The sequence below is a fragment of the Notechis scutatus genome, chromosome 2 (genome assembly GCF_049901735.1).
Source record: "Notechis scutatus isolate UNSWTSFEM ecotype Mainland chromosome 2, rNotScu1.2, whole genome shotgun sequence".
Taxonomy (NCBI): Eukaryota; Metazoa; Chordata; class Lepidosauria; order Squamata; family Elapidae; genus Notechis; species Notechis scutatus.
The window spans coordinates 147,753,435-147,897,613 of NC_142010.1; the positions used below are offsets into that span (position 1 = coordinate 147,753,435).

General features: G+C 39.1%; 5 protein-coding genes, 2 long non-coding RNA genes and 1 pseudogene across 13 annotated transcripts; 5 read left to right on the forward strand and 3 right to left on the reverse strand.

The window, feature by feature from the left end:
• Nucleotides 1-6,664: 6,664 nt before the first annotated feature.
• On the reverse strand, nt 6,665-12,662 carry UBL5 (ubiquitin like 5). 2 transcript variants are annotated; one of them, XM_087956559.1, is made up of 5 exons: nt 12,526-12,662; nt 11,863-11,954; nt 10,506-10,589; nt 8,196-8,233; nt 6,665-6,891 (listed from the first exon to the last, which is right to left on the reverse strand). In XM_087956559.1, the coding sequence occupies exons 2-5, from the start codon at nt 11,916-11,918 to the stop codon at nt 6,848-6,850; spliced, it is 222 nt and encodes a 73-aa protein (XP_087812685.1). In that variant the 5' UTR covers nt 11,919-11,954; nt 12,526-12,662; the 3' UTR covers nt 6,665-6,847. The 2 variants fall into 2 exon arrangements, with proteins under 2 accessions (XP_087812685.1, XP_026529627.1); XM_026673842.2 differs by having other exon boundaries at nt 12,379-12,536.
• On the forward strand, nt 12,561-18,556 carry FBXL12 (F-box and leucine rich repeat protein 12). 4 transcript variants are annotated; one of them, XM_087956556.1, is made up of 4 exons: nt 12,561-12,690; nt 13,048-13,120; nt 13,863-13,919; nt 16,135-18,556. In XM_087956556.1, the coding sequence occupies exons 1-4, from the start codon at nt 12,584-12,586 to the stop codon at nt 16,933-16,935; spliced, it is 1,038 nt and encodes a 345-aa protein (XP_087812682.1). In that variant the 5' UTR covers nt 12,561-12,583; the 3' UTR covers nt 16,936-18,556. The 4 variants fall into 4 exon arrangements, with proteins under 4 accessions (XP_087812682.1, XP_026529621.2, XP_026529622.2 ...); XM_087956557.1 differs by lacking the exon at nt 12,561-12,690 and adding an exon at nt 12,736-12,941; XM_026673836.2 differs by lacking the exon at nt 13,863-13,919.
• A 1,822-nt stretch (nt 18,557-20,378) lies between these two features.
• Nucleotides 20,379-25,246, reverse strand: LOC148132300 (uncharacterized). Its single transcript, XR_015747823.1, has 3 exons — nt 25,132-25,246; nt 22,425-22,448; nt 20,379-20,486 (listed from the first exon to the last, which is right to left on the reverse strand). It is a non-coding gene; the product is annotated as an uncharacterized LOC148132300 (long non-coding RNA).
• Nucleotides 23,616-41,610, forward strand: LOC113416135 (hepatic lectin-like). 2 transcript variants are annotated; one of them, XM_026673838.2, is made up of 6 exons: nt 23,616-23,703; nt 26,623-26,724; nt 28,619-28,693; nt 28,947-29,098; nt 39,960-40,072; nt 40,831-41,610. In XM_026673838.2, the coding sequence occupies exons 1-6, from the start codon at nt 23,661-23,663 to the stop codon at nt 40,994-40,996; spliced, it is 651 nt and encodes a 216-aa protein (XP_026529623.1). In that variant the 5' UTR covers nt 23,616-23,660; the 3' UTR covers nt 40,997-41,610. The 2 variants fall into 2 exon arrangements, with proteins under 2 accessions (XP_026529623.1, XP_087812684.1); XM_087956558.1 differs by lacking the exons at nt 39,960-40,072; nt 40,831-41,610 and adding an exon at nt 36,419-36,556.
• Nucleotides 41,611-63,920: 22,310 nt separating this feature from the next.
• On the forward strand, nt 63,921-89,702 carry LOC113416132 (hepatic lectin-like). Its single transcript, XM_026673835.2, has 6 exons — nt 63,921-64,088; nt 65,144-65,251; nt 71,047-71,121; nt 73,219-73,370; nt 84,519-84,631; nt 88,795-89,702. The coding sequence occupies exons 1-6, from the start codon at nt 64,046-64,048 to the stop codon at nt 88,934-88,936; spliced, it is 633 nt and encodes a 210-aa protein (XP_026529620.1). The 5' UTR covers nt 63,921-64,045; the 3' UTR covers nt 88,937-89,702.
• Nucleotides 81,887-83,513, reverse strand: LOC148132301 (uncharacterized). Its single transcript, XR_015747824.1, has 3 exons — nt 83,472-83,513; nt 82,012-82,123; nt 81,887-81,959 (listed from the first exon to the last, which is right to left on the reverse strand). It is a non-coding gene; the product is annotated as an uncharacterized LOC148132301 (long non-coding RNA).
• A 7,634-nt stretch (nt 89,703-97,336) lies between the features above and the next one.
• Nucleotides 97,337-97,782, forward strand: LOC113416108 (small ribosomal subunit protein uS14 pseudogene; annotated as a pseudogene).
• Nucleotides 97,783-100,207: 2,425 nt separating this feature from the next.
• On the forward strand, nt 100,208-112,009 carry LOC113416097 (hepatic lectin-like). Of its 2 annotated transcripts, none has more exons than XM_026673788.2 (6): nt 100,208-100,361; nt 102,610-102,714; nt 105,286-105,318; nt 106,065-106,216; nt 108,754-108,866; nt 111,118-112,009. In XM_026673788.2, the coding sequence occupies exons 1-6, from the start codon at nt 100,274-100,276 to the stop codon at nt 111,251-111,253; spliced, it is 627 nt and encodes a 208-aa protein (XP_026529573.2). In that variant the 5' UTR covers nt 100,208-100,273; the 3' UTR covers nt 111,254-112,009. The 2 variants fall into 2 exon arrangements, with proteins under 2 accessions (XP_026529573.2, XP_026529574.2); XM_026673789.2 differs by having other exon boundaries at nt 100,275-100,361; nt 102,614-102,714.
• Nucleotides 112,010-144,179: the final 32,170 nt, after the last annotated feature.

Genomic DNA, 144,179 nt, shown 5'->3' on the forward strand with positions numbered 1-144,179 from the left:
AGGATCCAGATTGTTGGGGGCAATAGGCTGACTCTGTAAACTGCTTAGAGAGGGCTGTAAAGCACTATAAAGCGGTATATAAGTGCTATTGCTATCACAGGGAATACCATAGCTTGCACCATTCTCATGTTTATACTTATAGATACATCACAGTATTTGAATATCTTTTCCAAGACTTTCACACCTACTCTACCAAGTATTATTCTGTAGCATTTTTGTGCTTGTTCCTTCACTGTTGATAATTGAGCCTAAAAGGCAGAAAGTATCCACCATTTCAGTATCTTCATACTAATAAGGTTTAGAGCAGTGTAGACAAGATTCTTTCTATATAGTGTAAGCAAATAAAGACCTGAACTTTGGCTGGATTGTTCTGTGTCAATTCTTGGGCTGGGTCTGACATTTTCCAACTACCTAAAATTTGTTAGTCAAAAAAGATACCAACACTCCTGATTTTTTTGCCACTATAGGTACAAATTTCTTCTATTTTTATTATAACATTTTATAAATTACAGCAGATTCCAGGATGTTAGTAACAAGAGTGACAACTGCTAATGAGGTGTAAATAGGATTGGAAACTTAACTGGAAGCTAAGGAAGGGAACGTATTCTGAACAAGCTCTTTACTAAGGAATGGAATTGATTTCACTTTTCTGCACAACTCCATATATTACTATGATGAATCCGAATTCTAAATTATTTTACTGCTGTCAATAACTCTTACCAATAAATACATATTAAAATGTAGAACTATATATCTGTAGAAAAGAAAATACTCATAGCCTTTGTCAGGCTTAATTATAAATCTTTTTTATTTTTGTGGGATTTAAAGGGCAAACTTGTCTTTTGTCCCTAAAATGTAAGTATACTGGTACTGATTATTAACACCAGGATAGAGGGGGAGAAGTGTTCTATAGGCTAAAAAATGGATCTGGACTGGGACTGCCAAAGTAGCTTGTTCCTAGAAGAGGCTCACGAAAAAAATTACTTGCTTGAATACTTGAAATATAGATTCCATCTATATTTGTCATTTTGCATGGCCTAGAAGGCTTTTCTATCACAGTGTGTGCCCTCAGGAACATTGTGCCCTTTCAAGATCCAGTTTGGCCCCAACACTGCTGGCATTTCATAAAAGCTTTTAAAACATTGCTATGGGGTTGAAAGATTACCTTGATCTGTGAGAGTGATAGGTCATCTGTTGATTTAGGTTTTCTTCAGTTGTCATTAGGTATAGATCTCATTGTTCAGTAACCCTATATTAGCCACCCAGGTTACTATTCTTAAATTAGTAGCCATATAAATTGATTCAAATAATTAGTTTATAAATAATTGCTTTTAATTTAAACATAGGCTTTTTTATTGAAAAGACCATGCTCTGCTATACAATTTATTTTTGTGACTGCGAAAGACTCTCATGTTTATAGGTTACTTGTATTTGTTGTGATTGTGTGACATTGCTTCAATTTTTTTAATCAGTTACTTTGAACAACCCATAATTATACGTGTGTGTAAGTATGTATATATGTATGTAAGTATGTATGTATATGTATGGTATTTAGGTTTCTTCAGGTATTTTCCCATGTATCAATAGTTGTGCTTTTAAAGTTATAGCGATGTTTTGACAGAACCTCATCTGCCATCCTCAGGCTTGTGTATTGGGTTTTTTCCTAATCGTGTGTGTGTCATGAAAAAACCCAATACACATGCCTGAGAATGGCAGATGAGGTTCTGCCGAAACTATAGCTATAACTTTAAAAGCACAACTATTAAGACGTGGGAAAATACCCAAAGAAACCTAAATATCATACATATAAACACCCGCGAAAACACACACACACACACATTTTCGTAGATTTTCATGTGTACCAGTATGTAGGTCTTGGCGTTTGGGTCTTTTCCCGTGTAAGATTGAGAGCATCTTGGCAATGTTTCAACGAAGTCCCACTCGCCATCTTCAGGCTGGTGCTTTTGGCTTCATGCTTGTGCGAGCAAAGCGTGATCGGAGCTGCCGTCTTCCTATATATACTGGTAGGGAGGTTGGCTGTGTTGTCATTTCTTGTATCATGACCTTTGCTAAACTAGGATGTGCGTGGCCAATGAATAATGCATCCGGCCTGTGGGCCGCGAGTTTGACATCCAATATAGATATACCACCCATATATGTAATATATATGCTTAGTTGTCAGTCCCAGCAATAGCCACATACCTATACATGCAGTATATCATTCCCCTGTAATCAATAAGAATGTTCCTTAAGCACATATTAGAATATGTTTTGATAAATCCAAGTTTTAGTTTTTCTAAATAGCTCCCATGTAAAGATGGGAAATATGCTAAATGACTAATATACCTGTGTTTAGGCAAATGTAAATACTTTCTGCAGTTTCATTAATTTTTTTGTGTGTGTTACATAATTGGGTAATTTTTAAACCAGTAATAATTTTTATGGTTATAATGCTATTAAAAATATAAACAATCATGTATGAAATCACTATCCCAATAAAATGAAAGCATTTCAAATTAAAACCAGTTGTCAAATGTTTTTTTAATTTATATTTATTAAGTATTGTAGTTACAGTAGTAAAAGCAAATACAAGTTAAACTCTGAAAGTATAACATGCTTAAAAATCTGTAAAGTATTTCCAATCTTTATCAAAAGTAAAAACAAATTTGATAACTTTTTATCCCCTGTAAGATTACAAACAAGTATGTCATATTCCCATAACCCAGCTATATATAAACTCATGAATAATCAACTTTTCAGTCCTGGTATTAGCAAACTAACTTTGTATTCCTTCCTTTCATTTCTAACAATCTCATTCTTTAATTCATTCAGAAGTTGTCATAGGATTTGGTCTGTTCAGTTTTTCTCCCTTCTTCCCATCACAGAGGCTTCTTCAAGACTTTAGTAAATTTCTTTTTTAAATCTGATAAAAAGTCATTATCCAAGTCATTGTCTTGATTTGTCATTTGTATTTCCACTTTGATTTTCAAAGCTTTAGCCAGCTTCTGGATATCCAGTAAAAAGTCCTTATCAGGATCATTTCCCTGGCTTCTCATTTGTAATTTCACTCTAACTTATCTATTTTATAATCCACAAATAACATTACTGGTTCTATTATTTCTGAATCAGATTTAACATCTTTTGGACATAAGTCTAGCCACAGAAACAGACATTGCTGACATTTCTGGTAACTAGCTACTAACGTCTGTCCCAATTTTTCAAAAGTGAATTATTTCTAATGTTATAGTATTTGTGTCATTTTGTAAATTCCCACATTACTGCCTGGAATCTTTAGTCCCTTCTAGTGTCTCATTTTTTTAATTCATAAAGTTCAAGTTCTTATTTTGACTTAAGAAAGGCAAAAAACATTCTGGTTCCAATGATGCTGTTTATTTAATTATTCAAAATCTTATAGTAAAAGCTGTCTGGACCTTAATTTGTGTATACCTTTCTTAGATCAAACTCTTATTTAATAGTTTGCTCTTTATTTCCAATTTTTAACACATTAAAAAAAATTGTTCAAGGGGAAAAGTAAACTCACCAGATGGTTTCCCAAACATTTCACTTTGAACATATCTACTAGCCTTAAAATAGCAAGTATGCAATCATTGAAAATGATTAGAAAGTAAGGGTAATGAACTCAGTGTCCTTTAAAATAGGGGTCGCCAACTTTTTGGACCTCAGGGACCACCAAACTCATAATTTTAAATCCCGTGGACCAGAGACCCTGGGAAAATCCCAAAAAAAGTCTGCAGGAAAATTCTCCACCCCAATTCTCCTACCAACTGATCATTCTTTATTTGGGATTGCAGGATACCATCTCCAGCTCCGTTCTTGGGGGGGGGGGGAGAGACTTTTGGCTTCATGCAAGGAAAGCAGCAGAAGTCTTTCTTTCTCTCCCACAAAATCCACCAGAAATGAGTCTTTGTGAGACTTGTTGTGCCGGCGCAACCTCTCGAGCAGGATGCCTTGCAGGGTCTCAAAGACTCATTTCTGGCAGATTTTGGGGAAGAAAGACTTTCCTTGCGTGCAGCCAAAAGCAGAAGAAGTGAAAAGAAGCAGCCCAGTGGCCAGGCCAGGCGCATAGGGTGAGTGGGACGAGTTCCCCCACTCCGCCATTTCCCCCCTCCCCACGTTGTTTGCAATGGAAGTGACGCAAGCCTTGTGTTCCCATGGGCCATGTGGGCGGCGTAGCATTGTGTTCCTGCGCAGCCTGGATTAATTGCTTTGGGGGTGTGCTTTGGAGGTGGCATTTCTCTGCGGACCCCCAAAATTTTCTCATGGGCCATCAGTGGTCCCCAGCCTGCTGGTTGGTGACCACTGCTTTAAAAGCTCTACCACAATTGTGAGCTAGATGGCTGGTTCCTTCATTTGGCTTTCAGTCCCATGGGAAACTGCTGTCCTGCGGTCTCCTCACAAGGAGCAACCACCCAAAGCATAGGTAGGTGATCTATCCTTATCCAGAGAAGTTCCAAAAAAACCTTATTTGTCGGTTCTTCAGTCTTCATCTCCATTCTGTCATGCCTCCACCTGAAGTCCCAGATTATCACATTTTAAATTGCCTAGGAAATGAATGATTTAGCCAGATGCTGGAAATGCAATATAGATACAATATACATCTTCCCAGGGAGACATTCTACACTTATAGAGTCCCCTCTAATGCACTACTTTTCTCTGTATACGTATTTGCTGCTATATAATGTACAGGATGAGAAATGAGATAAAGTTGTGTCATCTCTTATCTTGATGATAACTCAGTTCAAATTTATTACCTCATAGCAGTTTCATTAAATGTTAAATGGAATACAACTGAGTCATGAATACTGCCAAAGAGCAAAAATCTTCATCTGTTTATACTACTAAAACTCTCCTATCTGTTTATAACCTTCAACTGGGCAAAACCATGCATTATAGGACATTTTTGAACTAAGATATCTCAATAGGTTATCTTAAAAATGCATCCAAAATCCAGGACCGTTATTCCAGTGGAACTGAAATTTCAAGGATCTTCACATCATTTGTATTAGCAAAGTTGTGGCTACTGCAGCATCACTGTGCTGCCAGAGTCAGCCACAGTCACATAACTGCAATTTCTGACGCTCCTGCCAACATCCTACAAGCAAAGTCAATGGGGAAGCTGGCCGGAAGTTGGAATTCATTCTACTTTCATTACTTTTTGGCCTGCCCGTGGTTATTCTATATTGGTTTAGATAAGGAAGTCTCACTGAAATGACCCAATGGGCCACGGTTTGTCTAGTCTTTATTTCTAGAAACAACCAGCCAAATCACTGGATACAATATATGCAATGCAACAGCTGGTTCAGAAAGATACCATCCAATGCCCCCAAAGTCAAAGAGAACAGAATTATATTCCTGATTCTCCCTCAGTAAGATCATCACATACAGTAGAAACCAAAGCAGATTCTCTCCCGTATTAGGCCTAAAGCCAGACTTTAAACTGACATTGCTCTCTCTGAGGAGTACAGGAACCAGCCAGCCCTCTTTCCTATTTAAATGCAACAAGCTATTGGTGAGCAGCTGGCCTACTTTTTACAACATCACAATTTCAGCACCAATTCCCCCTGCCAGCTGTCAGAATTCAGACTTCCCCAAAATATATCTACACAAGAGATAGTTGTATAGCCTGGAACCAATAGCAAAGAAAGACTCACTGCAACCCCCCCACTTTTTCCATATTAAAGAGTCTTTGTTCTTTTGAAAACCAGCAGAAATCTAGGAAAATAACCCCAAAAATGGGAATGGAAACTGAGGGTACCCTCCACCTCCACAACAGCCACAGAATTAACTGGTTGAAACTTCAAAAACTTGGAAGGAGTAAAGAAAGAGGAGACTGAAGGGATTATCAGAAAAAAATGGCTATTTTTAAAAGGATAACCAACATTTAGCATTGGTTTTTAGTTTCTTCTCGTTAACATTTCTGGCATTTATAATCACTGCACACAGTAAATTGTGTAGTTTATTCAGCTTAATGTCTATAGCAGAACTCCTCTAAATTAGGGGCAGACCAACATGTCTTTTCTGCCTAAACGTTTATGTTCAGCTTTCAGCTGTGATATTAGAATTTTATAATTCTTCCAGTGCTGTTTTTGCTGTAATTACCCAAAGATAAAAAGACATGTTAAGACTTGAGACTGGTTTTAATTCTCTTGTGAAATTCACCTAACTTCCAGAGAAGGGGGAAACCTTTTTTTTTTTAGCCACAGGCTTAACCCTTGAGCCAGGAAATCATGTTACAAAATTGATTTCATTTTTTAATCAGCCTTCTTTTGCTTGGCGCTTACATAGGTTATTTGATCTGTCCTAAATCATGGTTAGCTGATCTGAAGGATTGAATTACCTGGAAGACAGATTGCATCGTCAACAACAACTACTGTATATGTTTATTAAATTTGTCCAAGAATTCTGCATCCTTGGATGATAATTGAATGAACAATACTCAGTAACATAATGACACTAAATATGGAGGTCATGTTGAATTCAAATGATGGTAATTTGGGGCAATTTTTTTTCAAGATTAGCTGTCAGCTATGTGAAACTGTATGGGGGGGACAGACCTTTCTTGCTTATCTCCTGAGAGCTGTATTTTTAAAGTCACATTCACTAACACCATGGTTAATATTTTTTAAGAAAGACAGAGCACATATGTCAATCACATTTATTCAATACAAATACTTAAAACAAGGTTTGAATATGGGTTTCCTGATTTATTGCCATCAAGGAGAAAATATTCCTGACTTAATGTCAAGCCACAAAGTAACCCATCTATAGATTGAGAAATTCAGAACAAGGAAACAGAGCAAAGATACTACTTGTCATGACCAAAACACTACTGATAATATAGCTCCAGATTCATGCCATCGTGGATTTCATCTGAAAGTAAGGAGTTAAGGTTAATTTTTACAAGAAAATATTAACAAGTATTAATTATAAATAGGCTTAGCTTTTGAAAATAACATCATTTGAAAGTGACCATTCTTTGGAAATATTGTCAATATGGTTCAGATATATGCAAACGTATATATTTATAATATGATAATTTGTATAATGTCCCAAGTATCTTTTCTCCCCAGTTATTCAGAGATTTAAAGCCCAATTCTATTTTCTTGAGACAAAGAATGGTAGTGCACTTATCAATTTAGTATCAAGATCTACCATTTCCATTTCTTTCAAAGTTCAAGAGAAACAGAATAGTGTGGGGATCAAGCAACAAGGTACACAATTTTCATAGAATAACAGAGTTGGAAGGGACCTTGGAGGTCATCTAGTCCAACCCCCTGCTCGAGCAGGAGAGTCTATTCCAAATATTAGCCTCTACTTAGGATCGACCTCACAGACTCCTGATTGTGAGGCGAGAGCTCCACCTCTAGACCAACGGAACTGCCTATTCCTAAAAATGACCCAAAAAATGGCATATGGAATCCTTCAAACAATTTATGTCTTAAAGGCTTGATAAAAACTGGAACGATTTATATTGCTGAGGATTCTGGGCTCATAAAAGAAACATACTGAATGGAAAAGGTGTGGGAAATGGGAAAGACAGAAGTCTAGAAAGCCTTAATTTTCAAATTGAACTGTTGAGTACAAAGTTTCATGCCATGTCTCATTTTGAACATTTCAGAAGTTCTTTATGTTCGGAAGAAAGCTGTTTCATATATGGTTTTTTTTTAAAAGCCTTATTTGCAAAATTTAGTCCTCAAAACAGTTCAGCGTATCTTTAATTTTGAGACTGAAATATTCTGATCTTAAAATAGGCTGCTCTGTAGGCTGCCCAAAAGTGGTTCAACCTCAGAAGCTGATAAAGATAAAACAGTCAATTTGCAGAACACTTTCAATGTACTTGAAATGGATGTTTTGATGGCGTAAATGTTTTGACCATTGAACATTCTGAGGATGGAATATTTCAACATCAAAACATTATGTGGAAAACGTAAATACTATATACAGTATATGCATGTTAAAATGTCTGAAATATCTAAAAGTGGATACAATCAATTAAGATGATGTTTTTAAATATGCACAGAATAATGATTTGGTATTTGACACTTAAATGCCTCCCCCCAAAATAACAAACCATGCAAGAGAGAGATAATTTTAAAGAAAATTTAAAATGTCACATTTCTTTCCTCTAGTCATCTGACCATTTTCTTCATTACTGTCAGTTTTTTAAAGGATACAGTCTGCCAGCATCACATGGTCCTTGAAAATTGTATACCTATAATATATATAAAAATATAAGTATAAAAATAATACCTGTAGCTGTTACACAGTTCAATAAAAAATAACTCAGTAAATATCACAATCAATACAATCAGGCCTTGACTTATGACCATAATGGAGCTTGTCTATCACAACCATAAGTTGTGATCATCATAAAACAGACCTGATTTTATGACTGTTTTCATAGTGGCCATTCATTCATATGATCGTGGGGGAGGAAGAACCACCATAACTTCAAATCTTGCTCATATGTAAATAAAGTAAGTTCATCATAACTTTGAACAGCCGGTAAGGGACTGGTCATAAGTTGAAGATTGCCCATATAAATAATCACAACAATAAAATGAAGGCGAATCAGCATTAAAGAGCTGGCACTCTTGAGGGCCATCACAAATTTGTTCTGTTCCAAAGTAAAAGAACTCATTCATCAAATTGTATCAACTTAAATACTTATACAGATTATCAATCTGCTGCTAGTCACAATTCAAGGTTTCTCTTTCAAGCATGAATCTGTTTGTTACAATTTTTTACAATATTGTTTACAATCAATTACAGACTGCAGTGGCTTCTTCCTAAACTATGAGATAAAAATAGTCCTTGACCTATTATTGTAATGGAATCATTAAGCCAGGTACATCCATGTTTTCCCTGATGTGGCCAGTAAATGGAACAGGATCATGGAAGCCCTGGGAGAACTAGAATGGGCTCAGCTCACAAGTGGCCTGCCCTGGACCTTCTCTACTCCAACTCATCCCATGCTCAGTTTCCTGCCTCTCTGGGTCCCTGCAAACCTTTGGCCTGCTTTCTTGCTCTATCAGTCTCTGCAGGGCTTGGGCTTGCTTCCCACCCTGCCAGGTCCCACATCCTCTTTCCCATGCCCCGTCACTGATCAGTCACTTGCCTTTTACTGTAGATCTTCTAGAAACCGTTGCTTCAGTGTGTGGCTTTCCTACACAACGGAAGCCGCATGGCTCCATTTCAGAAGCAGACACTATTTCGGAACAGCCCCAATTAAGTGCAGCTGTTCCCAAATTGGTGGCCATTTCCAGGACGCAGCCATGTGGCCTCCACTGGGTAAAAACAGCCACACAGTACAATAGCTATTTCGAGAAGATCTACAGCAGTGAGGGCTAACCTTTTCGGCACCAAGTGCTCAAAGCGTGAACATGCATCCCCCAAATGCAATACACGCACATCCCTCTGCATGCTCCTCACCCCCCCCCATGCATGCCCCCCCCCCGCATGCCCAGTAGAGACCTGAAGACCAGTTGGCCGGCATGCATGCGCAGCAGAGCTGTGATGGGGCGATGGCTCATGTGCCCACAAAGAGGGCTCTGCATGCCACCTCTGGCACACGCCATCATGGATCTACAGCAGAAGAGATGTCACTAATCAGTGACAGGAGTATACAGGAAGGTCTCAGCAGGCTGAGAAGCAGGCCCAAGGCTTGAAGGGACCCTGTGCGGCAGAAGGGAGGTAAGATGACTGAGCATTGCAGCATCCCTGTGATCAGTTGTAATGGCAAGCAGATGGCCAAGTGCCAGAATTTTATTCATGTGACTGTGGGAGGGGAGATGCAGCAGCCATAACTTCAAAACCAGGTTGTAAGTAGTCTTGGGGAGGTCAATCAGAACTTTGAAAGGTTGCTAAGCAACCAGTTGTAACTAAATTTCTACAAAATGAATTTCAGATATTCTTTCTCTTCCTTTTAAGTAGAGAAACTTCTCTTTGTTATGACTAAATTGTGAAATGAATTATCAGCAGAGGATATCATTGTAAATCTTAGTGTGTTTTTTTTTCTTTTGCCGTTGCTGGTTGATTGCTACCCAGTCTTTAAGCTATACATACAGAACCAGTGGGGAGTACAGCTTAACATACTGGCCTAGAAAACAGGTTTAAAAATAACAAATTAAATGACGTTGGGACAGTAACTCTTTTTCAACCCAACTAACCACACAAAGTTGTTGTTGTGGGGAAAATAAAAGGCAGAAGACTTATATATGTTTGCTGTCTTAAATTATGTATTAAAATGGTATAATAATAGTATGTCAAAATCATCAATTGCAAAAAAGAACTTTACCTGGAACATCTTACATTCTGCAATAATAATTTTAACATCATGGGACAACAATATCTGCCTATCAGGTCTTTGGAAAGGATTTGATGGGTGAATAAATATGCCAAATCCAATCTAACCATCCGACTGACTAATCATCTGAGGAGTTATATTCAAAGCATGTTATAAGTAAGTTGGAAAGTCTACTTACCACTTCTTCAGAACTATCTTGTCCCAGCGAGTACCAGTCTGGGCAGCAATAAGCTTCTTAAGATCCCTGATGCAATCATCAGTGCTGAGCAGTAATATTGGTTAAAGAAATGAATGAGAAAATAGGGCCTAGTATATAGTAAGCACTAAATAAGCTATTTGTTATGCACAACTGCTTATCAAAAACAACTGAACCTCTTGTACAGTGTGAAATGGGAGACGGATGCAGATATACTGTACATTGCTCACATAAAAACATGATCAAAGGACTTTTATTTGTACTTTCAAAACTATGCACAAATATATCTGCATGTAGTGTCTATAGACAATCCCTGGATTAAGAACATCCAACTTGAGGACCCCTATATAAGAAACTATTGTTAAAAATGGTGGATAACTGTCTCCTTCCTTGAGCTGACAAAGCACTGAAGCTACGCTGCTTTCAATGCTTTCAGGAACTGCTTAAGCCAAATATATTTAATACAGGTAGTTCTCAACTTATGACTATAACAAAGCCTGTAATTCTGGTCATAAGTTGTGACAGTTGTTAAATGGGTCATCACATGACACCTGATTTTACTTTTTGCAGAGGTCATTAAGCAAACCCATTGGGGTATTTTTTGCTTGGAACTGAAAGTTAATGCCGGTTTCCACCAAAAACTTTATACATTGTGGTGCTGTGACCACAGGATGCCACAAACAGCCATAAATGTGGGCCAGATGCCAAGCATCCAAACTGCTGTCATGTGACTGTATGGGTGTGTGTGTGTGTGTGTGTGTGTGTAAATGGCTGTTGGAACCTTGAATGCAGGTCATAATTGTAATTTTGAATGGTTGCTAAGCAATTGATCAGTCACCCAAAGAAAGCAGTCATAAAGAATTCATCACTCTCCATCAATTTCCCATGCTACTAGCACAACACATTTTTCACCTCCAAATTGGAGATTCCTGTAGATTCCTAAGATTCCCATCTCATAATGTGGTTATGCAGTGAAAAAGATTTCAAAGCAACAGATCCCAGTTATCTGGGCTTGTCTGGGGAAATACAGTGGATATAAAAAGTTTACACACCTGTTCAAATGCCAGGTTTTTGAGATACAAAAAAAATCAAACCAAGATGAATTTTTATGGGGAAATAAAAAAAATGACAATAATCTGGTTGCATTTTTTTACATCCACTGTATATACAACATCAGACAGAAGCAAAAAAAATCTAAGCCACATTCGCACTCAAGTTAATGGCACCCATAATACATAGTTTTTAATCTAGAATCCGTTTCTTGCCATTCCACAGCCCAAAAGATCAGCTAAAAGGGAAACAATTGCCATCCCAAAGCGGTTTCTTTGGTCTCGGATACTTGCACTTCACTCTAACTTTCTTGCCCAGCCGATCGTTGCAAACTACTTCAATCATCTTGATCACGGCTTCACGTTCGGCTCTGCTAGAAAGCTAAACAAAATAATCAGCGTCAACAAAAAAAAAAAGTAATCGGCAGCCTGATGTAAACCCCGAATAAAGTTAAAACCTATTTTAAGTGGAAGAACGGGAGTTCTCCAGCTTAATGGCCACTGTCTCTCAGCGTTTCTCAGCCTCTGGCTGCTTGGGATGTGTGAACTTCAACTCCCAGAATCCCCCAGCATCCTCAAGCAGTCAAGGCTGATGAATTCTGCTAAATACAGTATACTGCACACACCTCGAAACTCCCCCTCTGCAACTGCTTTAGAAGCCACCGTGTACCAGACGCAGAAGCCTAACAAAGCCCCAGTCCCTGAAGCGTGGACAGGTGGGAAGGAAAGCATAATTCCCCGATTCCCTCAACGACCAGGCCCAACCACCAACGTGTCCCCGCTCCCCGCGCAAGAGCCCGTCTCACCGCGGAGGAGGCTTCCTTGACACCGAGGAATCTGAGCCACCACAACCCCCTCAGCGGAATATGGAGAATTCTCGTCGCATAAAAACAACCCAGGCTCCCCAACCCGGAAGTGCGGGGGTCACTCTGAAAACCGGAAGTTGTACGAACCCCTTCCGCCAACAGTTTTGCCGCTCTTCTATACCTCGGGAAGATACGCTTGTAATAAATGATGGCCGCGATAAATGATCCTCCGACTCTTTCTTCTCTCCCGGACTCGCTTCTGCTCCAGATTGTGGTCTGGCTGCCGCCGCGTGACCGAGTGGGCGTGGCCAGGTAGTAGTCGGCTCCGCCTCGCGTTCTCCGTTTCCATGGGAACCCTCCTCATCTGAACGTCAACTACGCTCTCCGACAGTCCTGTTTTCGGGATAGGGTCGGTCGCATACGTAGCGCTTGGTCAAACGCCGATTGATAGCTTCGTCCGGGCGCTGTGCCTGTGGCGCGGGGGCTAAACTTGTCACAATGCGAAACAACGCGTCAATGGGAAACGCTTTGCGCAAGGGGCAGATAGCTCCCGTGACATCCATGTAGGAATGCCTGGCGGGGCGAGGGGAGGAAACCAACCGTCCGGGTCGTCTTGATCAATTCCTTTAGGGGAACGTGCCTGCTCTAACAAACTTTTTCTTTCTGCAGAGTTTGCAAAAAGTGGCGTCGCTTGGTGCGGGACCACTTCTTGTGGCGACACGTGGATCTCTCTTCTTGCAGGGTCAGAAATGCCTAACTACCTTTGGTCGCATATGTGGGAAGGGCGGCTATATAAATTTACCAAACAAGTAGTTCTGAAAATAGGAGGTAGATGTTTTGGGGAAGGCATGGGAGGGAACAAGGAAAGTGACCCAGGTCAGACGCAATACAACAAATATACTTACAATTTAAAAGAGAGAAAGACATTTTCACAGTGATGTAATCAGTAGAATTTCTGGCAAAATGAATATTAATTTGTGTAACGTAGCATGCTTTATTATAAGCAATGTTCTATCTATAATTTGATATAATTTTATTCTAGTTGTGATAAATAAGAGGTACATTCACAAATGGCAAGGTTTTATCAGACCAAAATCTAACCTGATCAGGTTTAAACTATAGAATGCGGTCATTTCTGCACAAGATATTGAAATTGGCACCATTGCCAGGGAAACATTGCAACCCATCCTTTTAGTACATGCATGCATCAATTTCATATGAATGTTTAAAAGGGGCAAAGTTTGCAAAAAAAAAATGCATTGTCTGCCATTTTGACATGTCACACACTACATAGATGCCACTGATACAAAGTTTAAAACATTGGAATACCTCCCTCTGAAAATCAGGTTGAATTATGGACCTCCTGGATACTTGAAAACTGAAATATTCCAGAGGACCAATGGTGAATGATAGAATATCTCGTGTTTTTGTTTGATTTTATTAAATTCTGATTTACTGATGTTATTTTATATTTGCTGTTTTAGTTCCTGCTGGGGATGTTTAAGTTCAGCTGTTGCTTAGTCTCAACTATTGGTAATCTAGTGAGTCTTTTAATTGTGCCTTACATAAGTTCAATAAATAGTAATAAGTTTAACATTTATTTTAATTCATTTAAAGTTTAAAGCCTTTATTGTCATTGTACATCAGGTATACAACAAAATTGGTTAATTTACTTAATACATTTACTTAATAAATAGTAAATAAAAACTCTCTTATATGGTTGATCAACTGTCCTTTAGGTTTCCAAAGATGTTATTAACATAATTTTATATATCATAAGAAGTAGGACCATGATGGTGCATTTTTTTCGTACATGTGAAAGAATGTAAAGCTAATATTATTGTTGAAGCAGCTCATTTTGTGGCCATACTACTTTTCAGCTATATATCCAAAACTGGAAGGGGGAATTAAATAAATGTTTGCTTCTCCATATGGCTTTGAATATCATGCAATACCACTATCAACAAAAGAAAAATCAATGTGATGCTGTAGTGCAGTGGCCCCCAACCTAGTGACCAATTCCATGGAGGGTGGCTTTTCCTTAGAATAGGAGGCTACAGACTGGTGCCAGGCCATAGACCGTGGTTTCTGCCTCACTATTTGAGTCTGTAGGAATCTAATTGGGGGGAAAAACAGGCTTCAATTCAAACTTATTAAATCTGAGTTGCTTAGGGTTTTAAGGGCTCTTGGATTCTGTTATTTCCCTTCTTTAGTTCTGGATGGGTGTGGCAAAACCCTAAACAAAATTGAAAATTTGGAGATCCTCCTGGATTATGGTTCTTGTCTGAGGAACAGGTGGCAGCTGTGGCCTAGAGGGCTCTCACACAATTTGTGCACTTTCCTGGATTAGGAGATAACTGATCATGGCCACCCAAGAGTTTGGTCACCACCCAAATAGACTATTCATATGTGCTACCTTAGAACATCCAGAAGCTGCAACTTGTCCAGAATTGCAGTACAGACAGTCATGGGCATACTTCAATACATCCATGTTGCACCTTTGCTCTGTGAGCTGCATTGGCTCCCAATATATTGTTGGGTGCAATTCAGAGTGCTGGTTGTTACCTATAAAGCCCTTCATGGCATGGGGTCAGTTATTCATGGAACCAGCTTTGTCTGATTGTTTCTACCTGCCTCATCAGGTCCAATAGGAGGGGCATGTTCCAGGTCATGTGAGGAATATATCAGACAGGAGTGAGGAATATATCAGACAGGACTGAGGAAAGAGGTCTTTTCTTTCAGAGTGTATTTGATCCCTTTGGAACATCATACATGTCACGACTAGGTTAGCCCTGTCTTTGCTGGCTTTTTAGAAAGCTTTAAAGACCTGGATGTTTTTCTGGCCATGATGTCTGTTCTATAATCTGTGTCAGCTTAACCATAAACTTATTCTGGTGATAACATGCACTTATCCAATTAAGATTTTTCCCATACATTAAATAATCTACAAATAAAGGTGAGTATTTGTAGCTCAGGGTTGATATGAGGTGTCCTTGGTGCTCTCTGAGCTTGCTTGTTTTGCAGATGTTTCATTACCCAAACTTGGTAACATTAGGAGGACCCAAATTGTTGGGGGCAATATGCTGACTCTGTAAACTGTTTAGAGGGCTGTCAAGCACTATAAAGCAGTATATAAGTCTTAAGTACTATTGCTATCATCAATGCTAGTAAGGAGTGCAGTTTGCTGTCAGATTATATTCTGGTGGCAACACTGACAAGGGCAAGCCACCAGAATATAAACTGACAGCAAACTGAACTCCTTACTAGCACTGCTGATGTTACTAGCAGACATGATATTATTCCGATTAAAATCGGAATTCTGATTTTTTTGGGTGGGCGGGCAGGCGGGCGGCGCGAGCGGCGGGGGGGTCTCTTTTGGCCGGCCCCGATTTTTTTTTCAGAGGGGAATATCATGCCTGTACTAGTTTGGGTAATGAAACATCTGCAAGAAAACAAGCAAGCTCAGAAAACACCAAAGACCCCTCAGATAAACTACAATTCCCAACATTCTCAAAACCCATATTTATTTAAAAAGTTATACAACTTTTTAAGGTTTAGGCTAAACATTTGGGTGCTGCCTAGCCTAATCCTATTTATTCATCCACTTATTGATGCACTGAGCTATTTCATACCTAGTTTGTGGTCATAGGCTTAGAAATTAAGTTTGTTTCTATGCCAGTTATAATTTTCAGTAATTATATGCATTCCAATATTTTTTTCCAGTTGCCAATTCTATTGTTTTTCCTTTCCCTTTAGATATCCTCCAAGATCTTATGGCATCTTCTACGGAACTATTTCCAAGGCAGCTTGCAGACTCTGAAGCTACGAGGCTCCCTCTTCTCCTTTCAAAAACAAGAAGTACTTACCTCAGCACTGCTGCAGGCTTTGGGCAAACAATGTCCCAAACTCCACCAATTGAGCTTGATGGAACTAGACCTCCGTTCATTCCAATACGGCTGTATGCCTTCCTCTCTTACCACCCTGGAGCTGAGATGTTGTGAGATCCCTTTTGTTTGGTTCCAAGTGCCAGAGACCCCCTGCACTTCCCCAAGAATCCAACAACTTTCAATCTGGAATGTCCCTGCTTTTTCCAACCAGCACCTATTGAATATTGCTACCCAGGGCACTCTCAAGACTCTTATCCTTTCAAAAGTGTACCGTATAACAGACGTGGGGATCCAGGCAGTAGGACCACATCTGAAAGACCTTCAGCACCTTGCCTTGTGCCATTGTAGCATTGGTGATTCAGCCATGTACTTCATTGGGCGCTACATGAAGCAACTGCATCATTTAGATCTCAGGAGCAATTCTTTGACAGATGCAGGTCTTCTTTGCTTAAGTGGTTTACCAAACTTAGGGACCCTTTGTTTGAGAGACTGCAGTCAGCTTTCTCCTGAAACCATTTTAATTGTTTGCCAGTCACTCCCCAGTCTGAAGCATCTCGATTTAAGCAGGATAGACTTTGAAGACAAAATATTCCAAAAGATCCGGTTGAGTTTACCAAACTGTACAGTGGCAAACACCATCCTTTGCACAGATTCCAGTGCAGTATCTTAGAAGATAGCAAATTTTCCCTGTGCTTGTTATTCACAGGTCAAAAGATGGCAGCACTCAGATACATCTTCTCAGCAGCTTTTTGTCTTTATAGCCCAAATGTTTGTAGCAGGCTAAAAATGGAATAGATCAGACCAAACAAGTAATATATCTCAAGGGCCACTAGTTTAACTGTTGTGCAAATTGTATGGCCAGTATTTGTACTGTAGATGTCTGCCGATGTTGACATATAATTCAAGCTTAAAGAATCCACTCTCTTCCAGTTTTTTTAATATACCTCTGAACTCTCACTAGTTCCAGCAAATATAGTCAGCTGTGCACGCTGATGGGAAAAGTAGCCAAGAATACCAGGAAACTGCCAGGTTCTAAAGTAGGACATAAGTGACTGGAGAGATTAAAAATTAAAATAATTTATGCACTGTGGGCAGAAGATGTTATTAGAAACACTATGCCATTTTAAAAACGCTGCACAAATTTCTGGACATCTAGGACAAATTCCTCTTCCTGAAGAACTCATAGTTGATATATTTTAAAAAGCACAAAGGTTACATTTACAAAAGTGCATAATTTTCAAGGCTGACCACATTTTATTGTTTTTAAGCACCATCCTATTTACTTGAAATCTGGTACAAGAAGTTTGGCTTTTTAAAAATTATCTGAAGTTTGTATTCCACATTATTTTTTCCATGAACTCTGAAACTGATTAACTTTCAGACATGACTTATGGATATTCCATCAAATGCTCCATTAAAAAGCCTACTATCTGGTGCCTCAAATGCATACAGAAGCTTTGGGAGTGGCCTGCACAGCCCATTCCAAAAGTTGGTTTGTGTGGTTAGGCTTAAAGTGACAGAATAGAAAAGCTATTAAATACTTAGGGAATAATACCATGGTATTGAATTATCTTTAGATTTAATTTCTGTTCTGGTTCCTTGGTTCCAAGGAACATTTGGGCATTCTACCCAAAGCCAAATGTGATCCTCAGATTGAAGGAAAAAAATCATCCTTGCACTATTTGACCTGAAATTAGAGTGAGACATATTATCCATATTTGTCATATTACTCATAAAATGCCTTTTTCTTTCCCATCCTACATCTTCTCTGCTCCCAATCATCTTTGCAGCATTGTAATACTGATCCAGCTTCCCAATATCACCTTGGTTTTCATTAGCGTTACTACCAGCAGAGAATAGAAATGCCTTTGGCTGTTACGGACAATGCCTGGAACACATTGAACCATTCATTGAGGTACCACCAAGACTTCTATTTTCTGCATTCCTTAATCCTTTCTTCCCATTAAGATATAATTTTTGCTATAATATTTTCCAACAATCTCATGAGCAGCCGGTGCTACACTGCTTTGTCCTCATAGCTGATGATGGGAACCTCAGGTATGGTAGGACCTTCTTGCATCTACTGTATTTCAATTTTCTTTTTGCACACATTAAACTCTGCCTTCATAAGCTTGTTGGATAGAATGAACTCCACATTAATTGTATCATGTTTGCATGACTTAATTGTATTATGCTATTGTATTTGCACCGTCTTTGCCTTTTTTCATTCTTTTCATCGCTGATTGTTGTGTCACTACGGTGACTTAAAAAATAAAGTCCTTCAAACTGAACTAGACTCCTAGTGATTTAATGAGCACGTTTATATAGATTGTTGGTTTTAGTTTTTGTAACAATATGGAATTAATTATGTCAGTGCCTTCTGCTATGTTTTATCTACTAACCAACCTAGGCTATAGTCCTAGGTTTTCCTGGTACTTTCCCATCTAAATCTTAATTGGGTGATTCTGTTTAGCTTTGCTGCTGCCACCTAGCTGACCCTCCTCATAAATCCTACATTCTCATAAAAAGTTGCTGACCCCTTCTGGTCATGTTTGTCACAATAATTTGCTCAGCTTCTGTATTCACCTGTAGCATAGCATTTTGGGAGAGAAACCAATTTTACTTACATTTATTGAGAATTTTACATACAATAAAAGTCACTCTAAAGCAGGGGTGGGCAAACTTTTTGGCTCGGGGGCCTCATTGACTTTTAAAATTTGACAGACGGGCCGCCACCTGGTGTCAAAATGCCTGTCATTACAAGTCAAAATCAAATGAATGCAATCATTCAATCATTCACATCAAACCTTAATTCTGTACCAATCTTGGCGGGCGGATTAAAAAGACCAACGGGCCGGATGTGGCCCGGGCCGTAGTTTGCCCACCCTTGCTCTAAAGGAAAGAAAGGTGAAAGGAAAAAGTTATTAAATATGACTTCCAACCTCCTCAATAGATTTACAGTTCTATAATCCTTCCCTCTTAGATATTATACAAACCCCTTTAACCCCTCACTTAGTCCACCTCTTTTTTAATCCCAAAATCATTTTTTTTAGCAAAAAGTTCATACAAGGTTTCCAGTCTGTTGAGGTAGATAAATACTGAGTTATTGAAGTTCATTTGCCACTGCAATTATTTTTCTATTTAGGATATATACTATTAGATTATCAGGGACCATTGGAGTAAAAATATATGGTTAGCCTAAAATTTTAATGATCATTCTGGTCACATCAGACTGCACTGCCTTTCTTTCAAAGGATGACCCAATATGTCACAGGATTGCCTGGTATTATATAAAGTTAAAGCACTAAATAACACACGTCGGAACAAAATCTTTTACTGTCGCCTTCTATCCTCTAGAGTCATGAGGTCTGTAATAGCATATTGACTATAAGTCTCCTTGAAATAGAATCTTGCTAGTTCAAACCTTGGCAGAAAAAAAAGATTATTCTTATTTCCTCTGCTTCCTGTCTTTTCCTGTGCTTTTTTAAAAAAATAAGTCTAACAGTTCATTGTTTTATCATTTTCCCAATCACTCATGAGAGACAGGTTTCATCTTCAGTTTTCAAAGTACAAAGCTAGGGTGAACCCTTCTACCACAGGTAACTGGAAAAAATAGTGAAATGGTATAGACTGGATTTAAAAATAGGTAAAAATAGGAATCTCAAGGAAAGAAAAATACTTATTTTTTTTAAAAATGACATTTTTGCTGGGTTTCAAACCATCAACTTTCTGTTTATAAAGAGTGATAGTTTTTACAGCACTTGTGATCATTCTAAAATGTACTAGTGTCATGGGCCATGATTCATATTCAGACTGACTTGATTTGACAACCTTCCAGCTGGGTCTCAACTGTCAGCCTCAGGAATCTTCAAGCCATGATTCATCTGAGGAAGCTGTGCAATCACAGACATCTCCTGATAGCTGGAAAAATCAGATGAAGAGAGAGAACCCCAAGTCCTAGGTCTCGATATAGGCAACAGGGAGCAGAGCAATGACAGTCAATGAGGCTCCTCGCTTGGCAAAGAGTGAGGGCTGATTAATTGCAGCCAGCTACCTGCATGTAGTTTTATGTAGTTGTGTTGCCTTCAGTCTTCCTTGGAACCAACTGTTCAGAATTCCAGCTTGTGACTTTTGTTCATTTATTTACTTGTTCTTGAACCCTTAACTTTGGACTGGCTGACAGTTTGATTCCTGGAAGGATTTTGTACCATTATATTGCTGCTTGAAATACAAATGGACTAATTCAAGCAAACTCTTTTTGCACAGACCTTGATTTATGATCTTGTCTACTGTTACCTACGTAACTCCTTAGCAACTAACTGTGTGTATCTGCAAAAGGAGACATAACAATTAGACATCATAGTAACCATTGACTCCATTGACAGGTGTTCCAGCCTTCTAAAGTGGTCTATGAACTGCCGTAGCAGGGTAGCCTTCAACAGATAAAAAACATGGTTTCAGAAATGGGCAGCCATTTTGATAATGGGGCACTAAGCATTGCAGGTAAAAGATGATGGGATGTTCCCAACATGTAATTATATCTTCTTCTTCCATTTCAGCTTAAGTATACAATGTCTTTAATGATGGAAGACACAAATAGAGAAATTTAGAAAATAATGTAGCTTGTGCATTTTTAAATAAAGCAGTATTTAAATAATATATTTATTCAAAACATATTTAAAATATGGATATACAAATATTTTTAATGATATACCCTCTTACTCCTTTACTTGTTTATTTTTTAACAAAGACAGAATTAAACTACTGGCTGGAAGAGAAAGGGGAATATCAGATCTAGAATTTCTGTATAAATTCATGTTCATTAATTGAAATTGAGATGGAAGAGAAATTAAGAATTAAATTGGTTGCGATAGATGCAAATGGCTGCGATAGGTGCAAATTATTTTTTAAAGAGACATTTTTACCCAAAGCAGTAAACCATTTACACAATTTAAGCACATGCTTAATATATGTGTATATATATGTGTGTGTGTGTGTGTGTGTGTGTATATGGTATTCAGCTTTCTTTGGGTATTTTCCCACATCATTATAGTTGTGCTTTTAAAGTTGTAGCAACATTTCGGCAGAATCTCATCTGCCATCATCAGGCTTCTGTATAGTGTATATAGTGTATAGTGTATAGAACACTATACAGAAGCCTGATGATGGCAGATGAGATTCTGCCGAAATGTTGCTACAATTTTAAAAGCACAACTATAATGACGTGGGAAAACACTTGAACAAAGCTGAATACCATACATATAAATACCCGCGAAAACTTAAGAATATATGTGTGTGTGTGTGTGTGTGTGTGTGTGTGTGTACAAAATGATAATTCAAATATTTATATTTTACCATTGCCATCAGAGAGTGGAGTTAAGAGGTATAGGAATTAGAGAATTGGAATAGAAACAAAAATGGGGGGGGGGGACATTCCTAAGTGTTCCCTCAACAATTTTGCAGCAAATACATTGAGACTTTACACACAGACGTTGGTCATCATTGGACACAACTATGATGAATTTGAAGCAAACTTCTCTGCTTGGTAAAGCTGAGGAAAGGAAAGGCAATGGATAAGTGGATGAATGGGATCAGAGAAATGACAGGATTGTCCTTAGTCCAATGTATAAGGTATTACTACAGACATAATGAGATAGTCAGCATTTACACGTGCAGTCACCAGGAGTTGAGCAACTAACTAATGTAACTAGAATCTTCCCAAATAGTATCAGGTTGCCTGGTTTGTAGATCTCTCTTCTCCCTTTTAAAAGACAGATAAAATTTAATTTCTTCAATTTAGTAGTCTGGCCCTTCATCAATTTTTCTAGGATTTCTCCATGATAAATGGACATAGGTTTGACCACACTGTTAGGAAGATCCTTCCATCCGCTAGAATGCTTTTCATCGGATAATTGAAATTTATTCAAGCTAAATTAATAGTTGCTGATTATCTTGCCATCAAGCTGCTAGCTTACTCTTCACTGATGCTACCTAAACGGAGCCAAAATAAAATCTGAACTATTCTACCTCTTCCTTGTTCTTTTTAAATTTTTTGTCATCTGCACTAAATAGATTTTCTTTTTATTTTGAACACATCTAAATGAGTTTCCTCTGATCTAGGCTGGATCCTTTGCTTACCTTGGCTGACTCAAATTGCACCTGGTTTGCCAGCTGTGTCCTTTCCTGGAAAAATAAGAACAGGCCACTTTTAAATATCCCAGTCACTTCTAGACTTCATCGCTGCAAATTATGCTATACTTTTGTTCATATTAAGCCATAGTGTGATCTTTGCTTTTTTTGGTTTAAGGCGGGGTGGGATTCAAATTTTTAACAACCGGTTCTGTGGGCGTGGCTTAGATGGTGGGCGTGGCTTGGTGGTCATGTTATTGGCTGGGTGTGGCCAACTCAATATCACTCACATCGAGGCATGCATCTCCTCGCCTGGCCTGTCATGACTGTGGGGATGCTGCAACAGTCATAAGTGTGAAAAATGGTCATAAGTCACTTTTTTCAGTGCCATTGTAACTTTGAATGGTTACTCCACACAAGCAAAGTACCAGCAAAGGAGGGGAAAAAAATTCCAGAGATGTTCCTGAGACAGGAAGTCTAGTCCTGCCAAGAATGTAATGGGTTAACGGAGAGACAGTTTCTGTAAGCAACACCAGAATGTTTCCTTCCTGCCTTCCTTACAGGATTGAGCCAGTAATTTCTTCTAATAACCAGTTCTCCGAACTGCTTAACAACCGGTTCTAGTGAATAGGTGCAAACTGATAGAATCCCACCCCTGGTTTGAGGAAACCAAATTAGTCAATTATGTTACTTTTAAAAAAAATGCTTAAGCAAACCATGACTTTGTATCTGTGTGTGGCTGCTTTTACAAACTGTTCTGAAATTACTGTAATGCAAATTAAAATAATGAGCTGCTTACTGCTATAACAGTGAATACATTTGTCAATATTACATTGACGTCTCTTTTGTTCCAATCAGTTCTCTGTGCTAGTCTTAATACAGGAAATTTGTGGGATTGTTTACAATTCTTTGCAATCAGTAAGGTATTATTCATGGTCTTGTTCTTATAAAGTTATAATTAGGTGGATGAGAACAAAGAATAGGCCTTTTATATAATTAAGGAAAACCTGATGATATTAGCAGAACTCTTTTAATTCTCCCATTCATCATATATAGGAGACATTGTGATTTTTGTGCAAGGAGTAAGTTTTGAAAGATAGCTATATTCTAAAAAGAGATGGGCAGAAGGGCAGGAAAGTTAAGAATCACCCTGAGCTAATATTTAACTATTATTTATTTATTCTGTAGAGCAATTCCAGCAAAACCACAAAGTCCCTATTTGGGGAAGTGTTTCCAAATAACGCAAAAGGTGCACAGCTTTCCAAGATGGATGAAGAAAAATTTGCAGATAATTTCCGGACGTATAAAGGTATCAATTTATCTTTCCATTCAGGATGTAGTGGCTTTCTAACTGAGATATACATTTAACCTAGAGGATCCTTTGCCTTCGTATCAACTTGGCTTCCCTAAGATCAGCTTTTTGAAGCCTCTTTTCCAGATGGCTCAAGAGGTGTGGTGAGTGGCAACCAGAGAGCGAAACTTTCAGTTGCCTTTTCAGCACTGGGTAAAAGATCTTTCCACTTCGACTTTTAAAGTTCTTTGATGCTCCATATTTCAGGTGATTTTCATGCTTGATATGATGTCTCATATTTTATGTTCAGTGTTCCTTCATTAATTTGTTTTTCCACATAATCCCATGTCTTTTTTTTCCCTTTGAAGGCAACCAGGTTTCAAATAAATAAACAAGTTGCTTGAAATGAGACTTCCAAATTCTCACTTATCTAAACTTTTTATCTATTTGCCAGAAAATAACAAATAGGTGCTGTAGCTAGTAATAGCTGAAGAAAAATGAGGGGTGACACCGTGACAGCATTCAAGCAGTTGCACGAATGGTTTTTTTAATGACATGTTTAGACACAATTCCAAACTGCATCAAGAATTCGGACAGTGTGGGGATGGAAATACATTTTCAAATTTTGCTCCTCTCAACTCCCAATCCCACTCAGTATGATTTGGCACTCAGGTATCTTCAGGACTCCCTCCTCTAGTCTACACTGACCTGATCAATTAGCTCTAACAGGAAGAAACTGCTGTAAATACCACATCAGAGAAATTCAGGGGGATGAAACGGGGCCGCCGTGTTGCTTTTCTGTAGCATTGCTGACATTGTGTGTATCAACAACTCTTTCTCAACCTTGACAATCTTAAAATGTGTAGACATTGCTGGCTAGAGAATATTGGGAGCTGAAGTCCACACTTTGCAAAGTTGCTAAGGTTGGGGAATATTGGTATAGAGTAAATAAGGTTACCTTGACAAAGCTACACAGGAACGAACTATTACCTAGGCAAAAGAGACTAAAGGAATGGTTGAATCCTAAATCACAAGATAACATTCAGAGGCAGCTGAGGCAAACACTTCCCTAATTCATTAAAACTGTAAAAAGGAGGAAGGCGCTTAGCAGTCAGTCTCAATAAAAGACTTTTGCTTTTTAAAAGCCATTGGTCAAATTGCTAATTGTTTGAAAAGGTTTTTTGTAGATTAGTCATACCCCTCGAAAAAAATCTAGCTAAAAACGTATTACTATAGAACATGGGTCTTCAAACTTGACAGTTTTAAGACTTGTGGCCTTCAACTCCCAGAATTCCTCCTCCAGTCATGTTAGCTCAAAAATTCTGGGAGTTGAAGTCCACAAGTCTTAAAGCTGGCAAGTTTGAAGACCCTGGCAATAGAATGAGGCCCATATCTCCTCCTATGCAAATTCCAGCAGGACAGTCAATAAGGCATTTATTTACTTACCATTAGGACAAATGGGACTGATTAGGTTGCAGCTTTATGCACATTTCCAAAACACTGCAAGATTCAGCAGATCTGAATTGGGAGCTGGACTTTTGGACTGTGACTTTCACATTTTGCCATGGAAAGATGACCTGTTGACTTTCATTTCAGTTTATCTTTCAGGGTGGCTTAAATGTGTGTCAAGCTGACTCTTGTCAACCACCTGAACCAATTCCTGCAGTTTTCTTAGTGTGGTTTTGGAAGTGATTTGCTCTTGCCTGCTTCACAAAGCTGACACAGGGTGACTAGCACAAGGATCTCTAGCTGACATTATGCGTAACACACAGGACTAGAACTCATAGTCTCCTGGTTTGTAGCCTGGTGTCTTAACCACCATATCCAACCGCCTCAATTTTTAGGGTAGTGTTGCAAAATGAACTTGTTATAAAGTTCTAGAGAAGGTTATTTAAACACACATATACATACACATACAATCTTTCTCAGACACATACTGCAAAGCCCTTAAGTTAATCCTGTCTTGGCCTGATGCCAGTGAGACCCTAAAATGACTTAAGTAAATGATGTTCAGATGTGGATGCTTTGTCAACAAATTGCTATGTATTCAGTCCATGGGCTATCATAATCCCTGGCAGAAAATCAGGGGAATTGTCTATGGCGAAGTTTCTCAATCTTGGCAGTTTTCAGATGTGCAAACTTCAATTCCTAGAATTCTCTACGTAGAATGGCTGTCTGGGAAATTCTGGGAGTGAAGGTCACTGATGTGAAAGCTGCCAAGGTGGAGAAAAGCTGTCATAGACAATTCACCTGATTTTCTGTCTTACCAATCATAAGAGATGAATCAATCTCACAAAAAGTAAACAAAATGAAACTTTATTTTTTAAAAAACTCACATGATACAACATGAAGCATCATTTGCAAACATGTTTAATTTTCATCTATAAATTACTGATCATGGGGGAAGGACAGCTTTAAAATTATTTTGTGTTTATATTACAGATCAAAACAGCTTTTTAATTATAGATCACCTCCCAAAAAACGAATAAAGAGAAAATAAGTCTTGAACTCAGTTTGAAATTGAAACAAGTTTGAATTTGAAATACTTTCTGCCCCCCATGTGATAATTATTTTAAAAAATCAAGAACATATATCAAATTACACTTAGTTTCCACTTGCTTTTCCTGTATACCAAGAGTTTGGAATACAATTTCCAGCATGCTATTAAAAATAAGCCTTTTAACCGAAAAAAGGTTCCCCATTCTAAAAATAAATGAGAAGACTTGAATAGAATAGAAGTCCCCCACAAAACAAGGTCTGTAAACCATTTATTAATGAAAGCTTCATTCTCCAAATTGTTGAAATAAACATAAGGTGACTGAGAAAGCACATAGCTTAGGCCATTTCTCTTTTTTTGCTATAAGGAACATCCACAGAAATTCCTACTCATTAATTGCATAACATTTCTACATTTTCCCTCTCTCCTTTCACATAAAGGAGGAAGAAACCTGATCCCGAGATCATACTATCCCATTTATGCGCTACTGGGTATCTCTTATTTGCTAATTCTCATTGGCTATGTGGTGACCTTCTCCAAAGGTATGTTTTCCTCTTTTATGTTTTGCAATATTTCAAGTAATAAAAGAGGGAATTTCTGAGGAAAGCTGAGAAACTCAGAGCAGATTTCCAGTTTTTCCTGTTTGATTTTGGGCTCAAATGGCCAGAGGAATATTGACTCTAAAGCAAGGTGGAAGATCTTTGTGGTAAATTATGTGTAAAAGGAGCCCTGGATAAATCTGCAGCATTGAGCTAGAACAGCCTTTCTCAACATTGTATCTTCCAACTGTGTGATACTCCCTGCTCCCATCTCTACTAACCAACACAATCTAGAGATCTTGGGAATTGTATTCCAACAGATTTCAGGAAGGCTTCTTAATACAGTTAGTCCTTGACATATGAGTATAATTGGATCCAGATTTTCCATTACTAAGCAAGGTACTGGCTTCACACCTGATTTTATGATCTTTTTTGCTATGGTCAAGTAAATCATTGCAGTTAAGTTAATAATGTGGCTGTTAAGTGAATCCAGGATCTCCCATTGACTTTGCTTGTCGGAAACCGGCTGGGAAGGTCACAGGTGGTGATCACATAATCCTAGGATGCTGCAACCATTGTAAATCCAATGCTGATCGCCAAGTGTCCAAATTTTGATCACATGATCATGGAGATGGTTGTGAGTGGGAGGACCAGTTATAAATCACTTTTTTTCAGTGCCATTGCAACTTCAAACAAACACTAAGTGAATCGTTGTAAGTCAAAGCCTACCTGTAAGCAGCCTCCTGGTTTTTATAGACTCTTTAGGACTCTCTGGTTAACTGAGATGGGAATGAAGATGTTTTGAGGAAACTCAGACATGGAATCTACAGTTTTTACCTATCAGTCTTCCTCAATCTAGAGCAGGGGTGTCAAACGGCGTCACTTTGTTGTCACGTGATATATCGCAACTTTTTTTCCCTTCGCTAAAATGGGGGTGGGCATGGCCACCACGTGATGCATCTGGACCGTGGGCTGCGGGTTTGACACCCACGATCTATTCTAGAGTCTTCCATTTATATTGGATTTTAATTCTCAGTTTGCTCCAGCCAGCACAGTCAGATCAGGCAATCTGGGGATATATGAAACCTGGTATATAACACATATCTGCAATGTAAATACAGCTTTAATCCTGCAAAGAATTTGCCAACAGTTGTTCTCGTTTAGTTTTGTATTGTTGTTTGGTAGAATTTAATAATTAAAAACTGAGTTTCCCTGGCACAATGACATTTCCTTCTTATTCTCCAATGCCATTCCCGCTGCTCTTGGTTAGCACATTTGTACATAATATCTATTGGAGAACGATACTATACAACACAGTATAGGATTGTATCCTTCATTCCTGAACACTTCTATACTTCTATATTATTGTGGATCAATGCCACCTTTCAGGAAAAAGTCTTATCAAAACAGTGTGTAAGGTGCACCAATTTCATTAATAAAATCATAGTTAAGTAGAACTTTGGAGATTGTTTCCACTGAAACATTGAAACCATTGCCCCAATGATGTTGGGCAATCCAACTGGAACAGACTCTGAGGTGGGCTTTATCTGCTTGCCTTCTCTTCCAGGAAGATTCCCAAGGGCCATTCGTGGCAAAAATTCTGTGGTGAGCAGAATGAAACAGTTCTACAAGAGCAACTTCTGAGATAGGTGTCATCTGCCCTTCTCTTCCGATTACAATTCTGTTCTTACTATAAAGCAGAGGGTCTTCAAACTTGACAGCTTTAAGACTTGTGGACTTCAACTCCCAGAATTCCTCCTCCAGTCATGTTAGCTCAGGAATTCTGGGAGTTGAAGTCCACAAGTCTTAATCTTGCCAGGTTTGAAGACCCTTGCTATAAAGAGTGACATTGCAAGATTTCTAACATGCATTTCTTTCCCTTCCTTTACAATCTTAGTCTCAACAATTTCATCCGAACTCAACCAGATGACAGTCAATTTTTCAAAAGATCACTATGGCCACGACTTTCACTGTAAGTTTCTCTATTTCCTTTTCTGGTCTCTACTTCATGGGGCAATTCTGCTCTGGGTTCTTTTTTCTTTTTTTGACAATTTTGCTGCAGGTCAAGAAACAGTACTACTTTAGTATAGGGACATATCTAGCTTTGTCTGTGCAGTTTGCTTTTATCAGTCCTTATCATCAGAACAGTCTTCTTGATCTTGCATGCATTGTCAAGCCAAGCCAGTATCAATTTTTGACTTTATTTTTTTCCTCCTGTTGCTCAGTGTTCCCATGTGGTGCTGACACCAGACAATGGGAATATTTTGGTGGAAAGTGCTACTTCTTCTCTCTGAAGACAATTCCCTGGCATGCGGCCAAGGTAGATTGTGAAAACAAACAGTCACAGTTGGTCGTCATTGATAGTCTTGCAAAACAGGTAAGATGGGACACCTACAAATTGGATGTAAACTTTCTTCCCAGGACAAAACAAGCATGAATAAAGCTAAAGTATCATTTCTTTGCTATCTTGGGTGCCTTGCTCTGGTTCAGATGGCATTCACTCCTAGAGTTTATAATGTTATGCAGGTTCACAGGTGTGACTCAATAAAAAATTAAAGACTGAGTCTGGGTTTGTCTTAATAAGTCAGATATGTTTATTCAGCTGAATAAAGATGGCTCCTCCTAAAGGTGGAGGAACTTTGAACACAGTGTGAGGCAGATATTTATACATTTCTTTGTTTTCACTTAAAGAGAAAGCTGGCACACAGTAGATAACGTATAGAAATATAGACATTATAAAAATAGTCAAGCACACCTTTTGTGGTTTTGGTCACATGCCTAATCCAAAGGCTGGTTGTTTCCTGTGAAACTTTCCTTGGCCTCAAAGGATGGCTGAGGCCTGAACTTTAGCCTTGCCATCTTAACCTCTGAGCAATCATCAAATTCATCAGATTCCTGATCAACAATAAGAAGTAACTCAACCCCCATTTATTTTTAATTTTTATTGGTTTTTAAAACAAACATAAACAAACAAAACATAAAAACATCAAATCATCTTCTATATATGTACATACGGTGTGCCGGTTGGTTTACAAATTGTTTTGTGCTTCCATTTCATAGTCTTCAATTATAATTACATTGTATATAATCTCGTATTTTCAATCAATATATTAAATACATTAGTATCATTATTAATCAATCATTTGACTATACTTTTATTCATTCATATTTTCCAAAATGATCATATTTTACTTAATTTGTTTTATAACAATTCGTATCATTGTCCCTGATCTATCCTAGAATCATTTTGTAGATATAATTAGAAAATACATCTTTATATATTTATTATTTTCTAAAAGACTACATATTTCATTACTATATTTTATTGTCTAACCATTGATAGAATAGATCCCAAATTTTATAAAATTGTTTATCATCTTGTTCTCTAATTTCAAATGTCAATCTACTCATTTCAGCACATTCCAATATTTTCTTAATTATTTCCTCCTGTGATGGTATTTTCTCATTTTTCCAGTTTTTAGCAAATACAATCCTAGCCGCTGTTAATACATTTACAATCAGGTATTTCAAGTCTTTACTATATATTTCAGGTAAAATTCCCGATAAAAATATTTCTGGTTTCAAATCTATATGCTTTTTTGTCATTTTTTCCAACCACGTGTGGATTTAGTCCAGTATTTTTTAGCATCCGCACAAGTCCACCACATATGGTAATATGAGCCAGGTATCTGATGACATTTCCAACATTTTTCAGATTTATTCTTGAACATTCTTGCTATTCTTGTCGGGGGAAAGTGCCACCTGTAAAATATCTTATACAAATTTTCTTTATATGCTGTTGACATTGTCATTTTATAATTTTGAGACCATTTCTCAAGATCAATCCCATATCCAAAATTCTTCCCCCAAGCAATCACAGTTTCTTTAACTTGTTCTTCTTCTAGTTTAATTTCTAATAAATATCCATACAATTTTTTAATCACCTTTTCATCAGTACCTGTCAAAATCTTATCTAAGTCAGTTAGTTTATCATAGAAACCTTCTGTTTTAGAATCTTTATCATACCTTGAATGTATTTGCGCATGTGAAAACCAATTCATCTTTATACCTTGTTCCTCTAGTTTTTGTATAGATTTAAGTTCACCCTTTTCATTCAATATTTCACCATATCTAACTGTTTGTTCCTTTTTGTATATTATAGGATTAAGAAAATGCTTCAATAGTCGATAGCCAGACTAGAATTTTCAAATAACATTGTCTTTTAATCTTCTCCCAATTTAACCACAGAGACTCCCGTATATAATGTCTTCTAAAATACCCCTGTGTTTTAGTTCCTTTATACCATAAAAAAGCATGCCACCCCAACAACAGGTCATGTCCTTCTAATGTCAACAATCTAGTATTTCTTAATGTTATCCATTCCTTAACCCACATCAAATTTGTAGCTTGATAATACAACTCCCAATTAGGCAAACCAAATCCTCCTCTTATTCTAGCATCTTGCAAAAGTTTTAACTTTATTCTCGCTTTCTTACCTTGCCATATATATTTCAACACAATTTTACTTAAATCTTCAAAGTAGTCTTTTCCAAGCCTAATTGGAATAGTTTGAAACAAATATAAAATTCTGGGTAATATATTCATCTTGATTGTTGATATTCTCCCTATTAATGACTGTTGTAAATTTTCCCATTTCGCCAAATCTAGCGCTATCTGCTGTTTAAGTTTAATATAATTATTCTCTTTTAGTGTACTGCATCTTGCTGTCAAATGTATCCCCAAATACTTGATCTTATTTGTGACCTGAATAGACAAAACATCCACCAATTCTTCCTTTTGTCTTGATAGCATATTCTTTGTCAAGATCTTTGTCTTATCTTTATTTATTTTCAAACTAGCCACCATTCCATATGTCTCTATCTTTTCTATCAATTTTGATGCTGTTTCTAGTGGGTCTTCTAAGATAAAAACCAGATCATCTGCAAATGCTTGCAACTTAAATTCTTCCTTTTTAATTTTCATCCCTTTTATATTCTTTTCATCTCTAATATTTCTATTTAGCACTTCCAAAGTTAACACAAACAACAGAGGTGATAGTGGGCACCCTTGTCTTGTTCCTTTTCTTATATCGATAGATTCCGTCAGTTCTCCCTCTATCATTACCTTTGCCGTCTGCTTATTATATATAGCTTCTAATGCTTGAATAAATTTTCTAGCAAAGCCCATCTGTTCCAGCAGTAATAACATGAATCGCCAATTCACATTATCAAATGCCTTCTGTGCATCTAGAAATATCAAAGCCATTTGTTTTTCGGGATGTGCCTCGTAGTATTCCAAAGTGTCCAAGATTACTCTCATATTGTCTTTGATTTGTCTCTTTGGCAGAAATCCATTTTGGTCAGGATGAATAAAATTATTTAAATATTTTTTAAGTCTTTCTGCCAATATTGAAGAAAAGATTGTATAATCTGCGTTTAGTAGGGAAATTTAATTTGTAATGGATCGGCCTCCTCTTTTGGAACAAGTGTGATATAAGCTTCTGACCATGATTTAGGTATCCTCTTCTTTAACATAACTTCATTCATAACTTCTAGCAATGGAAAATTCAATGATTCTTGTAATGTTTTGTAAAATTCTGCCGGAAGTCCATCTGGGCCTGGTGCCTTTCCATTATTTTGTTTCTTAAGTGCTTCAGTTAACTCCATCTTCATTATATTGTTTTCTAACATTGTTACAATCTCTTTAGGTATCTGGGGTAAATTAGCATTCTGTAAATACTGTTTAACTCTTTCTTCATCCATACTCTCTTGTGTGTATAGTTTCCCATAATAATCTCGAATAATTTCTTCTTCTCTTTACTACCATAGCAAACTTGGCCTTGATCATCTATTAATTGCAATATTTTCCTTGATTCTTTCTCCTTTCTCAATTTATATGCTAACCATCTACCTGGTTTATTTGCATCTTCAAAGTAGTTCTGTTTCGCACCTCTAATTTTTTGCGCTAATTCTTCTTCTTCTATTAGACCCATTTTATATTTGGTTATATCCATTTTTAGCTTAATGTCCTTTCTCTGTGGCATTTTCTGTAACTCTTTTTCAAGTCCTTTATACTCATCTTCTAATGCCTTAGAGGCTAATCTTTTCATAGTATTTCTTTTCCTTGTATAGTCTATTATCAAGCCTCTGGCATATGCCTTCATTGTATCCCATACATTCTGGATTGATGTATCTTCTTTTTTGTTTTCTCGAAAGAAAAAGGCCAATTCTTTCTCCATCCACTGTGTGAAGTCTTTTCCCTTTAAAATAGTATTATTTAACCTCCATCTAGATTTTCTTCTTTCTCCTTTCCATTTAATTGTCATTGGATTGTGATCTGCCCAAGTACTTGTTTCAATATTTATTTCTTGAATATTAGTTAACAATTCTGTTGATATCCATATCATATCTATTCTGGACCATGATAAGTGTCTATTTGAGTAGAAGGTGTATTGTTTAGTTTTAGCATTTCTTTCTCTCCATGTATCTTTTAAGTTTATCTCATCTACCATTTTAAAAAAAGATTTAGGGAGAGTCTTTCTATTTTGCTTTATTGTTTTCTGTGTTGTGTAGTCCAGTTTATTGTCTACAATTCCATTAAAATCTCCCATCATAACTATATTAACATAGTCCAGTTCAACTATTTTCATATGTAATTTTTTTATAGAATTCTTCTTGATTGTCATTCGAGGCATAGATTGCAATCAGGAGTGTTTTCGTATTATTGTCCATTATTCCCACCATTAATATTCTTCCGTCGTCATCAGTATAAATCAATTTTGCTGAGATGGTCTCTTTAATATATAAAACCACTCCTCTTTTCTTACATTGTGTCAAGGAAGTGAATATTTTCCCTAATTTTGGCTGTATCAACAATTGTTCATATTGTTTTTTAATATGTACTTCTTGTAGGCAGATTATATCAAATTTTAATTTCTCTAATTTATGAAAGATTTTCCTTCTTTTAACGGCTGAGTTAAGTCCATTTATATTAATTGTAATCAATTTTTTCTCTCCCATGGTTATATTTTGTAATTAGGTTTGACAGCTCTCGTGGATCTTGGTTCACGTTGTTCTTTGGCTTCCTCCTTTCCACCTACTACACCTTCTTCTTTTGCAGTCGTCATTTGGGAGTCCTCTTGGAATTCAATTAGTGAAATTTCTTTTTCTGCCTCTTCCTCCCCTCTGAAAAATTCTGTGTAAAATGATTCAGCTTTCTCAATTGAATCAATTCTATATCTCTGTTCTTGCCATGTAAACATTAAACCTTTTGGAATCAGCCATCTATAATTCACCTCTTTTTTAAGTAACAATTTGGTCAAGAATCGGTATTCTCTTCTCATCTCTCTCACTCTTCTGGGTACTTGTTTCAAGACCACAATCTCCTTATCTTTGTATTTCAATGTTTTCTCTCTTGCCACTTGCAATATTTGCATTTTAATGGCTTTCTTTGTAAATCTGATGTGAACTTCTCTTGGTAAGCTATTTCTCATCGCATATCTTGTGAAGACTCGATAAACCTCATCTATTCCATCCATCATCTTCTCTTCAGTTATTTCCAAAGCTTCAGCCAATATTTCTATCATTATCTCAGCTAGATTTTGTCCTTTTTCTTCCTCTATGTTTTGGAATCTAAGATAAAATTCTGATCTGTCCATCTCCCATCTCAGCATACCATTTTTATCTTGTTCAACCACAGTTAATCTGTTATAAATGTCTCCAATCTTCTTGTCTCTTTGTTTATCTTCTTCTTCAATTTTTTGGAGTCTCTCATCATACTTCATCATCATTTGTTGGATGTTCTCCACTTTTACATCGGTTTTCCCTGTTCTTTGTTCAATATTGTCTGTTCTTTGTTCAATGTTCTCTATTCTCTTTTCAATATTCTCTGATCTTGTTTGAATATTTTGAATTCCTTGCATAATCATCTGTAGGGTCACTTTTTCTTGTTCTTTTTCTTGCCTCAACATTGTCTGTATTGAACGTTGTTGATGGTGGAGAGGAAGAAGTAGAAGTTGAGGGACCAGGAGCTATTAATTTCCTACTCATTTTGAGCAATTCAAAATCTTCAGGTTCTTCTAGACCTTAATTCAATTGTGGTATAACCAATTGCAGTTCCAAATAAAAATAGTAGGAAAAAAGAAGCCAAATAGTAATAATAATAAAAAAAAGAAAAAAAAATTATTCAGGTTCTTGTATACCTTAATCCAATTGGTTGGTTAGATAACAATAAAAATTCAAAAATGAATTTTTGAAGGAAAAGACCATAAACACACACAAAAAAGAAAAAGTTGTAAAATCCTAAAAAAGATGAAAAAGTGAAGAATAAAAGGTTAAAAAAAGAAAGGAAAAATTCTTCAGGTTCTTCAACACCTTAATCCAATTAAGAGGTCTCAAATATAAAAGGATGCATAAAAATAAACCAAAAAAAAAAAAAATCAATATGGAAGGTAGATGGAAAGACAAAAATACCAGAAAGGGAGAGAAAAAAAGCTACTCCCTTAAAAAAAAAGGGAAACATTAATACTAAAACTTTTCCTTTAAAATAAAAAGCAAGCGTAGAAATTCAACTTCCAAAGACAAGAAAAAAAACAAAGACAAGTTCCAAAGAGCCGAAAATCCAAATAGCTATTACAAAAAAAAGTAAACTGATGAGGAGGGGTAGCACAGCTTAGAAAAATTAAAAAGAGCACACTGCACTTTGTTTAATTATCCAAGGCTCTTGTTATAACTCTCTTCTCCAGAGACTTATCACCTTTTCTTTTCCTATAAGCTTCAACACCAGACTCCAGCTGTTGATAGAAACCCAGAAGAGCACCTGCAATAATACTCTCCCATGCTCTTCCCTCTATCTTATCAAACAGGCAATGTCCTTGAAAAGAAGTCTCAGTTCTTTCTCAGCTTTGTCTGGTCAAAAGAGAGATAGAATATTTCCAAGCCTCTAGTTGGCAGTGTTACAAAGTTTCTTTAGCTTTCACTTTCCCCCTCCTTTTCCAAGTAAAATATAATAAGAATTAATTAAAAAAGAAAAGATATTTTTAGAAAAAATAACTAAAAGGAGTCTCTGGCTTAAAATATTATAAAGTCAAAAAGGAGAAAAGAATAGATAAAAAGAAGAGAAAAAAACCAGGTCCAGTTTCAAAATATAAGATCATGTGTAGAAAATCCAGCAATGAAAAAAAAAAATATTACTTTGACATTCCTGTTTAAAATTGCCACTTAATCAATTCTGTGAAAACTTTTACAGATTCTTTCTTTTCCTTAGGGTGTCCTTTCAAATCTTAAAATAAAGAAAAAGTTCTCACCAAACCGGCACATTCTCTCTTTCCGTTCTCTTTTGTCTCGGAGCTGTCACAACTTCAGCAGCTTTAATGGCTGCCTCTTTGCCACTAGCAAAAGAGCTTCTCCTGGATCTACCAGGGACTTTGTGGTATCCCTGGGATCAACAGGATGCGCTCTTTACATTCACCGTCTCTTCGGGACGGTTTAGATCCACTTGGACCGTCCAGGAGCAAAGATATCGGCAGCGATCTCAGACCTCCAAGATCGCATGCCGTATCGTCGTGACGCCAGCTTCGCCCTAATCCAACTCAACCCCATTTTTTCTCCTTTCTTCTGTTTTATGGTTACAAAGGAAATATTCTCCAGCATTTTCATTCCAAATGACATTTCATATTTCTTGGATTTGTCACTTGCAGAATTTCATACAGACTCGGACCAGAAATGAACGTTTTGGATCGGTCTCCATGACCAACTTACAGAAGGAGAGTGGAAATGGTTGGATGGCAGTAATTACAGAAATGGCTTTCAGTGAGCACTGAATATTTGTTGTTGTTGTTGTTGTTGTTGTTGTTGTTGTTGTTGTTGTTAGCAGAGTTGGGGAACATGTGGCTTTTCAACTGTTGCTGAACTTCACCTCCCAGCAATATTCAAGGTTGAGGATAATTTGTTGATATCCATATCATATCTATTCTGGACATGATAAGTGTCAACTGTATTGTTTAGTTTTAGCATTTCTTTCTCTCCATGTATCTTTTAAGTTTATCTCATCACCATTTAAAAAAAGATTTAGGGAAACTTTATTGTTTTCTGTGTTGTGTAGTCCAGTTTATTGTCTACAATTCCATTAAAATCTCCCATCATAACTATATTAACAATCCAGTTCAACTATTTTCATTGTAATTTTTTTTTTATAGAATTCTTCTTGATTGTCATTCGAGGCATAGATTGCAATCAGGAGTGTTTTCGTATTATTGTCCATTATTCCCACCATTAATATTCTTCCGTCGTCATCAGTATAAATCAATTTTGCTGAGATGGTCTCTTTAATATATAAAACCACTCCTCTTTTCTTACATTGTGTCAAGGAAGTGAATATTTTCCCTAATTTTGGCTGTATCAACAATTGTTCATATTGTTTTTTAATATGTATTTCTTGTAGGCAGATTATATCAAATTTTAATTTCTCTAATTTATGAAAGATTTTCCTTCTTTTAACGGCTGAGTTAAGTCCATTTATATTAATTGTAATCAATTTTTTCTCTCCCATGGTTATATTTTGTAATTAGGTTTGACAGCTCTCGTGGATCTTGGTTCACGTTGTTCTTTGGCTTCCTCCTTTCCACCTACTACACCTTCTTCTTTTGCAGTCGTCATTTGGGAGTCCTCTTGGAATTCAATTAGTGAAATTTCTTTTTCTGCCTCTTCCTCCCCTCTGAAAAATTCTGTGTAAAATGATTCAGCTTTCTCAATTGAATCAATTCTATATCTCTGTTTTTGCCATGTAAACATTAAACCTTTTGGAATCAGCCATCTATAATTCACCTCTTTTTAAGTAACAATTTGGTCAAGAATCGGTATTCTCTTCTCATCTCTCTCATTCTTCTGGGTACTTGTTTCAAGACCACAATCTCCTTATCTTTGTATTTCAATGTTTTCTCTCTTGCCACTTGCAATATTTGCATTTTAATGGCTTTCTTTGTAAATCTGATGTGAACTTCTCTTGGTAAGCTATTTCTCATCGCATATCTTGTGAAGACTCGATAAACCTCATCTATTCCATCCATCATCTTCTCTTCAGTTATTTCCAAAGCTTCAGCCAATATTTCTATCATTATCTCAGCTAGATTTTGTCCTTTTTCTTCCTCTATGTTTTGGAATCTAAGATAAAATTCTGATCTGTCCATCTCCCATCTCAGCATACCATTTTTATCTTGTTCAACCACAGTTAATCTGTTATAAATGTCTCCAATCTTCTTGTCTCTTTGTTTATCTTCTTCTTCAATTTTTTGGAGTCTCTCATCATACTTCATCATCATTTGTTGGATGTTCTCCACTTTTACATCGGTTTTCCCTGTTCTTTGTTCAATATTGTCTGTTCTTTGTTCAATGTTCTCTATTCTCTTTTCAATATTCTCTGATCTTGTTTGAATATTTTGAATTCCTTGCATAATCATCTGTAGGGTCACTTTTTCTTGTTCTTTTTCTTGCCTCAACATTGTCTGTATTGAACGTTGTTGATGGTGGAGAGGAAGAAGTAGAAGTTGAGGGACCAGGAGCTATTAATTTCCTACTCATTTTGAGCAATTCAAAATCTTCAGGTTCTTCTAGACCTTAATTCAATTGTGAAATAACCAATTGCAGTTCCAAATAAAAATAGTAGGAAAAAAGAAGCCAAATAGTAATAATAATAAAAAAAGAAAAAAATTCTTCAGGTTCTTGTATACCTTAATCCAATTGGTTGGTTAGATAACAATAAAAATTCAAAAATAAATTTTTGAAGGAAAAGACCATAAACACACACAAAAAAGAAAAAGTTGTAAAATCCTAAAAAAGATGAAAAAGTGAAGAATAAAAGGTTAAAAAAAGGAAAATTCTTCAGGTTCTTCAACACCTTAATCCAATTAAGAGGTCTCAAATATAAAAGGATGCATAAAAATAAACCAAAAAGAAAAAAAGAAAAAATCAATATGGAAGGTAGATGGAAAGACAAAAATACCAGAAAGGGAGAGAGAGAAAAAAGCTACTCCCTTAAAAAAAAAAAAAAAGAAGGGAAACATTAATACTAAAACTTTTCCTTTAAAATAAAAAGCAAGTGTAGAAATTCAACTTCCAAAGACAAGAAAAAAAACAAAGACAAGTTCCAAAGAGCCGAAAATCCAAATAGCTATTACAAAAAAAAGTAAACTGATGAGGAGGGGTAGCACAGCTTAGAAAAATTAAAAAGAGCACACTGCACTTTGTTTAATTATCCAAGGCTCTTGTTATAACTCTCTTCTCCAGAGACTTATCACCTTTTCTTTTCCTATAAGCTTCAACACCAGACTCCAGCTGTTGATAGAAACCCAGAAGAGCACCTGCAATAATACTCTCCCATGCTCTTCCCTCTATCTTATCAAACAGGCAACGTCCTTGAAAAGAAGTCTCAGTTCTTTCTCAGCTTTGTCTGGTCAAAAGAGAGATAGAATATTTCCAAGCCTCTAGTTGGCAGTGTTACAAAGTTTCTTTAACTTTCACTTTCCCCCTCCTTTTCCAAGTAAAATATAATAAGAATTAATTAAAAAAAGAAAAAGATATTTTTTTAAAAAATAACTAAAAGGGAGTCTCTGGCTTAAAATATTATAAAGTCAAAAAGGAGAAAAGAATAGATAAAAAGAAGAGAAAAAAACCCGGTCCAGTTTCAAAATATAAGATCATGTGTAGAAAATCCAGCAATGAAAAAAAAAATATTACTTTGACATTCCTGTTTAAAATTGCCGCTTAATCAATTCTGTGAAAACTTTTACAGATTCTTTCTTTTCCTTAGGGTGTCCTTTCAAATCTTAAAATAAAGAAAAAGTTCTCACCAAACCGGCACATTCTCTCTTTCCGTTCTCTTTTGTCTCGGAGCTGTCACAACTTCAGCAGCTTTAATGGCTGCCTCTTTGCCACTAGCAAAAAGAGCTTCTCCTGGATCTACCAGGGACTTTGTGGTATCCCTGGGATCAACAGGATGCGCTCTTTACATTCACCGTCTCTTCGGGACGGTTTAGATCCACTTGGACCGTCCAGGAGCAAAGATATCGGCAGCGATCTCAGACCTCCAAGATCGCATGCCGTATCGTCGTGACGCCAGCTTCGCCCTAATCCAACTCAACCCCCATTTTTCTCCTTTCTTCTGTTTTATGGTTACAAAGGAAATATTCTCCAGCATTTTCATTCCAAATGACATTTCATATTTCTTGGATTTGTCACTTGCAGAATTTCATACAGACTCGGACCAGAAATGAACGTTTTTGGATCGGTCTCCATGACCAACTTACAGAAGGAGAGTGGAAATGGTTGGATGGCAGTAATTACAGAAATGGCTTTCAGTGAGCACTGAATATTTGTTGTTGTTGTTGTTGTTGTTAGCAGAGTTGGGAACATGTGGCTTTTCAACTGTTGCTGAACTTCACCTCCCAGCTGTCAAGGTTGAGGGATAGATTGGGAACTGCGGTTCATCACCAACTGAATGGCTACCACTTGCTTACCCATCATGAAGTAGAAACTCACCTTCAACTCCAGATTTTTTTCCCAATGTCTTTGAAATTCTGACAAGCAGAAAAAGTGAAAGACTGGCTTCAAACATCATACCAAGCTATAAAAATGATTTTATGTTGGCTTAACATGATGTGTGAACCCAACCAGCAATCACTCATAGCAACATAATGCCCCGTGACATCCTTTAGACTTGTAATCCTATAATCACATGCCCTAAAATAAGCCACATTTATTTCCAGGGAAGGTGATTTGGGGTCTATTCCATTTAGGTCAGGGGTCTTCAAACTTGACAGCTTTAAAACATGTGGACTTCCACTCCCAGAATTCTTCCTCCAGTCATGTTAGCTCGGGAATTCTGGGAGTTGAAGTCCACAAGTCTTAAACTTGCCAAGGTTGAAGACCCTTGATTTAGGCAATCTATTTTGCTGTGAGACTGATGAGGAATTTCAGCTTTCATTTAGAAACATTTATCAGTAAAATGTTTAGGAAACAATAGCTTGATGGCTGCAGAGATATGTTAATTGAACTTGAGATTATTTTTGACTATTTGAGATAGAAAAACATGTATCATCTCTTGCTTCTATCTCAGGAATTGGAAGGAAGGTGAACCCAACACTTACCTGGGTCGTGAAGAGGACTGTGGCCAAGTTTGGATTAATGGTGAATGGAATGATTACATCTGCTCATCCGAAAGCTTTTATGTCTGTGAAAAGCCCAGATCGAGCACACCCAAAGCTGCCTCAAAGCGGCCCTGAGCCTTGAAGCAGAATGTCTAGAAAGCAATTTGGAAGGCAAGACTGCAGCCCTCACATCATGATCGACAAAGCAGCACTACACTTTTGTTAGACTAAGATCTCAATTTAACATGGAAACAGTACTATATTGGTAGCTCTAGATTATCTGGCAATTCTGTAGCTAAATCAAATTATCCATGTAAATTTTCTAAGCAATTGTTTCCTGCAACCTGGAGGAACCAAATACTAAGGTCTGGAAAGTCTGGAAACTATCCCTGAAATCATTATATATGGGAGATAAATTTAATGCCATTGGGCATAATATAAATGTTCTTGCTATTGCTATGTCATTATACGTCACAAAACAATGTGAAAATATTAAACTTAAACTACCCAAAAAAAATCACCAGTTATACCTCATATTTGCCCAATAGTAATTACAACCACAGGGGAAGAAGATGAGTTAAAGTTAAAATGACCAGGGTTCAAGCATTGTATTAAGACCTATTTACTAAACTGTGTGTTATTGAATAAGCCCCAGTTGACTTTGTACAACAGGCTACAAGCTAAGCCATAACTTATAAACTGTAACAGCTGGTATTCAATGGCATGCTAATACAAAACCTAGCACAGCATGTCATGTTTTAGTGATCCTGGCTGCTTCCTGTGCGATTCTACACTCCAATTATACAAATGAAAGTCAAGAAACACATTGTTTCTTGGACTGCAAAAGGCCAAGGTATGTATCAAGTATGAGTTAGTTTTTTTTTAAAAAAAAACAAATTTTATTAATTTTTAAAGACATACAAGACATAAAACATAAGAACATAAAACCTCTTTTCTGAAAGTTATTTGTAAATTTTAACAAAACAAATAAGACCTTTTATACACCATTGACACATCTCCTTATAGACACATACATATCCTTTCAAGTTTCTCATTATTTCTCCCTTTACTTTTATTCAATTATATTTCTTTTCTTATATTTATCTATTTTATATGTTTTTATTCAGTATACTTATTTTTCCTTCTGACTTACTTTATTCTCTTCTATCTTTTATTCTCAATTGTCCTCTTCTAACATTCCTCCAAGGTTTTATTAACTCAATCAAACATAAAACACACAAAAACACAAAACATAGAAACATAAAAAACATCTTTTCTGAAAGTTGCTTAGTCCCGGGTTACAACTCTTGGTACAGACACAAATTCAAATTCAGATTCATTTTGTATACAATTCCATATCTTATTACCATTTTCAATTTTCTATACAGCTTCTCATCTTTTAAGTTTTCTTAGCTTTATTTTATTTATCTCATCTCAATTCAAATCATAATATTTATTATTCTTTGTCTGTTCTATTTCCAGCTATCCATTTATCTTTCTTCTTTAAACAAAACTTCTCCTGTACACTAATTGGAGTATGACGCCTTTATCTCTTTCCCCTACATTTATAATACTTAATATAAAATACATAGCTTACGTTGGGATTCTGTTTGGTACATTCTAAAATTATACAATATTATCAATGCCAATACAATCTATTCATTAATATTAATATTCATTTATATCTTAAACACTTAACACATTACTTTTCAGTTTTTTCAGTGAAAAAAAAGAAACAACGCAAAAACTTGAACTTCCAATAGCTACAAACCACATCTCTACCCAACAACCACAACCCAATCCAAAACCCAATCCACAAATAAACACAACCCAGACAAATATTGATATCCCAATCCTCATCAGAGAAGCTGTTGAGCGTGAACGGAAACGTCAAACGCCATCTTATTTGGTCTAGAGGTCACCAATAACAATGATGACATCACAACTGTCCGAAACATCATCAGGGATTATCAAGCATCAACCATCTCCGCTGATGAAATACTTGACATTTCACGCATTGGCCGAGAGCTCAATAACAGTGACGGCTCTGTAGCCCCACGCCTGTGCAGAGTCATTTGCAAAATGAAACAAGCAAACGTAAATTCATTTATACTATAAACTCACTCGCCAAAACCAACACCAACCATAAGAACCTCCGTTGCCGCCCTGACCTAACCATACAGCAACGTGCCCACTCCCGTGTACTCCGCATTGAACTCAAAAACCGTCTAGACAATGGAGAGAAGGACCTGTACATTGACTACCATGCTGACTGTATCAAAAGTAAGCCACGCAACCCAATACTCAGCTTTTACCCTCAACCACAACCCTACCTCAACCGATCCACCATCACCCAAGACTAGCACGCACGCCCCAACTACCTCAATTCCAACTACTGCCGGCCTTAAATGCAAACTACTCAATGCAAGAAGCCTCGTGAATAAAATACCTGAATTTCTCATCCTCCTAAATATGGCTAACTTTGACATTATATTTGTCTGTGAAACATGGCTCAATGCATCTCTCCCGACTCCATTACCACAGTAAGAGACTATCATGTTTACCGATCAGATCGTGAAAATCGTCGAGGAGGTGGTGTTGCTATCTTCTATAAAAATCCTTACATCTAAAAAATATCCAAGTTACCCAGGAGCTTGCTCTTCCTGAGACCATCATCTGTGAGCTATCCTTAAATATCACAATTCGATTCTTACTATGTTACAGAGCACCTGATTATGACATCGAACATGTAAACAAGCTAAATACATTACTAACATGGGCTGCATCCTGCCCATACCCTTTTATCTTTCTTGGTGATTTCAATCTACCTCATATTGACTGGACCCTAAATGATTGTACAACTGAAATCATACACACAACCTTCTACAATGCTACTACAAATCTGGGACTGGAACAACTAGTAACCAACAACACTAGACTAAACAACTGCCTCGATCTCATCTTCTGCAATAGTTTGAATTTAATTTACGGAATACAAACTAAAGAACCCTTTTCCAGTAGCGACCACAATATGATTGACTTTTGTCTCAACATACGTCCACACAAAAATCACCACAATGATGTAATTCCCAATTGTAACTTCAAAAAGGCAACTATGATCTTATACACAACGATCTCTCATCCCTTGATTGGCAATCTCTATTCACTGGATGCAATACTGTTGAAGACCATTACAACATATTTTTACTTGAAGTCAAAAGAGTCATCAAACTATATGTACCAACAACAACTCCCAAAACAAAACAAAAAGCAGATTACCCATATAAATAAGGAAACTTCAATCCAAAAAGAGATCACTCTGGCGGAAAAACAAATCTGGTCACGTTGCCAATTTCAAAAACCGATACAAAAATTTATGCCACCAGATAAAGACCGAATGCACCAATTATCACATTAAACAAGAGGAAAACCTTCTAAGCACCAATTCCACCCGTGCTTTTTACAATTTTGTAAACAACAAACTAAAAGACTCAAGGTCCATCCCTCCCTTGATAGGACCTGATGGTAAAGACTGCAACGACGACACCATTAAAGCCAACATCTTTAACACATTCTTGGCTCAGTATTTGTAAACAGCAATGGATCATGCCCAGTATTTCCTAGCCGTACCACAGATAACAACAATGATCTAATACATATCGATTTCACAGAAGACAATGTTGAAAAAGCACTACGCAACCTAAAACCATCTCTATCTATTGGACCGGATGGAATATGTGCCTACTTCTTAAGAAAGCTATCCACTGCCATAGCCAAACCTCTAAGCATAATCTTTGAAAAATCTTTCAGAACCAGCTCCTTGCCTAACCTATGGTCACAAGCCACAGTCATCCCCATCTTCAAAAAGGAGACCCAAGCCTAGTTGAAAATTACAGGCCAATCTCCTTATGCTGCGTCACCTGTAAAGTCATGGAATCAATTATTAACCAATCCATCATCCTTCACTTAGAGACAAATAACCTACTCTCCAATAAACAATTTGGTTTCAGAAAAAAACTATCCTGTAATCTGCAACTCTTACACTGCAAAAACATATGGACGACACAACTCGACCAGGGCAAAGCAATAGACACAATCTACATAGACTTCTGTAAAGCCTTTGATTCAGTGGTACACGACAAACTACTCCTAAAAATAAAATCCTATGGTATCTCTGGACAACTGAATAACTGGATAGAAGCATTCCTGTCAAACAGACAACAAATGGTCAAAATCGGGAGCGTACTATCAAATCCAGTACCTGTCAATAGTGGTGTTCCCCAAGGCAGTGTTCTAGGACCAACTCTCTTCATACTCTACATAAACGACCTCTGTGATCATATTAAGAGCAATTGCGTTCTCTTCGCTGATGATGTAAAGCTGTTCAATACCACAGACAATACTGCTACCCTACAAAAAGATCTTGACTATGTATCAGAGTGGTCAAACAAATGGCAACTTCAAATCTCAACAAATAAATGCTCTGTCTTACATATTGGCAAAAAAATCAGAAAATAAAATACAAGCTGAATAGTCAAGATCTTGTTGATGACTCAAGCTCAGTAAAGGACCTTGGAATACTCACCTCTAATGATCTAAGTGCTAGAGCCCACTGCAACTACATAGCCAAAAAGGCATTAAGAGTTGTTAACCTAATCCTACGTAGCTTTTTCTCTGGTAATATCACACTACTAACCAGAGCATACAAAACATTTGCTAGACCAATACTCGAATACAGTTCATCAGTCTGGAACCCACACTACGTATCTGATATTAGCACAATTGAGAAAGTCCAGAAATATTTCACAAGAAGAGTTCTCCACTCCTCTACTCGTTGTAGAATACCTTATGCCACCAGACTTGAAATTCTAGAACTTGAAAACCTTGAATTACGCCGTCTTCGGTCTGACTTAAGCATGGTATATAAAATCATACATTGCAATGTCCTACCTGTCAATGAATACTTCAGCTTCAACCATAACAACACAAGAGCACACAATAGATACAAACTCAAAGTAAACCGCACCAAACTTGATTGCAGGAAATACGACTTCAGCAATAGAGTGGTCAATGTCTGGAATACTCTACCCGACTCTGTAGTTTCTTCCCCAAACCCCAAAAACTTTAACCTTAGACTGTCTACTATTGACCTCACCCCTTTCCTAAGAGGTCTGTAGGGGCGTGCATAAGCACACCAACGTGCCTACCGTCCCTGTCCTATTGTTTCTCTTATTCTTTTATTTTTCTTATATGTACCCATTTCATGTATTCACAACTATGTATACATTTATACTTATTATCTTGTAAACAATTGGCAAATCAAATAAATAAATAAATAAATAAATAAATAAATAAATAAATATCATACTTTTATGGGGACACCTATTTTCCATAGTTATTTCCCCCCCACATCACATATTTTAAATCATTATTTCATTAGATTGTTCCCCAAATCTCTCATTTATTTCATTGCTTTCTTTTTCTTCACAAAAAATTTCACTGGGATAACACAATCTAATCATTAATATTAATAAACATTTTACCCATTTCAATTAAATATCATGCCTTTACGGGAACACTTATTCTTTCCATAGTTATTCCCCCCCACATCACATATTTTGAATCATTATTTCGTTAAAATGTTCCCCCTTCTCCTACTCCAATTCTCCCATTTATTTCATTACTTTCTTTTTCTTGACAAAAATTTCACTAAATTACACTAAATATTTTATCACATTTTAAATTACATATTATTTCCCATTTTCTAAAATTATTTCTAAGTACAAATATAAAAATACAATCTTATGTACCTTTCCAGAATCCCTTTTTCAATAAAATTTACCCATTATCTCTAAAAGACTTTTGTTTCTTTGCATCTAGCTCCCCACCATTGAGGCTTCTCATCCCTTCCTTTGTCCCTTGCTTATTCTTCTCCTTGCCCTCTTTACCCCCTTGTCTCTCCACCTCCCTTTTGTTCTGCTTTCCTCCTTTCTGTTGTTTTCTAACATAGTATCCACTTTTCACCTTATTCTTCTCTTTTTTGGTTGTTTTTCCAAGTCTTAAAGTCCCCTTTTCCTTTTTCTCTTTCTCCTTTCCTTCCCCAACTAAAGTCACTTGTTCATCAAAAATGGCTTCTTCTTTATCCCAGTCATCCTGTTGCGGAGTCAGGTTTTCATAAGTACAAACCGCCATTTCTAAAAATTGAAAAAGAGTGCCAAGAGAATCTTCCTGTTCTTCTTTTTTATATTTTTGGTATTCAAGTTTCAATGCATCCACAAGTGATGCCATTATGAGAGAAAAGGTTTTTCCAAACAACCACCCAAGTGCTTTTAATCAAAGATAGTTCTCAGAAGTTCCAAAATCACCAAGCAATCCAAATAAGCTGTTTCTTTTAAGTACTTTCTCCTTCTTCACTTTCTCTTTCTGGAGTTAGTATTTAGTCACCAAGTTCCATTTAAAATATATCTTTTAGAAGTCTTATTAATGTTTAATAACTCTTTAAAATTCTAGGCAATATTCTCCTTGTTTTCAAATTCTGCTCCAATTTTTTTTCCTCTCCCTTCCCACTCACAGCAAAAAAGTTTTTGTTTTTTTTAAAGTTCAGAAATCCTTATCCCATCAGCATTTAGTTACCTCCAATGCAGGTTTTCCGATTTCTCTTATAGTTCCATCCACTGTCACGTTAGGAAGGAGAGTGAAAAGAAAGAAAAAAAAACTTTCCCTTTTAGGATTCCATTCGCCGCTTGTAACTCTCTCTGGAAACAATTTATCTTGGCAACTTTCAAATTCCAGGGTACTTTCCCTTACTTTATCCCCGTCAAAAACCACTTTCACAACTCTTCCGACTTTCTTCCTCCTGCACAATCTTGTCCAGCTGCAGGTTTCTTTGTGGCGGCCATTACTGACCGCCGCTCCTCTGCCTTGGGAAAAGGGGGTTTTGCCGGCTGGGGAGGGGGTCTGCAACACCCCCAAACCCCTATCTGGATCCCCCCTGTCTTCAGCTGCCTCTACGGGGCAGCTATATCCCCCAAATCCAAACGGATCGGGGCACCTTGGCAGTGAGCGCAGCAGGGATCGTGCGGTATCGCAAATCCCTGCCGCTGCCGAAGCCTTGCAAACCGGAAGTCCCAAGTATGAGTTAGTTTTTGACACCATGTAAGTTGGTAGGTTTGGACCACACAAGAAGGAAAGACATCATCTCTGGAAACCTCTTTTGGACAAGTGTAAGTCAACATCTCCATCTAATCTCACACATTAGCAAATCAAGGAACTCATCAGGATAGGACACATTCCCAGCACACATATTCGCTATCTATGAAATCACACACAAGACACCAGCAATCAAGTTCCAGCAAGTTCAACCAGCAATCTCCATCCACCTTTACAGACAAGAGTTTGAATATCCTTTCTTTCCCAACAAGCATTGCTTTGAATCTTAACATGGAAAAAGATTGTAGACAGCAACCTTTCAGTTCTTTTGAGCAGAGCTTCCTTTGTTACCCAGACCTTTTCTTTTGTTACCCCAAAGCCACCTATCCAAAAAAAGCCTTTTCACCACTTATTAGAAAGTTCTTATTTAAACTTTCCTGTTGTGATTGAGCAATAGGTTCATTTGTCATTATGCTTTTTACCAAATTTGGGGTAATTTACTCAGGTTTGGGAATCACTGTGTTAAGATGCTAAATCAGAGACATCACAAGCATCTTGGATCATAGAATCATAGATCCATCAGATGGGGGAAAATAACATTTTTTTCAAAACCAGGTTGCTGAGGGAGAGATCAGGAAACACCAGAAGGGGGGTTGATGTCTCACTAAATGTATTGGGAAAGGGTTTTCTTTTTTTAAAAAAAGAAGTAATTTAAGTACCTTTAGCAGAAAAGAGGAAAACTATGACTTTTCACACAGGAAAAACATGCACATTAAAGGGGAAACTTAGTGGATTTTTTTTAAAATGTCCATCAATTTTGCTTCTCTAATTTTGGAAGCCCTCAAAGGTGAGAAGCCACACACAGCCTGGGGGCAGATTTCCTATGTATGAGGTGTGTGGAAAAGGAATTGCTTTTATTGAGTCCCAGTCTGATCCATAAGTAAGCATTGTCAATGCTTAATTCCTGGAGTTGTGAGTGCTCTATTGCTGGAAGTTTTAAAGAATACAATGGACAGCTATTTCATACAGTCTCCTGGCTTGAGCAGGGAGTTGTACTAGAAAATCTCCGAGACCCCTTCTAGCACTATGATTCTTTTTTTTTCTTTTTTGGTAAAAGTTTTATTTGGGTTTTCACAAAACATAATGGGAAAAGAAACATCTTTTTTGGAGACCAGCATGAATCCAGGTTATCACATCTCCATACAGACATAATCTCAGTTACATAATCATCTTATATATTCAATTTCATATCTTGTCACCATTTTATCAATTTCTCTCTAATTATTCCCTTCCCTTATTTTCCTCAACCTTATTTTATAATTATCTCATTCCTTTCAAATTCAATTACATATCTTTTTCTAAATTTCTGTATCTTTCTAATCATACTTTTGTCTGTCCTGTTTACAATTTCATATATTCTTTATCTATCATCATCCTGAAAAGGAAAGGAAAAAAAAAATTCCCTCCCCTTTCAGGCTTTAAAAAGCAAGGTTTCTCCTGTAATTACCAAATAGAGTGTGTCGCCTTTAAATCTTATAATTATCCTTTCAAATCTCATTAAACATTTAATTTATACATTATACAATTATGACATTCAATTTCTAATATCTATTTTATATCATATACCTCTTTTCAATTGAATTCCACTTGGTACTTTCCCTTAAAAATACACACATAATTCTAAAAAAAGAAAATATTTATAAAATAATGAATAAAATGATTATTCCATTCAAGTTCATCCTAGCAACTGATATTGATTTCATTATAAATCTTCACATTTCTTTTCAATTATATTTTATAAATTATAAGACATTAAAAACAATTAAAATATTTTAAAGAAGAAGCACAAGACAGAAGAGGATCTTTTGGCTTCATATTTCAATTTTTAAAAATGGAGATCTTGAACTATGAAAAACAACAAGAAACGCTGGCAGAACAAGAAGGGCAGGACAACGAAGAAGCCATCTTTAAAGACCAAGCAATTTTAAGCAGGGTAAAAAAGGGAAAGGGGGGAAAGGGAGTTAAAAACTTAAGCACTGAAGCAACAACAAAAAAAAATAGTAATTTGAAAAGTAATCATAATATCAGGAAGAAGCAGAAGGGAGGATCACAAAAGGGAGAATCAGATAGAAAAGGGAATAAAAAGGGGAGGGAGAAGAAGAGAGGGAAGAGGGAAAGAAAAAGAAGCTACAAAAGACAGAAACAAGATATAGAGGTACAGGAAAAATGTTCAAGAATTAAAGGTATAAGCCTATTTAAAAGACATAGAGACAATGGTTAAAATTTAACTTAAGGAGAGGATTCTGCAAGGGTGCATGGGATAGCATTGTTATATTAGAAATAGAAAAGGGTTAGAAAATATGTTAGATGATTAAAGTGATAGAAAAAATTTCTATTGATGTATAGTGGAATATTTGTTTGTAAAGAGAATAAGGCTCTCAATGGTTTAAAAAGAATGTTTAAAAAAAACTGAAAAGAAACATGGAAGATTTTTATCAGTTGACAAGATGAACTTGAATAAGAATAATAACTTTATTGACTACTGTTAATAACTATTGTTTGGTTTTTTATTTAAAGACAGTAATAAGTAAAATATGAAATATAGATGATTAAAGTGAAAGACAACTGATATTACTAGGTAATGTTTGTTAAAAGAAATAGAAATGTAAAAGATTGTTATTAATATTAATGGCAGAGCTGTACTTGAATAGAATAATTATTCCGTTTACTATTGTTACACACACACACACACACACACACACACACACACACATATATATATATATATATCACACTGCTTGCACTGGCATGAAGCCGAAAGCACCAGCCTGAGGATGGCGAATGTACCAAGCAGAATTCGATTGAAAATAGGTATGTGTTATAAAATAGAGGTTAGAAAATGAATGTTATAACTGTAAAGATGTAACTTAAATTTTTAAATAAGATTTGAAAAAAGATACAAAGGTGTTACACTCCAGTCTAGTAATTACAGGGGAAAATTTGTTTTATGTGAAAAGATAATATGAAATTGTAAACAGGACAGGCAAAAATATAAAAACTTTGATTAGAAAGATTTTAAAAATTAGAAAAAGATATGTAATTGAATTAAGAAAGGAATGAGATAATTTAAAATAAGGCTATGGGAAGTAAAGAAAGGGAAAAGCTATTGAAAAAATTGTGAAAATAGTTATAAGATATGGATCAGAATGTATAAGATAAATATGTATTGAGTTTATGTCTGCATGGAGAAGTGATAACCCGGGGCCATGCTGTTCTCAAAAAAAGATATTTTATTTGTATTTGTATGTTTTGTGAAAACTTAAATAAAGCTTTTATTAAAAAAAACAAAATATTTTCATTCCTTCCAGTCCTTTACTTTTATTCCCTTTCACTTTTTATTACATTTGATTATTAGTGAACCTACCATTACATAACAATACCAGTTTTGTCTTTCACTTCAATTGCCTATATTTCATATTTCATATTTTCTAGATCATTACTATTTCTACTGTAATAACACCATCTCTTGTACCCTTGCAGAATCCTCTCTTTTAATTTAAATTTTAACCATTATCTCTATGTATTTTAAATAAGCCAATTCCTTTAATCCTTGTACATTTCCCCTGTTTCTTTATTTCCTGTTTCTGTCCATTGTAACTTCTTTTCCTTTTTATCTTTCCCCTCTTTTTCTCACAACCCTTTCCGTCCCCCCCTCTCTCTAATTCTCCCTTCTGTAATTCTCTCTTCTGCTTCTTCCTACTATTGTATTTACTTTTCAAACTATTCCCTTTTTAGTTGTTTCCTCAAATCTTGAATTTTTAACTCCTTTTCCCCCTTTCCTCATTTTAGCCCACATTGCATTGTTTGATAATTAAAGATGGCTTCTTTGTCCAAGCCTTCTTGTTCTTCAAGCATTCCTTGTTGTTTTTCATAGTTCAAAATCTCCATTTCTAAATGTTGAAATACGAAGCCAAAGGATCCTCCTCCCTTTTGGTACTCTTATTTTTTTAAGTTCCATTTTTAAATCCTCAAGGAGTATTGCCATTTTAAGGACTTTTAAACAACCATCCAATTGATTTTAATTCAAGCCTCTAAAAATCGAAAGTTCTAAAAATCACCAAGTAACCCAAAACTGTTTCTTCTTGCTTCTTTCTTCAACTTTTCCTTTCCGGGGGCTCTGTTATCTTTTAGCAAAGTTTCAGTTCCAATGTATCCTTTGGAAGTCTTTTTTAAAGTTTCACTGTTAATCCCTTTTGTTTCCTGGTGGCACGCTCTGTTGTTCTATGTTCCTTTTGTTTCCTGGTGGCACGCTCTGTTGTTCTATGTTCCAAGCTCAACCCTTTCTTTTTTCCTCCACTTTCCTTCTTTGAAAGGCTTTAAAGTATCCAAGAAAGAAACTTTTATTTCCCTTTGACACTAATTCCAGCTTTAAATTGCCTGTTAGTGTCAAAGTAAATTAACACAAATTTCTTACTTAAGTTTCTTCTTTTTAATATTCATAGCTGATTGTAACTGTCAATATGAGAAAGGAAGGATTTTTTCCCCCTTTTCCCCTCTCTTCTCCACCGCTTAAAATCTTCTTTTAGGAAAACACTCTTAATATTTTTAATTCCAGGGGGTACCTTGCATAAATGTTGTCTCTGTTTAGCCCGGTCTCTCAAGCTTTCCTCTTTGTCTTCCCTCCTGCTCAATCTTGTCCAGTTGGGTTCCTCTTTGAGGTGGCCATTTCTGACCACCGCTACAACTGCCTTTGGGAAAGGGAGTAATGGCCAGCCAAGGAGGAGAGATGCGGCTCCCCTCAACTCCACTGGTGTTCTCCCCCCTCTTCACCACCTCTATGGGGTGGCTTCAGCCCCAAATCCAAAGGATCGGGGCACTCCGGTGGCGAGCACGGATCAAAACCATGCACGATCGCGGATTTTGGTCCATCACCGAAAAAGCCCAAACTGAAAGTTTCTCCCTTCCAGCACTATGATTCTATGTTCTAATTTCAGCTACTCACCTTCAGAAACGATTGTTTGAGAGTATTTAGCTGACCTTAGCTAATCTAGAAAAGCTAAGGAAAATATTTGGATAGGAGACCACAGGAAATTCCATGACTGTAGAGTCTGTTAAACACAGACATTTGTTTGTGGGAGTCAAGCTATTCTCCAAAGCCCCAGAGGGCAGGACAAGAAGCAATGGGTGGAAACTAATGAAGGAGAGAAGCAACTTAGAACTAAGGAGGAATTTCCTTACAGTTAGAACAATTAATCAGTGGAACAACTTGCCTACTGAAGCTATGAATGCTCCAACACTGGAAGTTTTAAAAACATGTTGGATAACCATTTGTCTGAAGTGGTGTAGGATTTCCTGCCTAAGCAGGGGGTTGGGCTAGAAGATCTCCAAGGTCTCTTCCAACTCTGTTATTTCTATTCTATTCTATTCTATTCTAAATTCTAAATAAGACTAGGCTAGTGGGAAACAGACACAAAGTGAATGAAGATATTTCCCCTTATATGTCATCACCTGTCCTGTTGGTAGAATCAGCTCATAGGTACAAAAAGATGGTGCAATCTGCAGCAATTCTCAGGGACACAATGAGAAGCTGAGGTCACACTGAACTGAGTTCCAATGGAACACTCTGCATGCAAGGGCTGGTTGGTTGGCTCCAGATTTAACAGATTTAACAGATAATCAGAGTTGGAAGGGACCTTGTAGGTCATCTAGTCCAACCCCCCGCCCAAGCAGGAGACCCTACACCATTTCTGACAAATGACAGTCCAATCTCTTTTTGAAAGTTTCAAGTGATGGTGCTCCCACAACTTCCAAGGGCAAGCTGTTCCACTGGTTGATTGCTCTCACTGTCAGAAAGTTTCTCCTTATTTCCAGGTTAAATATCTCCTTGTCCAGTTTCCATCCATTATTCCTTGTCTGGCCTACAGGTGCTTTAGAAAATAGCTTGACCCCTTCCTCCCTGTGGCAGCCCCTCAAATATTGGAAGACTGCTATCATGTCTCCCCTGGTCCTTCTCTTTACTAGACTAGCCAAACCCAGTTCCTGTAACCGTTCGTTGTATGTTTTAGCCTCCAGTCCCCTAATCATCCTGGTTGCTCTTCTCTGTACTTTTTCTAGAGTCTCAACATCTTTTTTATAATGTGGTGAACAAAACTGGATGCAGTACTCTAGGTGCGGTCTTACTAAGGCTTTATAGAGTGGTATTAGTACTTCCTTTGATCTTGATTGTATCCCTCTGTTAATACAACTTAGGATTGCATTAGCTTTTTTGGTGTCTGCTGGCTCGTATTTAGCTCATTGTCCACTAAGACTCTGAGATCCCTCTCACAGTTACTGCTATTGAGCCTGGTTTCACCCAGTCTATATGTGTACTTTTGGTTTTTCTTGCCTAAGTGTAGGACTTTACTTTTCTCTACACTGAATTTCATTTTGTTAGATATGGCCCAGTGTTCTAGTCCATCAAGATCCATCTGGCTCTTGAGCCTATCTTCTTGGGTGTTAGCTATTCCTGCCAGCTTAGTGTCATCTGCAAATTTGGTAAGTTCCCCTTCTATTCCCTCATCTAAGTCATTAATGAAGATATTGAAGAGTACTGGGCCTAAGATGGAACCTTGTGGCACCCCACTGCTTACTTCCCTCCATGTAGACTTAGACCCATTAAGGACTACTCATTGAGTATGGTTTGCCAGCCAGTTGCGAGTCCATCTAGTGGTGGTGCTATCTATTCCACTTTTTTCTAGCTTACTAAGAAGTAGGTTGTGGTCTACTTTGTCGAATGCCTTGCTGAAATCTAAATATATTATATCCACAGTATTTTGCTGGTCTACAAATTTAGTCACTGTGTTGAAGAATGAAATAAGATTGGTTTGGCATGATCTATTTTTAACAAACCCGTGCTGACTGATAGTTATTACTTTACTTGTTTCTAGATGTTGGCAGATCTGTTTTTTTATTATCTTTTCCAGTATCTTCCCGGGTATTGATGTTAGGCTGATTGGTCCATAGTTTCCTGGGTCTGTTTTTTTTCCTTTTTTGAAGATGGGAACCACATCAGTTCTTTTCCAGTCCTCTGGTAGTTCCCCGGTGCTTCAGGATTTTTGAAAGATATGGTGCAATGGTTCTGAGATGACCTCTGCCAGCTGCTTTAAAACTCTGGGATGTAATCCATCAGGCCCCGGTGATTTGTGTTCATCAAGATCAGACAGGTATTCTCTTACTATTTTTTTGCTTATTTTAACTTTTATTTCTGGTCTGTCTTTTACAGTTGTTTTTGGTGGGTTGAGCTATAGTTTCTTTTTGTGTGAAGACAGATGCAAAGAATGAGTTAAGCAGTTCTGCTTTCTCTCTGTTGCCTGTTACTTCCTTGCGATCTTCTCTCTTTAGTGGACTGACTGTTTCCTTGATTTATTTTTGTTATTTATATGTTGGAAGAAACTTTTTTTATTATCTTTGACTTTTGTTGCAAGTCTTTGTTCGTTGTGAGCCTTTGCTATCCTGACTTCGTCTTTTCAGATTCTGGCTATCTGCTGATATTCTGCCTTAGTTGTATGTCTTTCTTTCCATTTTTTGTACTTGTCCTTTTTTTCTTTCAATTTGCCAGAGAAATCTTTGTGCAGCCATGCTGGTTTCTTCTTGGATTTCTTGTTTTTCTTTCTCAGTGGTATTGTGCTGGTCTGGGCTTCTATGATCATACTTTTTAGAGTTTCCCAAGGTTCTTGAGTTGTTTTCCCCTTCAGGATTTTCATCCATGGAATCTTTCCCAAGTTCTCTCTGAGTTTATTGAAATCAGCTCTTTTAAAATCCAAGACTCTGGTGTCATTATGTTCTGTTGCTTGTGTTTGTGTTATGTTGAATTTTAGTATGACATGGTCACTTTCACCCAAGGTTCCTTCAGTTTCAACTCCCTCTAGCACTTCTTCTCTGTTTGTAAGAATTAAGTCCAGTATGGCTGTCCCTCTAGTTTCACCCTCTACCTTTTGGACAACAAAGTTGTCAGCTAGGTTGGTTAGGAACTTATTTGATTTCTCACTTGGTGAAGAATTAGTTTTCCAATTGATATCAGGATAATTGAAGTCTCCCATTACTATTGTTGTGTGTTTCCTGCATATGTTTGTTAGTTGGCTGGCTAAAAGGACATCTATATTTTCTCCATCATTTTGGGACTGGGATCCTGCAAAGGAAAAAGGCTCATAAGTTGGCAGTGGCTGGAATGGTAAGGGTGCCCTTTCACATCAAAGGGCTTGAGAGATCAATGCTTCCCACATGGAACATATGCTTTTGCCACTGGATTAAAGCAGGAGGTAGAAATGTAATAGAGCCCACTCTTGGCCCAGAGTCACATATCAGGGAAGGACTAGAAGTCACAGTCTCTTGGTTTCTAGCCAAACATCTTTAGCTAAAATGGCAAAGGAGTTCCAGGAAGACAAACATAATAGCAGCAATACCCTCCTAGAATGCTTACTTTTATCTCCCATCATGCCGAACATGACGAGGGCACATGGAAGATGTTCTTCAAATAAATAGAAGAGAACAGGTTGCTGATTTCTGAGTTAAGGATTTCTGCTGACATATCACCAGTCAGTCTAAATGTCCTCAGTCAGGATCTACTGAGGATATTTGAGCCACTGAATTCTTGTAATATTTTCATTTTAATATATTCCCTACTTTGCTATTATTGTAAGCATCTTATAATTGAGAACAAAATAAAATCTGAGCAAAACAACATTACCAATAAAAGCAACAATCAGAATTATACTTTTCGCTTTTATCTGCTGCCAAGATTAGGAGGAGGCATAATATTTACAAGGTGCCTAAACCAACAAGACCTATGGATCCTGACTCAGTTCATGGCTTTCAGCAATGATCTTTGCCAACTGCAAAGGTCTGAAAAACAGAGAATGCTCCTTCTCCAGCTGTTCCAAATAATATAGTGTTTTCTACCTTCCCAGGTTATAACCATCCCCGATGAGCTAATTACTACAATGAAGCAATTAATCCTTTGGGAGGAAATAGAACGAAGAATAATAAAGTTGGAAGGGACCTTGGAGGTCATCTACTCCAACCCCCTGATCGAGCAGGAGACCCTATACAATTTCAGCCAATTAACTGTTCAGTCTCTTTTGAAACCCTCCAACATTGGAGCACCCAGAATGTCTGAAGGCAAACCCTTCCATTGGCTGATTGTTCTGACAGTTAGGAAATTTCTCCTTAGTTCTAGGTTGCTTCTCTCCTTGGTTAGTTTCCATCTGTTGTTTCCTGTCCTGCCTTCTGAGCTTTGGAAAATAGTATGACCCCCATATCTTGGTATGAACTCCTCAATTATTGCTATCATGTCTCCCCTAGTCCTTTTCACTAGACTAGACATACCCAATTCCTGCAACTGTTCTTCATATGGTTTAGCCTCCAGCCTGTTGTTCTTCTTTGTACTCTTTCCAAAGTTTCAACATCTTTTTTAATTTTGTGGTGACCAGAACTGGATGCAGTATTCTAAGTGTGGAATGCAGATCTTTCCCGTGCTCTAGCGCAATGGCTGACCTTTCAAATTGTAGCAGGCACAGTGAAATGTTTCTGAAGCCACACACTTTCCACACACGCTTTTTATTTTTTTTTTTAGCTTTTTCAGTTATTTTCAGTCTTTTATTTTCCACCATTCCATACACTCCTCCCACGATTCCTAGAGAGTGGAATGGGGAAGGGGTTCCCAATTTCTATGGAGATTCTCCATCATCCAGGTCATAGTTGTCCCAAAGGTGCTTTTTCAAGAGGCAACTGGACTTACTTGTTTTTCTTTGAAGTCGTTTCACTTCTCATCCAAGAAGTTTCTTCAGAGCTGAAGAAACTTATTGGATGAGAAACAAAACATCTTCAAAAAACAGAAAAGTCCAGTTTCCACTTGGAAACTGTCTCTTTGGGACAGTTCCCAATTTCCTTTTCTCAAGCCATGAAGCAAAACTCATCGACAAAAGGTCTGCTAGGAAAGTTCAAAATCCCCTCCTTCCATTGGTCTGGAAACCCATGTTAAGAACCAGGTGAGAATTAAGAAGGGAGAGTGGCTCAAGGGGATAAAAGAACTAACCCGAGGGGCAGGAAGAAAGTGAATAGCCAACTGAGTAAGATATAAGCATCTTGCCCATTATTAGGAGAAACAGAGCAATCAATGGGGAGAAGCGGTTTCATTCTGCTTGTTACTAGGCAATATAAAATATATTTTCTAGATAAGTGTGATCAATTGTTGCAGTAACAACCTACCGTCCCTGTCTTACTGTCCCCATTTATCTGTACTTACTTCCTTTGTTCTTGTTTATGTTCAATCTTATACTTATCTTGTACATGTTTGACAAGCAAAATAAATACAATAAATAAAAATAAATAAAGTCACAGCAAACTTTAAAAAAACAACTTGCTGTTCTACATATGGAGCATTCTTTTCAGAGTTAAATGGGTTTCAAGCAGTTTCTTTTTTAAAAGGTAGATAAAAACCTATCATAGCCTAGTTACTTTTTAATGATATTACTTTTCAAATGATTGAAGGGGTTTCCCCCCCCCCCCCAGAAAAATGTGTTTAGGGTATTACTGTTTATGTGCAATTATGGCATACCACATTGAATCCTTGATAGCAAGATGGTATGAAAAGTATAAATAAAGGCAAATATGGGTCTGAGCTTGAAAGCACCAATTTCAAGGTATTATGTCTATTGTATAGCAGCTGTTGGATGTTCTTTCAAGAGCATCTTTTGGGAAGGTCAACAAAGCTCTGAAGCTCTCCCCCCCCCCCCCTTTTCACGTTTACTGCATGCATGTTAAAACAAGGGAGAGTTTTGGTCACACAGTTGTGGTTCCTATCTTGACTTTTTTTTTAACCACCTCAATGCCCCCCCCCATATTCTTGTGCTCCCTTTTCTTTGTGACTGATGGACCTAATATATAAAAATGATGTTCATATTTAATATTTATTTCATTAATTAAATGGAGTATTATTTAAAGAGTCAGATGGACATCCCTAACCTGATATTCATGTAGGTGTAACATTCTCTGGCCGCATCGGACTCTGAAGCTGTTGTGGGACACTCCAGTGATAAATTAAAAAGTTATCAGTCAAATATAGCATTTTTTTCTAAGAGTGCATGTTTGGCAGTGTACTGAACATATGTATGCCTGTATAGTGGTACTAAATAAGCACTGCTCATTGGATTTGTCCTGCAGAAAAATATGGTATTAAGGAAGATGCTTTCAAAAGAACTGCACACATCAATGAGAAGAGATCCCATTCCATTATTCTGGGTCATCTCATTTCTACTTCATATGTCAACTTCTTAAGTCTCAAGAATTGACAATGCAATGAGGCAATCTAGCCTTGCCTTCAATGTCATCAAGCCTTTAAGTCACACTAGGGCCCTTGGTCAACAATGAAAGTCACCTAGGAAGAAGAAAGGGGCCAACAATCAGGAGTGAAAGGGCCATTTTAAAAGCAAGGAACATGGAGCAAGCTACAAGCCTCTAGATCAGCAATTGCCAACTTTTTCAGGCTTTGGTTGTAAAGCAGCAGCATCCATGAAATTTTTAGTCAATAATTTTGTTTTGTTTTTATTCATCTTAAGGCCTGTGACCTTGCCAAATTCCTCTATTTCCTTTATTAATTTTACTCCCGTATCCTCTGGATCTTCCAGAAAAAATACTATATCATCGCCAAATGCCTGTACCTTATAATGCTCCTTTTTAATTAAAAAGATAAGCAAAAAAAAAAAAAAAAAAAGAATTAGAAGGAAAATTGGGAATGCAAAGTGTGAAAAAGGTAAAATATTTAGGCATTTGGTTAACATCAAGATGCTCTTCAATAAAAAAAGATAACTATGACAAATTAATAATATAAATCAAAAAAGAATTGGAAATGTGGGAGAAATTACAGCTATCACTACTGGGGAAAATTGTGGCAATTAAAATGTCTACCCTACCAAAAATACTATATCTTTTTCAAACTGTACCAATAAGATTGGATAAAACCTTTTTTAGAGAATTAGATCGAATAATAAGTAAATTTGTAAAATGAAATTGTTACAGGAAAAAAGAGAAAGGGGTGGTTTTGGACTCCCTGACTGGGAAATGTATTATCGGGCTGCAGCTATGGTATGGATTAAAGATTGGATCAACCTGGAAAATAGAAGAGTATTGTCAATAGAGGGTCACGACTTGCAGAGAGGGTGGCATAGTTTCCTATGGGATGGGAAATGGAAACAGCATGCATATTTTCAGAGACGCATGATTAGAGATTCATTAATTCGGACATGGAACAAGATTGAAAAGAACCATTATACTAAAATACCGAACTGGTTGTCAACTACGGAAGCACAAATCTACTCAAATGCAATGGATCTGGGGAAAAAGAGGAGTTACAAAGACCTATTAGACACACAAGGAAGATTAAAAACGAGACAAGAATTACAGCAACAAAATATAAAGATAGATTGGTGGCCATACATGCAAATCCAGGTGAGATATCAGAAGGACAAAGAACGATTTGGTTTCCACATGGAAAAGCATCAATTAGATAAAATTCGACAAGAAATGGAAAAGAAAATGATTTCAAGAATATATAACTTTCTTCTAGATTTTAAAATGGAAGAGGAGGTGGTCAAAAAGACGATGGTGGTATGGGCGAAAAATGTTGGCCATAATATAGACCTGGAAAATTGGGAGAGAATGTGGGGATCAAATTACAAACTGATTACATCCACAGCATACAAGGAAAATCAATACAAAATGTTCTACAGATGGCACCTTCCTCCCACTAGATTGACAAAAATGTTTAACTCAGACCCAAATTGTTGGAAATGTGGAAAAGAAAAAGGCACTTATTTTCATACCTGGTGGACATGCCAGGAAGTGAAAAAATATTGGAATACAATTAGACAATGGATAGAAGAAATCACGAATCAGAAAATTGAATTTAATCCGGAAACTTTTTTATTAGGTATAATAATACAAAAATGCAATAAATAATAAAGATATATTATGTTACATATATTAACAGCTGCAAGGATTTTAAATACGCACAACTCTGGAAGGAAAAAGGGTTCCACCGAAGGCATGGTTATTAAAAAATAATAGATTGTATAGAGATGGACAGGCTAACGATGAAAATAGAAGACAGAGAAGATTCAATTTATTATAGGGCCTGGGATGCCTGGTATGAGTGGTTTAGAAATAAAAAGAAAATAAAATGGCAATTAGGAAAAGAATGAGGGAATATGTAAATATGTAAATATACCATGGAGAAGATTAAGATGTAAGGATAAAAGATATTGATTTATAGTAAGAGTAAGATGCAATGGTAAAGTAATAAGTAAATACATATACTGAAAAATGTGAGGAAATGCAAAAGATGTCTTGATGTTGATAACAATGTATAAAGTTTTGTTTTATGTTTTTTAAAATTTGGAAACTTAATAAAATTTATTTTAAAAAAAAGCAGCAGCATCCAGACACTCCCCTCATGTGAGCCTACTACAATCTTTTTTTTTCAAGTTTTTATGTTTTTGGCAAATACAATCCTAGCTCGGTTAATAAATTTACAATCAGATATTTCAAGTCTTTACTATATATTTCAGGTAAAATTCCCAATAAAAATATCTCTGATTTCAAGTCTATGTTTTTTTGTTATTTTTTTCCAACCACATGTGGATTTTAGTCCAGTATTTTTAGCATCCGCACAAGTCCACCACATATGGTAATATGAGCCAGGTGTCTGATGACATTTCCAACATTTTTTGGATTTATTCTTGAACATTCTTGCTATTCTTGTCGGGGGGAAATGCCACCTGTAAAACATCTTATACAAATGTTCTTATATGCTGTTGACATTGTCATTTTATAATTTTGAGACCACAATTTTTGCCATTGCTCTAGATCAATCCCATATCCAAAATTCTTCCCCCAAGCAATCATAGTTTCTTTAACTTGTTCTTCTTCTAATTTAATTTCTAATAAATATCCATACAATTTTTAAATCACCTTTTCATCAGTACCTGTCAAAATCTTATCTAAATCAGTCAATTTATCATAGAAACCTTCCATTTTAGAATCTTTATCATACCTTGAATGTATTTGCGCATATGAAAACCAATTCATCTTTATACCTTGTTCCTCTAGTTTTTGTATAGATTTGACTTCACCCTTTTCATTCAATATTTCACCATATCTAACTGTTTGTTCCTTTTTGTATATTATAGGATAAGAAAATGCTTCAATAGTCGATAGCCAGACTGGAATTTTCAAAGAGCATTGTCTTTTAGTCTTCTCCCAGTTTAACCACAGAGACTCCCATATATAATGTCTTCTAAAATACCCCTATGTTTTAGTTCCTTTATACCATAAAAAAGCATGCCACCCCAACAACAAATCATGTCCTTCTAATGTCAACAATCTAGTATTTCTTAGTGTTATCCATTCCTTAACCCACATCAGATTTGTAGCTTGATAATACAACTCCCAATTAGGCAAACCAAATCCTCCTCTAATTCTAGCATCTTGCAAAAGTTTTAACTTTATTCTTGCTTTCTTACCTTGCCATATATATTTCAACACAATTTTATTTAAATCTTCAAAGTAATCTTTTCCAAGCCTAATTGGAATTGTTTGAAACAAATATAAAATTCTCGGTAATATATTCATCTTGATTGTTGAAATTCTCCCTATTAGTGACAGTTGTAAATTTTCCCATTTTGCCAGATCTAGCGCTATCTACTGTTTAAGTTTGATATAATTATTCTCTTTTAATGTGCTACATCTTGCTGTCAAATATATCCCCAAGTACTTGATCTTATTCGTGACATGAATTTTCAATAGGTCTGCCAGTTCTTCCTTTTGTCTTGATAGCATATTCTTTGTCAAGATCTTTGTCTTATCTTTATTTATTTTCAAACCAGCCACCTTTCCATGTGTGTCTATCTTTTCTATCTAGCCTACTACAATCTTCTGTGAGATCAATGTGCTTTCATAAGATTTCCGCCATTTCAACTGTGAGTAACAAATTTAATAGGGAGGGGTTGTCCTTGGGGGAGGATGAAACAAGGGGGAAGAAACAACTTTTAATGTCAGTAGAGTTTAGGGCAGCTTAAGGCAACATCAAATGAACATCCATTTCTCTACCTGAGCCTGCCCAACATTTTCAATCATGGTGGGAGAAGCAACTGGTCTCTTCCATTTTGGGAAGATGGGGAAGGGAGCACAGTCTGGAGGCATTTTTTTTTTGTAATGGAGACAGTCCTCTGGAACAGCCTCCCACAGGAGGTTCAGTTGGCTCCAATACTCCCCCTTAAAAAAAAAAAAGCTGAAGGTGTCGATTTTCTGGAAGATGTTTGGATTTGTCATCAAACTTGGCATCATTATTTGGGATCTCTATTTACTGTATCTTTTATGATTTGTGATTCATCTATCTTGTGTGTGGGGGTGTGTGAGTGTGTGGGGGTGTGCAATTGGGGTTTGCTAAGTCCAACATGGGCAAAGATATTCTTCAAATATGAGATTCTTCAAATAAGCTTTATAGAGTTTGGGCTATACATGCCAAACAACAACTTGAAAAGACCCATCCCCCTCAACCACTCTCTAAGCTACTAATTTCCATAGCTGGAGCAACATGAAAGTCTTTTTCCCTGTCTAATTAAAATATTATAAAATAAATAAATAAATCAGGACAGTTTTCAATAATGCTCACTTAGAAACCAACTGATGCATGCAAAGAGGTGAAAGTATTGATTTCTGGCCAAGAACATTCTGAACAGGAAAAAAAAATCATTATCAAATTTCCCAAGGACAGTTTTTTTTAAAATACTGTAATGTTCAATCAATGAGGTTGGAGGAGGTGACCACATTAAAAAAAGAGAGAGAAAAATAAAGCAAATTGAGGCCAGAGGGCACCAGAGCTGGGGTGTAAACTGTTCTGCCGTGAGCAGTTGGAGCCTGGCCTCTCAGCAGAATTGACAAGGTGAACTGCGGTGTCCTTATTTTACAAAATCAAAATCTGCAAAGAAGGATCTCAACCAAATGGAGGATGAAATATATCCAGATGATCTTCGCACTGATAAAAGTAAATATTTTTTTTCCTTCTTGGCAATCAGTAATCAGCAGCTAAAGCATCAGATTTCATCTGAAATTGAGATTTAAAATTTACATTTTTAATTTGTAATCAAAGAGATGGTGTACTTAAGTCGTGATTAGTGTGTGTCATATTTTCCGGAGGCAGACTTCTATTCAAAAAGACGCTAGAGGACAATCCTCTATTGCAGTTCTTCTTTCATTTTCTTTCATAATGGATAAACTACCAAAATTAAAGATTCAAAAAATAAAGCTGATTTAGAATATTTCTGATTATGCATGTTGAGCTCTAATGCAGCTAGAGAGCACAGATATTTTAAGGAGTTCTAAGCTAGTGCTGCCCTGATTTGATTGCACTGAAGACATATTTTCATTGGTGGGTTGTTCTGTTGATCTATTAAGCAGGTTAGTGGACATTCCTTATTTCCAACATGCTGATGGTATATGTGGATTTCAGCTAGAATTGTTGGATTTCCACCAAATCCAAGAGTCCCTCCCACACACACACTTTTGAATATGTGCATATGCCTTCAAGTCCTGTCTGACCACTTAAACTACAGTACTCCCTGAAATTTTGGGGAAAAATTTTCAAAAGTGGTTGGCCCTTGCCATCTTCCTAAGGGAGAGAGTGACTGGCCCTAGTTGTCTTTGTGCTTAAGGTGGGACTAGAACTCACGGTCTCCCCTTTTCTAGGCTGGTGCCTTAATCACCAGACCAAACTGGGTCTCCTTACAATTCTTTTATCACCATATAATACCATAATGGCAAGTCTCACTTTACCAATCAGTAAAGATCAAGGGAATAATATACAACCACAGACAGTATTTCCAGAAAATGAATTGTAATATTTCATGATGTCATGCAAGTTCAGCCAATGACATTGCAACATTGGTTCAGTTCATACTATAGGCATACGACAAGAATAAAAATCCATACATGATTTCACTGACAAAGAAATAACTTTCTTTCTGGATTCCTAACGGCAATGGAACAAAATTCCTGCTATTTCTTTGACCCTTCTCCATTTCTTTTTCTCTTTTTTTGAAGAAAGGAATTACCTTTACTACACCCAGAGATCTGACTTCCAAATCTATGTTCTGCTGGCAGTCTCTTTTCTCCTAACAGTTATTTTCTACACAGCATTTCTTTCCAAAGGTATGTGTTTCATAATTCTGTTCTTTATTGAGTAATCCTTGGCTTGATCTCCTTCAGTTGGAAAGAGAGGTATATGCTCAGGGGTGGGATTCAAATTTCTTAACAACCGGTTCTGTGGGCGTGGCCTAATTTGTGGCCGTGGCTTGGTGGTCATGTGACTAGCTGGGTGTGGCTTGTATGTAAATATTATAAATATTTATGTAAATATTGATTTTTTTTTATAAAAAAGAGCAACTTTTACCTAAAATCAGGGAAAGCAGGCAGGCAGATTGAGTTGCTCACAGAATAACAGATTCATTCAGAGATCTATGTTTCTGCAATTGGCTACCTGAGTCTGTCACATAAAATTTGCTTGCAAGCAAACTCACAAAATTAACTCACAACACACCATGTATGTAAATATTGATTTCTTTTTATAAGAAAAAAGCAACTTTTACCCAAAACCAGGCAAAGTAGGCAGGCAGATTGAGTTGCTCACAGAATCACAGGTTCACTTAGAGATCTATGATTCTGCAATCTGCTACCTGAGTCTGCACTGAGCTGATATGAAAGGGTTGAGGATCCAAGGAATCCTACTTACACTGGATCGTGTTCCATTTTGGGGCTTTCTGAAATGATAACTCTTGGGATCTTGATGTTCCTTCAAGAAAGTAGATGAGAACACTCAGTTCCTAAGTCCTGACAAACCTGCTACAGCCTGCACAAAAAGAGCTTTCTAAGGGAGGCTCCACCCAAAAATATACGAGGCTATCTAGACAACCAACAGACATACAGGTTGAGACTGAAATAAGAATTGGCTCCTCTGGAAAACAAGCAAATTGGAGAAAATTGATGTACACTGACTAGACAAGCCAGAGTTTTGATAGGGGGAGATCTTGCTATTTAGCCAGAGATTGTATTCTGCCTCTCTGCTTCCTTCCTCTGAACATCGTGACTGGGTAAATTGCAGTTAATTTGTGAGCAGACTGAAAACATTAGAGCAGGCATGTCCAACCCACGGGCCATGGGCTACATGTTACCCTGGGACAGGTAGAAATGTGGCCCCACAAGATCATAAGCTTTTAATATTATTATGTGATATGTTATTATATATGTTATTAAAATATTATATATTTTATATGAAGCCTCAAGGCATTTTTTTTCTCTATTTAATGCAGCCTAGGGAAGCCAAAAGGTTGGATACCCAAACCCCAGAGCAACTAAAAGTATCAGAGATGGCACTTCTATAACTCAATAATGGAGAATATGTTTTACATGGATTAATTCCCAGACCCCTAGCATCTCCATATGGAGTCTGGAAAAATTCATGTCTGAAATTTTGTTACTATTTCTGGTAGCTCTTAATAGATTTCTGCGAATTAGGATTGAATGATTTTATAATTTTATTTTATAAATATTTTTATAAAATTTTATTTTATAAAATTATTATAGATTATTTTAATTTGGGTTTATAATTTGATTATTGATGAGATGAGGTATGGGAAGAAGATTGTTTTTACTGAAATAATAATGAAGATGGTACAATATATGGTACCATCTTCACTAATATTTCAGTAAAAACAGTACACACACAAAGACACACACAAACATACCATGTTTCTTTGAAAGTAAGACCCAACTGAAAAATAAGCCCTAGCATGATTTTTCAGAATGCTCGTAATATAAGTCCTACCCCAAAAATAACTCTCAGCCAGATAGATGCATTTAGTACGGTATTTCACCCAAAATAAGACCTAACTGGAAAAAAGTCCCAATGCATCTTTTGGAGCCAAAATTAATAAATGAAATGCTGGAGAACTCCCAAATTTTAGTACTGATAGCACTGGATTAGTGAACTAGCAAACTAACTGATGGCATATACTTTCAAACTTTCTCTTAGACTAGATTCTTGAAAACTTACATGCAGTGTTTATGTTTAAACCCTTTTTTTCTGAGGCAAAACCCATTTTTCTTCTTTTTACTGAAGCAGAATTCTATTACAGATAAAAATAGTAGCAAAATATTAGAGTTAGTTTAGCATGGCACAGTCCTCACACAAGTACCAAGAATACTTCTGTATCAAGGCTTGTAAAAATTGTTCAACATCTGTTTGAACCTTGCCCAACTAAGATAAATCAGAGCTGCCTATTTCAGATAACTTCAACATGTTTCCCTTTTCCTAAATTTATATTTGCTGAATTATTCATCTATCCATTTATAAACAGGTACCTGAGGTAACACCATCTTCTTTCCTGAACAGAGAATAGTCTTGTGTCAAAACTCTTTATCAATGTATATCTTTTCTGAGAGAGATTTTCATTTGGTAGGTAGACTCATGCTCCAAATATCTGTGTCTTCTTTGAAATGACTTTTCTGTCATTCTGCAGAAGTCTGCTTACTTAATAAGGAGTTTATGACTGTAACACCCTTATTTTGATAGCATTTTCTAGCTCTAAGCTCCACTGATAAATGTTTCTTTAGATACCAAAGTCAGAATTAGGACCTGCAATGAAAAGATCTCTTCTATCCCACCAGCTGATGTTTCATTCTCTCAGAATTATTTATTATTTATTTATCCATAAAATTTGTATAGCTGCCAGCTCACAAATGAAACTCTAGGTGTATAGCAATAGAAGAATAAAACACAAAAAAGATAAAAACTGTAAAATCCAGATTGAAAATTAAATATCATTTTAAAAAAAGATATTCAAATCCTAGGCAAAGGGAGAATAAGCATGGTCATGGAAAATGGAGCCATCTGAGCATATCTCCAGTTCCCTGGGAACCCCAACTCCAATTATTTAACTAGGTCTCGCAGGATATCTGGAATATCAAAACGGATGGGCCCAATCTAATTTTAGAGGAAATAATGTTTCAGAAGGTGGATGCCATAGCAGAGAAAGCATGTTTCCTGGGACCCACCAAATGTAGGTCCTTAGTTGATGGTATCCGCAGCATGTTGTCTCCAACAGATCTAATGGGCAGGCTGATGTAATTGGGGAGAGGCAGCCTCCCCGCCCCCAAATAGCCTGATCCCATGCCGTGAAGAGCCTTAATAGTGAAAAACAGCATCATGAATTGGACAGTAGTGATAGGCAGAAGAAAGTGTGGCAGGAACTAAGGAATTTTTCTCTCCTTTGAAAGAAGAAGATTGGAAATCTAAAGCCAATGTCCATTTTTTTACCCTTTTGCCTCGCTCCAGAGACAGTTCACTAGGCCCATAGGATCAAGCTGCTGCTTTTAGTTGCCTGAAATATCTTTCCTCGTCTAGACCTTGATGGTGTTGTTTAGTTTTACTTTAATGATTAGCCCATGGGCCATATCAAAGTACAGAGTTCCAAAATTACTAAAATCCAATAAAACCCATTTAAAGTGGAATTGGGATTAAAATGCAATTTAAAATGAGATTTGAATAAAATACAATGATTTAATATATGGGTAAATAAAATATGATAAAATTGTATTTCAATGTCACCCCTAAAATCTACCCCAATCAATCCCACATATGCCAATCTCAACCGAACCATTTTGCTCAAGTACTGTGCTATATTAAATATTGTTTTCAAATTCTGGCTACACATGAGGTAAGTTGTTTTATATGGGGTTCCCAATGGATCTTTAATTTAGTATATAGACAGAGGTACCTGTCTCTCATCCTCTTATACAGGCAACAATCAAATAGGATGTGAGCTAGGTCTTCTACTTCTGCTGCTCTGCAAATGCAGAGACTTCCATCTTAGGGTATAGAATGGAATCTCCCCTATCTGATCCTTTTGCCAAGCCTTGATGGTGGATGAGAGGCGAGATGTGGCTTGTAACCCTAAGAACTGAAGGGGAGAAGTGGAAGCAAGTGCTTGTCTCACAAAAATGCCCACCTGGGAATCAAGACTGGCATCAACAGGGAAGCAGAAAGGAAGGAATAGAAGTGGCAGTTGTTGCTCATGAGGACCTGCAAGTTGCCAGAATCAGATATAAAGTTTTGTTTTTGAGCCTGGGCAATCATAATTGATAACAGACTCAATAATGACAGACTCAATAATGACTGGGCAGTCATTATTGAGTCTGTCATCTGCACCTCTATAGCTGTCTGGTTTGGCTCTGCAACCAAACAAGACAGACAGAGACTTTTCAACAGATAATTAGAACTGCAGAAAAAAGAATTGCTACCAACCTGCCTTCAATCGAGGACCTGTATACTGCACGAGTCAAAAAGAGGGCTGTGAAAATATCTACAGACCCATCACATCCTGGACATAAATTCTTTCAACTTCTACCCTCAAAATGACACTATAGGGCACACTGCACACCAGAACAACTACTAGTCACAAGGACAGTTTTTCCACAAATGCCACTCAGAGCATATGCACCAAAGGCAAATTCCTTGTGTGTCCAATCACACTTGGCCAATAAACAATTTTATTTCATTCTATATGCCCTGGAGTGAAATTCTCTTGTCACTCATCTCTGGGGTTATAATTTCCCTCTGTGGATGTTTAAGAGTCCGGGCACAGTTGGCTTACGTGTACCAGTTTGATGCCACAATTTCTAGGCTCAATTACTTGTTGATTGAATCACCTGTGACTCTCACTCATCCAGCCAAAATGGTTATGTCATTGATCTGATCAATGGGCTCTTTCAGACCTGACTGCTGGTTATCCACCCAGTTCCTAGCTTCACCAAAGGGCCCTGCTATTGCCAGGAGATCTACCCATGGCTGGAATGAGTTGTCAGTCTGCTATGGCCAGGCTGCTCCTCACCTGGGAATGCTTCCAATAAACAGCCTGTGTATTTATGCAGAACTCTGCACCAAGACCATGGTCTTGTTGGGCAGCATCCCCAATTCCTACAACAATTACAAACTATAGGAAATGTGGGTGCTCATAAGTCCTACAGACCAGTGGTCACCAACCGGTGGGTCATCCTGGAGCAGCTACTCCTCCACCCAGGCCTGCCATGGACTAGAGGAGCTGCTCCAGGATGACCAAAGGGCCAGTCCTGTGACTACTGCAGCTCTGGAATATGGGACCAACTTTCCCACCAATGTCAGCAAGCCACCGCCAGTCAAAATTCATATTAGTGGTCTGCAGGATTTAAAATTATGAGATTAGTGGTCCCTGAGGTCCAAAAGGTTGGTGACCCCTGCTACAGACCATCTTGACCTTGAATAAGTCAGTGTGGACTGGATCCACTCATTATGGTAAGATATACACAGGAGCCTTGGTGGTGCAGTGGTTAGAATGCAATATTACAGACTAACTCTGCCCACAGCCAGGAGTTCAATCCTGATGGGGCTCAAGGTTGACTCAGCCTTCCATCTTTCCGAGGTCAGTAAAATGAGGACCCAGATTGTTGGGAGCAATAGGCTGACTCTTTAAACTCTTAAAGAGCACTGTAAAGCATTAAATAAATGAGCCTAGGTGGCGCAGTGATTAGAGTGCAGTGCTGCAAGCTACTCCTACTGCAATTTGGCAGGTTGAATCTCACCAGGCTCAAGGTTGACTCAGCCTTCCATCTTTCTGAGGTGAGTAAAATGTGGACCCAAATTGTTGGGGGGAAGAGGCTGACTCTGTAAACCACTTTGAGAGGGCTGTAAAACACTATAAAGTATATAAGTCTAAGTGCTATTGCTATTGCTATTATGGGACGGTTTTAAGTCTAAGTGCTATTGCTATCATAGTTTGAAAATCCCAATAGCTGGGATCTTTCACAGCCTTAAACCATAACAAGCTAGATAAGCGAACCAATCAGTTTTCAAATGTGGAAAGTTACAGAGTCTAAAATGCTGACCTTCCCTCCCTTTGTTGTATTTTTTTCAGCCACAATTCTTTCATCAGAAATGAACAAAATAAGTATGCATTTTTCACTGTCAGTGGATAACCTTGATGACAAATGTAAGTCTTGATGATAACCCTTCCTAGTTATCTTCCTGGAGTTCCCATTTAGTTTTCTAGGTATGTTAAAATGTTGACGCTTAACACACCACCTTTTTTTATTTGAAACCCACTGGAAAAAAATCACACCTTCATTTTCCACTTACAGGTAGTCCGTGAGTAACTACCATTCATTTAGTGACTGGTTGAAGTTATTATGGCACTGAAAAAAAGTGACTTATGACTTGTTTTTCACACTTATGACCATTACAGCATCTCCGTGGTCACGTGATCAAAATTCGGATGTTTGGCAACTGGCATGTACTTATGACAGTTGCAGTGTCCCAGGATCATATGGTCACCTTTTGAGATTTCTGACAAGCAAAGTCAATGAAAAAGACAGGTTCACTTAACAACAATGTTACTAAGTTAACTGCACTGTTTCACTTAATAACTTTGGCAAGAAAGGTCATAAAATGGAGCAAAATTCTCCTTCTGGCTTAGCAATGGAAATTTTGGGCTCACTTGTGGTCATAAGTCGAGGACTACCCGAATTCGTTACTAAATTTTGGTGACACCATCTTGCACAGAGGATAACTCTCTGTCTTCCATTTCAATACTTATATAGTGATCTTTTTACTATGGTGTTAATGAGCCTCTAAATATCTCATACAAATCCCCTAGTGGCTTTTCTCTGATGGACATAAGACAGTAAGGCCATAAGAACAAGAGCCCTGTTAGAACAGGTCAAGGCCCATTTTAGCTCCCCATTCTGCTTCTCCCAATGGCCAACCCAATTAACCCAGCTGGGGTAGGAATAGGAGGTGGTAACGCACCTCTCTCCCATCGTGGTTCTCCTGTAACTGATATTTTGGAGGCATATGCTGATTGCAATGGAGAGGTAAGAACTGACAGAATTGTAAAAAGAATGTTAAGGTGCCCAGAGTCAGCTTAAGATGGGTGAGCGCAAACATTAATTAAATAAATAAAAATCCAAAGAATTTTCAAGGCAGTAGACTTTAATAGGATTGTTTTCTATGAGTCTGTTGTTCTTTTCTTTTTTTAAAAAAAAAATAAAAGCCACTAATTCACAGTCCACCCAGCGCAGATCAGCAAACGGAGAATGAACAACCCTGACTTTAATTCTTGTGAGCCAAATTACACAGGTTGATTATTATGATTTGCAGGAAAAGACACCTTAGACCTCAACCTAAACCTTGTTGTGCTGTTTTCTGCCAAAATCCTGACCCACAAACTCTGTCCCTCAAGATGCTATTTTTGAAAACATCAGGGACAGAGTAAATTTTCCCATGGATAATGGCTTTTCATAGGAAAGGGACACACAGTACAAGATTTGAGACAGAGGTGTGATTTTTGTGGTTTTTTTCTTCCGTAGAAAAGAAATTAACCAGATTAAATATGATTACAATGCATATTTAATAAAAATAGTTTTGGCCACCAGCCACAGAGACCAGGGGAGTCATAGCCAACTTATCTTCCACCTCTATTCCATACCTATAAGATTGAACCATTGTTGATAGTAATTAAAAATAAAAGAATCATTCCCGAAGATGACATGAGATTTTGTGGCTTACTGGCAAAGAGATTTTCTCACATACTATAAAAACATTTTATGACATTAATCAATGGTTTCTTTCAATGCAGTGCCAGTCAGCCACCTAGTGGATTAAACAAAATTGACTTCTTTCGGATTAGTCAGCCGTTTTAGATTTCAGCTTGTGTGGCAGGGTAGGAATTAATTTTGCCATGACTCTCAGAAACTGGCAGTCTAATTAAAAACCTAGCGAGTCAGATGTCTCCAGGTCTTTCATTGCTGGGCAAGATCCCAAGCGTGCACATCCAAACATGTACAAGCTGTACTTCCTTAATCCACCCCCACCCCCCTTTATTTTATAGATATTCTATCCTTCTGCCCCAAAAGTTTCAGATTGATTCTGGCATTAAGTGCTTGCTTGGTTGGATCTGCCCAAGGAAAACCTGGAATTCTCACTTGAAAATGGAGATGGAAATTTTAATTGACCAAAAGTCACAGAGATTGTATGTTAAACAAATCCGGATTCCAGTTTGAATTAACACTCTCTTTTTGTATTTAACCAGTGTTCCCTTGTGGCCCTAACCACACACAGTGGGAGTACTTTAATGGGAAGTGTTATTACTTCTCTCTGAAGAAGGGTACTTGGAGATGGGCCAATGATCAATGCAAGGACAATCGTGCCCAACTGGTTGTCATCAATGATATGAGCGAACAGGTAAAAAGAGGAGACTGTGGTTGTTTTCTTGGAGAGCAGACTGGTCTCATAACTATGAGATATGGAAAGGTTAAGAAGCTTGCTACATTCAGAGAGACTTTCTCTGCCATGTCTACATGCAAGATGGATTTGGACTAGGGAGACACAAGCATAATTCCCCATCCTGCCATGAATCTTAGGCAGTTATCTTGATTCTAATGTATCCTCTTGGCCCAATCTATCATCCTGCAAGAATAAAATGAAAGTGGAGAGAGAAAGCAAAAGAACCATACCTACCATCTTGAGTTTCTAACAGAAAGAATGACAAGCAAATGTTATGGTAAATAAATGGAATAAATAAGGCAAAAATTAGTGGCAGCCAGAATATCTATATGAGACATATGGCTCAAAGAATCAATGGATGGATGAGTGAGGACTTAAAAGCTTACCAAAGTCATGGCACAAAATAACACTCATATTTTTATAAAGCCTAATGGTTGCAAGGATGGGCAAAGTTTTTGCTCCAAGGGAATACATGACATTTGGCAAATATGGAATCAGTAATGTGCAGCAGTCATGCATATAGACAGAACTGTCCTCTATAGAGATTATCAGTCATTCCAGGTCATGGTTGTCCCAAAGGTGCTTTCCAAAAGACAACTGGACTTTCTTTGTTTTTTCCTTGAAGATGTTTCCCTTCTCATCCACCAATGCTACAGAAGAATAATAGAATAACAGAGGTGGAAGGAACCTTGAGGTCTTTCCCTGCTCAAGCAGGAGATCCTATACCACTTCAGACAAATGGTTGTCCAATCTCTTCTTTAAAACTTCCAGTGTTGGAACATTCACAACTTCTGGAGGCAAGTTGTTCCACTGATTAATTGTTCTAACTGTCAGGAAATTTTTCCTTAGTTCTAGGTTGCGTCTCTCCTTGATTACTTTCCATCCGTTGCTTTCTATCTGTGTTCTATCCTTCAGGTGCTTTGGAGAATAGGTTAACCTTCTCTTCTTTGTGGCAGCCTCAAGTATTGGAACACTGCCTATCATGCTATATCATGCTATCTTGCTATCGCTGACGAAGCTTCTTGGATGAGAAGAGAAACGTCTTCAAGGCAAAAAGCAGAGAAAATCCAGTTGCCTTTTGGACAGAACTATCATTTCCCTTTTCTCTTACCGTAAATTAAAATCCTAAATCTTTTTCTCAAATCACATATACAAAATTTGAAAAACAGTACTGTTTCCTTATCCATCCATAGGCTCTCACTTGTATGCGTTCAGAATGAACAGGCTGAAATCTGGAAATGCAGATTTAACTGTCTATGCATGCCTCCAAGCCTATGAAATAACCATTGGCCAGGCTGATGGGGGAGTTATTTTCATGGAAAAGACGGGGTTTCTATCCATCATCCTTCCTACAAAACTGTAATCAGGCAGAACTATCTGTACAACTATGTGTGCCATCCTCCTCAAGGGAAAACTCACTGCTCTCCTTACTCTCCCAGTCAGCTTGGTTTACTGGAGAGGGAGGGAGGAGATTTGGCTCTTGAGCTATATTGAAGGACTCTGTGTTTTATGTGGCCTGCATAGCACAAGTTGCTCACAAGTGACCTAATAGATTTCTAAGCAAGTTCTGAAGAACCCTATGATTTGACCAACAAATTATGTAAAATATGATTTATTTAACTTATTTATTTTCTTATATCAGACAGAATTGCATGCATTTGCACAATAAAATTACTAATAAGCTATGGTTTTCAAACCAGTGGCTTCACTCATATGTCCACACCCAGTTACAGATCTCAGCATATTTTATACAATTCTATCACCAGCCGCTTGTCCCTCCTTGCTAGCCCCGATTGACAGGCCCTGATCAGTCACATGCTAACAGTCTGCCTACAATCTGTTATTCTAGCTAAACTTTAAGATTAGTTAGGCCTATGTTGCAAAGCACCCAGTCCCTTCATTTCTCATTTCTTTGGTATTCTCTTATGTTGTTTTTTTTTTTTTTTTTAAAACAAGTTTTATTAATTTTTAAAACACACAAATTATCATTATTCATTACATGTTTAAACCTTTTTCCCTTGTAAATTTAACAAGTCAGATAAATTATGATTCTGTTTTAAACCATTTCCATATAATATACCAAAACCTCTTATTCAATTTCTCTTTACTTCTCTTTTACTCTTATTCAATATCATTATTATTATTTCATCTGTTTCTTTCTGACTTAGTTACCATTATTCTCATTCTATATTTCTACAAGTTTTTACCAATTCTCTCCCCAAAAAGACATATACACACAACACACAAAACATAAAAAAATATCTTTTTGGAAAGTAACTTGGACCCAGGTATCTCTCTCTTCATGGACTTCAATTATATTCATGCTCATCTTACATATCATTACTTATTTTATTTACCATTCTAAGCCTTCTATATTAACTTCTCCACATATTTCACACTTCTTAATTCTACCTTAATTAATCATCTTAGTTTAAATCATTATATTTGTATCTTTTGTCCATTTTTTATCATCCCTTTGTCTCATCCCTTATGAAAAAAAAGAAAATCAGTTTCTCCTGAAATCATTAATCAGAGTATGATGCCTTTCTATCTCCCCCTAAGTTAATCAAATTAATCTTTAAAATAATATCTAATACCCAATCAGATTTTGCTTGGTACATTCTATCTAACTAATACATCCAACACAATTAAGTGCATAATTAGAGAATAAATCCAAATATTAAAAAGAAATACTATAATAAAAATTTTATAATAACATCAATACCATAATTTTATTAAACTCTTTAATTAAAACAATATTCTAAACCTCTCCTATTATTAAGTTTTAAAACCAATCATTTTTAAACATTTTAACATTTTAATCTCTTATCAACTCTTAAACCATTGCAATACTACCATCTCATCTTATGTACCTTGCAAAATCTTTTTTTTTAAAAAAAAAAATTATACTTTATCCATTATCCATAAAAAATTCCTTTTTTCCATTTAATTTCAAAACGTTGTAGCTTTTCTCCACCTTTTCCCTTTCTTTCTTTTCCCAACAAACCTTTCTACCCCCCCTTCTTCTAGCCTCTGCCTTACCGGCTTCCCTTCTCTGTCGTATTTCTTTTCCCCTTTGTTTACAATCATCATATTGGTTTTGCACTTTATTTTTCCCTTTCTTAAATGTTTTTTAGATCTTAAGTCCTTAAATCCTTTAGTTTTCTTCTTTTCTCTTCTTTTCTTTTCTTTCTCTCTTCCTTTTTCTGGATCAAATTCTGAGATTCATTAAAGATGGCTCCTTCCTTTCTTTCTTGTTCCTCTGCTGTCTTCATCTGTTGTAATTTTTGTTGATAATTAGTAAGCGCCATTTCTAAGAAAAGGAAAGCTTCTTCCACACCATTTCTTAGTTCCTCAACAGAAAGAGCCATTATAAATCTTCTTTTCTTTTCTCCTTCTTTCTTCTTACAACAACCAGAATATTCAAAAGAAAATAAAAAAGATAGAACAGTCCCAAAGTTATCAATCAGTCCAAACCAAGGCAGAGTTCTCACTTTCTCCTTCTGGGGTGATATCAATCAAAGAGAAAGAAAGTCCATAATCTGTTTAAAGTCTTGTTACAATATATTCTAGTCTTCAAATCCTTAAGGCATCTGCTCCAACAAATCTTAGCATACAAATATTTTCTTTTTAATCCTCTCTCTTCCCACTCATCGCTTAAAACCAATTTCCACCTAAAAATAGGTTTCTTAATATCCAGTTATTTATTCCGTAGGAAAAGAGGGAAAGCTATCCTTTCAGCACCTTCAAGCAGCCGCTTTTTTCCTCTTCTGGCAGGTATTATTCAGAAAGTCATACTTTTCAGGAATTTTATTAAATATGTCTTAGAGTCCTAGGAGCCAAGAAAACTTTCTCCTCTCAATCACTTTCTCCACTTCCTCCTGCGCATTCTTACCCGGCTGCCAGCTTCTTTGTGGCGGCCATTACGGACCGCCGCTGCACCGTCCTGGGAAAAGGGGGTTCTGCCGGCCAGGAGGGGTCTGCAACACCCCAGTCCCTTCTCCGGATCCCCCTACCTTCAGCTGCCCCTGCAGGGCAGCCTAGCTCCGACCGGCTGGGTCGGAGCCCCAAAACGGCTAGCGCGGCAGGGATCGCGCAGCTTCGCAAATCCCTGCCGCTCGCGAAGCCGACAAACTGGAAGAGCCTCTTATCTTGTTTTTTGTAGAACCCAGTACCTGATATATATCTCAAGGGTTCACACATCAGGCAAACATGGCTATGTCTTGGATATGTAACAGTGTGGCTATACTTTTAAAATACTAACTCTAGATAATTTGAATAAGGAATATGATAAGCTATATGCTAGTCCAGTGGTCGCCAACTGGTGGGCCGTGGCCCACTGGTAGTGTGCTGTCCAGCCAATTATAGTTAATGGGAATTGGCATAGTTAGTTAGTAATTGGGAGCTGTCCCCTTAAAGGAATGCATCATGGTAAATGTAGTTAAGGTATCCTGGGAAATGTAGTCCATGTCATGTGGCCACATCAGTAATCCTGATTGGTCACTGAATTGACCCTTGGTGGGTTGGGAGAGGTTTCTTCACTCTTGCCTGAACCCAGCCTGGTGCTAGCATTTCTACCCCTGCTTCTACGATATGGGATGAAAGGGATAAGAGATAACCATCTTTTTACCCAGAAAGACAGATATGCAAAGAATTGGACATTGAGAAGAATCTTGTCATAACTGTGAGTTATTGAGGATGCCTGATGAACCAATAAAAAGACTTTGTATGGATGCTTTGTGGAGTTATCTATCTGCCTTTGTACATTACAGAGGACAGAATAGGTAGTCAATGAGAAAATTTTGATGGGCCGCAGCACACTAGTGTCTGCAACAGGGGTGAATCCAGCAGTGGATGGACTGATGCGTGCAGGGAGGTAGGGTAGCGCGCGGGAGATCGTGGCATCCGAGTCCTTCCCACGTATTCCCTGACCTGCAAGGGGTGGTGGTAAGGAACCTCTGAACTGGTGCTGGGTAGTGGGAATCTGATGTCCGGAGGCCGATGAACCATGTGCTGAAGACCAGATGGCTGGCATGGAGGTGGGGCAATCCTGCAGTCTCCCTAGCAAACCTGTGCCTCCTGCCTCAGCACATCGAGGAGGCCAAGCAGCAGGAAGCAGCTGCCAGCTCCCTCAGGTGAAGATGTTGCGAGGGGGAGGCTCGACCCCTCCCCTCAGGAGCTTCTCTTCCCCCTCGCCAGAAGTGCTCATATGGCCAATGGCAAGGAGGAGGGATGGCAGGTGGCAGGGATGGTGAGCACTTTGCATGTGAGCGTTTCTGGCGAGGAGGAAGAAAAGCTCCCGACGGGAGGAGTCAAGCCTCCCCCTCACAACATCTTTACCTGAGGGCATTGCTGGCAGCCGCTCGAACTCCTCGATGTGCGGAGGCAGGAGGCAGGAGGTAACACCAATTCAGAGGTTTCTTTCCCCTGCACCCCACCTCCTAACAGGCCAGGGGACACCCGGGAAGGGGTCTGATGCTGAGATCTCCCAAGCATATCAGTCCATCCACCGCCAGTATCACCCCTGTTGCCTCGCCTCCTTGCCAGCCATCTGGTCTTCAGCACATGGCTTGTCAGCCTCCAGACATCAGATTCTCACCACCCAGCACCAGTTCAGAGATTCCTTTCTCCCCACCCCCACCCCTGGGGACAGAGGGAGGGGGGGGGAGAGAGAGAGAAAGAGGGAAAAGGAGGGAGAGGAGGGAAGAGAGAGGGGGGAAAGGGAGAAAGAGAGAGAGAGAAAGAGGGAGAAAGGGAGAAAGAGAGGGGGTGGGAAAGAGAGAGAGATGAGAGAGAGGGAGAAAGAGAAAAAGAGATGAGAGATCCCGGTGTTTTGTTTTCTGTGGGAAATGGGTCCAAATGACTTTTTGAGTATTTAAGGTTGCAGAAACAGGCAGCCAAGCTAAGTGCCTGAAGGACCCCATCCTGTCAGTGGGAGTCCAGGCGCTTCAGCGAGCAGCATGCTGAATTCATATTAGAAGTCCGCGCGGGATTTAAAATTATGAGTTTGGTGGTTCCTGAAGTCCAAAAGGTTGGGGACCCCTGTGCTAGTCTACATTATGGAAAATTACAACTTATTATATTGTATCCCATATTTACTTATTACCTTGTTAGGCCAAGCTTTATTAACTCTTTAAGTCTTTACTCTGATAATAATAACTTTAAAATATCCCCTACGTGGAACAACTTGCCTCCAGAAGTTGTGAATGCTTCAACACTGGAGGTTTTAAGAAGTGATTGGACAATTATTTGTCTGAAATGGTATAGGGTTTCCTGCCAAAGCAAGGGGTTGGACTAGAAGATCTCCAAGGTCCCTTCTAACTATGTTATTCTGTTAGTCTTGTGTAGCATTGGTATTTTTGCTGTCCCCCCCCCCCTGCAAATTGGAATACCTTTGTTCTGGTCTGGTCTGGTTCTTTTCTTTCCTGCCTTGTCTCCTTCAGCAATAGGGTACCAAGGTCACCCTATTTGCTTCACATAGAGAACTATTCCTGTTTAACTAAATAATTATTAAATTTAATAATTTTATTAAAGACAAGCTGGATAGCCGTGCTTTGCGACGACACTATGTGATTGGGCTATGCGGGAGAAATCCGGTTCATAATCCATTGGCTCAGTGGTAGTTGGTGATTGAAACACATAATGGAATATCGCTCCCGCCATCTTGAGTCTGGAAGCAGTTCCATAGGTGGAAGGTGTAGACATTTTGGTGAGGTACCAAGGTTTAGTACTGTAAGGAGCCCTAGACAGCTCCTGAACATTCCAGTACCCTCTAATCAGGGGTGGGATGCAAATATTTGTACTAATGGTTCTGTGGGCATAGCTAGGTGAGCATGACCATGTGACTGGGTGGGCACAGCTTCTTCTTCTTCTTCTTCTTCTTCTTCTTCTTCTTCTTCTTCTTCTTCTTCTTCTTCTTCTTCTTCTTCTTCTTCTTCTTCTTCTTCTTCTTCTTCTTCTTCTTCTTCTTCTTCTTCTTCTTCTTCTTCTTCTTCTTCTTCTTCTTCTTCTTCTTCTTTTTGCAGCATTCCCCCCCCCCCTTGCTCTCCTTTTTTTTTGCCTCCTAGGTCTCAGGGAAGCCTCCTGGGAGACTGTTTTTGCTCCCAGGAGGCTTCCCTGAGGCCCAAGGGGCCAAAAACGGAGTGCTTCTTCTTCTATTTTTGCCTCCTGGGCCTCAAGGAAGCCCCCTAGGGGAAACAGTAAGACAGCGAGGGGGATCGGGCACAGCTGATCATCAGAACAGCTGATCATCAGGAGGAAAAAAGAAAGAAATACCAGTTCGAATGAACCGGTAACTGTTTTTGTTTTTTTTTACTACCGGTTCGTCCAAACTGGGCCAAGCCAGTAGAATACCACCACTGCCTCTGATGTTCTGCTGTGGAAAAGAGGGCTATTACATCAATATACCTCAGTGAGACGCAAAGACCAAAGGTCCTCTCAAGAAGACTGTCTGCTGCTGATTTTTACAGCTACAGGATAATGGAGCGTGATGGCGAACAATGCTACCTCCTACTGTTCCGCAACCTTGTGAGGCAACTGGCAGTTGGAACAGAGTTCTTCTCAGGTGGGGAGGGGGAGTAGAACTCCTTAGCATCAGAGCGTGTTAATTACTGTATTAAGAAATAGTAATACTCTAATGGTCATTTTGAAAAATCCTTTCCTAGCGAGCACCTAGAAGCCAAGAAAAACATACGTGCCAAATTTCAAGTTTGTAGGCTTTACGGTTCTGGAGATTTTGTGATGAGTGAGTGGTACTTGGCTTTTATATACTGTATATAGATTATTCGAAGAAACATAATACAAACTACAAAAGATAAAAATTGTAAAAAAGATTCAGAAAAAGAAGAAAACAGAAAATAAAGAAAAAGAAGTAATCTCCTCCCCCCTTCATCCCTAGGAAGTATAGTTTAGATTAACTAGGGAAAAATTCCAAGGCTGAGCAAATAACAGAGATCAATCCTAGCTGCATTTTAAAGTAGAACTGGCCGCATATGCGTACATTTATATGCAGTGAGAGACAGAGAGAGAATTGGGAAGTGAAACCCCTCCAGCTATTGTTTTTCTCTTGAAGGACTTGTGAACAGAATAATCTATCAAGCACAGGATTCAAGGAGTTGGGAAAGGCAAGGATGCCTTCCTCTAGAAAAACAAACAGCTCATAAAAGTTTCATCCTTGTAAATAGTAACATCGTTTTCTTTTCAATTTCTGGTTTCACTGCAATGGAAACAGAAATAAATCAGCTCAGGTAACAATGATATGAAAACAGCCCCCCTGCCAGTCCAATTTTTCAGGAGTGTATGAAAAAGTATTCCCCCCGTGAGAAAATATATGTATCTTATTAATCTCAAATTATATATCTGGGAAAATATGCATTGCATGATATCAGTTGAATAGAGTATGTTATAAGCCCGTTAAATAAATAAATTATAAAATATGGATGATCTTTCTTGAAAGGCTGTCCTTTACCATTACCCATAATTCTCTTTATACAGATACCTCTTAGATCAGGGGTCCCCAACCCCCTGGACTACGGCCCACTAGTGGGCCTTGAGCCCTTCGGAACCGAGCTGTGGAAGTGGCGGTTGAGCAAAAAAAAACCTGCACGAGCCCTGGGCAAGCACAGGCAAGCATGCTCCATTTGCGTAAGCGGCAGGCACAAATGTATCTGTGTGTGCACTTGCCCATCGCTTGCATGGAACAATCCTCTCCCCTCCACCCGGGCTGATCCTCAAAGCCGGAAAGGTTGGGGAACTCTGTTCTGATTGAGCTTACAAATCTCAAAAGCTCTCCACATGTGCCTTTGATTGCTTTTGAGCTTCAGGATGAGTTAATTTTAGGAAACTGATCCCGCACAACATGAGCCATCACAATCTACCATAACCAGGGGTGGGATTCTACAGGTTCGCACCTATTCGCTAGAACCGGTTGTTAACATTCTAAGCAGTTTGGAGAACTGGTTGCTAATTACTGGCCTAATCCTGTAAGGAAGGCAGGAAGGAAACATTCTGGTGTTGCTTACAGAAACTGCCTCTCCATTAACTCTTATTACATTCTTGGCAGGACTAGACTTCCTGTCTCAGGAGCACCTCTGGAGGTTTTTTTCCCCTCCTTTGCTGGTACTTTGCTTGTGTGGAGTGACCATTCAAAGTTACAATGGCACTGAAAAAAGTGACTTATGACCATTTTTCACACTTACGACTGTTGCAGCATCCCCACAGTCATGAGAGGCAAGGCGAGGAGATGCGTGCCTTGATGTGAGTGATATTGAGTTGGCCATGCCCTGCCAGTCACATGACCACCAAGCCATGCCCACCAACTAAGCCACGCCCACAGAACTGGTTGTTAAAAAATTTGAATCCCACCCCTGACCATAACTATCTACTATCTATCCGAAGTTCTGTATTTTACCCATACTGGTCTAAACTAGGCTCACCTATGCATCTCATGAAGTGAACTGCAGCTTTTAAATAAAATGTGTGAGTCAGAAAAAGTGCTACCAAATTCCCAATTATTTGCTAATATATGTTGTAACATACAGTTCTCCTCCTATCTCAGCAAAGTTTCTAGTTAATTCTAGCACAAATGTTCACTGCTACCAATCACTCTTGGACCAGTGCTCTAAGGAAGTGATCACCTCATTGGAATACTATTAGAATATTAGGTACCAGAGAGATTTACATGTAGCCTTCATTCAATAACTAGTTATAGCAGTGATGAAAAAGTAATTATATGACCAATCCTCACATTTATGATCATTGCAGGCAGTCGTGGTATTCAGCAGGTTCTGACCAGTTCTGGAGAACTAGGAGCAGAAATTTTGAGTAGTTCGGAGAACCGGCAAATAGCACATCTGACTGGCCCCGCCCCCACCTATTCTCTGCCTCCCGAGTCCCAGCTGATAGGCTGGGTCTTCTTTTGTTGCTCTGCACAGGAGAATGGAGCTGGAAAGCAGGTTAGTGGGGTGGGGAGGGAATGGAGATTTTGCAGTAACCTTCCCCTGCCACGCCCACCAAGCCACGCCCACAGAACTGGTGGTAAAAAAAATTGAATCCCACCACTGATTGCAGGTCTATAAAGGGAAGTTGAAGGAATACCATAAGCACAGTCAAGGTTTCACTTAGCAACTGTTTTGATTAATAATTGAATGATTGAACCCACTTGTGATTGCTAAATGAGAACTACTTGTACTCTTATGTTCCACCTTTTTAATTGCAGGTTTCCAATGGTAGGATTAAAAAAAAATTACTACCAGTTCTGTGGGCATGGCTTGGTGGGCGTGGCAGGGGAAGGATACTGCAAAATCCCCATTCCCTCCCCACCCCACTAACCTGCTTTCCAGCTCCGTTCTCCTGTGCAGGGCAACAAAAGAAGACCCAGCCGATCAGCTGGGACTCGGGAGGCAGAGAATAGATGGGGGCAGGGCCAGTCAGAGGTGGTATTTGCCGGTTCTCCGAACTACCCAAAATTTCTGCTACCGGTTTTCCAGAAATGGTCAGAACCTGCTGAATACCACTTCTGGTTCTGGCTCCCTTTGCTTTATCAATTCTCATCAAAGCAGCAGCTTATTCAGCAGCCAATGTAGTCAGGCAATATTGAAGCAAGAGTCAAGAATTTGTGGACATCCAGCAGTTGCTGAACTATGATTCCCATCATCTTTCACTATCGACAACCTGTCTATTGGGAGTTGTAGTTCAACCATGCTAATTAAGGCAGAATTTTCCTAGCCCTATTTGTTGTATGACGTGCTACATCCTCTCCCAGGATGCACTATTCTATTCTCCTATTTTGCACAATCCCCTTGTAGTCTTAGGCCTCAGAATATATATATACTCTTCAGTGGACTTCTTTGGAAAATTCTGTTGTTCAGGCTGCTCCTCTCACCCTTTTCCTCTTCTCAGATTTTGTGTATGTGTGTATATTTGTGCAAAGTGTGTGTTCTCTCAAATATTATTGATACTTAACTCATTTCCATGGACAGTGCATTTTGATTACAAACAAATCCATATTTGTGTAGCCCGGTAACAAAATTGGGATCCAAGACACAGATTCCACATTATCTCAATCTTCACACCTTTGCTCTAGTTCTCTATCCTGTTCTTTTGCAGTATTTCCTTCAGACACGAGCCAGGAATGCACGATATTGGCTAGGACTTACAGATATAGACATAGAGGGAGAATGGAAATGGGTGGATGGTAGCAGTTACAGAAATGGCTTCAGGTAAGCACTGAACATTGAATTTCATTTGCCTATCTCCAGATCCCAAGTGTCAATCCAAATGTTTTCCCATATATAATCTCTCAAAAGCTTCTTTTAAAACAGAAACAAACTTTTTCAAACTCAAAAGCCACACTTTGGTCAGGTGGGCTGCTCTCCTCAAGAATGGATTCAGTCACGTCAGAAAACAATGACAACATGACTAACTTAGCAACTATTAGAGAAATAAATCTTAGAGGCAAATGTCTTGAGAAGATCAGATTGTTACAACCAAAATGCAGGAAGAAAGCCAGAATCAAATATTTTGGTCTATATAGAGATCTGTATTTGAAAGCAAAGTTATTTGCTGGAGTTCTTATGTTCTCACTTCAAAAAGTATCCTAACAAATATTATTAATCTGACCTCAGAATTGTTCCTTGGCTGTTCTCCAGTTCTAAATGCTACTAGGGAGAGCAGATAAGACAGGAAAAAGATCCCTGCATTTTTTATTTGATTTGATTTACATTTTGTTAGAAGAAGCTGTTGCTGAGATGATTAATTCATGTATTTAATAACTCCCCCTTTCTTTCAAATTAACAATTACAGTAAATTTTTAATGGGCTGTAACAAAACCTTTTGGGAAAGGGTTGCATGCGGCTCTGGAGCTTCCGATTATGGTCCTCTGTTCTAAACAATCAAATTCAACATTATTTTAAATATGTAGAAACCTTTGAACTGTGATGCTGGAGGCGACTATTGGTAGTCCTCAAGTATCAGGTCCACCATTATGTCCTGCCATTCTTTTGGAAGGAGGGGACGGGAAGGCCTGAAGGCATTTTTTGTGTGCTTTTGCTGTAACAGCATGGGAATTAGGGAAGGGGATTGCCTTCGGAGGTGAAGCAGACTCCTTCCCAGCTGGTTCCACCCTGGTTCAAAGGCCGTTGTGCCCTGAGAGTGAACTGTTATCTGTGTAGCACCTCAGCATTCTCAAAACAACTTTGCGGCATCACATTGGCTGCTGGTGGAACTGGTCAGGGGGGGTTGGGTTTGGGGAAACAGAAAAATTGCTTTGTGCATTGCACAGGATCCTCAGATTCTGCCTGGCTTTACTGCAACCACTTTCTCTCAGTAAAAGTTCTTTTGATTCAACTCAATGAAGTCAAGAATTTTGCTTTCCTGAGGGACCAGCTAAGGCAACAGTTCACTTAGTAATGGTTCAAAGTTACAACAGCCACCCCCCCCCCCCCGCAAATGTACTTAAAACACAGTCCCAAAGTTATGAATGTTGCAGGACCATGGCAAGATTATGACTGATCACAGAGACACCGCAACATTCCCTCTACCTATTCCCCTCCTCCACAGGGACCTAACAGGCATCACAGGCTAGCCCACCAGCTCTTCCCCACCCTGAAAGGTTCACTTACCTTTCAAAGATCCAGAGTTTCAGAACAGACTGACTCTTCCTCTCTCCTCAAGTGAGTTGTCTCCTCTACAGCCTCTCTGCTGTGGGTTTGTCCAGCAGCGGGGTTTCTTTGCCTGCTCCTGGCACTCCAAAAGCAGCATGGTGAGAGCAGAGGCAGAGTAGGATGAGGGTCCCCTGCTCAGCTTGGCTCATTCCCCAAGGCTGCCTGTGCAGGACATCCAATCCACTTTTGGAGCACTGGGCAGCCTAGGTGAGTCTGAAGGGACGCAAGGTCGTGCCCCCAAAGGTTTCCGTTCTCCACATCAAAAGCTTTTGCAAAGGGATGGAGATCTGATGCAGCACAAAATCATTCTCCTGAAGCCTTCCATCCCTTTGCAAAAGTTTTTGGTGCAAAGAAGAAGAAGCCTTTGGGGGGCAGAATCTCACACTCCTTCAGACTTCGAAAATGGATCAGTTGTCCTACAGAGGCAGTGTGATGACCCGGGGCATGGCATAGAGGCAACACAGTCGGCTGACAGTTCCAACCACCCCTTTTGTTGCTCCAAATGTTCTCCAAATGCTCCCACATTTCTGGCAAGTTCCAGAGCAAAGTGATCACAAACACACACACACCTCTAGCAGCCTCTGGCTGCAAGTAGTCCAGCACAATGCTGTGAGCACAATGGCTTGCAAAACAAGAAATCCTGCAGGGCATGGGAATAAGTCAATTAGTCCAGGGAGCAAAAGAACAAGGCAATTAATCCAGGATGCAAGAAATATAATAAGAAGTCCAGGAAAGGTCCAACATCAGCAACAAACAGCACACAACATTCCATGAATTCAGGGTTTGTTCCCGACAAATGCCCCTCCCCACAGCGTCTCCTTAAGTCTCAGTCCCCAGGTATGCCTTGTGAAGAGGGGCGGGCGCTCTCCTCCCAAGTAGTTGGGTCAGCCTGCATTGGTCCTGCCTTCTCTCCACTGTGCTCGAGGATCAGGAGAGGGTTGTCCTTGTTCATCGCCTGAGCTCTGTCTTTTAGGTTCACTGCTTAGCCTCTCTTGGTCATTCTGCCCCCGTTCCTCCCCGCCAACAAGCTGTCCAAATCCTGAAAGGTCCTGTCCTGACTTGGCCTGCTCCTCCCCATATTCCTCCGAAGCCAATGAAGCCACCCCGACCTCGATCTCCATTGTCTCCAATTCCAGCTCATCTTCCTCTGCAGATTCAGGCTCTGATGGGGCCATGATAGGCAGCCTTGGTGAGCAGGGCACACTCATCCCGCTCTACCTCTGTTCTCAACACTCCGTTCTTAGAGCACTGGGAGAAGGGCAAAGAAACTGCAGCAGAGAATCTGGAGAAGAGGCAGCTCCCTTGATCATTGAGATCTTCAAATGATAATTGAGTCTTCATAGCCCATGCCTGTGGAGACCTGACGGGGCAGGATCGGGGGGGGAGGGGGGAGAAGCATGAGGTATTGCAGTGGGTCAGGGGAGATCTTGGGTGATGGGAAGCACTAGCCCCCCCCTTGATCTTCCCACCCTGAGATATCTCATGTGCATTTAACAATCTGCCCATTGGATTAGCAAATGCATTGGGTAAAGCAGGGAGAGATCACATTCATTGAACACGATCCAATTATTGAATCCTTGGGTTACGAATGTAATTGGCAGGCTCTATTACATTCACGCCGGGAGGATTACCTTCTTGATGAATCCCCTGGACTTGAAAGGTAGCAAACAAAGGAGTCCTAGACCAAACCTCACCAAAAATATCACCTGAAGCAAAGTTCACCAAACAGAGGCTGTCACTGGTCATGCCGTGAGAGCTGACTCACACAAAAAGTCAATTATGGTGGGAGTGATCAGCAGAAAAAGGAGAAGGGGCCATCCTAGTACCCTCTGGTGGGTACTATAAAGCAGGGGTCCCCAACCACCGGTCCCCGGACCGGTACCGGTCCGTGGATCATTTTTTACCGGGCCACAAAGCTTGGGCGCTGCCATCTTGTTTCGACAGCGCTTCCGGGTTTTCGGTTGCTTCCGGGTTTTTGGTTGGAAAGTGCTTCTGGTTTTTCAGTTGGAAAGCGGCGTTTGGGTGTTCGCGCCTTAGTTTCGTCGAAGGGGGGGGCAGCTTTGAACGAAGAGCCGTCCCGATGGCGGTAGAGTCTCACGTTACTCAGGTACCAGTCCGTGGAAGAATAAATAATCATGAAACCGGTCCCTGGTTCAAAAAAGGTTGGGGGCCACTGCTATAACGGATGACACTGGGATGACCATGGCCATGCAAGGCAGAGGGGCATGGAGAGTGGTGATCCATAGAGTGGCTGAGGGTCAGATACAACTGAATGTCTGTTGCTGCTGCTGATGATGACAATGTATCTGGAACATTTCATTAAAAATAAAAAATAAAAACAGTAATTGGTACATCAATCCAGTCAAGATCCCCAGGAGAAATTACTTGTTCTTTCTCTGAGGTTTTCTGACTGAACATTTCCTGCCAAGGTGCTATTAGCACCTCGAGACGAATTTAGAGACAAAACAAGACCATTCGGCCTCTGCACCCAGACACTTTTTCCATTAAAGTCTTAGTCTGCATCTCCATTCCCACCTGTGTTTTGCCGTTATTTTCTTAACCAACAGACTGTTAGGAGTCATCTGATTGTGCTAGATTTCTTTTCAAAATGGCAAAGGATTTTTTTTTTCTAGAATAAAAATTTCGTTACTGCTCGAGCTTTTGTATACTTTGGTGAACTATTGTTCAAGACATGATTTTTTTTTCCTCCCCCATCTCAGGTACTGGAAGCGAGGGGAGCCTAATAACGATCTCTCAATTGAGGACTGTGCACATCTCTGGGACAATGGAGAATGGAACGATGTTTACTGCACATATTTATGCTACTATATCTGTGAAAAACCCTTGCCAAGAATCTTCTAAAAATCCTCACAGCACAGAGGAACTGAGGGCCTAATTGCCAAATACTGCAGATTTTACCAAAGGTCTCTTATATCTCACTTTTAAAGACGTTACTGTTATAAATCCCAAATTATTATTTTTTTACTATTACTGCCAGTTGCCAGCATTTAGTTATTCTGTAATTCTGCAGAACTTGTTAGTTTGGCTTTTAATATACTTTGAGGCCTCATGGGACATGTTCATTCAAACTTTCCACAGTTCATCTTCATATTTTAAGCAACTTCATGGATCCAGAGGTCTGCCAATGCAGTCATCTAGCAAAAACCTCACCTCTTTTACTTAGCATTCGAATTGTGTTCTCTTCATTTGGTTTCCTTTTTAAAGTAAAAACTTGGAGAAAACATGCAAAATAAAACTGTGCTGTCCCAGCCAGTCTATGGGAATTGGATAGTTACTTAGGAATTATGAGCTGTCCCCTTAAGGGAAGGCATCATGGTAAATGTAGTTAAAGGTATCCTGGGAAATGTAGTCCATGTCATGTGACCACATCTGTAATCCTGACTGGTCACTAGTTTGACCCTCGAGGGGTTGGGGAAATCTTCCTCATTCTTTGTCTGAACTCGTCTAACTCATAGCACCTTCTTTCTATCGCTATGAGGTGGGTTAGGAGATAACCATCTTTCACTACAAGGCAGATATACAAAGGATTGGTCATAAAAGAAGAACTTCATCACAAATGTGAGTTATGGGGATACCTGATGAACCAATAAATGTTCTTTGTTATGGACGTCTTGTTGAGTTATTTCTCTGCATCTGTACAGTTTACAAATCCACCTCTGTACAAGATACAGAAAAAACACCATCCTTTTTATCCTTTGGAAAGACTGTGTCCTCATAGTATCTGTATAAAATGCTTCCTTAAAAAAAAAAACTTGACATTTACTAAGAGCATAAGGACACAACTTACGCCTTGATCAAAAAACCAATCCATAGCTGGGGAAAAGAGTGATTAGCCATCAATAAACACAGAGATAAACCATGGAAGAAAAAACACTGCCTTACATCAGAAATGTCACAGGAAGAACCAACAGACTATTACAATCACACAGCATCACTGTAGCATACAAACCAACCAAAGCTCTCAAAACATCTTAAGCAAATCAAAAGACCCAAATAGCCGAAAGAAAGGGGGAAAAAAGATATCTACAACATGCAGTGTTAAGAACCGTAACAGCCATTATTTATTTATTTATTATTATATTGTAAGCACTGTAAGGAAGAAAATACTGTAGAATTAAGTCACAATTGTTAGTTCAGCAATATTGGTTTCCTCTTGCTGTGCATCCTAAGAGAAAAAAATGAGCAATGTTGCAATGGCCTTTATCAGGTTTAGCGAGAAGTGAAACAGTTTTCATTTCACAAGGCTTTTCTGTGAAAATATCACTTAATGCAAAAAATGTGGTTTTCCAATTGATTTTAAAATAACCTACTCTTGGAATGTATATTCTGTTAAGAGTAAAGTTCAAAGAGAGTCAGTTTGGTGCAGTGGCTAAAATACTAAGATTGTGAGTTCTAGTCTAGGGGCAAAGCCAGTTGGGTTGTCATTCTATTTCAGCCCTAGGAAGCAAATAGTGACGAACCTTATTTCTGAAATATTGTCAAAACTGCAGGGACTAGCTTGGGCAGTTATCAGGAGTCAAGATTGATTCAAAGGCATGTGTTCACACAGAGACACATATCCCATTTTCTGAGATTCGGATGAGCAATCTTAAATGTAAGTTTTAAATAAAATACATTAACATAAAGTATCATAAAGTTAGAATTTCTAGCTTTTGAGCCAATTCCTCACATTTCCTCATGGAATGCTTAATAGATTCCTAAACATTTGTTTGGGGCTGGGCAATTTGTTGATGACTTAAGAGCCTGTTTTTTGAGGGAACAAAGACAACAAAATGGTGCAACAAGAACTTGCAGGTTCTTATTGCACACATGGATAGGACCGGGTTTTCAAAAGCCACAAGGAATTTAAAAGTCTAGAATGTTGGTTCTATGTGGAATTGTCTTCTGTGATCAGTAACAGAACTGAACAAAACAACTTTGAAGGGAGTTCACTTCTGCAAGCAAGGTATCACCAGGCATGATGGGTAATTTTCATTTCCCAAAATCCCTGGCATGTAAGGAGTATCCTGATTGGGAATCTATCTCCACAGCTCTTAACTGATTCTACACCTCAAGGATTGCCATTGGGACAAAGACTGGATCTCGTTCCCAGCCCCAAAGCATGTAGGGATAAGCAAACAGGTCTTCAAACGTGACATCTTTAAGACTTGTGGACTTCAACTCCCAGACTTCCTCCTCCAATCATGTTAGCTCAGGAATTCTGGAGGTTGAAGTCCACAAGTTTTAAACTTGCCAAGTTTAAAGACCCTTGAGCTGGACAAAGAGCTACATGGCTCCTTGTGAGGAAAAGGTTTTCAGTGATTGCCTGCATCTGATGAGGTTCTATTTTAGAGCCACGCACTTTACGGGGAACAATAAATCTATTTGCTGGATTCTCTGCCCATTGAGTCTGGAACATTTATTTATCTCTGTGCCTTGTACCAGTCCAGCTGTCTATCTAGGACAGTTCTATGACCTCTGGACTGTGCCCTGACTATGCTTTTGCCTGCTCTTTGGAACTTTATTGGGACTGAATCTATAAGTCAAAAACAAAAATTCGAATAACTTTATGATTGCCATTAACCAGCAGAAAGAAAAAAGATGACAACGCGGTTTTTGAATATCCAGAATATTCAATAATGAATAAGTAGGAGTGATACATAAAAATATGCTAAAAAGCATCATTCTTATTAGTTAAAACTAACCTAAAATTTAGAATTATGAAACCCCTGAAAAATCTGAGGAAGATACAATACAATAGCTGTCATTTTTAAAAAAATGCCCAGTGAGTAATGCTAAGTTAGAGCCATTCTCTGCTCAAAGAAATTCAATTGCTTTTAATTATTCTTTGTCTAATTTTATATGCCACTCCACAGAACCTGGCAATTTTATATGTTATTTCAGGATCAATATCAGAAAGTAAGAATTGCTTGTATTGCTGGTCATTATATTCTATTCTACTAGCCAGGAGTGGGGCAATTAGAGCATTTCAGGAAGCTGTGTAAAACTGGCATTATGAAAGAACATGTTCCATTGTTTCCACAAGTCCTGAGTCACAAGGGCATAATCCTAAAGGGTATGGTGTCTTTTTGTATTTTTCAGCTAGGAATGCTGAAGGTATTGCATTACAATGGGCTATTGTAAAAGGCCCTTCTCTGGTTGGGAATATTAAGATGTGTGAGATAATGGTGAGTCTGTAAATTTCTCAAGGGATTTGGACTACTTGAAATCGTGTGTAATTGCAAATACACTCTGCCTGAAGCTGCTGTATGTCTTTATCAAAGTAAAGCTTTCAATTGTTCTCTCTCTCTCTCTCTCTCTCTCTCTCTCTGTGTGTGTGTGTGTGTGTGTGTGTGTGTGAAGTCTGGGACATGACAGTGATGCTCCTCTTTTCTTTGAAGATGGTTTCAATCAGTGTTGATGGGAGGAAAAGGTCAAGCCAAAGGAATCTCACTTGTGGGATGACAATACCCTTATAGATTTTGCATCACAGTATAAGTTGATTGAAGTATCTAATTATCCTGAGACAGGTAGTCCTCAACTTATAACCACAATGGGGACCCGAATTTCCATTGCTAAGAAAGTGGTCATGAGATGCGCCTGGTTTTATTACCCTTTTTTTTTGCTACTGCTGTTAAGCAAATCACTGCAGGTGTTAAGTGAACCATATGTTGTTAAGACAATCCAGATTGCCCAATTGACTTTGTTGGTTGAAAGCTGGCTGGGATGGTTGTGGCTGTGAGGGTGCTGCAACAGTTGTAAGTGTAAGGACCATTACAAGTCGCTTTTTTTCATTGCCACTATAACTTTAAATGGTCACTCAGCAAATGGTTGTAAGACTTAGGTCTATCTGTACTGTAAAGTTGGTTGCCTCAAAATATATCTCTTGGAAGTCAGAATTGGTCTAATTGCTATTCCATGTCTACAATCTGTCTTTATGCTGACTTAATCTGATCAAAGCCCATCTCTATTGAAGTCTCTCTCTCTCTCTCTCTCTCTCTCTCTCTCTCTCCTCCCAAATTCAGTTTAAAACTGCCTTGAAAAGCCTAAGGCTTTCCTTTCCAAATCTATGTTTCTTCTAGTGATTGCAGCCTATTTTGCCAAGAAACAGGGTTGTAGGTCAAGATTAAGGAATCCAAACTGCATAAATAATATATTCTTAGGCCCAAAGCTGCTTTTCTTTTTCTAAAAGGCAACTGAACTTTATTGGTTTTTCTTTAAAAAAAATTTTTTGCTTCTAATCCAAGACGCTTCTTCAGAACGTATGAGAAGCAAAACATTTTCAGAGGGGAAAAAAAAACAAAGTTCAATTGCCTTTTGAAAAAAGTACCTTTGGGATAACCATGACCTGGATGATTGAGAATTTCCATAAACATCTTAGCCTATTTTTTTAAAAAAATTCAAGATACTGTTTTTGTTTCTTGTCTCTTGACTATCATCTTGCAAAATGGATGGAAATATTGTTAGCTTAATATAGGCTTCTTCAACCTCCATTTGAGTTCACTTTAACTGCTACTGTTAAATAGGAGTTTCACATGTATCTGGAGAATCACAAGTTAGAAAAACTGCTGATGGAATAGCATCGTATTTCCTAAAAACACAGTTGAGTAATGATCTGTTTTTTATTTGCACTCAAAACAAAATACTTTGTTGGCGCAACAATTTTAAGGAAGTAAGCATAAACGTTGGATACCTTTAGGGCAATAGTTACAATGGCTAGGAATGCAAACACCAAACTTGATATGACATCTTTGTAGTGCTTGGGATGTGCATGGTTGAGCTTTCTTTCAAGAGGATTGAAGGAGGAAGGGAAATGCCAGAATAGGTCAATGGAAAAGCGGGAGTTAATATTATGCCTTTTGCCTTTACAAAACCTGCCAGGACCCTGGTCTTTTCCCAGGCCAAAGCTGCCAGGACGTTGATCTTTTCCAGGCCATGATGTGTTGTAGCCTCGATTGGATAAGATTGTTTTTTAAAAAAATTTATTTGGGTTTTCACACACACAAAAATACAAATAAAACATCTTTTTTTGAAAATAGCATGGTCCCGGGTTATCATTTCTTCATACAGACACAAACTCCATTTCATGCTCATCTTTGTGAAATTGAAACACGAAGCCAAAAGAACTTCTTCCTTCTTGTGCATCTTCTTTCCATTTTTTAAAGTTCCGTTTTCAGTTCTTCTAAGAGTGATACCATTTTAAAAACTTTTAAACAACCACCGTTATTTTAGTCATCTAGATCAGGGGTCCCCAACCGCCGGTCCGCGGACGTACCGGGCCGCGGAACAAGCCTTACCGGCGCTGGTGCTGGGCGCCGCCATCTTTTTGGTAAAAAGCGCTCTGGTGAGCTTTTCCGGTAGAAAGCTCACCGAAGCGCTGTTTCCATAAAAGATGGCGGCGCAGCGCTCGGTGAGCTTTTCCGGTAGAAAGCCATTTCTACCCAAAAGCTCACCAGAGCGCCGCTATCTTTTATGACGAACAGCGCCCGTGACGCCACCGGAAGCGCCTTTCGCCATAAAAGATGGCGGCGCCAGTTGACGCCGTACGGTCGCGGCGCCCAGCTGATGTCGGAACCGGGCGCAGGCCGAAAAGGTTGGGGATCCCTGATCTAGATGCAAAAACCAAAAATCACCAAATAATCCAAATAATCCAAGGCTGTTTCTACTTGCTTCTTTTTTTCACTTTCTCTTCCTGGGGTTCTATTATTTTGTTACCAAGTTTCAATTAAAATGTATCTTTGAGGAATCTTGTTAAAATTTCACTGTAAGTTCCTTTTAATTACAGTTCCATTCCTTAATTCCAGGCAGTCTCCTGCATTTTTCCAGATCCTGCCCTTTTGTTCTTTTTTTTTTCTCCTTTCCTACTTTTAAAAACTTTTAAATGTCCAGAAATCTTTATTATCCCTTTGACTTTTATTTTCAGCTTAGATGCCTATTAATGTCAAAGTGGATTTTTTTTCAATTTCTTGCTTAAGTCTCTTAGCAATCAGTATAAGGAAAGGAAGAAAAAAAACCTAATCCTTTCCCTTCTCTCTCTCCTTCACAGCTTCAAAATCTTCTTTGGGAACAATGTTGTTAAGTTTAAATTCCAGGGTACCTTATTTGTTGCTTTTGCTGTTTGACCCGGTCAACCAAAATTTTCTCTTCTTATCTTCCTCCTGCACATTCTTTTCCGGTCGAGTTCTTCTTTGTGGTGGCCATTTCTGACCACCGCTGCAACCACCTTTGGGAAAGGGAGTAATGGCCAGCTGGGGAGGAGAGATGCGGCTCTCCTCAACCCTGCAGGCAGTCTCCCCTCTCTTCACCACCTCTACGGGGTGGCTTAGCCCCCAAACCAGCTGAATGTGCAGGAGGAAGATAAGAAGAGAAAGTTCTGTAAAAAGAATAAAAGGGCAGGATCTGGAAAAATGGAGGAGACTCCCTGGAACTAAAAGAAATCTACAGTGAAACCTTAACAAGATTCCTAAAAGATACATTTTAACTGAAGCTTGGCAACAAAATAATAGAACCCCAGGAAGAGAAAGTGGAAGAAAGGAGCAAGAAGAAACAGCTTTGGATTATTTGGATTACTTGGTGATTTTTGGATTTTTGGCCATTACATTTAAATGACTAAAATCAATCGGGTGGTCATTTAAAAGTGTTTAAAATGGCACCACTTTTAGAAGAACTGAAAATGGAACTTTAAAAATGGAAAGAAGATGAGCAAGAAGGGAGAGGTTCTTTTGGCTTCATATTTCAATTCTTAGAAATGGAGATCTGGAACTATGAGAAACAACAAGAAACGCTTGCAGAACAAGAAGATTGGGACAAAGAAGAAGCTATCTTTAATGATCAAGTAATTTTATGTGGGGGGGGGAAGGAAAGGGGGGAAAGAGAGTGAAAAGTTTAAGATTTGAAAAAACAACCAAAAAAGAAGAATAGTTTGAAAAATAAGTATAATATTAGAAAGCAACAGAAGAGGGGATTACAGAAGAGAGAATTAGAAGTAGAGAGGCAAGGGGGTAAAAAGGGGAGGGAGAAAAAGAGGGGGAAGAAGGAAAGGAAAAGAAGTTATAAAAGACAGAAACAAGATATAGAGAAACAGGGAGAAGGTATAAGGATTGAAAGTATAAGCCTGTTTAGAGAAAATGGGTGAAAATTTAATTGTAAAAGGGATTCTGCAAAGGTACATAAGATAGTATTGTTATATTATAAATAGAAATAATTTTAGAAAATATGACTAAAATGATGGATAAAATATTTATTGTAATGTAGTGGAATGTTTGTTAATGAATAAATAAAATAAAGTGAATGAGAGAATTAAATTAGGAAAGGATGGGAACATTTTAATTATTATTAATGATTTATAAAAATATAACTAAAGAGAAATATGGGGAAAAAAGAATTAGTTATGGAAAGTTTATAAATATTCACAAGGAAGTATGATATTCAATTGAAAAGAAATGTTAAAGATGTTAAGATTTTAATGCATATTAATGATAGAATTGAATTGGAATGGAATGAGTGCTTTATATATATATATATATATATATATATATATATATATATATATATATATATATATATATATATATATATATATATATATATATATTAAGAATATAATGTGTATATATAATGTGTAATATAATGTGTAAGTTGAAAAAATCAAAAGAGGGGAAAAACTATGTAGAAAATGTAAAACAGTAATAAGATATGGAATAGAATATAAAAATGAGCATGAAATTGAGTTTTGTGTCTGTATGAAGAAGTGATAACCTGGGACCATGCTATTTTCAAAAAAGATGTTTTATTTGTATTTTGTTTTTGTGAAAACCCAAATAAAATTTTCAAAAAAAAAAAAAAAAGAATCAGAGGGGGTGGTCCTTGCTCATCGCCTGAGCTCGGTCTCTCATGTTCACTGCTTTGCCTCTCTTGGTCATCCTGCCCTCCCCTTCCATCTTGCTGCTGGTTATCTTCTTCTCTTTCTTTCACCTTTCCCACCATTCAAACCAATGGTGAGATTCATTTGGTTTGCACCGGTTCGGTAGAACTGGTATCTGTTTGTTCAGTTTGCCAAACCAACTGAAGCCTCGCCCCTCCCCTCCCATCCTGGGCTCTCCTCACCACCCAGACACTCACCCAAGTTTACTAGACCCACTTTGTGCCACGACATCACCCAAAGGGAGGGGAGCAGGAGCAGGGAAGCTCACTCACTCCATTTGTCTGTGCTGTTCAGCCTTCCCTTTTCCTTTTCGGCGCCCAAGCCACAGAACTACCCCCATGGGCCACCAGCAGCTGTACTGGAGCCACCCCAGGATGTTCGGGCAGGACTCACACTCCTGGTAGATCTCTGACCCCCCCCCCTCCGACACCCTCTTTTTGGCTTCTGCTGGGGCCATCACTGATGCCGTCTGGTGCACACCAGCCTCAACAACCAAGCCTGGCAGCAGCAGGGAACACACAATTGCCCAGCAATGGGGAGGGAGAGGAAGAAGGGGACAGCTGCTAGCAGAGAGGGGAGAGTGAGAAGTTGGTCCTTCTGAGATGAGGGGAGCCAGGAAGCAACTGGGTCCAGCTCACCTGGCCTCTCTTCCTCTTGCAGCCGCATGTGCTCCAATCGGTATGGACTGACCTGCAAGTACAGCCTCAATATGTGTTGCCAGTGCTTCCACCAGTAAGCCAAGGACATTGGTTTCATTAAGGTGAAGGGGCAGACCACTGTGTAGGCTCTTTTGCTTGCCCACTGCTGCCACTGGCTGACATCCCCTTCATTTCCCAGAGTTCCCTGGCAATGCCCATGACATCTCCTGCCTCTAACAGTCATGTGCAAGCAAATGAAGTGGTGGGGAGTGGTGAGGCAGGGCTGGGTGGGGCGAGAAGAGGCCAGGAGAGGCCAGAAGAGGCACCCCTCAATATGAGTGACATCAGGTTGGCCATGACCACCCAGTCACATGACCGCCCAGCCATGCCTACCCAGCCAGTTATTAGGGCAGAGAACCGGTTGTTAAATTATTTGAATCCCACCACTGATTAGAATTTTTATCAAAGTAGCATAATTTGAGTCTGATCCTTTGCGCCTCATGTGAGAACTTTGGGTTGATTTTTTCATTGATCCCTTAGTTTATTTTCTATAAGTTCTATAAGCTATAAGTTGAGACCAATTTGATGACACATAATCAATCAATCAGTCATGGCCTAGGTAGGGGAAAGGTAAGGGCAACATCATGGGAGTAGTGCAGAAAAAAATGCATTAGTAGGGCACGAGTATTTCATGATTAAATGCAAGGCCTGAAAAAAAGATTAAAGGTTTATTCTGATGAAATTTAAATCCTAAAGCCTTTAGTATATGTTTATTTATTTATTTATTTATTTGATTTGCCAATTGTTTACAAGATAATAAGTATAAGTGTATACATAGTTGAGAATACATGAAATAGGTACATATAAGAAAAATAAAAGAAGAATAAGAGAAACAATAGGACAGGGACGGTAGGCACGTTGGTGCGCTTTATGCACGCCCTTACAGACCTCTTAGGAAAGGGGTGAGGTCAATAGTAGACAGTCTAAGGTTAAAGTTTTTGGGGTTTGGGGAAGAAACTACAGAGTCGGGTAGAGTATTCCAGACATTGACCACTCTATTGCTGAAGTCGTATTTCCTGCAATCAAGTTTGGTGCGGTTAACTTTGAGTTTGTATCTATTGTGTGCTCTTGTGTTGTTATGGTTGAAGCTGAAGTATTCATTGACAGGTAGGACATTGCAATGTATGATTTTATATACCATGCTTAAATCAGACCGAAGACGGCGTAATTCAAGGTTTTCTAGTTCTAGAATTTCAAGTCTGGTGGCATAAGGTATTCTACAACGAGTAGAGGAGTGGAGAACTCTTCTTGTGAAATATTTCTGGACTTTCTCAATTGTGCTAATATCAGATATGTAATGTGGGTTCCAGACTGATGAACTGTATTCGAGTATTGGTCTAGCAAATGTTTTGTATGCTCTGGTTAGTAGTGTGATATTACCAGAGAAAAAGCTACGTAGGATTAGGTTAACAACTCTTAATGCCTTTTTGGCTATGTAGTTGCAGTGGGCTCTAGCACTTAGATCATTAGAGGTGAGTATTCCAAGGTCCTTTACAGAGCTTGGGTCATCAACAAGATCTTGACTATTCAGCTTGTATTTTATTTTCTGTTTTTTTTTGCCAATATGTAAGACAGAGCATTTATTTGTTGAGATTTGAAGTTGCCATTTGTTTGACCATTCTGATACATAGTCAAGATCTTTTTGTAGGGTAGCAGTATTGTCTGTGGTATTGAACAGCTTTACATCATCAGCGAAGAGAACGCAATTGCTCTTAATATGATCACAGAGGTCATTTATGTAGAGTATGAAGAGAGTTGGTCCTAGAACACTGCCTTGGGGGACACCACTATTGACAGGTACTGAATTTGATAGGACGCTCCCAATTTTGACCATTTGTTGTCTGTTTGCCAGGAATGCTTCTATCCAGTTATTCAGTTGTCCAGAGATACCATAGGATTTTATTTTTAGGAGTAGTTTGTTGTGTACCACTGAATCAAAGGCTTTACACATTTTATGATGTGGATTTATATATTTATTCATCAAATTTAGAAAGCTGTTCAACTCTCCCCATACTCTGAGTGACATTAACATTAAAATCAGAAAAATAAAATAACAGTATATGTCCACAAGAGATACATTCAAATTAATATAAAATTCTCTAAGGGAAAGCTGAAAATTAGATTGAAATTGTCCAGGACTGTAATGATGCCCTCCTGAGGAGAGTCAGAAGGTGATGCCCTCCTGAGGAGAGTCATATTAATATCTCCTTTAAGGCCAGTAGAATCACCTCTTCCCTCAAGAAAGGTAACATTAAGCATGGACTTAATCTAAGCCATCTCCCAAGTGGCCTACTAAAGCCAGGACGGCATAGATCTAATAAAGAAGTGACCAGGTTTGTAGTCCAAGATCATTCTCTACTTCCTTATGACTTAGAGACCCAAACTCTTCCCAACCAACATCTCAAGATTGTGCTTCAGGCTCCTTGACAGGATCCGCCCAGTAAGAACCCAATCCCAAGAAAATTTCTGTTTGACATTTCTAAGAAGCAGTGATGAAAAAGGGGGAGCTTACGTATTATATTTAAGTTCCTCAATTCCACCTATAAAAACCCACTGTGATTGCAAGCTCAGTGCACAATGATTCCTACCAATGACTACGAACAGCAAGTGAAAGATCAAGAATATTTAACAGAAACCAGAACACACATGCCAGCAAGAATAATTGGTAAATACTTCTTGATTCAGTTTAATGGTTGGAGAAAGATTAAGCATTTGTTTAGCACAGCTCCTTATTAGCTGTGTTTGCCTGGATTAAGAGGAGATATGATGTCATATTTATCATAAAACTCAGTTAATACTAGAATTAGAAAATTAGCTTTAAGTGAAACAGTTGCAGGAATGAACTAAATGTTAGGGTTAGCCTCCCCCAGTTCTGTGGTGGCTTTATCCTCAATTATTTCTAGGTGATTTTTCAGAATAGCCAGACATTCTGAAAAAGTAGTTTCTCCTAGGGGATCAAGGCCTGCTTTCAACTCAGAGGGGTTCTTAATTGGGATATAAATGCAGTCTTTTTATCTCAAAATATCTTTCTGTCCCAGATTAAGAGGCTTTAGAATGAAGTATTTCTCTAATTCTTTTATTATAAGTTCATTAACTTTGAAATTACATTTTTGTTAATTACATTGAAGCTTTCAATAACCATAGCAACAACTAATGCAAACTAAGCTAGAAAAAAAGGAAAGTTCAGAAGATACAGGAAAAAGAAAAGAAACAGAAGTAGAAAAGAAAAGAAAAAGACCATAAAAATGCATAAACTGTTATATCAACTTTCCCCCCCTCTTTCAAAGTTATAATTTTTTTTTTAAAAAAAACTCTTTTTCCCATAACCTAACTTTTATCTATATGCAGTTCAGAAATCATCTTTTCAATCTTAGTTCAGCAAAAAGTCCTTTTGGAGTTACCAGAAATATCAAACGAATATTTTATCCCTTATCAAATAATAGTCCAACTTTATATTCCTTTTTTGCTTTGCACATTCTTAACCTTTAAATCATTCTTATGGCATCACAGGATTTGGTCTTTCATCACTTGTTGGCATTTAAAAGAAATCTTCAAAGTTTTTACCAGGCTACTTTGTAAATCCCATAAAGGGGCATCTTCCAGGATTTCTTGCCGCATCTGTTCCACGTCCAGGTTCTTTTCTTGATTTGTCTTTTGCACTCCCATTTTAGTAATCTCAATTCTCTTGTTCACGTAAAAGTTTCTTAACATTTTTTTCTCATCAACTTCTAAAAGTTTATCCACTGAAATGTGTATCTGAAATATTAGCTATTAATATTTCAGTCCATATTTTAAAAAAATCTCAAGATGAGAAAAAGTTATAGCCAGTTTAGTCATTTTAATCTCTTTTTTTGCCTGGTCCTTTAGTTCTCTGTACTATCCAGTTGCAACCTTAATCAAGCTTCAGTTCCTAATATGGGTCTGGTTTCCTTTTAGTCATTTCTCATCAGTATAGTTTTTCAGATCAGCAAAAATATAATCAATCTTTCAAATCTCTCTGGTCTCCCAATCTGTTTAAAATATTCTTACATCAACATCCTCTTCCCTCCCCTTTTTTCAACTGCATATTATTTTTTTTAAAATTAAATTTTTTAAATTTAAAATTTCTTAAATCTGAAGAAGGTAAAATTCATGAGCTACCAGATTAAGCTCACAGCTGTGAAGGTCTTTAATATCCACAAATTTTTTAACAAATTGTGAATTTAAATTTAAAAGATAAACAGTAGTGAAACAGAATTATTCTGTTTATATTACATTATTCTATCCCTATGATTTCAATACTTTTTAGACATAGAATAGGTAATTAAAAATGGCATCCATATTTTTGACATGTTTCCTCCTTATTTTATTAATTAAACAAGGAAACTTTATGCAGGGAGCATAAACCTGACTCTAATTTGGATTAACTTTCTGAGCCGGAGAAAAATTATAAGATTATAACATATGCCCTGTATTTAAGATTAGTAACATAATTCCCCATGAATCAAATTTTTCAGGCAGAAAATATTACTTGGGTGGCATCACTGCTCAGCACAGAGCTAAAGGAAAAAAGAACTCAAAAATAAATACTGATGTTTTCTTTTGTTATTGCTAGGTTATTTATGTTTCAGAGCAATCTGCCATATAGAAAACCATATTATTTGCTCTTATTACTATGGGAAATACAGCAAGACCACATAGTCAGGTATGCACACATTCCTAACATTAGAAATATTATTAGAACACTACAGTAGAGCATTGTCTATCCAATGGTTTTATTGCATAAGGAGTTTTCAAGGCACAAACACTGGAAATAATTTGCATGCTAGATTCTAACTTGCTCTCTCTCTCTCTCCCTCCCTCCCTCCCTCCCCCTTCCCCCCCTCTCCCCCCCCACCTCTCTCCCTCTTTCTCTCTCTCCCCCCGCCCCCAAGACAGATATATCCCACAATGGAAATGGACATCTTCTATGACTTATGTGCTTCTGGCCATTTCTTACCTGTTGATCATCATATTGTTTGGGCTTGTGGCATCCCAAGGTAAATCAACTTTTTTGATTTCTGACATACTGTGTGGGCTTCAGGACAAAATGTTGTAGAAAGTGGCTTTAAAACTCTCTCAAATTCTTAGTATTCTAGACAGAGCAAGTTACTGAACCCCCAAAACATACATTAATTTCCAGCTGACTTGGTGCAATATAGAGCCATGTACATCAGGGGACAAAATAATAGTGTCAGCTTTACTTCTAATTGCCGTATGTTAGAATCCAACACTGTCTTTAAGATTAAGTTATAAATCATGATTTGCTGAACAAGCAGAGAAATGTCATGCAGGTAAGTAAAATAATCAGGTTGATTTAGGGTTTTTTACAGTTTTGCTTTCATTTCTTCTGTCAATACCCCAAATGGGAAGAAAAACAAGCCAGAAATAAGCCAAAATTCTGTGTTCAAACAAAGGACTTATAAATTCATTTTCTTTCCTGGCCAGAACAAAATGGAATGCAAAGAATTAGTCTGCAGATGGATTTATTTGATCAAGGGTGAAATCAAAAGGAATTCATCAGTGGTGGGATTCAAATTTTTTTACTACTGGTTCTGTGGGCGTGGCTTGGTGGGCGTGGCAGGGGAAGGATACTGCAAAATCTTCAGTCAGAGGTGGTATTTGCTGGTTCTCCAAAGTACTCAAAATTTCCGCTACCAGTTCTCCAGAACTGGTCAGAACCTGCTGAATACCACCTGTGGAATTCATCCTTTTACAAAATGGATTGAAAGAAGGAAATGGCTCTTCTCATTCTGCCCTTTAGCTACTTTATTAAGTATGCAATCCAATCCCTAGCCTCTCTTATTAAACAGTCCATCTGCACATGCAAAAGCCCAAGCATGTAAGTAAAGGCCAGAGGCAAGTTGAAAAGTTCCTGATGAGTTGAGAAGTTCATTTGCCTCTGCATAGTTCATTTAATACATTGAGGTTTGATTTAATAATTAATTACTAGAACAGTTGCCATATATTGAACAAATAAATAAATACTAGAACTGTTGTGCCAAACTTACAAGGCCCCTATGTCTATAATTTCTACTTTTTCCATATTGCGGCAAATAAGATGTTGATAGATAGATGATAGATAGATTATAGATAGATAGATCGATAGATCGGCAGAGCAATAGATGATAGACAGATAGATAGATGATAAATAGGTAGGTAGGTAGGTAGATAGATAGATAGATAGATAGATATAGATTGATAGATTGATAGATTGATAGATTGATAGATTGATAGATTGATAGATTGATAGATTGATAGATTATAGATACAGAGTGGTTGTGGTGGCCTAGAGGTGGAGCTCTTGCCTTACATTTAGGAGGCTGTGAGTTTGATCCAAGGAAGGAGGACAAAGAGATCTATCAGATCCATTTGAGTTATATTTAAATCTCCTTTCAAATTAATTTCATAGACATCCATTGCAGCTCCTTCTTGTTTTACCATTTTATTAGAACATGCTCCATTAGTTTTACCAAGCATTTGATCCATTCTGTCCAAAAGCTTGGCTGAATGGTATTGAAAAATGTGCACTAAGGATTTCTGCTCTATTCCTGTCCAGCCTTCCAGGTCTCCTTACCATTAAGCCTGCTCCCTGCCCCCCCAAGGTGGTATTCAGTAGGTTCTGACCAGTTCTGGAAAACCGGTAGTGGAAATTTTGAGTAGTTTGGAGAACCGGCAAATACCACCTCTGACTGGAGATTTTACAGTATTCTTCCCTGCCACGCCTTCCAAGCCAGGCCCACAGAACCGGTAGTAAAAAAAATTGAATCCCCCCCCTCCAAAGCAGTCGCCATTTTCTCACATGAGAGAAGATCTTCTAAATGAAAATTATAATTTAAAATCGCTCTGGTCCCTTAATCAATTGTTAACTTTCCAAAATCCCTATAATAAGCATCCTTTTGTTACATAGTAAAAAGAAAATCATATTTACACCATTGTCTTTTAAGGAGGCAAAAGCCCACCTGATATATATAGTACTTGCAGTCTGAAGGGTCTTAATCTCTCAATCCCAAAAAGTGATTAAATGTATGTAAGAATCAATCAAGTTTAATGTAGGCTGCTTTGTAAATGTGAGCTTGCTGTAATCCCAACTCCAGCCATTCCACTCATGCGCCAATCATAAGAATGACAGTTTCCATGGTCTACTTATGAGGAATGGCTGTCCAGAGTTGTAAATCTTACCTTTGTTTTGGAAAAATTAACACCAACTCAGATTCAGCATCCAATCGTGATTCCCCTCACAAAATCTGCCAGCCAGCAGAAGCTGGCAAGACACCTCACCATGGTGTTCACAGGATGTGCCCTGAAAGTCATGAGTTTATCAAAGCACAAATATATTCATGGAGAAAGAAGGAGGGGGGAGGGAGGGAGGGAGAGGGAGGGAGGGCGCGCAGCTGTAATTTGTGAAGGATACTTCCTTTGAGGCTTGAGACATATGATGTAGAGTTCAAAAGTTCTTACAAAGCTAACTCCACGTCTAGATTTTTTTCGGAGTGCCTAAGATCCCTTTTGAATATGGTATTTTTATTGCTTCTCAACTAGTAATATTGTGTACATTTCTATTCCTACAGGAAGCAGCAAATGGCAGCAACATCTAGAAAGCTGTAAGTCATTTTCAAGAAGTGGCTGGGATGGAGGGGCCCTAATTGTTGGGTGTGGGGGGGGTACTAATTAAAGTAGATCCCAACAGAGCCCACAATGGAGCCGTTTAAGAGAATAAATATCAATACAGTGAATTTTCCATGCAGGAGTGTACTCTAGCACCTCAGTTTTAAACAAGTAATTTCTTTGCATACCATGTGATTGCAGAAAACTTGGCAAATAGAGAAAGCCTTTTAAGCCTCTGTACAAGAGTCCACTGAGTAAAAACACAGTCACTGCCTTGAGGATCAAATTCCACCATAAAATCTGCTTTTTACAGTAAGTTGTTGCTTAGATAAGGAAGGGATCTTGGAGGTTTTCTAACCCAACTCCCTACCCAGGGCCATCATTTATTTCCATTACAATTGTGGTTCAGACATCTCTAAGGCAATTATGTTTCCCTCTCTTCTAAATTCTAACATGGTCTCTTCCTTTTTTTCAATGTACTAAATAATTCACTGCGACTAAGTTTATTCCTTTGAGTTCTTCCATGGGGAAACACTTAATTCCCTCACGCTGTACTTGGTGCACAGCTGAAATAGCCTTCCAATTCCCAGGTGATCATATCCTACAGCAGGCTTAGTTTTCTGCTTTTCTACGGCAGAAAAACTACATGCTTCCAAAATGCCAGTGCAATATCGCCGACATCTAGATCAAAACCTCTGGCAACACAAGTTAGAAAAGTTCTTTTATTTTTTTTATTTGCCAGTGTACCCATGTGGAGCCAAAAGCAGAGAATGGAAATATTTTGATGGTGCATGTTACTTCTTCTCCATCCAAGAAGTTATTTGGCACACAGCAGAGAATGATTGTGAAGAAAAGAATTCAAAATTGGTAGTCATTACCAATCAGTATGAACAGGTAAGGAGCCTGGTATTTGTTTGGGAGAAGGTATAGGTTTAAAAATTGCTACCAACTCCTGACTATCCATAGCTATGTTGGGAGGGAACATTTTGCCACTCACTATTTCTCTGTTACAAGTTACTGCCATTTTATCTCCTTGATTTTTGAAAGACAATTTACCATAGGGTAAAAAGGCAACTAGGAGTTGATTTACGTTGAATACATTACATACTATATTGAATGGCAACTAGGAGTTGATTTACATTGAATACATTACATACCATAGGTAGAATATATCTTCTGGTGCATTTTTGAACAAAGCAAGATGATCTGTACAAAGTAGTCATCATTATTTTGGAACATCAGCATATTCATTAAAAGTGGGGTTTTTTTTTTTTTTCCTTTTTGGAGAGCAGATAGCAAGATCTAGATATTGTGCCACTGAATTTTGCCATGTCACCAAAAAAGCAACATCACCTGCATGATTTGGAAGGTCTTCTTTACAACAACAAAAAAAAAAACCCTATCCAAACAAAACCTTTCCCCTCAAAGATATACACCCCTTGAAATTTTAGTCCTGCCCCTTCCAGTGATAGCATGATCATAAACTGTCAACTATTGATTGGATGCTGTAATATTAGGTTATCCATGAAGAAATGTCGCTGCGGATTCTAGTCAGGGATATAGTCCTGGGACATGCCAAATCAGCTCGTTATGATTTATGTCTGTCACAAGAGAGCCCATACACTATATATGTTCCTATTACCTATTTACACTCATACAACACCATACCGATACAAAGTGATATTGCAAGTCTGACAGAACTAAGAATCATCAAAAGCTAAGATAGGTGACATGGGAATAATTTGAGACTAAATGAAAATGCCTGGTAATCTTAACTTTAAAAAAGGAGCATGAGAACATGTAAGATAGAAGTGGGCCATGCCACCTTTTCTTCGTTTAGCATTTGCCTTTTAGTCCCAAAAAGGAAATGGAGTATATCTACATGGGGCAAGTGACTTCCCAAGGGAAAGCTATGTTGACCTGTTGCCTTAATCCAAACATGGGACAGAAAGTTTATTGCAAACTACATTTCCCAAGATTCTTTGGGGAAGGCAGGGAAATGAGATCCAAAGCTCCTACAAAGTTGCAGTTTCAGTAGGAGGTCTTCAGAGCTAAGCAATGCTTCCAGCATGTGTATGGCTACTTCTAAAAGAAACAGAAAATTTAGTAGCCAATGGATACATGCACATATGGAGTCTATGCCATTTTGAAACCACACTCGACCTCACCTTTGAGCGAAGTGAGGTCAGATTTTTAGAAGGGGTAGAGAATTCCTTGCTCATAATATTTCTGAGTTGGTGGAAATAAAAACAACTGCTTTTGATGGCTTGTGGAGTAATTGGTATAGAATTGGTATAGAAATTTCCAGTTCGAATCTCACGAGGCTCAAGGTTGACTCAGCCTTCCATGCTTCTGAGGTGGGTAAAATGAGGACCCAGATTTTGGGGGGCAATAGGCTGACTCCGTAAACCACTTAGAGAGGGCTGTAAAGCACTGTGAAGCGATATATAAGTCTGAGTGCTATTGCTAGTGCTATTTCTGGCTCTGGAAGACTAGTTTTTCAATCCAGCATGCCTACAGAATATAACAGATAATCAGAGTTGGAAGGGGCCTTATAGGTCATCTAGTCCAACCCCCTGCCCAAGCGGGAGACCCTATACCATTTCTGACAAATGGCAGTCCAATCTCTTATTGAAGGTCTCAAGTGATGGTAACCCACAAGCTGTGATTCATGCAACAGAGCAATGGGCAGCTACCTCAGTAGCAAGAATGGGAACTCATTCCTCCAGATCTCACTAAATACAATTCTCAACAAGCCAGCCAATGTGGCCCATGGTGAAGGATGTTGTGAATTATAGTTCACAACATGTGGATACCCACAAATCCCCATTTGTAAATGACACATGATGTTTAAAAATGTGACAGAACTCCATGGGAGAAGATTATTAGTTGATATAGACCCTTACATTTTTTTTTCACAAAGTATATTAATATATTTCAGCGTATCATCTATAATTAAGGCTGCTATACTAGAATATTCCAGAGAAATGGCTCCTCCATTTTAAAAAAAAAAAAAAGGAAGGGGGGTGGTTTCTTCCATGTTCTTTTTATGTGGGAAAGAAACATAGAAGTGATGGCAGAAAAAAAAATCAAGAAAATTGCAATTGGAAGATGATGTTTGTCAAAGGATCTTATTGAATGCTACAAATAAGGCAAATCAATTTCATACTCAAAGCTCTAGCAGGATGGTCTCTTACACATACATATCAGAGTCAAGGTCACTGAATTAACCAAAACATATTTTTGGAATAAGTACTACAGGAAGGTCTTGTAAAATAGGATTGTAGTTAATTACTACGAATACAGATAAAAGAGTGCTTCCAGATGAATTCAACTTAAGTATTTGGGAACACTGTTGTTGTTGTTGTTACTGCTGCTGCTGCTGTTATAACTTTGATTCCTTCTCCCTTCCCCAACTTTTGGCACCCTAGAATTTCCTCCAGTCTCAAACCAGGAATGAGCGCTACTGGATTGGACTCAGTGATCACAATGCTGAAGGGCAATGGAGATGGGTCGATGGCACAGACTACAGAACCAGCTTCAAGTAAGACAAGCCTATGCGGTGCACTTTTCATATCCTACCGTACTATTAGACAGGTGTCTTAACGAATTTCCTGAATTTTCCATTCTGAAAAAGCAGAAACACAAGTTGTATGTAGCTCCTTTCATCTTAAAAGTATTTCTCAAACTTGATCACTTTAAGATGTAGGGATTTCAATTCCCAGAATTCCCCAGCCAAAATGCTGGAACTCCTAGAATTCCTTACCCAGAATGCTGGACTGGGAATTCTGGGAGTTGAAATCCACAGATCTTAAAGTGGTTAAGGTTGAGAAACACTGCCCTAAATTAACAGGCACGAACTATGCCACAAAGCCTCAACTTCCATGATGCTTGGGAGAAAAGACTAATATAGCACTGCGTTGGTATCTTAAGTATTTCTTCTTAGCCTTTACCTGCACAGAATTTTCCATAAGATATCCCTATAAAATATCTGACTGTTACTTATGGTAATTCGGTGACTTTCAAATACAATATTGACCAATACAGTATTGACAAATAGCTGGAAGGAGCAAGGATCCAAGCATTTATTTTTTTAAGCATATTTTCAATCAGTAATACATTAGGAAACCATTGGGAAAAAACACAATCACCCTTTAAAACAATGTATAGTTGATCTACTTGAAGTGGCAGTCCAATGAGATTTTTCAAATGAAGGCAACATCCATATATACTCATGCAAGATATGCCTGTTAGTCACGTGACTTCATAACTGAATACTTGCAGTTATGAGCAATTTAAGCAGCCGGTGCTCTTGGCTATCTTGCTGTTTTCCTGAGACCATATCAGAGCAGTGCTTGGCATAAGATAAAGGAGATAACATACAGAATTGCCAGCATGCTACCAGTAAGTGTTTAGTTGGCAATGGAGAGTAGTTAGGAAGGGCAAATACTGAGTGGGTGGAAGTTCCATGGGCATTCTAGAGACTTGCAAGTCCATGCTTATAGATCCCTAGTAATGTCTGAAAATAGCCAAAGCAACTCCAATGTATTGGGCTTGAAAAGATAGTGAGATGAAAAAGCTGGTCATCTAACAATGGCTTTAAATACCAAATGTTTCTCCTATAAGATGGCCTCACTGGTAAAGAGGATTACTTGACCCAGTTGATCACAAGAAGCAACCATAGCTGCTAGTTCTCCTCTGTTTTCAGTTATTCCTTCTAACTAGAGCAGAGGTGTAAAACTCACGTCATCACGGCGGCATCACATGACGTATCGGGGGTTTTTTTTTCCCCTTCGCTAAACCGAGCATGGGCTTGGCCAGGGCATGACGCATCCAGCCCACAGGCTGGGAGTTTGACAGCCCTGAACTAGAGTAAAGAACATAATGAAGATTCTTTTACTTGCCTTGTTCTCGTCTTTCAAGAAGATATTCAGTTTGGAGCTCAATAAGCACAGAGGCATTCTAAAAATCCTACAAAATCTGGAATTCACCTACTCATTCATCACTACTATTCTTGCTGCTCATTCATTGCACATATTTTTGTCAACCATCTTCCCTTTCACTGCTAGCTCACCTAAGATGAACAAGCAGTGTTAACAAGGGGAATATGGAGACTCAGCTAGCTGGCAGTGGACTTCTACTGAGCCTTGGACATTGACAAGAAGTCCATAATGTCAACCATTAGGGATACACTTATTCACGAGTAAGAAGTAGAATGAAGGAAGTTATGAAGATGGCAAATGTGATAGACAGTGCCTACCCCAAATCATTTTAATGAGGTAATTTGCATTTAATCCCCAAGAAGAAACCAAGGGTGGAATTACATGTGAAAAGGACTTTAGGTAATAGCTTCCAGATGTTGCTGAATTATAATTTCTAATATACCTCAATATTAATTATGATGGCTAGTACTGTTGGCATTTGTAAATCCAGAAGAGCACTAATTCCATGTCCTTGTATAGCTTCTAAGAGTCATGTGAGGAAACAGCCTTCTCCATAGATGAGAAGACAATGATATAAGATGCAGGGCCTGGTGTACAGATAGATATTGTGTTAATATTAAACCTTCCCAATCTGGCAGATCTCCAGCTAAGTTTTGAAGGCCTAGATATGCTTCCTGAAGTTTCATACTGGAAAACAGTAGGATATACACGATTGACCCAAAGCCACCACTGGAAAAGTACAGACTTTCTGCGTTAGGTTATACTTGGCAGGCAGAAGATGATATGAGTGAAAAGGAAAGACATCTCATTCTGAATTTCTCTCAGACTAATTTGACTCTCTTGCTTATTTAGGAATTGGCAAGAAGGTGAACCCAATGATCACAGCAGTAATGAAGACTGCGCCGAGCTCTTTAAGTCTGGAAAATGGAATGATGTATCCTGTAATACAAAAAAATTTTATGTATGCAAAAAGCCTTTATCTTCCTAAAAAATCATGGGCAAAAAAAAATTGAAGGAGAAGGAAATCATGTACTTTGGAATCCCAAATATCCTGCTGGAATGTAGCTACATACACAAAAAAGCCCAGTCAACTAGCAGAGCAGAGCATAACATAGCATAGCAAAGTACATTGTACTTAGATATGTTGGTTGGAGCCACTTTGGTAATGGTGAAGTGACTGTTCAGATCCCAGGATTCTTTGAACACACAAACCAACCAAAGGCTGACATTAACCTAGAAACTTTACCCATGTTTTGTAATTGTTTCTCAATCTAATCACTGAACTATCTAGAATTCTCTGTAATAATTATGAAGGAAATACACTCTGAACCTGCTCAGAAGCCACTTAATCTATGTTTATTTACCCTGTTCCAACCTTGGTTGTGAAAACTGGTGCCTGCAGGGATAAATCAAGAAGTAGATGCTGTAAGCCAACAGAATATTTTAGCATGTATTAGTTATAGTGATCTTGTTTAATTTAAAAAAATAACAATACTAGGATTTTAGCAGGCATCCTTGCCCATGCAACAAGAGGTCTTTGTTGTATTCAGATCTTCATTTGAAATCAGCACATCACTTTAGAAACAATTATCTCAATTGGCCCTGAACAGATTGTTTAGTGTGTGGGACAGACAAACTTTGTCCATTTCAATCTTCACCATGTTCTCACCTATCCTTTTCAAGGTACTTTGCCAAGTTGTACATATGCCTCCTAATAAACTTCAATTTAGATACATTTTCTTCATGTTAAGTGTATTGGTGCTTTTCTCTAATAAAGCTAATGATGGAGTACGCTTTTCTCACATATGTGTAAGCTCCAAGATACATTTATAAGTTTTCCTTTAATGGCAAGTCAAATTCTGGGTCTCAAAGATGTCAGTACATGCTTCACACTACATAAAAGGGCAGGGGATGTGAAGAGGATAAACCCAGATCGAATGAATTTTCCTCCATTTCCCCTGAAGAAAGCTGATAATGTTAAATAAGTGAAAATGAAAACTAATTTTCTAACTTAGCTAAAGATATCCAGTATCATCAATAACTGGGATTGCTAAAGGATGGAGTCACTGAAGCAGTAGGCGTGAGCTTAAATGGACTCCAGAAAATGGTAGAGGACAGGAAGCAGTGATGGGATTCAAACATTTTTACTACCGATTCTATGGGTATGGCTTAGCGGGCATGGTGTGGCTTGGTGGTGTGGCTTGGTGGGCATGGCAGGGGAAGGATACTGCAAAATCTCCACTTCCTTCCCATTCCTGGGGGGAAATTACTGCAAAATCCCCATTCCCTCCTCACTAACCTTCTTTCCAGCTCCCTTCACCTGTGCAGGGCAACAAAAGAAGACCCAGCTGATTAGCTGGGACTCGGGAGGCAGAGAATAGATGGGGGCGGGGCCAGTCAGAAGTGGTATTTGCCGGTTCTCTGAACTACTCAAAATTTCCGCTACCAGTTCTCCAGAACTGGTCAGAACTTGCTGAATACAACCTCTGACCGGAAGGCCTGGAGGAACGTTGTCCATGGGGTTACAATGGGTCGGACACGACTTCGCAACTAACAACAACAACAAAGAAAGGAACTGGGGAAAATTACTGCCTTCCAATTGCTAGTGACGATGGAAATGCGAAGTGGGAAAGGATCACAAGGATTATTTAGTTCAACTCTCTTCAGTGTGCAGAACAAACAATTCAACAATGTTCAAAGAGTGACTGTTCAGCCTTTTTTTTAAAAAAACCTCCATGTTCTGTAAGTAGAAAATTGCACTGTGAAATAGATTTTACTTTGTCTGGTTGTGTGTATATGGCTTTTTTTGTTGTTTGTTTTTGCCTGTGTTGTGTGTATATGGCTTTTTAAACAAAATCTACTTAGATAAAGCCTAATGCCCATTATTTCTGGTGTGTGTTTCTATGGCAGTGGAAAATCATTCCTAGCCATCTTCTCCATGGTGCCTTTATATGTACCTGAACACTGATTCTGTATCACATCCCTTCTACCTTTTCTTTTTTTCAGACTGAACATGCTCTTTCAGCTTGTCCTCATATGGCATGTCCTCAAGCGCTGGTATCATCTTCGTTGCCTTCTCACCCTGCTCAATCCCATCAATGTTTTTGTGAAAATGTGGTGCCCAGAATCATATACAGTGTTCCAGGTGTAGTCTTACCAATGCAGGGAATAAAGACTTCACAGGTCTTTGATACTAAGAAATGTGTTCTTTTTTATATTTAAAGAAAAACCAAATTATTGAACATTGTAGCATCAAAGTTCTCATTAAAAATATATCCAGAATTGTCCTTCCAAACCAAAATTCACCCATTTCATCTGTAAATTCTCTAGTCAGCAATACACAAATGGAACAGCCATCCGTCCATCCGAAGAGAAATGGCTGATTGCATTCAGATGTTATTCCCTGAAGGAATCCCAAAATTGTGGCTGCTACATTCAGAAGAAAAAGCAACTAAAGGATGTAAGTGGAAACAAAGAAGAGGCTTACTAGGGCTAGTGCATTTGGACCACAAAAACCTGAGGAAACATCAGATGGCATAGCCTTTGTTCAGTGGTGGGATTCAAATAATTTAACAACTGGTTTTCTGCCCTAATGACCGGTTGGGTGGTTGTGGTCAGGGGGCATGACAGCACTCAGCCTCCTGCAGCACTCTACCAGTCAAAATGTGGTGCAGGGGTTAATTACAAAATGTGGGCTTTGCTTTATGACATCCAGATCCTGCAAGCAAGAGGTGTGAACTGCACATTTGGTTATGGAGAAATATCCCCAAAGTCAGATGCACACTAAAGGTAGATTGACTTTTAACTTACACACCTTCCCAGCAAACAGCAAATTTTGAAGCTCCAGGTAAAGAGGATTCATTTTAGGATGAGTAACCACAGTTTGCATGTTGGAGGTTCCTAAAGGAATGCTGGAAAACTCTGTATTTTAAAGAACATTTGAGGGAGGGGTGCAGAATAGCCCTTCTCTGCCTGAGGCTGTAGAGATCTGGCACCAATCAAAACACTGTTTGTGAAGCAACTGATCAACACTGACAGGGTAAGCCACTAGTATATGAAAATAAGAGCAAACTCCACTCCCTTCTAGTACTGATGATGTTACCTAATTTGGTAATGAAATATCTGCAAGAAAACCATCAAGGTCAGAAAGCACCAAGGATCCCACAGTTCAACTCTGAGCTACAAATATTCTCTTCTATCGATAAACATTTTTTGGGTTAGAGGGACTGCCTTATGTGCAGGGATGGGATCCAACCAGTATAACTACTGGTTTTGTTGCTCTCTGTTGCGTGAGTTGTGTGAGTGCAATTTACGACCTGCTGAGCTGCCCGAACAGCTGAGCAGCGCTGCGTGCAAGTGTGCAGCGGTTGGAAAAGCCCTTTTTTCCTGCTTTTTCAACCGCAGCTGTGTTGCGCAAAGCAGCTGCAATTGAAAATGCAGGAAATAAAGGTCAAGTAAGAGCCCGGGTGGGCGGATGGGCCAAAACAGCAGCAGAAATAGAACCGGTTCTATGTCTGCTCTCTGTTTGCTGCTTTTCATAGCAACCGGTTCTACAGAAGTGGACAGAACCGGTAGAATCTCATCCCTGCTTATATGAGATGGCTCTCAGTGGATTTCCTTCTAAATTTTGATGTGATTTGTGTAAATAAGGAATGTAGAATGATAATGGCTGAGTATTTGATCATTCATGCATCAAAAAAATACAAAGCTAAGGGATAAATAAAAAAACAGATTTGAAAAAAAGAAAAGACTTAGGAAAGAAAAAGTGAAAGTGTAAGAAGAAAGAGGAAAAGAAGGAAAACTGAAAAAGAATGACTTCCAATTTTCTTTGATACATATCAAACTCTTACTCTAAGATTAATATTTGTCTACATTATTTCCATAATCCCATATCTAATCATCAAAGCCCAGATCAACTTTTAATTTCAGTTTTGCACAAAAACTCCAGCAATGGTTCATATCGCTTTAAATCACTATTTGTTAAGGAAACCACAACTGATTTATTTAATTACACCAAACTCTACATAAAACAGAAATGGAAAATCCTAAGCTCTAGTGTAGACCCATGCTTCTCAACTTTGGCAACTTTAAGGTGCATGGACTTCAGTTCCCAGAATTCCCAAGGCAGCATGAAGTTCGCCCATCTTAAACTTGCCAAGACTGAAAAACACTGATCTACAGATAGGATTTTTCCATTCCTCTTTAATGGTTCTTACTTATAAAAATCAGGTGCGGCTCACTTAACAATGGCTTTGCTTAGCAACAGAAAGTCTGGGCCCCCATTGTGGTCATACAGATACAGTACTATGCAGGGGTGAGATTCAAATTTCTTAACAACCGGTTCTGTGGGTGTGGCCTAATTTCTGGGTGTAGCTTGGTGGTCATGTGACTGAGTGGTCATGGCTTGCTGGCTGGGCATGGCTTGTATGTAAACATTGTAAATATTTATGTAAATATTGAATTTTTTTTATTTAAAAAGAACAACTTTTACCCAAAATCAGGCAAAGCAGGCAGTCAGATTGAGTTGCTGGCAGAATCACTGATTCACTCACAGATCTTCCTTTCTGCAATCTGCTGCCTGAATCTGTCACATAAAATTTTTCTTGCACAACGCAGGCAAGTTGGATGGCATGCATGTGAGATAAGGAGTGACTGGGCAGGAGGAGGGGTGAATGGGGAGGGCAGGGCATGATTTGCCGGTTCTTCAAACTGCGCAGAATGGTAACAACCAGTTCTATAGAACTGGTCTGAACTGGTAGAATCCCACTTATGAGCCACTTATTACTTATGAGCCATCATAATGCAAAATCCTCACTTTCACCCTATCCCAGAGCAGCCACCATCCTCATTAACTCCAAGCTTTCGCTCCGTTTTCCCAGATGTAAGGTAACAAAGAAGACAATGTGACTACAGTTTAAAAGTTCAGTCAGACCTTCCAACTTCTCGGGCGGGGGGCGGGAGATTCACAAAGTTGGAAGGTCTGGCTGAACTTTTTAAAAGCTGGTAGTCACATCGTCTTCTTTTGTTGCCCTGCATGAAGGAGAACGGAGCTGGAAAGCAGGTTATGAGGGAATGGTACTTGCTGCAGGATTTTGCAGGAGGCCGTGTAAACCAAAAACTGGCTGCAGGGGGGGGGCAGCCTCCCAGCTGATCAGCACAGTTCCCTGTCATGCCCCTGCAGCCTCCCCACCCTGAATGGCAACCCTGGTGGTCTGGGCAGGGCGAGCCAGTGATGGAATCAACTGGTCACCAAACAATGCAAAAAAAATTAACAACCGGTTCAGGTGAACCGGTGTGAACTGGCTGAATCCCAACATTGCCTTTGTTGCTATCTAATTATCTATTAAAATAATACTCTTCTGAGGTTATCATCTAATAATCTTGAGAATAGTACAAATTTGGCTATCTATCTATCTATCTATCTATCTATCTATCTATCTATCTATCTATCTATCTATCTATCTATCTATCTATCTATCTTCTGTCAAATTTGTATAGTTGCCCACCTCACCACAAGCAACTCCACATACTTATGTTGCATTTAGCTTGCCAGTGACTATGAAATATAAAAAGCATTCAATCTACCTGAGAAATGTCATAATACAGGTGTGATATAACTATTACGAATGCCCTTGTTTAATGAACAGTATAAGGAAACATAGTCAAATCCTCTTGACATGAATATACTGTACATGGTCAGCATGGTCAATATCTTTCAGTATTTTCCATATTCTACAGTAGAGAGTAGAGCATTGAAATGCTCTGTGTTGCTGTAGAAGTTCGAAAATATTTTTGCAGTTTGCTGGCTGAAAACTTTTATTGAAGGGGTATATCCACGTCATATTCTTTTATTCTTCCATATTCCAATTGCATTCACTTACCAAAGTTATTTCACAGCATGAGTTTACCACCCAGTATTTACTCTCCACTGCCTCCCAGGCAAGGGAATTTTTTAAACAGAGTCCTAGATTTCAATGCCCAAACTGAGGTGAAACTATTGGCAAAACATAGATATTTAAGTTAGTTGGCTAAGAACAAAACTATTATCCAATTTGAAAAATATCTGTCAATGAGTTTGATACAACTCTTAAGAAAGGCCAATGCTTTCCTGAAAATCCTTAGGTTTAGATTTGAGAATCGTGATAGGACTGGGGAGAATGAAGACAAATTGATGGAAATGAAACAAGGCAAGTGACCCTTAAAAGACTTTGCATGGGACTTTAGAAGGGTTGCAAGCCATTTCATGGACTGGCCTGAGAGAATACTGTTGCATTATTTCAAGAACACTATTGACCCAGAAGCTTAAAAGGCCTGTAATATTAGAGGGATACCCAAGACACTCCAGGATTGGTATGCAATGTCCCTCAGGCTAGACAGAGAAATCAACCCACAAAAAACTCCCTTCTTGAAGACCCTCCTAGGAGACAAGTGACCAGAAGGCCTCTAACCAGACCAGCTGAAGCTGCTCCAACCCGACCCACCAGCATGATAAAGAATTATCATTGTGGCCAGGAAGGCCATAGAGCAGCTGACTGACTGGCTCCTGCACCTGTTCTACAAGCTCCACAACCAAGGCCTAGTACAGGCTTGCTGGCACTCTGACAAGGCCCATACTAGAGAAAGATTTGGGTTGTTGGATTGATGTAGATGCTTCCATCACTTGCCATATCATGAAAAGACATGTGTATGTGATGCTCCAGCTATCAAAGATATTGCTCATGTTTTCTTGACTGTAGATTGTGTGCTTCTCTTAGGCATAGATATTTAACATCTACTACATGCTACTACATTCTAAGACATTTTGTGGGACACAGAAACCATGTGTTTCTGTTTTTTAGCATTTTTACCCAGCTTGAAAATAGGTAGCAAAAGTACAGAGAGCCAACCCTCCATAATAAAAACAGTTTCAACAAATAACTCATTTTGGTTAATCAGATGCTAACCACCAGAGAGACTTGGTCAAGCTCTAAATGGAGGACTGCCTTGGGTACAGAAGATGATACCTCAAAAAATTATCTCAAAAAATCTTATTTGGATTTTTAGTTGGGGGGTGGGGGGGAAATCTTTATATGTAAAGGCCTGGAAATCATACTGGACTTGTACAACTATTTTCCAATGGAAAACATTGAGCACTGAGAGACTTATGCATTTATTTATTTAATGAGATGAAATGTTATAACTGATACGCTTCACACTAAAAATTCACATTTGGCTTCCACTTTCAACATACAGTGGTTTTTAAATTGTCTGACCCCTTTTGCCAGTCTCGTATAAATTCATTATCCTCACAAAAAAACAAAACACAAGCATCTTAGTAACAAGAGTCCCTAAGTAGATGCTTGACTCATAAACAAGCATCTACAAATTGTTCCATTACCTCCAGGATATGCCCAATTAACTCCTTGAGGGGGGAATTATTTTCTGTTTAAGAACCACTGATGAGGGAATAAAAAAAAATCATTACAGGGTTGTTTTTTTCCTGGAAGATAATCCTTTTATTATTGTTGTTGTTTTCTGCTACACCCCCCACATCATGTTTCTCAGTTACTGAAACAGTAATGTATAAAAAAGGTAAGTGAATTTAGGAAATAGCATCAGGTTTATGGTGGATAACATATCTAACTGTTCCCTCAAAGTATCCAAAATTGTCAGCCAGGAATTGGAAAACAAGACAGCAGAGTTTTAAAAAACTCTTTCTCCTGTTAGTTTCACCTCTTGATGATGGACATATTTCATCTCTTAGTGCTTTCTGTGCTTGGTTGCTTTCTTGCAAGTATTTTATTACCCCACTAGGTAGCATCATCAGTGCACTTCATCTCTTACTTTCAGAGTGCACCACCAAAGTTTCTTGCCCACCTGCAATGCTTCTGGGTGGATTAGTATTTAAATATACCTAGTTGAAAGAAAATAAGCTTTCTTTGATTTGTTCAAAGATACAGAGAGACGCAGCAACCTTTGTCTGAGGATTTAGCACCCATGTTTTCCCTTCTTTTACTTTCCCTCTAAAACAGTGTTTTTTAAACTTGGTAACTTTAAGATGTATAACTTTCAACTCCCAGAATTCCCTAGCCAGCAGGCTGATTAGGGGATTCTGGGAGCTGAAGTTGACACATCTTAAAGTTGCCATGTTTGAAAAATTCTGCTGTAAATTTTAGATTAACAGATGCCCAGAATAATAGCTCTAGACTAAAACAGATGGATGATTGAATTTCAGCCCAAACAAGTGAGAAAACGTTGCCTTCCCAGCTTGCAAGAGGCCAGAAGCCTAGGAACTGGGTGCTTCCAACATCCAGTTTTAGAATATAAAACTCTCAGAGCTGCTGAAATATTTCCAGAATTAAAAAAAAAAAAGTAGAAATCATTCTGAGTCCAAGCAATATCAGAAAGTGTCCCAAAGGTGCTTTCTTTCTAAAGGCAACTGGACTTTCTTGTTTTGCTAGAAAACGTTTTGCTTCTCATCCAAGCTAGAACTGAAGAAGCTTCTTGGATAAGAAGCAAAACACCTTCTAGCAAAACAAGGAAGTCCAGTTGCCTTTAGAAAGAAAGCTCCTTTGGGACAACCCTGACCACTGAGAATCTCCATAGACAATATCAGAAAATATTACTCCTAATGTTTTTGCAATACCCCAAAAATGTCTGGATAAGCATGAGGCCTTCTGCCAGTTGAAATAAATACATATCAAGCCTTTTTTCCAAGGAAGCATGAAAGATTAAGTCAAAAGGGCTTAGATTTTACAAAATTTGTTGGTGCTTAGATCTGTATGGATGCCTCATGCAGTGACAGGAGAGGAATTGAAACCTCATCTTTCCTGTATAGTGTTTAGTAAGACGTTCAATGCATTCTTTGGTACTAGCAGAGACAGATCCTTGCCTACTCCCCATTCCTCTTTCGGGGGCTGCTTAAATATTTCCCTCTTCTTTGGAATCAAGTGCACAACCCTGAGACTCAGCACAAATGAAACTCATCAATCAACTTCCCTTCCTCCAGGATCTTTGAAAGTATCTCAAGATACAAAGTATAATAATGTGGCCCCAAGTCTTAGAAACCACATAATTGTGTTTGCTGCACTGATTTCAGGGAGATGTCTGAATCCCAAACTAGATTTCGGAGATATCCAAATTGAAGCAGTTCCCTCCCAAGCAGGCTGAATTGGAAGCTAATCAGCTTCCAAGCTTTATTTGTGATTCAGAGGGTCATGGAATTGAAGAGAAGGACTGCAAAAGCTAAATCTTACATTCCCACCCCCCTCCATACTTGTACCAGAAAAACACTAGAATGGGAAAAGAAGTGACAGAGAAGGAATTGTGACAGACTGCTTATACAGGTAGTCCTCAAGTTACATCCATATATTTAATGACTATTTGAAGTTACCGTGACACTGGAAAAAGTAAATTATGATTGGCCCTTGCACTTATGACACCTGCAGCATCCCCACTGCCACCTGATCAAAATGTGGGTGCTTGGCAACTGGTATAGGTCAGCTTCAGGGTTGACATGATGGTTGCAGCATCTCAGGGCCATTCAATTGATATTTGGCTTCCAAAAAGCAAGGTCAATGGGGAAAGCCAGATTCACTTAATGACCACACAATTTGCTTAGAACTGGAGTGCTTTGTTAACAGCTGTAAGCTGCTCAGGGTTGCCTTGAACCACAAGATGGGCAGCAAATAAACTGAGGATGATAATAGCAATAGCAATAGCAATAGCAATAGCAATAACAATAACAATAACAGTAATAATTGACTGACTACAAACAACGTCACAACACAGTTGCTCAGATGATCCACTGGAACTTGTATCACAACTACCATCTGCCTGTAGCAAAGGTGAAATCATAAGCCTGAAAAAGTGGTCAAAAATGAGCATGCAAAACTACTGTGGGACTTCTGAATACAGACTGATAAAGTTTTGGAACACAACACCCCAGATATCACAATTGTGGAGAAGAAAAAAGTGTGGATCGTTGACATTGCCATACCAGGTGACAGCAGAATCAACGAGAAACAACTTGAAAAAATCACCATATATCAGGACTTGAGAATCGAACTGCAGAGACTCTAGCATAAACCAGTGCAAGTGGTTCCAGTGGTACTAGGCACACTGGGTGCTGTGCCGAAAGACCTAGGCAAGCACTTGAAAACGTTCTTTTCGCTGATGATGTAAAGCTGTTCAATACCACAGACAATACTGCTACCCTACAAAAAGATCTTGACTATGTATCAGAATGGTCAAACAAATGGCAACTTCAAATCTCAACAAATAAATGCTCTGTCTTACATATTGGCAAAAAAATCAGAAAATAAAATACAAGCTGAATAGTCAAGATCTTGTTGATGACCCAAGCTCAGTAAAGGACCTTGGAATACTCACCTCTAATGATCTAAGTGCTAGAGCCCACTGCAACTACATAGCCAAAAAGGCATTAAGAGTTGTTAACCTAATCCTACGTAGCTTTTTTCTCTGGTAATATCACACTACTAACCAGAGCATACAAAACATTTGCTAGACCAATACTCGAATACAGTTCATCAGTCTGGAACCCACATTACGTATCTGATATTAGCACAATTGAGAAAGTCCAGAAATATTTCGCAAGAAGAGTTCTCCACTCCTCTACTCGTTGTAGAATACCTTATGCCACCAGACTTGAAATTCTAGAACTAGAAAACCTTGAATTACGCCGCCTTCGGTCTGATTTAAGCATGGTATATAAAATCATACATTGCAATGTCCTACCTGTCAATGAATACTTCAGCTTCAACCATAACAACACAAGAGCACACAATAGATACAAACTCAAAGTTAACCGCACCAAACTTGATTGCAGGAAATACGACTTCAGCAATAGAGTGGTCAATGTCTGGAATACTCTACCCGACTCTGTAGTTTCTTCCCCAAACCCCAAAAACTTTAACCTTAGACTGTCTACTATTGACCTCACCCCTTTCCTAAGAGGTCTGTAGGGGCGTGCATAAGCGCACCAACGTGCCTACCGTCCCTGTCCTATTGTTTCTCTTATTCTTCTTTTATTTTTCTTATATGTACCCATTTCATGTATTCACAACTATGTATACACTTATACTTATTATCTTGTAAACAATTGGCAAATCAAATCAAATAAATAAATAAATAAAAATAAAACAATTGGCACTGACAAGATCACCATTGGTCAGTTGCAGAAGGCCACCTTACTGGGATCTGCTCGCATAATCTGCTGATACATCACGCTTTCCTAAACACTTGGGAAGTGTTCGACTAGTGATTTGTGATACGAAACCCAGCATGGTTATCTTGTTTGCTGTCATTTTTCTGTAGAATAATAATAATCATAATTAATAATAATAATAAAGCAAATGAAATAACTATGCTGGGTTTCGTATCACAAATCACTAGTCAAACACATCCCAAGCATTTAGGACTGTGTAATGTATTATGATGGATTATGTGATGGATTACGCGAGCAGATATCAGTAAGGTGGCCTTCTGCAGCTGATCAATGGTGATTTTGTCAGCGCCAATTGTTTTCAAGTGCTTGCCTAGGTCTTTCGGCACAGCACCCAATGTGCCTAGTACCACTGGAACCACTTGCACTGGTTTATGCTAGAGTCTCTGCAGTTCGATTCTCAAGTCCTGATATCTGGTGGTTTTTTCAAGTTGTTTCTCGTTGATTCTGCTGTCACCTGGTATGGCAATGTCAACGATCCACACTTTTTTCTTCTCCACAATTGTGATATCTGGGGTGTTGTGTTGCAAAACTTTATCAGTCTGTATTCAGAAGTCCCACAGTAGTTTTGCATGCTCATTTTCGACCACTTTTTCAGGCTTATGATTTCACCAGTTCTTTGCTACAGGCAGATGGTAGTTGTGACACAAATTCCAGTGGACCATCTGAGCGACTGTGTTGTGACATTGTTTGTAGTCAGTCTGAGCAATTGTCTTACAACAGCTCAGTATGATGATGATGATGATGATGATGATGATGGCAACAACAACAACAACACCCATCCAACGCTACCTTAACAGTTCCTAGGTCCTTGGTTAGGACTCGAGCTGTTGAGCTACTAACCAGCCCCAAAGGCTGTGAATCTCACCAAAGATTAGCCATAATAATAATAATAATAACATCTGCAGATCCCAGATCCATGGGAAGGACTTGATAGGTGGCACAGTAGTTAGAGTGCAATATTGCAGGCTCACTCTGCCTACAGTCTAGAGTTCGATCCTGATGGGCTTGAGGTTGACTCAGTCTTCCATCCTTCCGAGGTCAGTTTCATAAGGACTCAAATCGTTGGGGGCAATATGTTGACATTGTAAACTGCTCAGAGAGTACTGTAAAGCATTATGGAGCAGTATATAAGTCTAAGTGCTATTGTTTATAATAATAATATAATCATAATATGATTGATATAATAATAACTACTGCAAAAAAGGTTATAAAAATCAGGTGCGGCTCACTTAACAATGGCTTTGCTTAGCAACAGAAAGTCTGGGCCCCCATTGTGGTCATACAGATACAGTACTATGCAGGGGTGAGATTCAAATTTCTTAACAACCGGTTCTGTGGGTGTGGCCTAATTTGTGGGTGTAGCTTGGTGGTCATGTGACTGAGTGGTCATGGCTTGCTGGCTGGGCATGGCTTGTATGTAAACATTGTAAATATTTATGTAAATATTGAATTTTTTTATTTAAAAAAAGAACAACTTTTACCCAAAATCAGGCAAAGCAGGCAGTCAGATTGAGTTGCTGGCAGAATCACTGATTCACTCACAGATCTTCCTTTCTGCAATCTGCTGCCTGAGTCTGTCACATAAAATTTGCTTGCACAACGCAGGCAAGTTGGGTGGCATGCATGTGAGATAAGGGAGGGGAGGGGTGAGTGGGGAGGGCAGGGCATGATTTGCCGGTTCTTCAAACTGCGCAGAATGGTAACAACCAGTTCTATAGAACTGGTCCGAACTGGTAGAATCCCACCCCTGGTACTATGCTTACAGTACTACCCATGAGCATAGTACTGTATATGAGTTCTCAGAGTACTTTGCCAGAAAATATATTACATCACAGGGCTATTCCAGCATGTAGAACTTTTTGCTAATTATATACTCAGATCAGTGATGGGATTCAATTTTTTTTTTACTACTAGTTCTGTGTGCGTGGCTTGATGGGTGTGGCAGGGGAAGGATATTGTAAAATCTCCAGTCAGAGGTGGTATTTGCTGGTTCTCAGAACTACTCAAAATTTCCGCTACCAGTTCTCCAGAAATACCACCTCTGACTCAGATGCATAAATTTTCCAAGGGTTCAAGCAAAATTTGTCTTTAGAGGCCAAGAGGACCAAGGTTAGGATGACCAAATGTCTCTGCTGCGTTTTGCTCCACACCCATCCCTGCCTGGTTGAATGTCTCACTCAATCTCAGTTCAACAGGATGGTAAAACCAAGATGGGAAGAGAAAAGCCTTGCTCTTCTGAAAGACTGGAAGAATATGGACCTCTTCTTCTTTATCTCAAGGTGTAGAAGTTTTGGGGAATTGGCGGGGGAGGGAGCTATCTGGAGTGAACTATTTCCCTCAGTGTGGGAACTTGACATTTACCCACAAATAGGAAATGAGGATGATGCTGGACACATAGGATGGGGATGGAAGGCAACTTTAAAAGGGAATTCACAAAGTTCACCAACTTTAATAATGATGGCTTTGTTTTTTGTTTTTTAAAAAGGCTGATTATAATAAAACTGCAATGGTGTTATTTTAATTCAAGTTCTTTCCACGTTCCTATTACAGAATGGCATTACTTAGAGACAATTCAATTAGATAAGCATACCTTTTGGCATGCTACTGATATTTCTGCTTAAAACTTCATTAGCAAAATAAAAATAACCAGGGGTGGGATTCTACCGGTTCTGTCCACCTCTGTAGCACCAATTGCTCTGAAGAGCAGCAAACAGAGAGCATACATAGAACCGGTTCTATGTCTGCTGCTGTTTTGGCCGACCTGCCTGCATGGGCACTTATTTGACCTTTATTTCCTGCATTTTCAACCGCAGCTGCTTTGCGCAACACAGCTGTGGTTGAAAAAGCAGGAAAAAAGTGCCTTTTCAACTGCTGTGCATCCGCACGCAGCGCTGCTCAGCTGTCCAGGCAGCTAGCTGATGATATACACACATGCACAGCGCACGTCAGGCAAAACGTAAAATCACCAAACCGGTAGTTACACCGGTCGGATCCCACCTCTGAGAATAACCCTCCACGTTTTATTTCTAGTGCATTATGGAACCATTCAGCCCTTAGAAAAGTTGATTTATGTGAGCTTTTGTTTTTAAACCAGCTAATGTATGACCCTGCATGTTTGGAGTTTATAATGTAATTTCAGATAAATGAGAAGGGACATACAAATTCAGGTAAGAGAAGGCCTGAAAACTGATAGGTAGTCAGTACATCACTCTTAAATGCTAAATTAATGCCACTCTGGATTGGTAGGGTTATCATGCCTTTGCAATCTGTAGCTTCCAGGAAATCTTCAAAGACTGCACCACCTAGGCCAGGGTATCAAACTGGTGGCGTGCAGGCTAGATGAGTCACATGCAAACCACACCCACCCCAGCTCCGCGAATGGGAAAACCGTCATGAAATGTCACATGACAGCAACGTGACGCAGCGGGTTTGACCCCTGTGACCTAAGCTATATTGTAGTAGTCAACCACTTGGTTGTCAAGGTTAATGTTACAAATAGAGGAGCATCCAAAACTAGGCCTGTAGTTGAAGCTGGGCAAAAATCCCCTTTGCTATGGATTCCAAACACTGTTTAAGCAGGCAACATAAGTCCATAACAATTCCCAAAGTTGCGGACCAACTCCATTCTGGGGAAGACAACAGCATCCAGTGATGCTACAAGGACCATTGTTACTGGTTTGCCAACTTGTTTTTGGAATGTTTTAATCTAAGTATGTTTTTTTTTTACCCCATCCTGACTCTAACAGTCTCCAGATATCTGTTCAGGATGTCTACAGCATCAGTCTGGAATGGCAATATCAACTTGAGTATCAGCATATTCGTGACATTAAATTTCAAACTGATGGCAGTATTGCCCAATGGCTTGAAGTAGAGATTAAATAGCACAGCAGCGTCCCAAGGCCTGCAGTAGTTGGAGAGTCCAAACTACTGCATGAGATTGATTATAGACTCAGGCACTACTCCTTTATGATTAATGATGAGAATTGCCCATTTCAGGAGGAGCAGAACTACCATAAAAGAGACATGCAACCCTTGTAGGCGAGCCAACAAAACCTTCTGACTGATGGTATCAAACATCACTGAAAGAACTAATAGGACCAAGGGGGTACATTCTCCATGAAGATTCCTGTGAAGATCATTGACTAGAGCAAGAAATTGCATTTCAGTTCCATGACTTGACCTGAAATTAGACTGATACGAGTCTTGATAAATCTGTTTCCTTTAGGATCATCTCTAATTGAGCATCACCACCTGCTTTAAAACCTTCCCCCCCAAAGGAAAGGTGGAGATAGTTGGATCCAGGGTAGACCTCTCCAATATCACCTTGCTCAAGACAAATGGCAGCTTCCCTTTCTACAAATAAGTGTTGATTGTACCACAGGTCGAGCACATACAGGTGAAACTTGAAAAATTAGAATATCGTGCAAAAGTTCATTAATTTCAGTAATGCAACTTAAAAGGTGAAACTAACATATGAGATAAACTCATTACATGCAAAGCAAGATAGTTCAAGCCGTGATTTGTCATAATTGTGATGATTATGGCTTACAGCTCATGAAAGCCCCAAATCCACAATTTCAGAAAATTAGAATATTTCATGCAAACAATAAAACAAGGACTGTACATAGAACAATATCGGACCTCTGAAAAGTATAAGCATGCATATGTACTAAGTTCTTGGTTTGGGGCCCTTTTGCAGCAATTACTGCCTCAATGCGCCATGGCATGGAAGCTATCAGCCTGTGGCACTGCTGAGGTGTTATGGAAGACCAGGATGCTTCAATAGCGGCCTTCAGCTCTTCTGCATTGTTCGGTCTCATGTCTCTCATCTTTCTTTTGGCAATGCCCCATAGATTCTCTATGGGGTTCAGGTCAGGCGAGTTTGCTGGCCAATCAAGCACAGTAATCCCACAGTCATTGAACCAGGTTTTGGTGCTTTTGGCAGTGTGGGCAGGTGCCAAGTCCTGCTGGAAAATGAAGTCAGCAGCCCCATAAAGCTCGTCTGCAGAAGGAAGCATGAAGTGCTCCAAAATCTCCTGGTAGACGGCTGCATTGACCCTGGACTTAATGAAGCACAGTGGACCAACACCAGCAGATGACATGGCTCCCCAAATCAACACAGACTGTGGAAACTTCACACTGGACTTCAAGCATCTTGCTGTGTGTGCCTCTCCACTCTGGGTCCTTGGTTTCCAAATGAGATGCAAAAGTTGCTCTCATCAGAAAAAAGGACTTTGGACCACTGAGCAACAGACCAGTTCTGTTTTTCTTTAGCCCAGGTAAGATGCTTCTGACATTGTTTGTTGTTCAGGAGCGGCTTGACAAGAGGAATACAACATTTGAAGCCCATGTCCACGATCCGTCTGTATGTGGTGGCTCTTGATGCATTGACTCCAGCCTCAGTCCACTCCTTGTGAAAGTCCCCAACACTTTTGAATGGCCTTTTCCTGACAATCCTCTCCAGGCTGCGGTTATCCCTGCTGCTTGTGCACCTTTTACTTTTCCCTTCCACACAACTTTCTATTAATGTGCTTTGATACAGCACTTTGGGAACTTCTTTTGCAATTACCTTTTGGGGCTTTCCCTCCTTACGGAGGGTGTCAGTGATGATTTTCTGCACAACTGTCAGGTCAGCAGTCTTTCCCATGATTGTGATTCCTACTGAACCAGACTGAGAGACCATTTAAAGGAACCCTTTTCAGGTGTTATGGCTTAATTAGCTGATTAGAGTGGGACACTTTGAGCCTAGAATATTGAACCTTTTCACAATATTCTAATTTTCTGAGATTGTGGATTTGGGGTTTTCATGAGCTGTAAGCCATAATCATCTCAATTATGACACATCACTGCTTGAACTATCTTGCTTTGCATGTAATGAGTCTATCTCATATATTAGGTTCACCTTTTAAGTTGCATTACTGAAATAAATGAACTTTTGCATGATATTCTAATTTTTTGAGTTTCACCTGTAGAAAGGAATGTTGAAATCACAGAGGATTCTATCCAGTTCCACAAATTCAAAAGAATCCAAGAAGATTTCAGGAGATCTTGCCTTGTTGACCACAGTGTACTCTGTTACATTGACATTAAATCCATAGCTGACATGGGCAACTCTATGTGCAAAGAAATCCTGCCAATTCATCTGGTACACTGCAGACACTGTATCTGTTAAATTCTGGGCATGGGTGCAAGTAACTGAGACGAGTCAGTGACTTAGTGAACTTCAACTCTTTATTAAGGATCAGAAAACAGAGAGCAAAAACCCTTGGGCAGCAGTAGCCCTTTTATAGAGCTAGCTACTGACCTGTTAACCAATGACCTGTGTCCACATGCTTAACTTTTGCCCAATGAAAGATGTTAAACTAATAGCCAATCAGGTTGCTCCGTGAGGACCAATCCCAGTTCGCTATCCAAGGGCCAATCCAAAGTGCAGGATTTCAAGCCTGCTTAACATAATGTTAATAAGTTTTATTAAATGGTTTTTGTTAGTTCATAACACCCCTCCCCCCTAGGTTCTGTTTGAGGGGTGCGGTAACATATTCGCGTAGATATGCAGGTCGTTTCACCTGCCTGTTTGATTTTCGCAGTTCCACCGGTTTTTGTCTGCAGTCCGATTCCGGTGGAACGCTATCAAGGGTTTCTGGTGCGGCTAGTTCCGTTTCCGCGCGGGAGGACTCGGCGCGGCTCTCGTTGTTGTTATCCCAGTCTCCTAGGCTTACTTCCGGGTCCCGAGGGCTTGCCTCCCTCGTGCTATTTCTGGGCGGAGATATCACCCCGCTCCCTGATTCTTCTTCAGGTTGCGCGTTTCTTCGGTTAAGTTGCTGGGTCCCCGTGATTACGTCGTCATCTATCCCGTTTTCGGCCTCCTCGATATCTCCTCCCCCCTTAGTTTGTGAATTTTGGAAGTCACGGGAGGTGGGTGCCATTCTGGATCGAAGTTGATCTATATGGCGTTTCCAAAGTCTCCCGTCATTAGTCTGTAGGCGGTAGGATCTGGGGCTGGTGGGTTGGGTGATAGTTGCAGGGACCCATAATGGGTCGCCTGAAAAGTTTTCAGCAAATACCAAGTCACCTACCTTGAATTCGCGGCACTTCCCACTGGATCCAAAGGGTTGTTCTGGTGAATAAGAGGGATGGAGGCGGTCGAGGTGAGAGCGAAGTCTCCGCCCCATTAGCAGTTCGGCAGGCGTCTTATTCATGATGCTGTGTGGGGTGATGTGTTGGAGCAGGAGTATTCAGTTGAGCTTGTCGTCGATGTCCCCATAGTCCATTTTATGTAGGGTTTTCTTGACGAACTGTACCATTCGCTCCGCCTTTCCGTTAGCCACAGGGTGCGCTGGCGAGGTGAGTGCGTGGCGGATGCCCCGGTCCGCTAGATACTGTTCAAAAGCTAGGGCCGTGAACTGGGGCCCGTTATCAGAAACTAAAACATCTGGTAACCCATGCGTTGCGAATAATTTATTCAGTTTATTAATGACTGACTCTGTTGTGGTTGTCTTCATCTTTTGGATTTCTAGCCAGTTTGAATAGGCGTCAACTGTTAATAAAAACGTGTGTCCTTTGGTGGGTCCCGCAAAATCAACGTGGATACGGGACCACGGACCCCGAGGGATTTCCCACTCGGTTGGCGTCGCTTTAGGTGGGGCGTTGCTAACGTCTTGGCACTTCTGGCACGTGGTTACCCAGGCTGCAATCTGCTTATCAATGCCCGGCCACCATGCGTAGCTTCGTGCGAGCGCCTTCATGCGCACGATGCCCGGATGTCCCTCGTGTAATACTTTTAAAACAGTCTGTTGTAGCCTCTCTGGGATGACTACTCTATCCCCCCAGAGAACGCAACCTCTCTGGGAGAAAAGCTCTGTCTGCCGATTCTTGAATGGTGCGAAATCGTCATGGATTTGGTCGACTGGCCATCCTCGTTCGACCCAGCTGAGGACTCGTGCCAGGACAGGATCCCGTTTTGTCTCGATCGCGATGTCTCTCGCTGTTAGTGGCGGCGAGTGCAGCATTTCGATTTGGAGCGTCGTGAGGGTTGGAGCTGGGTCGTCGACGGCTTCCGGAAGTGGAGAACGACTCAACGCATCAGCGTGGGGAATGGCTTTCCCTGGGCGATGTTGCAACACGTAATTGTAGGCAGCTAGGAACTCAGACCATCGAGTCATTCTTGGCAATAATATATAGGGGGTTCGCTTGTCTCCCGCTATAATCCCAAGCAATGGTTTGTGATCTGTAACTATCGTAAATGCTCCTCCATACACGTACTCATGAAAGCACTTCACAGCAGACACAACAGCAAGGGCCTCCTTATCGAGTTAGCTATAGTTCCTTTCAGCCTTCGATAATGTTCGTGAGAAAAACGCAATAGGTGCTTCATTTCCGTTTGGAAGTACATGGCTTAAGATTGCTCCCACTCCAAACGGTGAAGCGTCGCAAGTAATAGTTAAAGGTAAAGTCTCGTTGTACTGCATCAAAACAGCGTCGGAGGTTAGCAAGTCTTTCACTTGTTGGAAGGCGCGTTCCTCTCGGCGTCCCCAGACCCAAGTAGCTCTTTTATCAAGAAGTCTGTGTAAGGGCTCCGCTACAGTCGCCTTCTGGGGCAAGAAAATGTTGTAGAAGTTAATGAGCCTCAGAAAGGCTTGGAGGTCTGTTCTATTCTTGGGCGTTGGGGCGTTTTTAATCGCTTTTAGCTTGTTATCAGTGGGGTGAATTCCTTGACTATCGAGAAGGTATCCCAGGAACTGCACCCTCTCGGTACACAGTTGACATTTATTTTTTTAACCTTCAGGCCGGCGTCTTTAAATTTCTTTAGAACCATTCTGAGACACTTTTCTAAGATGTCTCTATTAGGGGCGGTGATTAACACATCATCAAAATATGGTACGACCCCTTTTATGCCTTGTAAGAGTCTCTCCATTAAACTTTGAAAAATTCCCGGAGCTACGCTCACTCCGAATTGGAGTCTATTGCACTTAAAAGTGCCTCTATGCGTAACGATAGTTTGTGCTTCCGCAGTTTCCGCATCAACGGGCAACTGTTGGTACGCTTGTGCCAAATCCAATTTAGCGAATATCTTCCCACCACCCAGGGAGTGGAGAAGGTGTTGAACCACCGGTACCGGGTAAGCACTTTGCTGAAGTGCGTGGTTCAAAGTGGCCCGATAATCCCCACAAATTCTTAACGATCCATCTGGTTTAATGGGTGTTACAATTGGGGTTTCCCAACGGGCGTGGTCAGTTGGTTCTAAAACGCCCTGGGCTATTAATTTATCAAGTTGCTCGTCGATCTTTGGTTTTAGTGCAAAAGGCACCCGACGAGGCTTAAGGCGGATGGGAGCTACTTCAGGGTTGAGGTTAAACGATATTGGGGTCCCCTTGTACTTGCCTAGTCCGTCTGAAAAAACGTCCTGGAATTCTTGGATGAGAGACTCCTCCCAGTCGTTGCTCTCAGCTCGGTGGACGCCGGCTACCTCGATCCCGAGCGGGGCGAACCATTGTAGGCCTAATAAGCTAGGCTGATCACGATCGACGACAGTCAGCGGTAGTGATGCGATACGGTTCTTGAAGGAGACTTGGACTTGGCTGGAACCGACGACCGGGATTTTGTTGCCCTGGTAATCCTTGAGTATGATCCTTTGGGGGCTGAGATCCTGTCGACGGATGGCCGGGATTAGTTGCTTGAAGGTTTTCCAGGAAACCATTGAGAGGGATGACCCCGAGTCGACTTCCATCACGCACGGTTGGTTCTCGATGGCGACCTTCACTCGGATCTTCCTTGCATCTAAGGATGTAGCGTGGCCGATGGTAATGGTTTGGTGTGCCTCTTCCCGTCTCGTTGAAGAGGCAGGTGCTTTATTTCTGTAGGAGTGGTTGTTCCATTGGTGGTTTGGGTGGTTCCGATTCGCGGGTGCGAATCCCGAAGACTGGCTGCAGTTATTCTCCCTGCGCTTGGGACTGGACCCTCGCTTGCTTCTGCAGACCTTTGCAATGTGGCCTCTTTTTCCACAGGAACGGCAGAGTGCGTCGAGGAATTTGCAATCGGATCGTGGGTGGTTTGCCCCACAACCCGCGCATTGTCGCGGGAATCGTTGGTTTTGTTGGTCTCGTTTGGACCGGAGTCGGCTGACCTCTTCCTCATCACTTTCTGATGGGGATTCCAGGTCTTCATGATGCGCCGTTGTTGAGTGCCTCTTGGGGCGAGGCGAGGTGTCATTCGCGAGTTGATGGAGCGGTGCGTTGGTGCGGCGCATTCGAGCGGCCGACTTCCTGGTTGCTTCTGCTGCAGTAGCGTCTGTGATGGCATCGGCAAGATCGATGTCCCCTTTGGCCAGGATCTTGCTTTGCACCGTCTGGTCATCTAATCCCAGAACTATGCGGTCTCGCAAAGCTTCTTTGAGGTTGGAAAACCCACAGAGGCCTCCCAAATTCCGGAGGTCAGCGATGGAGTCTGCGAGACTTTCGCTTTTCCGTTGGTCCCTCTGGTAAAATTCATGTCTTCGGACAAGTGTGGGCACTGCGGGTGCATAGTGGGCCTTTAGGAGAGGAGCAAGGGCGTCCCAGTCCATTGATTTCACTTCAGCCGGTTTTGCAAGTGATTTCGCCATTTTAAATACGGCTGGCCCGCAATGGGTCAGGAATATTGCTCGTTTCTTGCCGGTTGTTGCGTCCTTTAAGTTATTGGTCTCCAAAAACATCTGGAACCGATCCATATATGAGTCCCAGTCTTCGTTTGCCGGGTCAAATGGAGCGGGTGGTATAGCACCGCTGGCCATGTTGCCGTCGTTGGTGCGTGCTCAGCCACGTGCTCTGTTTGGCGCTCTTTAGTGTTCAGGAAGCTCTATCGTCTCTTGCATCCCATCCTCGTCGCCAGTGTTAAATTCTGGGCATGGGTGCAAGTAACTGAGACGAGTCAGTGACTTAGTGAACTTCAACTCTTTATTAAGGATCAGAAAACAGAGAGCAAAAACCCTTGGGCAGCAGTAGCCCTTTTATAGAGCTAGCTACTGACCTGTTAACCAATGACCTGTGTCCACATGCTTAACTTTTGCCCAATGAAAGATGTTAAACTAATAGCCAATCAGGTTGCTCCGTGAGGACCAATCCCAGTTCGCTATCCAAGGGCCAATCCAAAGTGCAGGATTTCAAGCCTGCTTAACATAATGTTAATAAGTTTTATTAAATGGTTTTTGTTAGTTCATAACAGTATCCTGCCCTTATTTCTCCAATAACTATCATATAACCCCAGATGGAGCTGTCAGGAATCTGCAAATGAAACAGGCACCCAAAATTAATTTGTTAATGTTCTTATCACCGCTGTGCAAGCTCAAATGTGAGCTTGAACCAATGTTCCATGACAGATTTCTCATCAGTGTCACTTCAAGTATCTTCATTTCTCTTAGCTCCTTCAGGGAACTAAATAGTGATAGGGCAGAAGTCTCACAGACACAATCTCATATAGCACTCTGGCTATTTCTGTATTCCAGGAGTCAGCCAGGCATAAAAGAGAACTGTCTGGCTACTGGCCAGTAAGGACCCCCTCCAAAAGTCCATCCAGATTCATGAAATGCCTTAGGACCAACTTAATCACCTAACCAAGTAGAAGTCTGGGGTATTTGTGATGCACATCTTAGTAAGGAAATGATCATAGAAAGTGACAGATAAAAATGTCCCATCTACTTAGAACTTATAATAACTTTATTTTCACTTTGAATGTACACTAATCGGCCTACATTAAAATGGAATTTTGTTGCATACAGCTCTCAAAGGGTCACCACCTCTATTATACTCTACACAAACATGACTAAATAAATACAAAATTAAGCATATACCCACCATCCAGCATCTGCTCACTGAGGTGTGTTAGAAAACCCATGATCACCACAGAGGCAGTGAATTCATTGGAGTCCCCTACAGAACATGAACTGAAACCCACCCAAGAATAGAAGATTCAGGCCTGAGGAGATATCCAGGAACAACGGAAGAACTGCTGCTGGGTACCTAGAGAGATAAATAGTACTCTAATTTGTCTCATACAATGGCATTTCTAATCAGCCACCTCTGGGGCAGTGTCCCTTGCAACTGCTGAAGTCTAAGGAAGCAACACAACTTTGCTACCTCCTTGATTATGGCATCACAACTGAGAAAGGATTAAACCCCAGAGAGGAATGTCTCATAGGGCTAAAGACCTGTCAGTTCCCTACAATGACTCAACAAAATACCCCGGACTTCTATTTTGTTAGGTCCTTAAGTCAGTTCTAAGCAATGGTGGGATTCAATAATTTTTACTACTGGTTCTGTGGGCATGACTTGGTGAGCATGGCTTGCCTTGGTGGGCGTGGCAGGGGAAGGATACTGTAAAATCTCCATTCCCTCCCCACTCCAGGGGGAAAGTTACTGCAAAATCCCTGTATTCTTCCCACCCCACTAACCTGCTTTCCAGCTCCGTTCTCCTGTGCAGGGCAACAAAAGAAGACCCAGACGATCAGCTGGGACTCAGGAGGCAGAGAATAGATGGGGGCAGGGCCAGTCAGAGGTGGTATTTGCCGGTTCTCCAAACTACTCAAAATTTCTGCTACTGGTTCTCCAGAACTGGTCAGAACCTGCTGAATACCACCTCTGTCCTAAGGCATTTCATGAATCTGGTTACAGGTTCAAATGCTTGGCATCTGCATATTATAAATGGGCACCATATGATTTCATACTGACCAGTATTTTCCACAGCAGCTGGAAGCCAAGACATCTACCGGTAGCAATGTAGCCACATAACTTTCCCAATTTAAAATAGGAGACCTGCATTAAATTACTAATCTTCCTTTCTATAATGGCTTACCCAGCATGATCATTTATATTACGACATTCCCAGCAAAAGAAGATTCCTACCCAGAAATGTAGCAGCAATACAAAAATGTGTTGTCTTTTTTTGAAAGTTGTCTTTTGGATCAGTTAAAAAGTAAACACTGTTTTTCCCCCCCTCTGCCTCTGCTTTGGCCTAAAACAGGAAGGTTGCCTCTTAAAACTAAAAAAAAAGTATTTGTGTCCACTACATTGATTGTAACAATAAAATAGGAGCAATAAATATTGTCCTGTTGAATCAAGAAATTGGTTCTTAATTAATTAGTTAACATCATTCTTCACCACTAACAGAGAATCACCTAGTCAAATGAGATTGGGATTTTTAGACTGGTTTTCCACCACATAATATGAGGAGCCTGTAAGAGGTTAATTCAACGGAAAAAAATAGAAAGCAGAAAACATAAGCAAAATGCTGATGAATCGAGTTTTTCTCCGAAAAATATGTTTGCACCCTTCCTTTGTATGCACTTGCTGACCCACAAATTGAAAAAGGAAGAATATTCAACCCAGCCTTGCTTCTACAGCTTTCATTTCCTTTTTACTCTATCCTATAAGAAGAGGAATGATTTTTTTTTAAATGTATTTTGTCTTTCTGATAAATTTTAACTGGATCTGATCTCTAGTTGAGTCGGTTATATCAGGATTGGGAACAAACAACCAAGGTGCTTTTTCAAGAGGCAACTGGACTTTCTGAATTTTCTTTGAAGTCATTTCGCTTCTCATCCATGAAGCTTCTTGGATGAAAAGTGAAATGTCTTTTTAAAAAAAACAGAAAGTCCAGTTGCCTCTTGAAAAAAACACCTTTAGGACAACCATGGCCTGGATGACTGAGAATCTCCATAAACCAAGGAACAAGTTTCTTTGAACCTGGATTAGACACTGTAGGAAGACAAGCAAGTTAGCCTGCAGCAGCCAAAAATCAGGAGTCATCTGATGGCATAACTGTTCTGATGTTTCTCCTTGCTTGTGAGACTCTGTTTCAGGTTGGTGGTTGTATGAGTCTGCCACCCAGTGTCTGAAAAACAGTATCATTGTCCAGTATAGGTTATGGTTTCTTAATCATACAACTAGTTATTGTACTGTATTGTTATTCAATTCTGGGGGTTTTGTATTTTGTATCCATTTATTGATTGATTTTAGGTAAAGTTCAGTCACCTAATTGCCTGTTTAAATTTTACAGTCGAATTTTACAATTTTAATTTTACAATTAAGTGAACCAGAACAAATGCAGTTGACGTACAAAGCATAACTGTGGATTAATGGTGGTATTCAGCCAGTTCCCACTGGTTCAAGCGAAACGGTAGGAAGGATTTGGCGTGGGTCGCTGAACCGGTAGTAGCTTCTGACTAGCCATGCCCCCAACCCAGTCGCCCGGTCACCACTCGCTCACTTGCCTCTCCCACCCGTTGCTCGCTCACACAGCTTCTCGCCCCGCCCAGTCACTCCTCCTCTCCTATGTGGCACGCTGGGTCCTCTTGCCATTCTAGCCTTCCCAGTGGATTATAAATTTGGTGGTGTGTTTTGGATAGAAGCTGGAAATCATGTAGGTATACATGGCAATCTGTAGATTTTAAATAGTTTTTTGAGGTGAACTTAAAACAAGATACTGAAGGCCATTATAGGTGAATCTTCCACTGGGGATCAATCATGTTTGCATTCTCAGCATAACACTCTATATTTTTAAGGTTTCAGACAAACAGTGGCAGAAGTGCAACTATTTGTGGGAATTATACTGAAAATGGAATCAGTGATTATTTCTTGATATTTATATTACGAGCATAACAATGAAGCTTCCACTTCATTAGACATGGAGAAGGTCTTTGATACAGTGCAAATTAACTTTCTGAAGTAACCAAAGAAAAAAAGACTTTCTATTCAAATTTATCTTTTGGATAAAAAACACAATATTTTTCTAGTCCTTCTGCTTGTATAATATTAACAGGATTATTTTTTCTATAATCAGTGTGAGATATGAATCAAAGATGCTTCCTTCTTTAATGATTGTTGGTGCTTAATAAGATAGTCTAGGGACATTCAGGCTGTGCTTCAAGCATAAAAGAAAAATAAACTTATATGTGTATGGTACTTGAGTTCTTTTTGATTATTATTTGTTTCAGTTTGCAGAAATGGTAGTGCGATATATTATTATTAATATTATTCTGTGGTCACAGACCAAAACACAAGTACAACAAAAGGAGAACATGGGAAAATTAATCATGAACAATTGGTCACCAAAAACTTGACTAAGGGGAATTACAACGCTCTCCTCTGATGGTTACAGCTCTTAAAAAAAATTTGGAAACCAAAGAAGTGATGTATGAGGAGCCATTCCCTAGACAATATAAGAACAAATTACTAACATTGGGTCTAGAAGGGTCTGTTTCAAGGAGAGACAGTAACTTAGATCTGCCTGCATTATACATAGGGCAATATAAAAGGACATGCTCCACAGTTTCAACCTCAGCTCTGTCACAGGGGCATAGCCGCTCATTAATCGGGAGCCTCTTAAATCGCCCATCCAGTAGTGCTGAGGGCAGAGCATTAAAGCAAGCTAGGGAGAAAGCTCTTCTATACTTGGGAATGGTTAGAATGTAAAAATAGGAAGCCATTCTCAGTCCGTAAGATAGTGCGATATAGTATATACAGTACTCTCAGTTGTGTATAAATTGGAACATGTTCAATATAATGCTAATCACAGAAGAATGATCAAATACCTGAAGATAACTAGTCAAGGAAAATTCATTGTTTAGTTGATATTAATATTTGAAATTATATTACTTAAATAAAAGGAGATAGTAGAAGAAGGATAGAAATATCAATGTTTGGGAACCAGAATAAGTATGTGAAAATCTTTATGGAGATACCTTTGTGTGTGTATATGTGTGTTTGTCTGTCTGTGTAAAGTGTATGTGTATGGATGTATGGATGTATATATATGGCATGAGAGATAAGGAGAGAGGGGGGAGGGAGGGAGGGAGGGAGGGAGGGAGAGAGAGAATATTGCTTATGTTGGCTCTAAATTGCTTTCAGTAGTGAAAATAATACTAGTATAATCGTGTAAATCACTATAAACCCATTTTTAAGCAACAGTGACCTAGATTATATGAAATCTTATTGTCAGTCTGCCTCTCCACTAATAAGCAGCCAGTTCAAAGGCTTTTTAAAGCCAACCTTTAGAGACCAATATCCTTCCAAGGAGACTTTTATCATGTTTTTTGCAATAATCCAAGTGTGATGCATCCAATTTGAGGAACATAATTCAACCAGACAGTAATACCATCTCCATTTTTTTCCTCCCCAGGACTAGATGATCTATACAGTAGTAATAGAATCTAACCTCAAAGGAGCTACCAGTGGATCAAAACAAAGTATATTTACTTATTATCAAACTTCTATGCCACTCATCATCCCAGAGGCAAATCTAGGCAGATTACAGACATTCAATTAAAATGCACTGTAAACAGTAAAACAATAAACAAGGGTCTTAAATTTAAATTTTCAACTAAAATGAAACTAAGTACGCTGAAGAGGGAGGGAGCAGTCCATACAGGAAAGAGGTGATATGCTATCTACTATGCACCATTAGCCAAATGCCATATGCCCCATTGGGGCCTCAGGCTAATTGGCACAGCCATGTCTTCAAGTTCCAAGGCCTTTGGAAGGCTGAAAGAGTGGGAGCAGAACTCACCTCCAGGCAAAGGGGCATGATGTTCCAGAAGGCAGGAACCACAGCAGAACAGACACTAGTGGTTCTTCAAATTAAGACAACCATCAACCTTTTAAAAATGTCCATTGATAAAACGAACAAACCTGCAAGCATGGGTTTTCAGTGTGGAATAATCTTGCTCCCGTTTCCAAATTCCTTGTACATGATTCAAATTTAGTTTGGCAAACTTTTTATGTGGTTGATATTATTGGGTTGTTAGTTTAGTATCTGTAAAAGCCCACGAACATCTTGATTTGTGGTTATTACCAATGGAAACACCAGGGGTGGTAGATGTATGCATATCTGGTGGTGCCATTAAATTACTTGATTTAACTGAATAAGCGAGGCTGAGAAATGTTATATTAAAGACCTCCATAGAACTGTTTAAATCTTTTGTTTCTTCTATATTATCTTATTCTTATAATGAAACTTAATAAAAATTACTATTTAAAAAAAAATCTTCCTTTTCCAAAAATAAAATGCATAAATGGAACAAAAATCGAAATGACAGGCATTCAGAATATTCCTTCTTTGGGAAATAAAAGTGCTCTAATTAATATTCAGCTCTCCGATTCATTTGTTGCTAGTATGTTACACATACTGAGCACCATATTGTTTAAACCAGGGGTGGGCTGCTGGTGGTTTGCAGGAGTTCGGGAGTGCCCCTAGCTAAGATTCTGTACAGTTTAGAAACCCCCCTCCCCCCAAAAAAGAAACTTTCTCTTGAGCTTTCTGCAACTTGATACACATACCTATTATTAACTGAAGATGTAATGCTGCACGATCCATCCTAGGCCCTGCAGCTTTTAGATCAGGGGTGCACACTAGATCTAGGCCATGGGGTGCTTAGATCTGGCCCATGGGGCCACCCTGGAAACAGCAAAGGAGTGGCCCGCGGTGCCTCTGCCAGCCCTCCCGCTCCTGGGCTCCATTTTCGATGGCAGAGGGCTGCAGGATGGCCATGCACACTGCCTCCCCCCCCCAGGTGAAACACCACCCTGATGTGGCTGTCAGTGAAATAGAGTTTGACTCCCCCATTTTAGATTGAAGCTGCAAAAATCACCAGATGGTTGAAATAAAGTAGGATATGACTACTAACCGCTCAGAGCAGGGATCTAAAAATATTCTTGCAAACTTTGCTTCAATGAGGAACCCAGGAGCAACAGAGAAGTGAGACTTGACTAGGAAAGATGAAGGAGGAGGAGGTGTGGGGGAGGAGGGATTGAAAGATTTGGGCAGAACTTGCTTGGAGAGCTGTCTAGATGGTGTTAGTTTAGATCAAGGGTGTCAAACTCGATTTTATTCGGGGCCTTATCAGGGTTGTGTTTGACCTTGGGGGAGACTGGAGGAGCATGGCCATGGTGGGCGTGGCCATGGTGGGCGTGGCCAGCTCGACATCACTCGTGTTGGGAGCGCCTGTGGCGGCCCCAGCACTCTGCCAGCAAAAATGGGCTCCCAAGCTCCATTTTTGGCTGCGACAGTCTCCTGCAACGAAGCTTGGGAGGGCTGCCTACAGCCCCCACATGCTCTGTTTTCAGCTGCGATGGCCTCCTGCAGCCCTCTGCGAGCGAAAAGGGAGGTCAGGAGGGCTGCCTGCGGCCCTCCCAAGCTCCATTTTCGCTGGCAGAGGCACCATGTCCTTTGCCATTTCCAGGCAGCCCTGCAGGCCAAATCTAAGCACCTCATAAGCCGGATCTGGCCCCTGGGCCTTGACTTTGACACCCCTGGTTTAGATATATCATTCATAAACCCAAATATTGATATTTTACTTATTCTTAAAACACTGCCAGCTAATTAGCCACGTGAAGTAACTCTGTTTCACAGCAGTTTCAAAAGAATAATTCTAATTCAACCAATGGAAATTTAATGGCCACTTGTAATATTCTTCTTTCTTTCTTTTTTTACTCACCAGAGTCTCTTATGCTGACGTGACCATGTTGGAGCTTCAGACTGTTGAGTTAGTGACTTGTGACAATTTCTGGGGCTGAGATTCCTGAGCTCGAGTTTTTCTGCATCTTTTTGCTTGCCATCTAATGGTTGCCCCAGTGCATTCCAGACTTGATAGCCACCCTAGGTGTGATCAAAATGCTAGCATCTCTGTTCTGTCAAAAATGATAGCATTTTCAGAGTGTGGAAACATGGCTGCTCCACACAAGAAACTTCCTGATGTTTTGGGGCATAAATAAGCCGTTTTTGAAATCCTGAAAAGTGACTGTCAGTTAGTTGCACAAAACTGTACACTAAATGGATCAATAATTATTCGACCAGTTCTAAAGTCACTTTGACAAAGACTGCAGCCGGGAGACATGCACTGTATGTACTCTTGCTGTTCTTGCGATATTCATGTTAAACATAGTTTTAATTCCAGCAGAGGGCAGTAAAAGCTCACACAGTGTCCAGAAGTTCAAGCCAAAAAAATATGTTTCTTCAGCATGCTTTCTGAAAATAATGCTCACCGTTCAGAGTTAATCCCTTTTCCTCCTTCCTGGAAAGATACTTTTCATGAAATCTATGCCACTGTCTGTCTGTCTGTCTGTCTCCCTCTCTCTCCCCCCCCCCTCTCTCTCCCTCCCTCTCCCTCTCCCTCTCGCCTCCTGCAGTTTTCTTGGCAAAATGTCAGATGTAGTTTTCCCTTGCCTCCTTCCTAGGGCTGAGGGAGAATGACTGGACCAAGATCACCTGTGTGCCTAAGGTAGGACTAAAATTCACTGTTTCCCAATGTCAACACTGTGAGATTCTGCAGTTAATAGTTGGAAAGCATATCAGCCACTAAGAAATTAAGCCACACTCAAGGTTTCAGTGGGTCACTGGGTTACCTGGCCAACACTAAACTGACAATGCACTGTGCCCCACAGACCTCATCTCCCTTACAGTTATTCGTCATCAAGGTAAAACAAGATGCTTAATTGTCATTGGTGGGATTATTTATAGGACTTTATCTCTGTGGAGAGCTCAGAGGCTGGATATACAAGAAAATCCTTCATTCTGGGTTTATTTTAAACTGACAAGGATTTCAAGCTTATGCTATAACTGAACATCTTTATGGCTTCCTGGTCTCTTCTGCATTGGTGGTATCCTATCTCTCTCCACATATTTTAGCAGTCGATTACATGCATTACACAAAGAGGTGTGCCAGACTCTAACAAGCGATCTTTTAAACCAGGGCTGTCAAACTCGTGGTCCACAGGGTGGATGCATCATGCGCTGGCCACATCCATGCCTGGTTTAGTGAAGGGGGGGGAAAGTCCTGATACATCACGTGACACCACTGTGATGACACAAGTTTGAGACCCCTGTTTTAAAGCATGTGACAAGTTTGCTCTTCCAGATTCTGGGTTGAATCTTCCTCTCCTTGTTCTCCCACTTTTTGAGTCAGCACTCTTGAGGCCCTTCAGGCAATAGGTTGACTGGAAGCTGGTTCCGATCCCTCTGGCTATTTTTGCAATGTGTTTTGCAGCAGCTCTTTCCTATATGAGGAACACATAGTTGTATGAACTTACTGGACATAATGAAGGGGTGCCCAAATAGGTGAGAAAAATATGAAAGAGCTTTCCAACCAAATGAAAAGAAAAGAAAGCCGCAGCTGAGCTACGGACCAGTAACTGCTCCGGAGTTATGAGAAGGAAGGGAAAACACTGTTGCTTAGCTACAAAGAGGGCATTCCAATACTTAGCATTCCATTTCCATCCATGCATATGACAATAATTCCACCCTTAACTCTTGTAACCCTTGCATACTTATAGGAGTTTTGAGTGAGATGATTCAAGCCAGATTAGGGACAATGACATTCTGAGAACCAACAGCATTCATTTATTTTCCTTCATACTCCGCCCTACAGTCTGATATTGCCAGGGCAAATTACAGAGGGTCAAATAAGGCAAGCACAACAGAGGGCAGCACCAGCTAAAGTGGTTCATCTAAAAAAAAAAAAAGCTAAGCAAGGTTGGATCTGATTTGGAGAGGTGGCCACCAGGAAATCCTGGGGTTCTTTGTTTGCTGCTGGCAAGCAGCCCTTTTGTTAGGGGAAAAACAAAGCGAGTGAAATCCACCAATCACCTTGTTAGTAAAATAAGGCCAGCCCCAGCCTCTGTCTTATCATGGCGGATTAGGGCTTAGCAATCTGGGCCGCAAACTGTATATTGGTTTTACTACCAGGTCAAGGGTCAGTAGGAGGAATTTAAAGAAAGTAGAGGAAAGTAGTTGTCTATCTTTAGTACAATGAAGTTTGCAGCTGAAGAAATAGCTTGATCAGACTCAAGGAAACAATTGGATGGACTGGAAGAGTTTTTCCTCACTACAGAATGGAAGAGCTACCCACCAATTCCCAAGTGAGCACAAAACAATACTGGCCTAAGATTAGCTGTCCCCTCTACCAATTCCCACCCTCCTTCTTTTGTGCCTGTTTGAGATCCTCCCTAAAAATGGGGTTGTCCTGATTGGCCCAGGCACCAACTGTGTTAGGCAAGGCAATTGGTTTATTCCACTGGCTTTTCTGCCATCCTCTTTCAAAAAGTTGCTGGGCAGCCCACACATAAAAATATCTGCAAGATGGGAAAAGGATAAATCTTTTCCTACCTCCTCTTGGCTGGTTTGTCTATCCCTGCCTGCCCCTATTTGGATATCTTTCAAATTAAAATTAGATTAAATAAAGAGAAAGCATCCAAGCAGAAGCAGGCCAGAGAAGAAGCAGGCAAACCCTGCAATGATTGATCAACCAGAAGATCCTATAGATTAAGAGAACTGAAGCTGACCAATGGGAGTGAAGTTATTGATTTTGACAAATATGTGGAAATACATGTGTTTCCAAGTAACCACAAATACACTCCATCTTTCCTTTTATTTGTTTTATTGGGCTGATAGCTGCTGTAATTGCAAATGATTCGGAATGGCTTATGTCTCAACATTTGTGAAATAGGTTGTAACTTGCAAGTACAATAAAACCAAAACATATCAGCAGCGCTATACTTTCAAAATTATCATTATGAAATATATAATTATGATTCTGAAAGCATAGTGCTGCAATGTTTTGGTTTTATTATTAATTAACATTATTACTGTGGCTTTTCCATTTGTATACTATCTAGACTCACCTTAATTGAAGTGGTTTATAAATTCATAAATGTTTCATATGTAA

What these genes read in the sequence shown, in the direction of transcription:
- UBL5 (XM_087956559.1), bottom strand. Translation starts at nt 11,918, where the DNA reads ATGATTGAAGTAGTTTGCAACGATCGGCTGGGCAAGAAAGTTAGAGTG. An exon ending in AAAGTTAGAGTGAAGTGCAA is followed by an intron (nt 10,590 to 11,862) that starts GTATCCGAGACC and finishes ATTACTGCTCAG; the next exon opens with CACTGATGATTGCATCAGGG. An exon ending in AAGATAGTTCTGAAGAAGTG is followed by an intron (nt 8,234 to 10,505) that starts GTAAGTAGACTT and finishes TATATATTATAG; the next exon opens with GTATACAATTTTCAAGGACC.
- FBXL12 (XM_087956556.1), top strand. Translation starts at nt 12,584, where the DNA reads ATGATGGCCGCGATAAATGATCCTCCGACTCTTTCTTCTCTCCCGGAC. An exon ending in TGGATCTCTCTTCTTGCAGG is followed by an intron (nt 13,121 to 13,862) that starts GTCAGAAATGCC and finishes TTGCTGTTTTAG; the next exon opens with TTCCTGCTGGGGATGTTTAA. An exon ending in TCTCAACTATTGGTAATCTA is followed by an intron (nt 13,920 to 16,134) that starts GTGAGTCTTTTA and finishes CTTTCCCTTTAG; the next exon opens with ATATCCTCCAAGATCTTATG.
- LOC113416135 (XM_026673838.2), top strand. Translation starts at nt 23,661, where the DNA reads ATGGATGAAGAAAAATTTGCAGATAATTTCCGGACGTATAAAG. An exon ending in TGTGGTGACCTTCTCCAAAG is followed by an intron (nt 26,725 to 28,618) that starts GTATGTTTTCCT and finishes TTACAATCTTAG; the next exon opens with TCTCAACAATTTCATCCGAA. An exon ending in TTGATAGTCTTGCAAAACAG is followed by an intron (nt 29,099 to 39,959) that starts GTAAGATGGGAC and finishes TGTCACTTGCAG; the next exon opens with AATTTCATACAGACTCGGAC.
- LOC113416132 (XM_026673835.2), top strand. Translation starts at nt 64,046, where the DNA reads ATGGAGGATGAAATATATCCAGATGATCTTCGCACTGATAAAA. An exon ending in CACAGCATTTCTTTCCAAAG is followed by an intron (nt 65,252 to 71,046) that starts GTATGTGTTTCA and finishes TATTTTTTTCAG; the next exon opens with CCACAATTCTTTCATCAGAA. An exon ending in GGATAACCTTGATGACAAAT is followed by an intron (nt 71,122 to 73,218) that starts GTAAGTCTTGAT and finishes GTATTTAACCAG; the next exon opens with TGTTCCCTTGTGGCCCTAAC.
- LOC113416097 (XM_026673788.2), top strand. Translation starts at nt 100,274, where the DNA reads ATGATTCCTACCAATGACTACGAACAGCAAGTGAAAGATCAAGAATAT. An exon ending in GCAGCAACATCTAGAAAGCT is followed by an intron (nt 105,319 to 106,064) that starts GTAAGTCATTTT and finishes TTTATTTGCCAG; the next exon opens with TGTACCCATGTGGAGCCAAA. An exon ending in TTACCAATCAGTATGAACAG is followed by an intron (nt 106,217 to 108,753) that starts GTAAGGAGCCTG and finishes TTGGCACCCTAG; the next exon opens with AATTTCCTCCAGTCTCAAAC.